At 43.9% G+C, this 144,179-nt stretch overlaps 1 protein-coding gene across 1 annotated transcript; it reads right to left on the bottom strand.

The window, feature by feature from the left end:
* Positions 1 to 76,899: 76,899 nt before the first annotated feature.
* EPYC (epiphycan) lies at positions 76,900 to 143,340 on the bottom strand. The gene is made up of 6 exons (XM_063930500.1): positions 143,168 to 143,340; positions 108,431 to 108,596; positions 91,512 to 91,670; positions 89,236 to 89,438; positions 80,440 to 80,535; positions 76,900 to 77,474 (listed from the first exon to the last, which is right to left on the bottom strand). Exons 1-6 carry the CDS (start codon positions 143,330 to 143,332, stop codon positions 77,304 to 77,306), a joined length of 960 nt encoding a protein of 319 aa, XP_063786570.1. The 5' UTR covers positions 143,333 to 143,340; the 3' UTR covers positions 76,900 to 77,303.
* Between the last annotated feature and the right edge of the window lie 839 nt (positions 143,341 to 144,179).

Below are 144,179 nucleotides of genomic sequence, written 5' to 3'. Positions count from 1 at the left end.
ATTTTTGACAGTAAACTTACGCATGCTCAGATACAGAATAAACGTCACCTTAATAAATATATAATTGTTCTATATAAAAATCTAAACAAGTACATGTCACACTCAAAACATTTGCCTGGAACATTTCTTAAGACACAAGTTGTCTAGTTTGTTTCATTATCTCTTGGAAACAAGGTCAACATTACAGCAAGTGGAAAAATGAGTTGTAAAGGGAATTTGTAAAGCCCCGTACACATCAGTGACCGCTCAGCACACATCTCTCCCCCCGCTCAGTACAGCGCAATGTGTGCGGAGCAAGGGGGGCGGACCGGGAGGGGGGGGCGCTCATTTCACCCAGCGGGGAAATGAGCGACCTACTAGATTGTGCATGCATGCAGGCCAATCTAGCACCGGCAATAGCGACGCGTGGGGCCTCGCATCGCTATCGCTGTGGGGCATACACACGGAGAGATCCGTGCTTAAATTCTAAGCAATCTAGTCAGATTACTTAGAATTTAGGCATTGATCTCTCCGAGTGTTCCCCACTTAAATTAGCAAATTCCAGAGTGCTACACCCTTTAGTAAGAGATGGCTACAATAGTACTAGTTCTTGATTGATTGGTTTTTGGATTGGTTTTGTTCTATAGTTTATTAAAATGGTTAAAAAAAATAGTAATAACATTAATATTCTTTTACAGTCATTTATAGTCAATTTTATAAATGAAAATGTCAGAACTTTCAATATATTTATTTTTAAATCATTATTGTAGAAATACTGCTGCGAGCTGTCTGTCTAAACTTAAAGACCGAGTAACGGCACAAACACACAGTAGTGCAATATCAGATACAACACCTACAGAATACAATAGAAATAAATAGAAGCCAGGTCCTTTTGTGCAACTGACACAGAAATGAAATGTAGAGATGAGGGGGTTCAGTTCCCTGAGAACCGAACCCTACCGTACTTCACGCTCCGAGCCCGGATCCGAGTCAGGCTCGGGTTTTTCCGCCTGACTCGGAAACCAGGATGAGGCAAAACGTCATCATCCCGCTGTCGGATTTTCGCGGGTTTGACTTCCATATAAGGAGCCGCGCGTCGCCGTCAATTTCACTCCAGTCTCGGAGAGTGTAGTGAGAGGACGTGTTCTCAGTGTCTGTGTGGGCGGGAAAGTGGGGTGGCGATTCCAGTGCTGTCTTGTGCTGCTCAGTCCAGGGTAGTGTCTTATGCTGCATCAGTCCAGCCAGTCACAGTGGTGATGTCCTCTGCTGCTAGATGTCCCCAGTGCTGCTGTATAAATCCCTTGCAGTTTTGCTGTGTTGTCTTTCATCAGACCAGGGGTAGTGTCTTGTGCAGCATCAGTCCAGTGACCAGTCACAGTGGTTGTGTCCTCTGCTGCCATATATCCGGTATAGCTGTATAAGTCCCTTTCAGTAGTGCTGTGTTGTGTTGCATCAGACCAGGGGTAGTGTCTTGTGCAGCATCAGTCCAGTGACCAGTCACAGTGGTGGTGTCCTCTGCTGCCATATATCCAGTGTTACTGCCGTATAATTCCCGTGATACTGGCGTATAATTCCAGTGATATTGCTGTATAATTCCTGTGATACTGCCGTATAATTCCAGTGATATTGCCGTATAATTCCAGTGATATTGCTGTATAATTCCTGTGATACTGCCATATAATTCCAGTGATATTGCCGTATAATTCCAGTGATATTGCCATAAAATTCCCGTGATATTGCTGTATAATTCCTGTGATACTGCCGTATAATTCTAGTGATATTGCCATATAATTCCAGTGATATTGCTGTATAATTTCTGTGATACTGGCATATAATTCCAGTGATATTGCCATATAATTCAAGTGATATTGCTGTATAATTCCCATGATACTGGCATATAATTCCAGTGATATTGCTGTATAATTTCTGTGATACTGGCATATAATTCCAGTGATATTTCCATATAATTCAAGTGATATTGCTGTATAATTCCCATGATACTGGCATATAATTCCTGTGATACTGCCGTATAATTCTAGTGATATTGCCGTATAATTCCAGTGATATTGCTATATAATTCCTGTGATACTGGCATATAATTCCAGTGATATTGCCATATAATTCAAGTGATATTGCTGTATAATTCCTGTGATACTGATATGTAATTCCAGTGATATTGCTGTATAATTCCTGTGATACTGGCGTATAATTCCAGTGATATTGCCGTATAATTCCCGTGATACTGGCATATAATTCCAGTGATATTGCCATATAATTCCACTGATCCTGCCGTATAATTCCAGTAATACTGTCACTGCATATGATTCTCTCACCATTGAAAGAATGGTGGAGGATTATATGAGTGACAGCATCCAAGTAGGCATGTCAGACAGTCCGTACGTATACTGGCAGGAAAAAGAGGCAATTTGGAGGCCCTTGCACAAACTGGCTTTATTCTACCTAAGTTGCCCTCCCTCCAGTGTGTACTACGAAAGAGTGTTTAGTGCAGCCGCTCACCTTGTCAGCAATCGGCGTACGAGGTTAATTCCAGAAAATGTGGAGAAGATGATGTTCATCAAAATGAATTATAATCAATTCCTCCGTGGAGACATTCACCAGCAGCAATTGCCTCCAGAAAGTACACAGGGACCTGAGATGGTGGATTCCAGTGGGGACGAATTAATAATCTTGGAGGAGGGGGATGTACACAGTGAAAGGGGTGAGGAATTGGAGGATGATGATGAGGTGGACATCTTGCCTCTGTAGAGCCAGTTTGTGCAAGGAGAGATTGATTGCTTCTTTTTTTGGTGGGGGCCCAAACCAACCAGTCATTTCAGTCACAGTCGTGTGGCAGACCCTGTCGCTGAAATGATGGGTTCGTTAAAGTGTGCATGTCCTGTTTATACAACATAAGGGTGGGTGGGAGGGCCCAAGGACAATTCCATCTTGCACCTCTTTTTTATTTCATTTTTCTTTGCATCATGTGCTGTTTGGGGACAATTTTTTTGAAGTGCCATCCGGCCTGACACTGCAGTGCCACTCCTAGATGGGCCAGGTGTTTGTGTCGGCCACTTGTGTCGCTTAGCTTAGCCATCCAGCGACCTCGGTGCAAATTTTAGGACTAAAAATAATATTGTGAGGTGTGAGGTGTACAGAATAGACTGAAAATGAGTGTAAATTATGGTTATTGAGGTTAATAATACTATGGGATCAAAATGACCCCCAAATTCTATGATTTAAGCAGTTTTTGAGGGTTTTTTGTAAAAAAAACACCCGAATCCAAAACACACCCGAATCCGACAAAATATTTTCAGGGAGGTTTTGCCAAAACGCGTCCGAATCCAAAACACGGCCGCGGAACCGAATCCAAAACCAAAACACAAAACCCGAAAAATGTCCGGTGCACATAATCATTAACATTTTGTGTTTCTATGTGTTTGCAGAATATGTGTTTACAGTTAGATCTTACTGGCATTGCCACCATCTGCATCTCTTGGCAGTGTTGGATGTGGCCTGGCTGTGCCTGCTTCTCTGGCGTACTGTAGAAATATGAAGAATGTCCTTATGAACATACTATTTTGGTGATATGTTTATGCAAATTCATTATTGTGATGTAAACATATGTGGTACCTGATGAGAATTAAACTAAACGATGCTTATGCTTTTCTGTCTGACTTCATTGGGTGTGTATACTTTAAATTTGCAAAAAATTCTTCTAAAAAACCATACACAAAGGCGCATAATGCTAACAATTATACTACTTCAAACCAAAACGTCGTAGCTTAACACAACCACAATATTGCACGCTAAGGTCCCAATTTTTTATACTAAGAATAACACACTAGACAAAAATATATGAAAAAACTTGGAAACATCACAACCACATATGCATTAAAAAACACATCAAGCACACAAAGGGAAACCCAAAACAACACACAATAAACATAAATGCTATGAAATGTATTTTTAAAAAAACGTTGAAAAAAAAAAACACTTCTTTAAAATACACCTACAAACATTTACTTTTGACATAAAACACCAGAAAAAATCTAAGGCAACCAGAAAAAAAATAAAAAAAATAAAAAAAAAATTAGAACAACAGTACATGAGGCCTGGCCAACCTGTGGCTCTCCAGATGTAGTGAAACTACACATCCCAGCATGCCCTGCCACAGTTTTAGCATTCCCTAATAGCAAAACTGTGGCAAGGCATGATGGGACTTTTAGTTTGACAACAGCTGGAGAGCCACAGGTTGGCCAGGCCTGCACTACATCGCCAACACATTAGAAGAATTAACAAACTGACAACCACAATTAGCTATAAGACATTTCAGACAACTAAGGACAAAGCACAGATGTTTAAATTGTTAAAAAAATAACACAAATAACTCACCATCCTGCCTTGGCGGATCCGAATCCCGGACATGAGTGGCACCAACCACTTCTGGCGGAATGAGTGTACGCACAGGCTCCTCCCAATCACGATAAGATGCACGGAAGGGGTGTCCACCCCCGGTTTGGCGGGCCGATTTAGCCTCCTTGGCCATCTTCGCCTTGACACGGCGCTTTATGTCGTAGAAACGCTTACGGCACGTGTCCTCGGTCCGCCTCACCACACCCTCACTATTCACAGTCGCTATGACCTTCCCCCACAGAACACTCTTCCTGCGTGACGACACCTTTGCAGCATCATGGCCAAACAACTGCCGATGATGCCTCATCAGCTCCCGCACCAAAGCCATATTTTCTGCGTAGCTAAATTTGACATTGCGGCCAGTCTTTGTAGTGGTGCGTGGCTGCGGAGCCACAACACCATCACTATCACTGGAGGCCGCACCAACAACCTGCCCCTCATCCTCACTAACCTCCTCCACCTCACTAACCTCCTCCCTCTCACTCACCTCCTCCCCCTCACTCACCTCCTCCCTGTCACTCACCTCCTCAACCACACTCACCTCTGACTGAGACATAATCAGGACACACAACAAATAACACTGAGAAAAAAATACAGAAAACACACTCCTCCACTACCACTACACACCACACACCAACACACACACACACACACACACACACACACACACACACACACTCACAAACAATGACAATAGACGTGAGAAAAAAAACAATGACAAAAAACTAGACAGACTTTTAAATAACTACACAACAAGTATGACAAGACTACTTACACACACAGTACAGCACTCAACAATGACAAAGAACCTCCTCAAAACCACCAAAAACTCCAAACTACTCACCAACTCCAGTCCTAACACACCTTCCTCTCACCTCTCCACTAGCTAAACCCACGAGGTTCGGACGGTTTGGGGCTTTTTTATAGTAATGTGCACAGACATTCCTCCATCACGAATCAAACTTATCACGGACGAGTGACAAAAACGAAAGCGCCCCGTGAACGGACAAACACTGCCGTAACCGAAATGTGACGCAGTCATAAGAAAACCTCATAACACGGCCGCAAAACCACTAAATCGGCCGCATTCTACCTTACAAAACCACGAATGACATCGACATCGGAAAACACGAATAATAAAAATACGACTGCTTAGTAAATGAGGCGTAACCAATTCAAAAAGTTGCACAATTACACATTCGATGTCATTCGTGATGAATCTCACTCCAAATCGGTACAAATACAAATTTTAGTAAATATACCCCCCTGTCTCTTTCTTAAATTGCCACTCTCAGATTCGCTCTTCTGTATATATATATATAGTGACTCTCAGCTTGCCTCTTCCTTATACTACCTTTCACTCTGTATGTCAATCCCAATCTAAGGACTAAATTTACTCAATGTTGATTTTAATTTATTTAAAATTATTTGAAATCGATCTTTCTAAATCTATGTTGTGTTTCAGGGGCTAACATTCATTTACCAATATTTAAAAATCGATATAAAAACGAAAGATAAAAAAAAATCGACTGTTAGTAAATGTGCGGTTTAGTCCCTGAAACAAACATCAATTTAGATTGATTAAATTCAACCTTTAGTCTCAACTTCAAGTTCAACAGACATTGATGATCAATTGTTTGCCAGCTCATACAAGTGTACAATGGCAGATAATTATCCTTGCAGCAGGGCCGGTGCAAGGTCTCTCTGCACCCTAGGCAAAACTTCAGCCTAGCGCCCCCTAACCTGTAAACCCCCCCACATACACACACACACACACACACACACACACACACACACACACACACACACACACACACACACACAACACACACACACTCACACCTCTCGGAGGGGAGAAGCAGGTGGCCACTTGGTTGGCTGGGGGGGAATTAAAATGATAAAGTATATTGTAAACAAAGTCACACAATTTTATGACTTGACTTTGTTCACAATATACTTTCCCTTTAAAAGTCCTTGAGTGTCGTCTATTTTTTATATACTGTATAATACTGTATATGGGGTCTGGTGGGGAAATTTAATTGAGTTTGGCTATGGGATGCTGCCGATCAGAAAACTGACAGTAGCATCCCGACCACCATAATACCAAGATTTTGAATGACGTTAATTAACCTTATTCCTTACCCTATCCCTTCTTCCCGCAAGTCGAACCATAGCCCTCCCCGGCATTCTAACATTCAGGATGCTGCCTGTCGGGATTCTGGCGTTGGTATTCTGACAAGTGTCGGGATTCTTGCACCAGTAATCTGAACACCAGCAACCTGTCCGACAGGATGCCAACTACATCCCTTTAAATGTATGTGTATACATAGTTATACATATATACGCACAGACATAGATATATTTGTATGCTCTTTACTGTGTTCCATCCCCTCATCTGTAAGTTCATTACTGACCTGCATACAGAGACATCCTTCAATTTTTAGATAGATGAATTCAGTGGTGCCCTCCAGTAGCCGGTGTCCCTAGGCAGCCGCCTAAAGCTGCCTAATGCATACCTCCCAAAATGACCCTCTCCAGGAGGGACAGAATGCTCTGCTCCTGGACTTTTCTCTTAATTTATGATCGAAATCACCTGTGTTGAAACACCTTTCTAATCCATTAACCTGTTCAACACAGGTGCCGGCAATCATAGATTAAGAGGAAAGTCCAGAAGCAGAGCATTGTGTCCCTCCTGGAGAGGATCATGTTGGGAGGTATGCTAATGGTAGAGCCAGCCCTGCCTTATAGTTCCCTTATATGTGGTGAAAAAAACACGAGCACAGAGAATTATGGGAAATTTATGCTAACCTGCTTTATTCAGTATTGAATTATGTGATTGAAAACATTTGAAAATGGCATTTTGCCTCATTACAAAGTCCAATTTTGGGCAAAGATTCAAGTCAGCACTTGGTATTACTTAGTACGGGTGTAGTATGGCTGACCGGCGGTCAGGAGACCGCCGGTCAGCATACCGACGCCGGGATCGCGGCATCATACCAACGGCGGGATCCTGGCGGGGAGGGGCGAGTGCAGCAAGCCCCTTGCGGGCTCGGTGGCGACCTGTGGTCGCCACGGGTTCTATTCCCACTCTATGGGTGTCGTGGACACCCACGAGTGGAAATAGTCCCTGTTGGTCGGCATGCCGACATTCGGGATAGTGAGGGGTCGGGATGCTGGAGGAGGTCATGTGACTGTCGGTCTCCCAACTGCCGGTCACATGAATACCACCCCTTAGTACCACTAAATTAGATTCTGTAGGATTTCTCCAAGTCTGAACCGCTCATCTCTATTAATTGTAGCATTGATGTTTGATGAGAGGAGGGTTGCATTTGAAGCACTATTTGTATTAGACTGTCTGGCTGAAGCAAACAACAGAATATCTTACTTGTTACATACAGATGTGTCCTCATATACCATGCAGTGCAATATGCCTGGTGTGAGTGAGCCACCAGGTCCGTGCAACTCTGCTAGCGTCAAGCATCTATTGTGCTGAAGATGCATCTTAGTCCCAACATGAAGCGACTAGAACACACGAGGAAACTGTGCTAATTTGTCATGCAATACATATATATATGTGTGACTGTGAGTGTATGGGGGTCATTCCGAGTTGATCGCTCACTAGCAGTTTTTAGCAGCCGTGCAAATGCATAGTCGCCGCCTACTGGGGAGTGTATTTTCGCTTTGCAGAAGTGCGAACGCTTGTGCAGCACAGCACCTGCAAAATATTTTTGTGCAAAACAAGACCAGCCCTGTAGTTACTCTTCGTGTGCGTTGATTCTAACGACAGAGGGACGACTTTTGACGTCACACACCCGCCCAGCGAACGCCCAGCCATCCCTGCGTTTTTTCAGCCATGCCTGCATTTTGCCAAACACTCCCTGAAAATGGTCAGTTGCCACCCAGAAACGCCCACTTCATGTCAATCTCCCTGTGATCGGCTGTGCATTTGGAATCGTCACTAGAACCAGTGCAAAACCACAAACGACTTTGTACCAGTACAACGTGCGTGCGCATTGCGGTGGATACGCATGCGCAGATTAGCCTTTTTTTACCGATCGCTACGCAGCGAACAACGGCAGCTAGCGAGCAACTTGGAATGACTCCCTATATATACGAAGCACAACGGAACTTGACATGGAAAAAGCTGTGAAGCGGCATCATCGCACTTTGTCTATAGATGACGTCAAATCCGGAACCTTTATCGCTGGATCGATCACACAGGGTAAGTAACTGCAGGGCTGGTCTTGTTTTACACAAAACTTTTTTAGCATAGCAGGGCTGCACAAGAGATCGCAGCCTTGCTATGCTAAAATACACCCCCCCCCCATAGGTGGCGTCTAGTTGATCGCACGAGCAGCAAAAAGTTGCTACGTGCGATCAACTCGGAATGACCCCCATTGTGTTATTCCAATATGAGTATAATGTAATTTACACAAGTATTGTTTCATGGTGATAACAAGTACCATTGGCCCTCATTCCAAGTTGATCGCTCGCTAGCTACTTTTAGCAGCCGTGCAAACGCATAGTCGCCGCCCACGGGGGAGTGTATTTTCGCTTTGCAAGTGTGCGAACGCGTGTGCAGCTGAGCGGGGTGAAAAAGTTTTTTGCAGTTTCTGAGTAGCTCTGGACTTACTCAGCCCTTGTGATCACTTCAGACTTTTTGGTCCCGGAATTGACATCAGACATCCGCCCTGCAAACGCCTAGACACGCCTGTGTTTTTCCAAACACACCCAGAAAACGGTCAGTTTACCCCCACAATCGCTTTCTTCCTGTCAATCTCCTTGTGATCGGCTGTGTGAATGGATTCTTTCCCCAGCTATGATCCGCTTTGTACCCGTACAACGCGCGTGCGCATTGCGGTGCATACGCAGCGAGCGATCAACTTGGAATGACCCCCATTGTTTTTCTTTCTTTCCCAGTATTTAGTCATTATGCTAGCATGTCAGAATGTCGGCATTGGGCATTATGTGGACATTGTAAATGTCAACAGTCGCAATGATGACAGTACAAGTTTAGGGTTCTTCTAACACTTGAAAAATGTTAGATCAACATACCAACTATCTAAATTATAACCATAACATAACATACCACATGCCCCTTTCTCAACTTACATTACTGCTTTCATTCTTATCATTACATCTATCAAAACTCACCATCATTACAGAGACACGTAACCCCATATATCATTTAGAATTATAGCACCTACCATTTTGTCTTCATATTGTTTTCATTTCCCCATCAGCCTTACTTTAGGTAAGAGATTCTGGGAGAATTGCCTGCTCCCTTGGTGTCCCCAGTCTACTGGACATCCATGGAGAGTTGTCAACTATCATCACCATGAATTCAGAAAGAGCATAAAATCTGCTACACATGGCATAACTAACTGCCCACACCTCTATTCGTGCAAATGAGCCTAGATTTAGCCAAGGTCTCTGGGTGTGTTGAATAAGGTGGCAGTTCTTGTTGTTGAAAAAATGTTTCCATATGCTAAAGGGAGAAGATGAGTGTTGACAGTGTTATTAGCATTCTCAGTGAGATTATTGATAGAAAATAGAGAGTGTTCCTTGCCAAGGGGAGAACTGCCATCTCCACCCCACATCAGGGCCGTAACTCGGATTTTCGGCACCCGGGACAGGGCATTAATTTGCCGTCCCCCACCCCAAAATAAAAAAATAAATACATTAAAAAATTTCAAACTAAAAACCACACAGTAGTGCAACCTTATTCTCATTACACTGCACAGTAGTACCCCCTCATGAACATTACGCTGCCCCACAGGAACATAACTTGGGGGCTAATTCAGACCTGATCGTAGATGTGCTAAATTTAGCACATATACGATCAGTCACACAGACATGTGGGGGGACGCCCAGCACAGGGCTAGCCCACTCCGCATGTCAGTCCCTGCCCCGTCGCCCAGGTACAAAAGCGTCGCACAGCGGCGATGCTTTTGTACTTCAGGAGTAGCTCCCAGCCAGCGCAGCCCCTGCTCGCTGGCAGGGAGCTACTTGTCGCTGCCCGGTTCGCAGCAGCTGCGTGTGATGTCACGCAGCCGCTGTGGCCCGTCCCCCCAATGATCTGGGCGTGCCTGCATTGCCTGGATCGCACCCCCTAAATGGCGCCCAAATGCTACCGGCCCGTGCCCTCCCGCCCAGAGAACGCCTCTGCCTGTCAATAAGGCAGAGGTGATCGCAGGGCTACAACAGCCGTCGGCTGTCTGGCATGCGCCGGCCCGCCCCCTCCCACCCAGCGACCGCCTCTGCCTGTCAATCAGGCAGAGGCGATCGCAGAGCTACGACAGCCGTCGGCTGTCTGGCATGCACCGGCGCATGTGCACTTCAGACCTGATCGCTACTGATCAGGCCTGAATCAGCCCCTTTGTCGGAATAGTCTTGTAAAGAGTGTGACAGTCATTCATAAAAAGGGGTGGTCTTCAGTATGCCGACTGACGGGATCCCGGCGCACAGTATACTGGCGCCGGGATCCCGACAGCCGGCATACCGACACTTATTCTCCCTCGTGGGGGTCCACGACCCCCCTGGAGGGAGAATAAAATAGCGTGCCCGTAGCGTGGCGAGCGCAGTGAACTCGCAAGGGGCACATTTGCGCTCGCCACACTGTCGGTAAGCCGGCGGTCGGGCTCCCGGCGCCGGTATGCTGGTCGCCGGGAGCCCGACCGCCGGCATATCGTAGTGAACCCCATAAAAAGTACACAGTCCAAATGAAAAACGTTATCTTGAAAGATCATACTTGTAACTGTGATTTTAGTACACCACTCAATCTTAAAAAACATAAAGTATTTTCTCTAGTAACCATAAGGAATATTGGAGAATTAGTACGATGTGGTATAGACGGGGTCCAAAGGAGCAGGTGCACTTTAAATTTCATCAACTGGGTGTGCTGGCTCCTCCCATCTATGTCCCCTCGCACAGGCAGTTTAGAAAAAAGTGTCCTCAGGAGAGGATGTACACTCTGGAGCTCCAGAGAGTTTTCTTCAGTTTCTTTTAAAACTTTGTTATTTTTGGTATGCTGTTTGGGCAACAGCATACCTGCACCGTGGGAGTTAGGGGGGTGGATGGTCACCGGCCTCTGTAAGGTGTCAGAGCCGCTTCCCTGCTGCTGGACCACCATCATGAGAGGTTGTTGTACAGCAGGGCACTGCACCTTCGAGGTCACAATCGCAGCATGCCGCACACCCCTAACATTGCCTGAAGGTGACGACAGTGATGAGTACCCCCGGTTCTTGGTGCGGCAAAAACGGAGGGGCAGCATACGGGACCCTCCCGGGGGGGACCCGATATAGCCCCCCTGTGTATACTGGCAGCCTGTAGTGGAAACTAACACTTCTGTGATGTTTTACACTTTTCTGGAGACATTTCCAGTATAAATATCTATGAAGCTCCTGCGCCATTACAGGGGGCGGAGCTTCCTCAGAGCAGGACAAGCAGCGTTTTGGCGCCTACCTTTGCTTACAACTGCAGCAGGCACACACAGCTCCTCCAGACACTCAGGATACGCAGGAAAACTGGTACAGTGGTGTAGCAAAGGGGGAGAGCTGTTATTGTACACAATGTGTGTCCTGAAAGGACTAAAACTCCGGTGTTACACTGTGATATAACAGCTTGCTGCCTCACTAGGGATGTTTAGCTTGGGTGTGCTGTTCCCTTCTCTCTGTCTCCCTCTAACATACAGTAAGGGTAGGCTTGCTATTATATTACTTGTCTGTGTGTATGTGTATATAAGTGTTGTTTACTGTAAACATGGTAAAACACCAATTATGCAGTGTATGTCACACCAGATTCTCTCCCTCTGCATCTGGTTACATATCATGTGAACAGTGCAGCCAGTCCTCACAACTCGGTGAGGGGGCTGGGGGGGAGGGTCAAGAGCCTTCCTGGCTAGGTCTCATAATATCCGTGATGTCAGATATGTAATCTCAGCTCACTGCTAATGCTCAGAAAACTCAACAACTGCAGAAGGCTTTTGCAGACCTAGCTGCAAGGGCAGATGTTCCACAGCCCCCCTCTCTAGATCAGGACCACAAAAGCGTGGGTTATCTGCTTTACTCTCAAACTCTGATGAGGAGATACAGGAGGAGGGGGAGGAATTGGATCCAGTTACTGGAGATTCCCATTCTACACAGTGTATTGAACTCCTCATTCTTGCTATATGGGACATGTTAAAACTCCCTCTAGAGGACACTGCAGCACAGCAGTCATTTTTCTTAACATACAACAAACTCAGTGTCACTTTCCCTGATTCTGCAGAGTTAGATGACCTGTTTAAGTTAGCTTGGAAAAATCCAGATAAGAAATACCAAGTGTCAAGACAGTTTTTGCACACTTTCCCATTTGCTCCTGAAGTCAGGAAACTCTGGGAAGAACCCCCGGCTGTAGACGTATCAGTCTCTTTCCTATCTTAAAAGGCTGTATTGCCAGCTTCGGGCTCCTTTACCATAAAGGACCCTGGGGATATAAAAATAGACACTACACTGAAGTCTATCTACACAGCAGCAGGTATATCACAAAGACCGGTCATAGCAGGTTGCTGGATGACTCATGCCATTCATACGTGGGCTACTCAAATTCAGGAGCGCCTCTCAGGGGATATGTCCCTGGTCACTATGGTGACTCTCCTGAAGCACATTCAGGACACTGCATGCATCCTGTGTGACTCTCTCAAGGAGATAAGCAATATTAATGCTAGGACCACTGCTATGGCAGTGTCAGCATGCAGAGCTTTTGGTTGCGTCAGTGGATAGTGGACGCAGAGTCCAAGTGAGGTGTAGAGTCTCTTCCTTTTTCAGGGGATTGGCTCTTCGGGGTGGAATTGGATACGTGGATTTCAAAAATTACTGCAGGGAAATCCACGTTTCTCCCCTCTAGGGCCCCGCCGGCTAGACATTCCCACACAAGGCTGTCTATCCAGTCCTTTCGGTCTAACAGATTTAGATCTAGAGCCAGGGTGCCTCCAATTCGGCTAGAGGCACCAGAGGTAAGACAAGAAAACCAGCAATCGCAGGTTCTCAGGAGAGCACCAGTTCAGCTTCCACTAAGGCCTAAGCATGAAGGTGCCCACCCACCCCAAGGGGATCTCAAGGTAGGAGCTCGGCTGCATCACTTCAGTCGCATCTGGGAAAGCTCCTGCAAGGATACCTTGGTAAAGGACCTCATTTCTCAGGGCTACAAGCTGGAATTCGACGGGTCCCAAGTCATTGTTCCAGTGCCACTGCAACAACAGGGAAAGGGTTACTACTCCAACCTGTTCGTGGTACCGCCACCGGACGGTTCAGTAAGGCCCATTTTGAATCTAAAAACCTTGAACCCTTACCTAAAGGTTTTCAAGTTCAAGATGGAATCCATGCGAGCAGTTGTTGCGGGCCTGGAAGAATGGGAGTACATGGTCTCACTGGATATAAAGGACGCCTATCTCCACATCCTGATTTGGCCACCTCACCAGGTTTACCTGAGGTTTGACCTGCTGAACGATCACTACCATTTCCAGGCACTACCCTTCGGTCTGTCCACAGCTCCGAGGGTGTTCACGAAGGTGATGGCTGAGATGATGTTCCAACTCCAGGTCCAGGGGGTCAATATTGTTCCTTATCTGGATGATCTCTTGATAAAGGTGAGATCCAGGGAACTTTTATTGCTCCATATAGACCACACTACCCAACTTCTGTCACACCATGCAAATGTTGCTGGATACTGTGGCTCAGAATGTGTTCCTCCCAGAGGACAAAATGAGAACACTCCAGGACATGGTCTGAATGGTTCTCCGGCCTATTCAAATATCCATTCATCTTTGCATAATATTGTGGGGGGAAATTGGTAGCCTCATATGATGTGATCCAGTATGGAAGGTTCCATGCCAGAACATTTCAATTGGATCTCCTGAGCAAGTGGTCTGGATCACATCTTCAAATGCACTGGATAATACAGCTGTCACATCAAGCCAGGATTTTCCTCCGGTGGTGGCTGCAGTCCTCAAACCTACTGGAAGGTCGAAGTTTTGGGATTCAGGATTGGATCCTTCTCACGAAAGATGCGAGTCTTAGAGGATGGGGAGCTGTCACCCAGGGGCTCAGTTCCAGGGCAGGTGGTCAGCCCACGAAGCCCTACTTCCGATCAACATTCTGGAACTTTGGACGATCTACAATGCTCTGATTCAGGCCTCTCCTCTACTCAGGGATCATGCGATCCAAGTTCAGTCGGACAACGACACGGCAGTGGCATACATCAATCGGCAAGGAGGGACAAAAAGCAGGGCCTGCCTGCGAGAAGTATCAAAGATACTCCTCTGGGCAGAAAGAAATGCGAGAGCAACATCCGCAATGTTTATTCTGGGAGTAGAAAACTGGGAAGCGGACTTTCTGAGTCATCACGATCTCCCCCTGGAAGAGTGGGAGCTCCACCATCAGGTGTTTCAGCAGATCATTGACCAGTGGGGCTGCCCACAAATAGACATGATGGCTTCTCAACTCAACAAGAAGCTTTACTGGTATTGCTCATGAACCAGGGACCCCCAGGCGAGGGCAGTAGATGCACTGACATCGTCTTGGCCTCACCGGCTTGTCTACCTGTTTCCTCCGATTCCATTGCTCTCAAGGGTGCTAAAGCGAATCAGGCATCAAAGAGTCCAGGCAATTCTGATTGCCTGGATTGGCCTCGAACAGCGTGGTATGCAGATCTTCTTAACATGTCCATGAAAGACCCTTGGCCTCTGCCAATAAGAAGAGATCTTCTTCAACAAGGACTGTTCGTCTACCCGGACTTACGGCGACTTCGTTTGATGCCATGGAGGTTGAGCAGAACATCCTAGCTCACAAGGGCATTTCCAAAAAGGTTATTGCTACCATGGTTCAGGCCAGGAAACCTGTGACGTCAAAACACTATCATCATATCTGGAGAAGATATGTCTCTTGTTGCGAGGACCACACGTTTCTGCCTGTGGAGTTCCACTTGGGACGTTTCCTACAATTCCTGCAGGCTTGTGTGGATAATGGCTTACATCTGGGTTCCATTAAGGTCCAGATTTAAACTCTTTCAATTTTCTCCAGAAGAAATTGGCAGTGTTGCCAGAAGTTCATACCTTCTTGCAAGGGGTACTTCACATACAACCTACTTTTATGCCGCCCAAGGTACCCTGGGATTTGAATGTAGTGTTGGAATTTTTGCAGTCCTCCTGGTTTAAACTTCTGATGATGGTAGAAGATAAGAACCTCACGTGGAAGACGGTGATGTTATTGGCCCTGGCTTCTGCTAGGCGTGTCTCTGAATTGGGGGCCTTGCAGGGCCGGACTGGCCATCTGGCACTTCTGGCACATGCCAGAAGGGCCGATGGCCAGGTGGGCCAATTTGTCCATCCATTTCGAGACTGGACTGGCCTGGCAGCACTGTGCTGAGTGGACGAGCCATTTACACATTGACGTCATGATGCGGCTGCGTCATGACGTGACCGAGCGGCAAGTATGAGCGGTGCGGGCAGGGGGAGCTGAGCGCACAGTGAGACCCAAATATGTGAGTCCTGCAGCACCGCGTCCTGGGCGGCACTGAGGATGGAGTGGGCGGAGTTTCATGTGTGGCCGCATCATTACATAGTGACGTCATGACGCGGTTGCGTCATAATGCGACCGAGCCGGCTGGAGAATAAAAGATGCGGGCTGGGGGGAGCTGAGTGGGCGGAGTTCCATGTACAGTCGCGCTGGGTATGAATTGAAAGGCGCGCTCGGGCAGGGAGCTGAGCAGCAGGTGCAATGCTCAGATGAAAGTGTCTGCCTGCCTGTGCTCGTGCATCCTGCTCACCATGTGCACCGGCTCCTGCCTCCTCCACTCAACTGCTGGGTGCACAGCTTCCAGTCTCATTCCAGGCCCGCACACCATTCTGGGAGCGGCCGCGGTGGTGGGAGAAGACGAGCGAGGAGCATTAAAAGAACAAGGAGCAGCAGACCCAGCGTGGCGGCATGCGGCCGCCTGTCACAAGCATCCAGTCTGCCTGCCTGAGCCCCTTTCCCTGGATCCTGGCCCCAGCAGCAGCATAGCAGACAGACAGCTGCAGCATCAGCACTGCAGGGAGAGTGCTGCCCCCCAGTCAGGGTGAGTGCAGGTGTAGACATACCCTTGTTGACTCACTCTCTCTCTGTCTCTGTATATCCTCACCCCCCTCTCTCTTCCTCTCTCTGTTCTTTCTCACCCCCTCTGCCCCCCCCCCCTCCCTTCACTACTGTGGCATAATTTGAATTAGGGTACTATTGTGTGGTCATGCCCCTTCCTAGTGAGACCAAAACCTATTTTTTGGTGTTCGCCTATGGCGCGCACTCTCCCCGCCTAGGGTATGGACAGGGACGCCAATGCTCTTTATCTACTCAGGGCACAAAAATGTATACTTACAGCTCTGCTTTGGTATGCACAGATGTGTCCTCCTCTGTGGTCAACCCCAATGGCGTAACTACTGCCCCCGCAGACCCCGCCATGTAATGGGGATTGCGGTGTGTGGCATAATGTATCACGGACATTGCGGTGTGTGTCATAATGTGTCACAGGCATTACGGTGTGTGGCATACTATATCACAGGCATTGTGGTATGTGGTATAATGTCTCAGGGTCATTGCAGTGTGTGTCATAATGTGTCACAGGCATTACAGTGTGTGGTATACTATATCACAGGCATTGTGGTATGTGGTATAATGTCTCAGGGTCATTGCAGTGTGTGGCATAATGTATAACGGGCATTGCGGTGTGTGGCATAATGCGTCACAGGCATGACGGTGTATGGCATACTGTGTCACAGGCATTGTATGTGCTATAATGTATCAGGGGCATTGCCGTGTGTAGCTTAATGTATAACAGGCATTGCGATGCGTGGCGTAATCGTGGCGTAATATGTCACAGGCATTATGGTGTGTGGCATAATGTGTCAGGGGCATTACGGTGTGGCATATTGTGTCACACTCACAGGCATTACGGTGTGTGGCATATTGTGTCATGGGCATTATTGTGTGTGGCATAATGTCTAAGGGCCATTGCAGTGTGTGGCATAATGTATACTGGGCATTACTATAAGGAGGAAAAATGACAAATAATGTAAGGGGCATGAATCAGGATTATTATTTTTTCCTGTGGTGGCCAACTTCTGAACGTGCAGGTTTCAAAACTGGGGTTTAAGGTAGTGTTTTCCTGCAATACCAAACCCCTTTATGCAAAGCCACACCCATTTCAGCAAGGCCACGCCTTCGTCGTGCACAGATTCATCAGTTTTCTAATAGCACTTTCTAGTCACGCTGCTGGTCAACCCCCTGCCCTAAATAATTCTTGCAGGGAGGACTATCTAATCCTCTACATCTGCTAAGGCAGACCTTGGTCAATTGGGGAGTTGCCTTCCCTTTTCTTTTTGTGTGATCTACACCAATGAAGTCTCTGCTTTACCTAACAGAACCAACCAAATGTCTGACTTTGGCACATGTTGGAATCCCCTGCAAAATGAGCTTTGTTTATGTATTTTAATAGAGAACGATGTACGCTTGTATGTTGTTATAATATTAATTATATTTGTAAGAGCATAGACTAAGTAGGAGGAGTCAGGAAAAGTAAGGGGAGGAGTCAGATGCTGACACCGAGGTGGGCCTGTCTGCTTAAAAAATGTCAGGGCCTATTTTTAGTCCCAGTCCGGCCCTGGGGCCTTGTCATGTAAAAGTCCCTACTCTGTCTTTTTTTACGAGGACAGAGTGGAGCTCAGGACTAGGCAGCCGAAGATCGTCTCTGCATTCCACTTGAATCAACCTATTGTGGTTCCGCCAAGTTCTGGCACTTCTGCTCCTCTGGAGGCATTGGATGCTGTGCGAGCCTTGAAGATATATGTAAAGAGGACGGCTCGGATTAGAAAGAAGGATTCTTTGTTTGTGCTCTATGATGCACAGAAAAAGGGTTGCCCTGCTTCTAAGCAGTCCATTACTCATTGGCTTAGGCTTACTATTCAACAGGCCTATGTGTCAGCAGCATTACCTGTTCCACAGTCTCTGAAGGCCCACTCTACAAGATCGGTGGGATCTTCCTGGGCGGCTGCCTTGCAACTATGCCGAGCTGCTACTTGGTCGGGGAAGAACACCTTTGAGGAAACCAGTTTGGGTAGGCAGTGCTGCAGGCATCTCTGCACATTCCCGCCCGTTCTGGAAGCTTTGGGACATCCCCATCGTACTAATTCCCCAATAGCCCTTATGGATGCTAGAGAAAATAGGAATTTAATTACCTACCGGTAAATCCTTTTCTCGTAGTCCATAAGGGATATTGGGTGCCCGCCTCAGTACGTTGACTTTTCTGCAGGTTTTCTCTAATATAGTTACCTGTTCAGCTGTTGCTGTATTGTTACCAGACGTTGCTGGTTGTTATATGTCATTGGTGTGCTGATGTGTGAATCTCACCACTCATTATTGTTATGTTCCTTCTCACAAGTATGTCCATTCTCCTTCGGGCACTTTTTTACCTATAACTGCCTGTGGGAGGGGGCATAGAGGGTAGGAGCCAGCACACCCAGTTGAAGAAATGTAAAGTGCACTGGCTCCTTTGGACTCCATCTATACCCCATCGTACTAATTCCCCAATATCCCTTATGGACTACAAGAAAATGATTTACAGGTAGGTGATTAAAATCCTATTATTTGTTAATGATACTGTTCCCTTTAATTGAGTCAGATGTTTTGTTCCAAACATCCATTTTTAATTATTTTTTTCTTACTAAGCTAAAATATAAAGAAAGAAAAATCACAACTGTATTTTCTAATGCATCAGAAATATGAACCTTACAGTCATATAGTCTAACTGTAAATGATTTCACTGCATAATGCATTACACCCCATGGGCTTTAGCAGAAATATTTTATTGATTTAAATATTCTGTTCAGAAAGTTGTCAGCAATTTCTGCTGAGGTTTCTGTAAAAAGTGAATACAGTATTTTATCATATACAGTATATTATTTTATATAAAAAAAAAAGCTAATATTTGTATTAGCTCCTATAAATAATATCTTTATAAATTATTCGTTCTAATGTCACTACTTCTGTGTTCATTAAGAAAGCTTGTATATTTAATTAAAAAAAATACTGTAACTTATTAATATTATAAGTCCCCATGCTATTATAAAATAATAACATTGCTCAGTAACCTATAAATATCACAGATTTACAGTAGACCCAAGGTGACGTGGCTATGGTCTCCTGAAGAGTGACCATGTCAGATTAGAAGCTGGAATGTAAGATATGATAATAAATGTAAAGCACTAAATTTCCTTTTGTAAAATAATTATCTATATATTAATAGCAGAGGACAACTTTTATGAGTGACATATTTCTATTATGCTGTTGTCTGAACAGGGAAAATATATACCAAATTAAAGGTCTTGATTTGTAGATTAGCAGATAAATGTTGTTTCTCTATCGTCCTAAGTGGATGCTGGGGTTCCTGAAAGGACCATGGGGAATAGCGGCTCCGCAGGAGACAGGGCACAAAAAAGTAAAGCTTTACTAGGTCAGGTGGTGTGCACTGGCTCCTCCCCCTATGACCCTCCTCCAGACTCCAGTTAGATTTTGTGCCCGAACGAGAAGGGTGCAATCTAGGTGGCTCTCCTAAAGAGCTGCTTAGAGAAAGTTTAGTTTAGGTTTTTTTTCTTTACAGTGAGTCCTGCTGGCAACAGGATCACTGCAACGTGGGACTTAGGGGGAAAGTAGTAAACTCACCTGCATGCAGAGTGGATTTGCTGCTTGGCTACTGGACACCATTAGCTCCAGAGGGATCGAACACAGGCCCAGCCGTGGAGTCCGGTCCCGGAGCCGCGCCGCCGACCCCCTTGCAGATGCTGAAGCGTGAAGAGGTCCGGAAACCGGCGGCTGAAGACTCCTCAGTCTTCATAAGGTAGCGCACAGCACTGCAGCTGTGCGCCATTTTCCTCTCAGCACACTTCACTGGGCAGTCACTGAGGGTGCAGAGCGCTGGGGGGGGGCGCTCTGAGAGGCAAATATAAACCTTATACAAGGCTAAAAATACCTCACATATAGCCCATAGGGGCTATATGGAGATATTTAACCCCTGCCTGACTGGAAAAATAGCGGGAGAAGAACCCGCCGAAAAAGGGGCGGGGCCTATCTCCTCAGCACACGGCGCCATTTTCTGTCACAGCTCCGCTGGTCAGAACGGCTCCCAGGTCTCTCCCCTGCACTGCACTACAGAAACAGGGTAAAACAGAGAGGGGGGGCACATTAATGGCTATATATATATATATTAAAGCAGCTATAAGGGAGCACTTAATATAAGGATATCCCTTGTATATATAGCGCTTTGTGGTGTGTGCTGGCAGACTCTCCCTCTGTCTCCCCAAAAGGGCTAGTGGGTCCTGTCTTCATTAGAGCATTCCCTGTGAGTTTGCGGTGTGTGTCGGTACGTGGTGTCGACATGTATGAGGACGATATTGGTGTGGAGGCGGAGCAATTGCCAAATATGCAGATGTCACCCCCCAGGGGGTCGACACCAGAATGGATGCCTTTATTTGTGGAATTACGTGATGGTTTATCTTCCCTTAAACAGTCAGTTGAGGACATGAGGCGGCCGGACAATCAATTAATGCCTGTCCAGGCGCCTCAAACACCGTCAGGGGCTGTAAAACGCCCTTTGCCTCAGTCGGTCGACACAGACCCAGACACGGGCACTGATTCCAGTGACGACGGTAGAAATTCAAACGTATTTTCCAGTAGGGCCACACGTTATATGATTTTGGCAATGAAGGAGACGTTACATTTAGCTGATACTACAGATACCGTAAAACAGGGTATTATGTATGGTGTGAAAAAACTACAAACAGTTTTTCCTGAATCAGAAGAATTAAATGACGTGTGTGATGAAGCGTGGGTTGCTCCTGATAAAAAGTTGATAATTTCAAAAAAGTTATTGGCATTATACCCTTTCCCGCCAGAGGTTAGGGCGCGCTGGGAAACACCCCCTAAGGTGGACAAGGCGCTCACACGCTTATCCAAACAAGTGGCGTTACCCTCTCCTGAGACGGCCGCACTTAAGGATCCATCAGATAGAAAGATGGAAGTTATTCAAAAGAATATATACACACATGCAGGTGTTATACTACGACCAGCTATAGCAACTGCCTGGATGTGCAGTGCTGGAGTAGTTTGGTCAGAATCCCTGATTGAAAATATTGATACCCTAGATAGGGACAATGTTTTACTGTCGTTAGAACAAATAAAGGATGCATTTATCTATATGCGTGATGCACAGAGGGATATTTGCACACTGGCATCTCGGGTGAGTGCTATGTCCATTTCAGCCAGAAGAGCCTTATGGACACGACAGTGGACAGGCGATGCGGATTCAAAACGTCACATGGAGGTTTTGCCGTATAAAGGGGAGGAGTTATTTGGAGTTGGTCTATCAGACTTGGTGGCCACGGCTACTGCCGGGAAATCCACTTTTTTACCTCAAGTCACTCCCCAACAGAGAAAGGCACCGACCTTTCAACCGCAGCCTTTTCGCTCCTACAAAAACAGTGGGGGGCCGTCTCAAAAATTACAGCGCGCAGTGGGCTCACTCGCAGGTAGACCCCTGGATCCTGCAGATAATATCTCAGGGGTACAGGTTGGAATTAGAGACGGATCCTCCTCATCGTTTCCTGAAGTCTGCCTTACCAACCGTCTCTTCCGAAAGGGAGAGGGTGTTGGAAGCCATTCACAAGCTGTACGCTCAGCAGGTGATAGTCAAAGTACCCCTATTACAACAAGGAAAGGGGTATTATTCCACTCTATTTGTGGTACCGAAGCCGGATGGCTCGGTAAGGCCTATTCTAAATCTGAAGTCCTTGAACCTCTACATAAAAAAGTTCAAGTTCAAGATGGAGTCACTCAGAGCAGTGATAGCGAACCTGGAAGAAGGGGACTTTATGGTATCCTTGGACATCAAGGATGCGTATCTACACGTTCCGATTTACCCCGCACACCAGGGGTACCTCAGGTTCATTGTTCAAAACTGTCACTATCAGTTTCAGACGCTGCCGTTCGGATTGTCCACGGCGCCTCGGGTCTTTACCAAGGTAATGGCCGAGATGATGATTCTTCTTCGAAGAAAAGGCGTATTAGTTATCCCATACTTGGACGATCTCCTAATAAGGGCAAGGTCCAGAGAACAGCTGGAGACAGCTTTAGCACTATCTCAAGAGGTGCTAAGACAACACGGGTGGATTCTGAATATTCCAAAATCCCATTTAATCCCGACAACTCGTCTGCTGTTCCTAGGAATGATTCTGGACACGGTTCAGAAAAAGGTTTTCCTTCCAGAGGAAAAAGCCAAGGAGTTATCCGATCTGGTCAGGAACCTCCTAAAACCAGGAAAAGTGTCAGTACATCAATGCACAAGAGTCCTGGGAAAAATGGTGGCTTCTTACGAAGCAATTCCATTCGGCAGATTCCATGCAAGAATATTCCAAAGGGATCTGTTGGACAAATGGTCAGGGTCGCATCTGCAGATGCACCTGCGAATAACCCTGTCACCAAAGACAAGGGTGTCACTTCTGTGGTGGTTGCAGAAGGCTCACCTATTAGAAGGCCGCAGATTCGGCATTCAGGATTGGATCCTGGTGACCACGGACGCCAGCCTGAGAGGCTGGGGAGCAGTCACACAAGGAAGAAACTTCCAGGGAGTATGGACGAGTCTGGAAAAGTCTCTTCACATAAACATTCTGGAACTAAGAGCAATCTACAATGCTCTAAGCCAGGCGGAACTTCTCCTGCAAGGAAAGCCGGTGTTGATTCAGTCGGACAACATCACGGCGGTCGCCCATGTAAACAGCAGGAGTGCAATGGCAGAAGCTGCCAAGATTCTTCGCTGGGCGGAGAATCACGTGATAGCACTGTCAGCAGTATTCATCCCGGGCGTGGACAACTGGGAAGCAGACTTCCTCAGCAGACACGATCTTCATCCGGGAGAGTGGGGTCTACATCCAGAAGTCTTCAACATGTTAATAGACCGTTGGGAAAGACCAATTGTAGACATGATGGCGTCTCGCCTCAACAAGAAACTGGACAAATATTGCGCCAGGTCAAGAGATCCACAGGCAATAGCTGTGGACGCACTGGTAACTCCTTGGGTGTACCAGTCAGTGTATGTGTTTCCTCCTCTGCCGCTCATACCAAAGGTATTGAAGATCATACGGCAAAGAAGAGTAAGAACAATACTAGTGGTTCCGGATTGGCCGAGAAGGACTTGGTATCCGGAACTTCAAGAGATGCTCACGGACGAACCGTGGCCTCTACCTCTGAGAAGGGACCTGCTACAGCAGGGTCCCTGTCTTTTTCAAGACTTACCGCGGCTGCGTTTGACGGCATGGCGGTTGAACGCCAGATCCTAAAAGGGAAAGGCATTCCAGAAGAAGTCATTCCTACCTTGATTAAGGCACGGAAGGAAGTCACCGTGAAACATTATCACCGCATTTGGCGAAAATATGTAGCGTGGTGCGAGGATCGGAGGGTTCCGACGGAGGAATTCCAACTGGGTCGTTTCCTACATTTCCTGCAATCAGGATTATCTATGGGTCTCAAATTGGGATCCATTAAGGTTCAAATTTCGGCCCTGTCAATATTCTTCCAAAAAGAATTGGCCTCTGTCCCTGAGGTCCAGACTTTTGTCAAGGGAGTACTGCATATACAGCCTCCTGTGGTGCCTCCGGTGGCACCGTGGGATCTAAATGTAGTTTTAGATTTCCTCAAATCCCATTGGTTTGAACCATTGAAAAAGGTGGATTTGAAATATCTCACATTGAAAGTGACTATGTTACTAGCCCTGGCCTCTGCCAGGAGAGTATCTGAATTGGCGGCTTTATCTTATAAAAGTCCTTATCTAATCTTCCATTCGGATAGGGCAGAACTGCGGACTCGTCCGCATTTTCTCCCTAAAGTGGTATCAGCATTTCATCTGAACCAACCTATTGTGGTGCCTGCGGCCACTAGCGACTTGGAGGACTCCAAGTTGTTGGACGTTGTCAGAGCCTTAAAAATATACATTGCAAGGACGGCTGGAGTCAGAAAATCTGACTCGCTGTTTATATTGTATGCACCCAACAAGTTGGGCGCACCTGCTTCTAAGCAGTCGATTGCTCGTTGGATTTGTAACACAATTCAACTTGCACATTCTGTGGCAGGCCTGCCACAGCCTAAAACTGTAAAAGCCCACTCCACAAGGAAGGTGGGCTCATCTTGGGCGGCTGCCCGAGGGGTCTCGGCATTACAACTCTGCCGAGCAGCTACGTGGTCGGGGGAGAACACGTTTGTAAAATTTTACAAATTTGATACCCTGGCAAAGGAGGACCTGGAGTTCTCTCATTCGGTGCTGCAGAGTCATCCGCACTCTCCCGCCCGTTTGGGAGCTTTGGTATAATCCCCATGGTCCTTTCAGGAACCCCAGCATCCACTTAGGACGATAGAGAAAATAAGAATTTACTTACCGATAATTCTATTTCTCGGAGTCCGTAGTGGATGCTGGGCGCCCATCCCAAGTGCGGATTATCTGCAATACTTGTACATAGTTATTGTTAACTAATTCGGGTTATTGTTAAGGAGCCATCTTTAAGAGGCCCTTTCTGTTGTCATACTGTTAACTGGGTTTAGATCACAAGTTGTACGGTGTGATTGGTGTGGCTGGTATGAGTCTTACCCGGGATTCAAAATGCCTCCCTTATTGTGTATGCTCGTCCGGGCACGGTACCTAACTGGAGTCTGGAGGAGGGTCATAGGGGGAGGAGCCAGTGCACACCACCTGACCTAGTAAAGCTTTACTTTTTTGTGCCCTGTCTCCTGCGGAGCCGCTATTCCCCATGGTCCTTTCAGGAACCCCAGCATCCACTACGGACTCCGAGAAATAGAATTATCGGTAAGTAAATTCTTATTTTTACTTGGTTGCTTTGTTTTGGAGTTATGTGGCAAAACATCCATCTGCCATTTACAGTGCATCACTATTGTACTCTGGAAAATGTGACAGTTGGTGAACGTTTCCTGTGCACCTGCTGGGTGGTCTGGAAACTGACAGTTATTTGCAGGGATTTTTTGAAATTCGACTCCTAAGGGGGTGAAAAAAGGGAAAATGCACATCAGCTAGTTATTTATGAATTGACGGTTACATATTTTTTTTAATAACAGTAATGGACAAAAAGAAATTGACCCAAAGGCTGCATATACTAGAAATTGCTATTGTGCAGTCAGGTGATTTGTAAAGGTTTTGATCATTGAAACTAATAGTAATAGTATCACCACAGACCACAGCAATCAGGCAAGTGAGGCCAGAGGCAAGTGAGCAGGGCTCAGTTTATAGCGCCAGAGACTGTGGACATTGGCCGTGACAGGAGAGCATGGCATGTGTACTGTAGCTGCAAGGCACTGCAGCAGAATGACTTTTGAGCACCGGAAGTGCTAGGAGCTTTTATGTTGGTGTTTCATTTTCTGTATGTACCTGTGTGACCAGGCCCAAGCCTGTGAATGCTGTGCTACAGTGTCTAATGAAAATGTATAGCACAGAAGTAATTGAAAAAAAATCTTAAATATTGTTTATTTTAATGTTTACTTTTAAAGCCTTGGTGAACAATGTCCCCAGGTTAAAAATCCTACAATTCCTTTCTGCATATGTTTGGCAGCCTTTGCGACCCACGTGGTATATTGAAAACATTTATTCATTCTGTTGGTGGATTCACCATTTACTGGGAGCATTGTAGCTATCTTTCGCCAATACTCCCCAGTGCTGAGGTAACACTGACTGTACAATATTGTATTATACTAATTTATAACATATACTATAAAGAATGTACATACGATCACCGATTATTTGTTAAATTAGATAGATTGAGGAACTTTTTCAATCACATCATGCACAAACATTCCCATCTCTCATGTACGGTCTGTGATCAGCAGCCTTAAAGCACACGTCACATGATACACTTTAGCACAGAGTAGAAAGAAAATCTATCTTTAAGCTGATTAGTATTAATGTAACTGTGGAGAACTTGCCATATTGGAAGCTAAAAGCGGACTTGTAGCTATTAAGCATCACTTGGCTAGTTCCATTTATGAGGGAATCTAATTATAATATAATAAAAGTTATCATTTTTAATATATAAAGATCGATCTTTAGTCAGTGAATATTCATAATTGATACTATAATTTTATTTCTTAATTGTACTGCTCTCAACAGCATTATTTTATATATTTTAAGGTGAACGCATTTATTATGATTTTAGTGATTTATTTGCGTTTATACTAAGTCAGTAACAGGAGACCTTTTGGTGGTGTTCTAGGGGCGTCATTCCGCCCCGTTCGTACGCAGCAGTTTTTTGCTGCAGTGCGAATGGGTGCAGAATGCGCATGCATGGCGGTCGCAGTGCGCGTGCGCGACATTGCCCGGCGACAGGGGTCGCCGGATTAAGTTGCGGCTACCGACGGAAGCGGTCGCAGCGGCAACCGCTAAGAAGATTGACAGGAAGGAGGCGTGGATTTGCGGATCCGGAACGTTTGGAGCCGTTTTCGGGGAGTGGTGAGTAAAACGCAGGCATGTCCAGGACAACAGAGGGCGGAGGTGTGACGTCAAAGCCGAGCCCATCATCGCTGGATCCATCGCACAGGGTAAGTAGGTATAGGCCTAGAAAAGTTTTGCTTGAATTTTCTTTAGCTCAGCAGGGCTGCACAAGCGATCGCAGTCCTGCTAAGCTAAAATACACTCCCCCATAGGCGTGGACTATTGATCGCAGCAGCAGCAAAAAGTTGCTGGCTGCGATCAACTCGGAATGACCACCTATGTGTATGTGTATTGATTGCACCAATGTTAGCATTTACAAATTTCAAGGATCTTTATAATTGTATAGGGGTTGAGATTGTTTTGTTCTGTGTTAAGCAGCAACATTGGAATTTTGGATAGTGGGAACAAAAATGGTTCAGTTCAGTTCAGTCTCGGATTTACTAATGTGTGGAATATGGTTTGTTCCTTTGTTTTTGTGAGTAATATGTCAAGTGCTGATTCTGTTTAAGGATTTGTCAATAGGAGTGGAGAGTACGCTGACAGTTTTTATTATTATTATTATTATTATTATTATTATTATCTATATATATATATTACACAGTACACTGAGTGTGGGAAGTGTTTTGTCTCATTAGAAGTATAGAACGAGAGTATTTAATCTAGATCTGACCTGGGTCTGAATTTAAGTCCTTTTGAAGAAGATGATCAACCATGCATGGCAAGAAATGCACTTAAAAGCAAAGGCAGTGCCAGGGTCATTGACACCTTGTGCGGTAAACCATTCCCCCCTCACATGGCAAAGGTGCATCTTGTAAACAAGGGGGCGTGACCACCTTACAGGGAGGTTCATGGCCTTGGTGGAAGCCCATATTTACTGCAGTATGGGGTGTGGCCTCATAGGGACGGGGAATGACCTCATGGGAAGCCCCATTAAATAATTCCAGGGGCATGCCTGGCATTCCCAATGAAAATGCTGGGCTATCCCTAAATACTCTTGCTGCACTGCCAGGTCCTCTTCAGTGACAGGATCCGGGCGCTGCACAAGAATAAAACAGTGCATTTTGGTTTCCGCACCCCTTTTGACTCCATTGCTTACAAGTATAGAAGATTTTACCCATTCATCTCAGTGAAATAACATTGCATCACAATATAAAACATGGTATCTGTGCTGCTTCATAAAATGAGACACACCAACGGACTTCATCTGTACTTCTCCATCCTACTGTTATCAGCTGCAGCACGGATCATGGAGGAGGCAGGTCCTGGCCATTGCCAAGCAACCGGGATGATGCAATTCCTCCGTCAGCCAGCACTTACAGGTCCCGCCCTGCACCTAGCAATGCTACCACAGGGGGGACTGGGAGCCGCCGAGTGCCTAGCAACCGGGACGCTAGACGCAAGCAACGCACCTGCACGTCCTTTCATTTATTATATCATCTCTGATTACTGGGTTCTGATTGGTGCAGCACCATTTATATTCCCTTCCTGGTCTCTCTGAAATTGCTGGTGATCGTTCCTGCTCTTGTGAGAACCTGTCAGCTCGTGTGAGAACCTGTCAGCCTGTGAAATACCCGTGATTCTGGGACCCTGCCTGATTAATTCCTGATCTGATCCAGTTAGCCTTGTATTCAGGTTTTGATGTGGAGTTTCCACACAGGTACTGTCTTGCCTACATTTCTTTACTGTATCCACCTTGTACATTGTTGCATTAATATTTTATTAAGTTGCTTATTACATTCTGTGCATTGTTGCATTTACTAATCATTTGTATATACAGTCTCGTTGTTAATAACACCCTGTGCATTGTTGCATGAACATAGTGATTGAGTTAAGATTATATTCCAACCTGTGCATTGTTGCACTCACGTGCACTCCTCATATGTTCCTCAGTCTGTGCCTTAGCATAGTAGTATGGTTGTGTCTGGTGAACATCTCACTGTACTGCATTTACCCCTGCCCAGCCTCCAATAGTCACCTTGTCCATACGACATCTGAGTACGGGGTGGACCTAATTCACCCTGGAAAAGCAGCTGCTATAGGAGAAGCCTAGCATTGAAGGAGGCTAAAAGACTGCTGGGCTAAAAGACCTACAGAATTGAGTGTAATCATAACACTTATACTACTACCTGGCAGAAATCCTACCCAGTTATCAAGGTCTGACAAGCATGTAGGTCTACATCCGTCGTATCATGTGAAACCTTATGCTTACATAGTGATCATTACACATCTTAACAAATAATTGTACAACAAGCTTGGCAACTCTGGATTGGATATTCCACATGTCTAGCAGCAACCTTAGAGAATGACTTTCATATGAAACATAAACCTGTGTACAGAAAACTACTATGAGGTAGATTTTATTTTCCAGATTAGCAGGGCCAAAAAGACTAATAGGGCCAGATGTACTGAAGTTCGACTTGGCGGGAAGGGGTGGGTTCCAGGCCAAACGCGGACATTTTTTTAAAGCATCAATCATTTACAAGGCAAAACCATGCCTTGTACATCACTGCCGCTTTAAAAAAATGTCAGAGTTCAGCCAGGAACCCGCACCTCCGTCCAACTTGAACTTCATTACATCCAGCTCATGGTATTTCCTAAAAATTCTTCATTAAAAAAAAACTGTATAATTTTTGTGGGCACGGCATAAACAAATTACTGATATTGATGTTGGAATGTGACCCGAGTAAAAGTAGAGAGAAAAGTACAGAGATGAGAAAACCCTCAAATATTAGGAGAAGCAGAGAGAACAGAGTTGAAATGATGCAAAAGGAAATGTACTAGTTTGTGCTTTCTTAGTCCGCGCTACTGGATGTTAGCTGTGGGTTAGCAATACTAAACTTCACTTATCTGCCTGTCTGGACATCTCCAACAGACACAGAGCAAAAGGATGATTCTACAGTACTTAGTATTCCACCTCATAGATAGTAGAGATGAGCGCCTGAAATTTTTCGGGTTTTGTGTTTTGGTTTTGGGTTCGGTTCCGCGGCCGTGTTTTGGGTTCGACCGCGTTTTGGCAAAACCTCACCGAATTTTTTTTGTCGGATTCGGGTGTGTTTTGGATTCGGGTGTTTTTTTCAAAAAACCCTAAAAAACAGCTTAAATCATAGAATTTGGGGGTAATTTTGATCCCAAAGTATTATTAACCTCAAAAAACATAATTTACACTCATTTTCAGCCTATTCTGAACACATCACACCTCACAATATTATTTTTAGTCCTAAAATTTGCACCGAGGTCGCTGTGTGAGTAAGATAAGCGACCCTAGTGGCCGACACAAACACCGGGCCCATCTAGGAGTGGCACTGCAGTGTCACGCAGGATGTCCCTTCCAAAAAACCCTCCCCAAACAGCACATGACGCAAAGAAAAAAAGAGGCGCAATGAGGTAGCTGACTGTGTGAGAAAGATAAGCGACCCTAGTGGCCGACACAAACACCGGGCCCATCTAGGAGTGGCACTGCAGTGTCACGCAGGATGTCCCTTCCAAAAAACCCTCCCCAATCAGCACATGATGCAAAGAAAAAGAAAAGAAAAAAGAGGTGCAAGATGGAATTATCCTTGGGCCCTCCCACCCACCCTTATGTTGTATAAACAAAACAGGACATGCACACTTTAACCAACCCATCATTTCAGTGACAGGGTCTGCCACACGACTGTGACTGATATGACGGGTTGGTTTGGACCCCCCCCAAAAAAGAAGCAATTAATCTCTCCTTGCACAAACTGGCTCTACAGAGGCAAGATGTCCACCTCATCTTCACCCTCCGATATATCACCGTGTACATCCCCCTCCTCACAGATTATCAATTCGTCCCCACTGGAATCCACCATCTCAGCTCCCTGTGTACTTTGTGGAGGCAATTGCTGCTGGTCAATGTCTCCGCGGAGGAATTGATTATAATTCATTTTAATGAACATCATCTTCTCCACATTTTCTGGATGTAACCTCGTACGCCGATTGCTGACAAGGTGAGCGGCGGCACTAAACACTCTTTCGGAGTACACACTTGTGGGAGGGCAACTTAGGTAGAATAAAGCCAGTTTGTGCAAGGGCCTCCAAATTGCCTCTTTTTCCTGCCAGTATAAGTACGGACTGTGTGACGTGCCTACTTGGATGCGGTCACTCATATAATCCTCCACCATTCTATCAATGTTGAGAGAATCATATGCAGTGACAGTAGACGACATGTCCGTAATCGTTGTCAGGTCCTTCAGTCCGGACCAGATGTCAGCATCAGCAGTCGCTCCAGACTGCCCTGCATCACCGCCAGCGGGTGGGCTCGGAATTCTGAGCCTTTTCCTCGCACCCCCAGTTGCGGGAGAATGTGAAGGAGGAGATGTTGACAGGTCGCGTTCCGCTTGACTTGACAATTTTGTCACCAGCAGGTCTTTCAACCCCAGCAGACCTGTGTCTGCCGGAAAGAGAGATCCAAGGTAGGCTTTAAATCTAGGATCGAGCACGGTGGCCAAAATGTAGTGCTCTGATTTCAACAGATTGACCACCCGTGAATCCTTGTTAAGCGAATTAAGGGCTGCATCCACAAGTCCCACATGCCTAGCGGAATCGCTCCGTGTTAGCTCCTTCTTCAATGCCTCCAGCTTCTTCTGCAAAAGCCTGATGAGGGGAATGACCTGACTCAGGCTGGCAGTGTCTGAACTGACTTCACGTGTGGCAAGTTCAAAGGGCATCAGAACCTTGCACAACGTTGAAATCATTCTCCACTGCACTTGAGACAGGTGCATTCCATCTCCTATATCGTGCTCAATTGTATAGGCTTGAATGGCCTTTTGCTGCTCCTCCAACCTCTGAAGCATATAGAGGGTTGAATTCCACCTCGTTACCACTTCTTGCTTCAGATGATGGCAGGGCAGGTTCAGTAGTTTTTGGTGGTGCTCCAGTCTTCTGTACGTGGTGCCTGTACGCCGAAAGTGTCCCGCAATTTTTCTGGCCACCGACAGCATCTCTTGCACGCCCCTGTCGTTTTTTAAAAAATTCTGCACCACCAAATTCAAGGTATGTGCAAAACATGGGACGTGCTGGAATTTGCCCATATTTAATGCACACACAATATTGCTGGCGTTGTCCGATGCCACAAATCCACAGGAGAGTCCAATTGGGGTAAGCCATTCCGCGATGATCTTCCTCAGTTGCCGTAAGAGGTTTTCAGCTGTGTGCGTATTCTGGAAAGCGGTGATACAAAGCGTAGCCTGCCTAGGAAAGAGTTGGCGTTTGCGAGATGCTGCTACTGGTGCCGCCGCTGCTGTTCTTGCGGCGGGAGTCCATACATCTACCCAGTGGGCTGTCACAGTCATATAGTCCTGACCCTGCCCTGCTCCACTTGTCCACATGTCCGTGGTTAAGTGGACATTGGGTACAACTGCATTTTTTAGGACACTGGTGAGTCTTTTTCTGACGTCCGTGTACATTCTCGGTATCGCCTGCCTAGAGAAGTGGAACCTAGATGGTATTTGGTAACGGGGGCACACTGCCTCAATAAATTGTCTAGTTCCCTGTGAACTAACGGCGGATACCGGACGCACGTCTAACACCAACATAGTTGTCAAGGACTCAGTTATCCGCTTTGCAGTAGGATGACTGCTGTGATATTTCATCTTCCTCGCAAAGGACTGTTGAACAGTCAATTGCTTACTGGAAGTAGTACAAGTGGGCTTACGACTTCCCCTCTGGGATGACCATCGACTCCCAGCGGCAACAACAGCAGCGCCAGCAGCAGTAGGCGTTACACGCAAGGATGCATCGGAGGAATCACAGGCAGGAGAGGACTCGTCAGACTTGCCAGTGACATGGCCTGCAGGACTATTGGCATTCCTGGGGAAGGAGGAAATTGACACTGAGGGAGTTGGTGGGGTGGTTTGCGTGAGCTTGGTTACAAGAGGAAGGGATTTACTGGTCAGTGGACTGCTTCCGCTGTCACCCAAAGTTTTTGAACTTGTCACTGACTTATTATGAATGCGCTGCAGGTGACGTATAAGGGAGGATGTTCCGAGGTGGTTAACGTCCTTACCCCTACTTATTACAGCTTGACAAAGGGAACACACGGCTTGACACCTGTTGTCCGCATTTCTGGTGAAATACCTCCACACCGAAGAGCTGATTTTTTTGGTATTTTCACCTGGCATGTCAACGGCCATATTCCTCCCACGGACAACAGGTGTCTCCCCGGGTGCCTGACTTAAACAAACCACCTCACCATCAGAATCCTCCTGGTCAATTTCCTCCCCAGCGCCAGCAACACCCATATCCTCCTCATCCTGGTGTACTTCAACACTGACATCTTCAATCTGACTATCAGGAACTGGACTGCGGGTGCTCCTTCCAGCACTTGCAGGGGGCATGCAAATAGTGGAAGGCGCATGCTCTTCACGTCCAGTGTTGGGAAGGTCAGGCATCGCAAACGACACAATTGGACTCTCCTTGTGGATTTGGGATTTCAAAGAACGCACAGTTCTTTGCGGTGCTTTTGCCAGCTTGAGTCTTTTCAGTTTTCTAGCGAGAGGCTGAGTGCTTCCATCCTCATGTGAAGCTGAACCACTAGCCATGAACATAGGCCAGGGCCTCAGCCGTTCCTTGCCACTCCGTGTGGTAAATGGCATATTGGCAAGTTTACGCTTCTCCTCCGACAATTTTATTTTAGGTTTTGGAGTCCTTTTTTTTCTGATATTTGGTGTTTTGGATTTGACATGCTCTGTACTATGACATTGGGCATCGGCCTTGGCAGACGACGTTGCTGGCATTTCATCGTCTCGGCCATGACTAGTGGCAGCAGCTTCAGCACGAGGTGGAAGTGGATCTTGATCTTTCCCTAATTTTGGAACCTCAACTTTTTTGTTCTCCATATTTTATAGGCAGAACTAAAAGGCACCTCAGGTAAACAATGGAGATGGATGGATTGGATACTAGTATACAATTATGGACGGACTGCCACGGTTAGGTGGTATAAAAAAACCACGGTTAGGTGGTATATATTATAATAATAATACAATTATGGATGGACGGACTGCCTGCCGACTGCCGACACAGAGGTAGCCACAGCCGTGAACTACCGCACTGTACACTGGTTGATAAAGAGATAGTAGTATACTCGTAACAACTAGTATGACACTATGACGACGGTATAAAGAAAGAAAAAAAAATACCACAGTTAGGTGGTATATATTATAATAATAATACAATTATGGATGGACGGACTGCCTGCCGACTGCCGACACAGAGGTAGCCACAGCCGTGAACTACCGCACTGTACACTGGTTGATAAAGAGATAGTAGTATACTCGTAACAACTAGTATGACACTATGACGACGGTATAAAGAATGAAAAAAAAACCACGGTTAGGTGGTATATATTATAATAATAATACAATTATGGATGGACGGACTGCCTGCCGAGTGCCGACACAGAGGTAGCCACAGCCGTGAACTACCGCACTGTACACTGGTTGATAAAGAGATAGTAGTATACTCGTAACAACTAGTATGACACTATGACGACGGTATAAAGAAAGAAAAAAAAATACCACAGTTAGGTGGTATATATTATAATAATAATACAATTATGGATGGACGGACTGCCTGCCGACTGCCGACACAGAGGTAGCCACAGCCGTGAACTACCGCACTGTACACTGGTTGATAAAGAGATAGTAGTATACTCGTAACAACTAGTATGACACTATGACGACGGTATAAAGAATGAAAAAAAAAACCACGGTTAGGTGGTATATATTATAATAATAATACAATTATGGATGGACGGACTGCCTGCCGACTGCCGACACAGAGGTAGCCACAGCCGTGAACTACCGCACTGTACACTGGTTGATAAAGAGATAGTAGTATACTCGTAACAACTAGTATGACACTATGACGACGGTATAAAGAAAGAAAAAAAAATACCACAGTTAGGTGGTATATATTATAATAATAATACAATTATGGATGGACGGACTGCCTGCCGAGTGCCGACACAGAGGTAGCCACAGCCGTGAACTACCGCACTGTACACTGGTTGATAAAGAGATAGTAGTATACTCGTAACAACTAGTATGACACTATGACGACGGTATAAAGAATGAAAAAAAAACCACGGTTAGGTGGTATATATTATAATAATAATACAATTATGGATGGACGGACTGCCTGCCGACTGCCGACACAGAGGTAGCCACAGCCGTGAACTACCGCACTGTACACTGGTTGATAAAGAGATAGTAGTATACTCGTAACAACTAGTATGACACTATGACGACGGTATAAAGAATGAAAAAAAAACCACGGTTAGGTGGTATATATTATAATAATAATACAATTATGGATGGACGGACTGCCTGCCGACTGCCGACACAGAGGTAGCCACAGCCGTGAACTACCGCACTGTACACTGGTTGATAAAGAGATAGTAGTATACTCGTAACAACTAGTATGACACTATGACGGTATAAAGAATGAAAAAAAAACCACGGTTAGGTGGTATATATTATAATAATAATACAATTATGGATGGACGGACTGCCTGCCGACTGCCGACACAGAGGTAGCCACAGCCGTGAACTACCGCACTGTACACTGGTTGATAAAGAGATAGTAGTATACTCGTAACAACTAGTATGACACTATGACGACGGTATAAAGAAAGAAAAAAAAATACCACGGTTAGGTGGTATATATTGTAATACAATTATGGATGGACGGACTGCCTGCCGAGTTCCGACTGCCGACACAGAGGTAGCCACAGCCGTGAACTACCGCACTGTACTGTGTCTGCTGCTAATATAGACTGGTTGATAAAGAGATAGTATACAATACATACAACAATATACTACTATACTGGTGGTCAGGCACTGGTCACCACTAGTCACACTGGCAGTGGCACTCCTGCAGCAAAAGTGTGCACTGTTTAATTTTAAATTAATATAATATTATGTACTCCTGGGGGCTCCTGCTATAACAACCTGCAGTGCTCCCCAGTCTCCCCCACAATTATTATAAGCTTTGCCTTTTATACATTGATGTGCAGCACACTGGGCTGAGCTGAGTGCACACAGACTGAGTCACACTGTGTGACTGGCTGCTGCTGTGTATCGTTTTTTTTCAGGCAGAGAACGGATATAGCAGAGAACGGATATATTATATTAAAATAAATAAAAGTTAACTAACAACAACTGCACTGGTCACTGTGGTAAACTCTGTCTGACTCTGCACAATCTCTCTCTCTCTTCTAATCTAATTTCTAATGGAGAGGACGCCAGCCACGTCCTCTCCCTATCAATCTCAATGCACGTGTGAAAATGGCGGCGACGCGCGGCTCCTTATATAGAATCCGAGTCTCGCGAGAATCCGACAGCGTCATGATGACGTTCGGGCGCGCTCGGGTTAACCGAGCAAGGCGGGAGGATCCGAGTCTGCTCGGACCCGTAAAAAAAACATGAAGTTCGTGCGGGTTCGGTTTCAGAGAAACCGAACCCGCTCATCTCTAAATAGTACTGCAAGCTTGCAGCTGTCACTAAGTGTTTTTCCAGGTGCCTTGCCAGACTTCTCATTTGAGAATCCCAGACGATATAAGAGTCTCTTTGCAATCTATTATATTTTAAAACTATAGTACTTGTTAATTCAAGTTGAAAACTGAAAAAAAAATTTTTTTCGCTGGTGTCATATTTTTAGAGGGAAATATCTGCATCTAAAAACATTCTAAATATAAATAATATCAAATATAATCTTATTATTATATTAAAAGTTATTAGAAATATTGTTTTTAAAATGCAAGGTAAAGAAAAGCTGAAATTACTTGATTATTATTATTATTATTATTCAGTATTATACGTCACGGTCCACATTACGTCAAATATGCGGTGCAAATGGAACATGCCCTCTTTCTTAATATAATTATAGTGTTTATGATTATGACTGTGCTGAAAACAGCACCTGAGTATGTGAAATCCCAGCATACATAGCATTAGGGACCAAGGGCATAGCTTCCATAGGTGCAGGCAGTGCAGCTGCTATGGGGCCTAGAGCTTAGAGGGGCCCACCTACCCTGTTAAAGTTACATGTGTTATATACATATTCCGCCATTGGGTGGTATGTAGGGGTCCTTTCAAACTTTTTCCTTGGGGCCTGCAATACATCTAGGTATGCCCCTGGACCTGCACATTGTAGTGTGGGATAAAATGAACTAGAGGGCATTTTAATGTTATATAATATGAACTGGGGCTCTGTAATGAGGCACAATATGAACGGGGAGCACTATATATAATAATGTGAATTGGGGGTACTGTGTGGCATAATGTATACTGACAGCTCTGAAGTGCGACATACTGTAGGGTAAACTTAATCACTACTACGATTTATAAAAGAAACTAGGGCACTACTATGGGGCATAACATTAAATAAGGCTCTGCTATGGTTCAGAAAATGAACCACTGTACAGTACTGTAACGTAGAGATGTGCGGCAGGCACTTTTCGTGTTTTGGTTTTGGTTCTGATTCCATGCTTGTGTTTTGGATCTGGATTGGTTTTGCCAAAACCACCCTTTCAAGTTTTGGTTTTGGATCTGGATGATTTTTGAAAAAAACATAAAAACAGCTAAAATCACAGAATTTGGGGGTAATTTTGATTCTACGGTATTACAAACCTCAATAACATTTATTTCCACTCATTTCCAGTCTATTCTGAACACCTCACACCTCACAATATTGTATTTAGGCCAAAAGGTTGCACCGAGGTGGCTGTATGACTAAGCTAAGTGACACAAGTGTGCGGCACAAACACCTGGCCCATCTAGGAGTGGCACTGCAGTGTCAGACAAGATGGCAGATTTAAAAAATAGGCCCCAAACAGCACATCATGCAAAGCAGTAAAAGAGGTGCAATGAGGTAGCTGTATAACTAAGCTAAGCGACACAAGTGTGCGGCACAAACACCTGGCCCATCTAGGAGTGGCACTGCAGTGGCAGACAGGATGTCACTTAAAAAAACTAATCCCTAAACAGTACATCATGCAAAGAAGTAAAAGAGGTGCAATGAGGTGGCTGGATTACTAAACTAAGCCACACAAGTGTGCGGCACATTCACCTGGCCCATCTAGGACTGGCACTGCAGTGGCAGACAGGGTGGCACTTAAAAATTTTTTGTCCCCAAACAGCACATCATGCAACAAAGTAAAAGAGGTGCAATGAGGTAGCTGTATGACTAAGCTAAGCGACACAACTGTGCGGCAAAAACACCAGGCCTATCTAGGAGTGGCACTGCAGTGGCAGACAGGATGGCACCTAATAAAAACTAGTCCCCACGTAGTACATCATGCAAAGAAGTAAAAGAGGTGCAATGAGGTGGCTGTATGGCTAAGCTAAGCGACACAAGTGTGCGGCACAAACACCTAGCCCATCTAGGGTTGGCACCGCAGCCCCACTGCACTAATGCCGGATACAGGATGCAAGTCTAACACCAACATAGCTGTCAAGGCCTTAGTTACCCGCTTTGCAACAGGATGACTGCTGTCATATTTCATCTTCCTCGCAAAGGACTGTTCGACAGTCATTTGCTTAGTTGAAGTAGTACAAGTGGTCTAACGACTTCCCCTCTGGGATGATGATCGACTCCCAGCAGCAACAACAGCAGCGGCAGCAGCAGCAGTAGGAGGAAGTGGTTCTTGATCTATCCCTATTTTATCCTCCAAATTTATGTTCTCCATTATTTTTCTGGAGTTATATAACAAAATGCAGCAAAGGAGAGCGTACCTCTACACCACACAGGGCAAATCCTGTAAAAATTATTTGGATTAAATATTAATAACCCCTTTATTTGGAGTAAATAATATACGGCACAGGACCGCACCACTGGACTGGACTTATACGGCAGTACCACTGGACATATACGGCAGTATCACTGGAATTATATGGCAGTACCACTGGACATATACGGCAGTATCACTGGACTTATGATTTATACACCAGTACCACTGGATTTATACGGCAGTACCACTGGACATATACGGCAGTATCACTGGACTGGATTTATATGGCAGTATCACTGGACTGGATTTATATGCCAGTACCACTGGATTTATACAGCAGTACCACTGGACATATACGGTATTATCACTGGACATATATACAACAGTACCACTGGACTGGATTTATGCGGCAGGATCACTGGACTTATACGGCAGTACCACTGGACTTATATGGCAGCACAGGGACACCACCACTGGACTGATGCAGCACAACACAGCACCACTGAACTGGACTTATACAGCAGCACTGGACACATGGCAGCAGAGGACACCACCACTGTGACTGGAATGATGCAGCATAAGACACTACCACTGGACTGATACAGGACAACACAGCACCACTTCACAGGACTTATACACCTACACTGGACATATGGCAGCAGAGGACACCACCACTGTGACTGGACTGATGCAGCATAAAACACTACACTGGACTGAGCAGCACAAGACAGCACTGGATTCGCCACCCCACTTTCCCTCCCGCAAAGACACTGAGTACGGAGATGCGTGCTCTCGCTACACTCTCCAATTCCGGAGTGAAAATGGTGGCGACGCGCGGCTCCTTATATGGAATCCAAAACCCGTGAGAATCCGACAGCGGGATGATGACGTTTTGCCTCTTTCTGGTTTCTGAGTCAGGCGGGAAAACCCGAGCTGGGCTCGGATCTGGGCTCGGGTAGTGAAGTCCGGTAGGGTTCGGTTCCCTCATCTCTAACTGTAAGACACTATTATAGGGCATAAAATTTACAACTACTGCAGAGAAGTGTCTCTCTACAAGCATTGGGACGGAGGAGCCTTAAAAATGTTTCTACGAGGCCCACAAAATTCTGGCTATGTCCCTGTTAGGGACCCATTTATCAAAGACAAAATCCTTAAAGTCTGCACAAATGGCAGTTTTTGCATGATTTAGGGATTCTCCCAATTTACCATTTCTTGCAGCTTGCAATGGTTGTGGTGCCTTTCCCATGAATATCATGACAGCAGGGGCACATGGAGATATGGTGCTGAGATAAATGCTTTATCATTCTCATATTAATTATAGTGGAAGAAAATATTTTACATTTTTGAAGTTGCTTTTGTGTTTTTTTATTCATATTGTTCATTTTTAGTAAAATTGAACCCTGAGACTGGGCTCCAGACACAGTATTCCTATGCAGCCTATCAATGCAGGATAATCCATGACCATGAGCAGTAGGAACTGGCTAGCAATACTGTACTTACTGCTACTGTCAGCTATGCCAGGAAGCAGAGAATCCCTAAGATTTCTCTGCCATTTTTTTTATAAGTAAATATGTTCTATTGCTGCAGCGAAGAGCAATAAAAAATACTTTTGGGGCTATTTGATAAATAGACCCCTTAGAGTCCTAGCACATCGCTTGTTTTTGATTACTTCTCTTAGCTTAACAAAGAGGCTACGTACTCTGAAATAAAACATTGCCACCAGCTCTGTGTTCTTTCACAGCACAGATAATATAACAAGAAGCAAGCGGTGTTATGACTCTATCACTGCTACAAGTCAATTAAGTAAACACAAAACTGTTTCCTTTCTATCCTTGGAAACACTGCCATCTTGTGTTAAAATACAGAACTACAGTATAATGCATTTAAAATACTGTTGTAATATAGCAATTTAAAGGGATTTGTTAACAGAAGGATATTCATAAAGGCTCAGTGAGACATTGAAACATGTATCACACCTACTGTACAAGGTCTACATTCAGTAAGGACCTTATTTAAGGTAAATTGAGTCTCCTTATTTTGCACCTGTTGAGATGTAGCTTCAGCTTTTCTGCGACCTGATACATAAATGTATGTACCATGGATCCTAACACCATAAGTGTTTCCTCATGTTCGCTAACTTGCACGCTACATACTTTAGTTAGTTCATCTTAGTGCTCATTATGCAAAATACTGGGGGATGCATTTACATAGACCACACGGATTTGTTACTCATATTGGCAACAGTCCACATCTTCACTAATACCCCAGCTGAGCCACAATTTTTTTATCTGTTAATTGTCCAGTTGTCATATTTCCAGTCAGTGCTTAGAGCAAGCCCCAGAAAACAGTACAAGGAGAGCCTGTAGCATCTTCATTGAGCCATGAATTAAGCAAATTGGTTGCATCCTTCCTTTCCTGTCTGATATACTGTATTACTGTTTGTGAAGTTGCCTGTATTTCTGTAGCAATTCACACTTGTCCTTTATTGCTTAGGTGGGAATTCAATTCCTTTTAGTCATGTGGTGGTAGGGAATTGCCCTGATGCCCTACTGTGTACATACTGTTTCAGCCACCTATGGTATGGTCTTCATCACAAATTTCACTGTGTGCACCTCTATGGGTTGCAAAGGAATACTTGTGATGCTGGTGGAGATGATGTACTGTACAGCACATGTTGGTGATGCCGTTGACTTAAATTTGCCCCTTTCTGTGGCAGAGCCATCAGGAAACCCTTCAGTCAGCTTTGCTCACAAGGGGCCTCAGATACAAACAGTACTGGTACCTCAGGCAAACTTGATTCAAATGCAACCTGTCCTAGAAGTTGCTCTGATACCAATTGGGGGATTTGTACCTCTTCCATCATTTCATCATTTTCACTCATTACGTGAAGTCCTTGTAATCTGACCTCAGGATCTTGTGTGTTTTCGATCACATCATCCAATCCTAAGGTGAAGCAGTTTAAATGTAACTGTCCCATAATTCTCAGTGCTTTCATTTTATCCACATATAAGGTCACTATGAGGGGGATGTGTTTAGTTCTGCGGCTGTCGGGATCCAGGTGGTCAGTATACCGATGCCGGGAACCCTACAGACATGCCGGCGCACAGAATCACGACACACTCCTAGTATACCCTTAGGGTGGTGGTCCACGCCACCCCTGGAGGTGGAGTAAAATAGTGTGGCGAGCAAAGCTCACCACCAGGCCCACAGTGTTGCGAACACAGCGAGCCCGCAAGGGGACTCGCTGCTCTCTCTGACCTCCGGGATCCCATACTGAATCCCTATGAGGATGTTCATCTGCCATTTGACACTTGCTCATGTAGGCAAAGGATTGCTGTTAGTTATAACAGAGTCTGCTCTGCAACTCCTACAATGTGTTGGAAATTACAGTATTTTAAATACTACAGTCTGCAGTGACCTTTGTTTACTCTTCAGAGTCAGGACTCAGATCCAAAAACAACAGCATCTCCATCCTATACCCTGGTCTGTGGGTTGTATTAGCAGTCTCCAGGGTCTTTACTAGGTGTGTGCAGAGGGGGCACCACACATAGTGCTGCAGGGTAAGGGGCACTGTAGGCGCCACTTGCAAATTATCTGTTTTAATTACTTTCACTTGCAGCTTCCCCCTTTTTTGAAGCCCAACATCTCCTGACCGCTGCTGTCTCTTACCCCCACCCCTTCTGTTGCTAATACCTATCCAACATTTATGAACTCAACTTGAGATTTCTTTATTATTCAGTCACACTGTGTTATGCCAGTATGATCTGTTTTGCGTTTCCTTGCTATATGTTTCCCTACCACTAGTGGTCACTAGACCTTGTTTTATTTTCTTTCTTGTGGTTCAGGTGTCTGTTAATGGTGTCTAATTCTAGTATGGACAACACCTGCATCCAGCCCTATTTAACCTTTCAAGATCCAGCATGCTTTGCTAGATTATTAATGTTTCTTGCCAGTCACTAGGATTCCTGTATTTGTTCTCCTGTTTCCAGTTTGTGTTCAGTGTTCCCTGGTTCATGTTGTTCCACAGCTCAGCCTGCAAACCTTGCTTCTCTGATCAGCCTGCAAACCATAAGAGATCTTTTCCATGTGCTCAGCTTGTTATTCTGGATATCCTTTTGTCTACATTAATTTAAAGCACTGGACTACTTAGCATTTCTACTTTGCATTCTGTACTGTCAGATATCTGCATAATAGTTTATCTGCATATCAAGTCTCCTGAACCTTTGCCTTGTTAACTCTCAAGGTGTCTTCAACACCCTGTCATCTGTATTTTTCAATAAAGCACTTTTTTTTATTCACTTCAAACTTCTGTCACCTGTGATTTTTGCTACACTCCAGTAAAGTTCCTAACACACTGTCCTTTATTACATTTCAAGATGCTGACATACACAGGATTTGAACCGATTGCCTGTGACATTGCAGTCAGACAAGTAGATCATGCTAAGCTAGATAATTCTAACTATTTGAAGCTTACCTCGCACTTTGTGAAAAAGTGATCAGTATTGCGGCTAAGCAGATCTACGTAGTGTGTGGCTGCACACTACATAGATATGCTCAATTGCAATGCTGATTATTTTTTGTACCAGTAGCTTCATGTAGTGTTCATAATTTTTATATAGGATCAAATAGCTCAATTAGTAGGGTATTTGATTGGAATTCAACAGTTTATCGATTCGAATCCTGGATATGGCAGTAAATTGAAATTTATTATTTAAAAAAGGGTATTGTAACTGAATACAGTGAGTTCGCAAGTTAAGAGTATGAATGTGGTATAAAGAGGATTTGTGTCCAAATCCACATTCTTGCAGCTGTCTATAAATGTGTGTAGAGAGTGTGTGTTTGTGTGTGTGTGTGTGTGTATGTATGTATGTATGTATGTATGTATGTGTGTATATATATATATATATATATATATAATATCTCTATCAGAATTTGACTGGCACTCCACTTACACAAAGGGGATACCCGGGTGCCCTCCCACAATCCATGGAAACATGTATGCGGCCATGGCTTCCCCCTGCACTTCCAAATGCAGGTGGCGTGACATCGCACGGCCGGTGTGTGTGGGGGGGGGGGGGGGGTGGCCTGTTACCAAGTGAACCATCATCACAACAACAGCAGGAGTGTAAATGCTCAATGCACATTATAAACAAGAGCACACTGTATCAATCAGACAGCTCAATACTATCTTCATGTGTACATAATACATTTAGCATTACTTCTATATTATTCTGCTTAAATTGGGTACACAGAACTATCATAAAATTAACCATATCTGTGGGTAGGGAAATGGGGACTCTACAGGTGATAACAAAATCTCAACTCAGATCCACTAGATATTATGCAAATAAAAGCTATAACCTCATATTGTTGCCCATAGTAACCAGCAATATATATATATATATATATATATATATATATATATATATATATCATCATGGGATTACAAATTCATATTCACTTTAAAGGCACATACTGTACCTAGAGATTATAGAATGACAACATTATGAAAAGCAAGCATTATAAAAAGCACAGTAGCGATATTCAGGTAGTAACAAAAATCTCCACTCAGATCCGCTGGGTATTAAACAAATGGAAGCTGTAACCCTATGTCGTTGCCCATAGTAACAAGCATGCAAATAATCCTATGCAAAATATCAATAGGGGCTAATTGTTCAGTAAGTTATATATACATATCCCTATCATCATAGGAATATGAATTCATGATCACTTTAAAAAGCACATACATAAGGATTACAGAACGACCAAACATTATAAAAAAAGCAAGAATGCTTGCATTTTTTTATGATGTTTGGTCGTTCTGTAACTATAAAAAGCACAGTAGCGATAGATTTTCATTCAGCCCAGCTGAGGCTACAGTATTTAATTCAAAGATCCATTTAGCCACAAGCTGTAATAGTTTTTTATTACGATCACCCCCTTTTACCAGTGGGGGGGACATGGTCTATTAAATTATATCTCAATGAGGCCATGGAATGTCCTAGTTCTTGGAAATGCCACGCCACAGGCTGTTCAGTTGTTTTGCCTTCAAGAGCGTGTCTTATAGCAGACCTGTGCTGGGCTGCTCATTCTCAAAAGGTACACGAAGTTTTGCCTATATAGGCAAACCCACAGGGACACTTTGTAATGTAGATCACATATTTTGAGGTGCAGCTGAGTACATGTTTGATGGGAACCTTTTTTCCAGAGTGAGAATGCATTACCACTGGTCCTGTCTCTAGGTAACGACAAGTCATGCATCCTATACATTTATAAGAGGCAGGTAATTTACTCATGAAATGCGATCTCAATTCCCTTCCATGTTCAGTCACATCATTCTGTACCAGCCAATCCTTCAGGTTGCGTCCCCTTCGATGGCAATTCAATAGTTGGTACTCATTCAGCGCAGGTAATGGCTTATTAATTCTTACTATTGTCCATAGTTTCCTCGACTTCTTTCTCACCAATGTACTTGCAGTGTTATAAGTCGTGATTTAAGGGACCACTTTCTTAGAGAATTTTGGTTTCCTTACAAGACATTGTTGACGATTCAAGGACAGAGCTTTCCGTTTTGCCTTTTCCAAATCAGACCTCGGGTATCCCCTTTATAGATATTTTAGGGTTCACTACGATATGCCGGCGGTCGGGCTCCCGGCGACCAGCATACCGGCGCCGGGAGCCCGACCGCCGGCTTACCGACAGTGTGGCGAGCGCAAATGAGCCCCTTGTGGGCTCGCTGCGCTCGCCACGCTACGGGCACGGTGACGCGCTACGCGCGCCACACTATTTTATTCTCCCTCCAGAGGGGTCGTGGACCCCCATGAGGGAGAATAAGTGTCGTATGCCGGCTGTCGGGATCCCGGCGCCGATATACGGTGCGCCGGGATCCCGTCAGTCGGCATACTGAAGACCACCCGATATTTTACCATCATCTGATCTATTTCAGCTTCCACATCATCTGATTACTGATGATCCTTTTGATCCGGAGAAATTGCGAAAATGGCAATCCTATATTCATTGCCAGTGGATGGTAACTTTGTGCGTGTAGAAGCGTGTTCTTATCAGTAGGTTTATGATAAACGCTTGTTTCCAGTGTGCCACCCTTCCTAGTGATGTAAACATCTAAATAGTGGATAGTCTCTGTATTACTTTCAAACGTGAATTTTATATTGGTGTCCATTAGATTGATCCGTCTCATGTCTTTGTCAAAGTCTGTCTGTGTGCCAGCCCAAATTAGGAGCAGATCATTTATGTAGCGTTTGAAGAGAATAAGACCTATAGATAAACCTGGATTCTTCAAGAATAGCATTGTTCAACACCCAACATATCTGCGTTAGCGAATGCAGGGGCCACGTTGCTCCCCACAGTGCAACCCAGGCGTTGCAAGTAAATGTGTCCATCAAAATAAAAGGAATTCCGGGTAACGGTCTTTTGCAATAACATCAGAAAAAAATGCAGATCGGGACCTTTATAGTGAATGTTATCCTCAAGCAGGTCTTTGACAGCTGAAATACCCTCTGAATGAGGGATATTAGTATAAAGGCTTACTACATCCACACTGCTTAATACAACCTCTTTCAGTAAATTAGTGCAGTCTTGTAGATGTTGAGTTGCTTCTGCCTGGATTACTGGCTGTAAGTAATAATCCAAATATTTCACTATATACTATAAAGCAAATTGCGTGCAGATATTATTGGATGCCCAGGTGGCGCTTCCAGATTTTTGTGCACCTTCGGTTGAGTATATAAAATTGGAGTAACTGGAAACTCTATTGTAAGAGCCTTTAATGTAGTCTGATCAATGATGTTATCTTGATACGCTTTAAGCAGTAACGCATCAATCTCCTGCTTGTATAATGCTGTTGGGTCATTTGCCAATCTGCAGGACACGTGTTTCACCCAAGTGTCAATAGATCGCATCCTTATATGCAGGCCTGGTGCTAGCCGCTCAGCGAAGGGATGCAAAGCAGAGAGGCGCCTAGCTGGAGAAACACTCTCCCTGCTCTACATTCCTGTACTGAGTGGATGTACCTGCTGATGCTGATGCTGCTGCTGCCAGCTTGTGCTGCGCCTGTCACACTCTGACAGGCAACGGCGCTGGCAGCATGAAGCCTCCTCTCCCCTCTCCTGTCACAGTGCAGTCAGTGTGTGGGACCCAAAAAGAGGGGGAGCTACCTGGGAATAAAGGGCGATGCAACATGGGACCAGGCTGCAGCAGGAAGATTAGCTGCTCCAGCCAGCCAGACTTCCTGAGGTAAGTGGCTGGAAAGAGAGTGAGTGACTGAAAGTGTGTGTGTAATGTATGTGTATGTGGTGTGTGTATGTGTATCTGTATGTGTGTTTATTGTGTGTAATGTATGTACAGTGTTTGTGTATGTGGTATGTGTGACTGTGCAGCATAATGTGTAGAAGTGGCACTGCTACAGGGGGCATTACGTGTGAAAGCATCACTACTATGGGGGCATTACATGTGTAAGCATCACTACTATGGAGGGTGTTACATGTGTAAGTGTCACTACTATAGGGAGCATTACATGTGTAAGTGTCACTACTACAGGGAGTGTTACGTGTATAAGCATCACTGGTACAGGGGGCGTTACATGTGTAAGCATCACTGGTACAGGGGGTTGTACATGTGTAAGTGTCACAACTACAGAGGGCGTTATGTGTGTAAGCGTCATTACTACAGGGGACGTTACGAGTTTAAGCATCACTGCTACAGGGGGCATTATGTGCGCTGTCCCTTTGTAAAGTATGGGAGGGCGCAAATTTATAGTTTGCAGGGGGGAGCCCAGCACCGGCCCTGCTTATAGGGTTGAAGGTCTTACAAAATGATGGCACCTCCTTTATCAGCTGCTCTTATGATAATAAATGTATTGCTGCTCAGATCTTTTAAGGTCTGGAATTCTTCTTTAGACAAATTTGTTGGGGGTTTAGATAGATGTTTCACCTCTGCATCCACTTAATGCTCTAACATACGAGAGTAGCTTTTAATTGCTGCATTGTGTGTCTGGGGTTCAAAATTTGATCTAGGTCTCAGAGGATGATCCAAAGTAGCTGTTTCAATTTCAATCACATTGTCAAACTTCCCATATAGTTATTTTAGCTTCAGGTTCCTTTGGTGTTTCCAGGTATCAACCCTCTAGTCAAAGCAATTGTATTTTGTTGTGGGCCACATTAATCAGGATTTGCTCCTTTCTGGTAATGCATCCTCACTCTGGAAAAAAGGTTCCCACAAGAAGAAATATCACTGAAAATACTTCAGTGACCTATAACATATTTCTTCTTGTTGGACATGGTTAATTACACTGATAAAGTGCTTCATAGGTCCACTTAGAAGGTTCTTTAACACTGTTTTGATATTAGACCATTGAAGTCCTCTGGACGAAACGCATTGGTTTGTTATCTACAGATTGTGTTGTTTTCAGAAACCGAATAGGCAGCATAATTTGCCAACATTTGTATATGATCAGTGTAAGTTAAAATGTTTTAATGTGGAAGAACTATACATTTGTTGATAAGATTGCAAACATTGTTTGTATCAACATGCTGTTCAATTTGTGAATACATATTTATTATCTGAGATTTTATGGCTAACCTGTAAAAATTGGGTGTCCTACAAAGTTGGTGTGACACTTTCATGCAGATATCATTCTGTAGCTCCCTTAGGACCCCCCCCCCCCCCACACACACACACACACACACACTCACACACACGTGTGACAGCACTCAAAACCATAGTCATAAATGAGTAGGCGGTGCAAGGCAGTAAAATAACATAAAGGCACTCACTTTTCCAGCTCATTGGGAAAAGCAAAACAAGCCAGCACTCACGATTTTGATGAAAAAGTTGAAGAAGATTTATTCCATATTAGGCGACATGTGTACATACAGGCACAGCCCGACAGCTCCTGAGGAAGACCTATGTCGGTTGAAACAGCTGTCGGGGTGTGCCTGTATGTACACATGTTGCCTAATATGGAATAAATCTTCTTCAACTTTTTCATCAAAATCGTGAGTGCTGGCTTGTTTTGCTTTTTCCAATGAGCTGGAAAAGCGAGTGCCTAAATATATATATATATATATATATATATATACACACACACAATTAATATCCCAGTGCGCTAACACATATATAACTTTACATTCAGTACAAAACAAAGGTTATAGATGAATCCGCCTTAGTGGGCCAATCATAGACTCAGTGTAGCAGAGATCTTTGTTTTGGTGATTCAAATGTGAAGCACCATCTCACCAGGAAAAATCACTGAAGAGATAATAACCATTAGTGGTCAAGCAATGATGTTTACTATGTTCAACAGTTTCTTATAGAAGAGTAAAAATGACATAAAATATTACAACACCAAACGAATTCATATAACTGTCAATTTACAGAGAATAGTACAGATCTCCCCTCACTTTACCAAAGGTGTGAGCTCAGGGTAGAGATCAATACAACAACACAATGAATATAGATTGGTGAGCTCTATGCGTTTCGTCTCTACACCTTCGTCAGGGGTATGAATCAGTTTGGCCTTAAGAAGAATGTATGAGGGCAACCATTCCTCAGATTCAATTTCGAAGACTATCATAAAATCATCTGGTATAGAAGTAAAAAATCCACTGAGTAAAAATCTTAAATGCAATTGATATATTGTATCGACAAATGCCCAATATGAAAAGTTTGCTTTCTTAATAGTGACCAATGGTTCCACAAAAATAGTGGAATAAAATCACACTTGCACAGATTCCAATGTGTACATGTGCTCAGGTCACCAGTCAGTATACTGTGACAAGATCACTGGAATAGTGGTGGAAGACATGTATATTTGCCCCAGGTTTCTTATCTACTGTATGTGTTTTAAAACCCCAGGAATATTGTGTTGGTTCTGCTAAGAGCTTTTGGCCTTTGGGAAGAACTGGATTATGGTCCAGGGGTTGGATGTGATAAGAGAGGACAGGTTCTCCATCTATTTAGGCACAGTTTGGGTCTTTGAGCTTTTAGCCTCACAGAAGGCTAAGTAGGACTTGCAGCTGTAGGTGTATGTTAAAAAGCTATCAGCCTGATAGTCTGTCTCTCACACTACTTGTGCAGTACGGATGGTGTCATGGTTAGCATTACTGTCTCACAGTACTGATGTCGTGGATTCATTTCTCAACATGGTCCTAACTGTGAGTTTGTATATTCACCCTGTACTTGCGTGGGTGTCCTCTGGATACTCTGGTTTCCTCTCGCACTCCAAAAATATACTTGTAGGTTAATTGGATCCCGGCAAAATAAAAAATAAAAAATTAACTCCTGTGTATATGTGTAAACTCCACTGAGACAGGAAGTGATGTGAATGGGAAATTATTTTCTGTAAAGTGCTGCGGAATATGTGTGCGCTATATAAATAACTGGTAATAAACTAATAATAGTAAATACTTGGGGAAAAGAGAGACTATGTAGTTTATGTGGGAGAAACCTGTTCCGAAATCCAGTTAGCTGTGCCTGGTAAGAACTGCTTGTATTGTTTTTTTTAGTGAGCTAGGGTTATTTAGTGTATAATTAGCACCGGATGGTAAAGCATTTATTTTAATGTTCATTTCCATTTTTCTGCACAATAAAACTGTCTGAGGTCAGTTGCACCAAACCAACAGACTTGTCTGATCTCTCATCTGTTGCATCCTGCCAACTACCCCAGGAGATGGTACCTGTTCCCCTGACCCTGTTACAACGTGGTGGAGAATTGGCTTGCATGGTCTGCGCTTAAGTGAAGGGAGCAGCAGCTTTGAGAGCCCTGCAAAAAACAGGTATGTGTCTGCCTGGACTGATTCTAAAGATATGGCACATAGTAAAACTGCAGGTGTGAAACTCTGCAGATGCTTTTTCACAGTGTGACATGCTGGGAGCTGTGGTGCCTCACAAACAGAAGCAACTCCAAGTGGTGCTTTGACTGCATGATTGTGAAAACCTATACAGTTAAATGACCAGACCCACCCATTTTGGAAACAATACTGATACATTTTCTGGGTAAAAGTGGCTACAAAATTGCTGTGAAGCCAGACAACCTGGAGGGGGATGTGGTCAAGATCCCGCCGGAAGGAATCCCGGCGGTCGAAAAACCAACACCGGGATCCCGACTAGCACAATCCCGACATATTCTCCCTCTGTGGGTGTCCGCGACACCCTGAGAGGGAGAATAAATTAGTGTGCTGAGCATAGCGAGGCACTGTGCCCACAGCGTGGCGAGTGCAGCGAGCTGGCAAGGGGCTGCGCTCGCCCTCCTGTTGGGATTGTGCCAGTTGGGATCCCGGTGTTGGTATTCTGACTGCCAGGATCCCATCCGATGGGATTTCATACTGATCCCCAAGGAGGACGTAATTAAGGTCTTGGTACAAGTGACAGCAGTGTAGCAGGAAGCCACCAAGGTCTGGCAAGAAGCCACCATGCAACATGAAATGAAGGTTGAGAAGATACGGGGGCAACAGCACCAAGACCATGAGATTCGTAAAGAGGTGTTGCGGCATCTCGCAGCACGGCCTTTAAATTATTCCCCAAATTTCCTAACCAGTTCCAGCTGCAGACAGGCTAGTCTTTCCTTCACAAAGTATAATAATGTTGAGGCGTATCTGACCACGTTTGAGAGGACAGCCAAGTGGGAAAGTTGGCCTAAAAGACAGTGGGCCGGCCTGCTGGCACACTTTCTCTCAGGCGAGCCGCAAAAAAATTATTTTGATTTGAATATGAAAAAATAAAAACAAAAATTCTGAGTCGCCTGGGAGATACCCTGTTGGTCCAAGCACAACGTGTACAACATGGACAAACCTTCCCACTCACAAATGCATGTCTTTATCCACCTGATCAAAAAATGGTTGCAACTAGAAATATTAACTGGACCCCAGATAGTGAAAAGAGTTGTCATGGACTGTTAGTTGAGGTCCCTGCCCATGACCTAGCACAAGTGGGTGAGCCATTGGGATCAAAAGACAGCTGACCAGCTAGTAGAGATGGTGGAAAGGTATCTGGCTGCCGAGAAACTACTGGCTTTTCTGCAATGGCCCCTAAATCAGCGACAGCGCATTCCTGTAAAAGCGTTCTGTGGGAAAGAGTCCTGGGAGGTTAAGAGAACTCAAAAATTAAGACACTGTGAGCACAGGGTCCCAAGATGGGCCCCTGGGAACAGAAAGTTTAATGTGATTAGATGTTTTAGGTGTGGAAGGCCAGGACATGTTGCTAATTGCCCAGTTGAAAGGTAACTGTGTAGAGGCATTGTTAGACTGAGGAAGCTTAATTACTCTTGTGAAAGATGGGTTGGTAAATGCTGTAACGTTCCAGTGAACAACTGTTGATGTAACTTAAATACATAGTGACACCCACCATTATAATACTGAATAATGATACCTCTGATGGTTCAGCTATTGTTAATGTGGGAGTAGTTTCTTCCTTTGAACATAATGCTATAATAGGGAGAGACTTTCTCCATTTTGGAAATTATGGGAAACCTGTATGGTCACAGGGGTGAATGGTATAGAGCCAGAAGGCCCTCTGGTGATATGCTGGCTGCAGGTGTGACCTCTAAACCCTCAGACCCATGTCTGTTTGTCTACTATTTTCCCAGCCATACCAGCAATGAGGAACAAAATGAGGTACCTCTTCCAGGGGAATTAGAAGCTGAATGGTGCTGAAAGTATGCCTCATCTTGAAGTGAGAAAGGATCTGTTCATATCAGAACAGGTAAGGGACCTCACTTTGATAACTTTCACATTTTCTCTGGATCTTATCAATGTGGAACTAGTAGATCCTGATTACAGGCTAATGTACCCACACCTGGCCCTTTGCAATGAGCTCTTGTACCAAGTGACAAAAAGGGGTAAGGATGTTGTAGACCAATGAGAGAATTTAGCAGCAGTTCTATTGGTCTGGGGTGTATGAAGATGTGTCTGAGTATTGTTCTTCCTGCCCTGAGTGCCAGTATCATGCTTCCAGATCCCATTTTAAAAGCCCTCTAGTGTCCATGCCTGTCAAAGAGGTCCCACTAGACAGGATAGCTATGGATCTGGTTCTGCCCTTGTTTAAGTCTGCTCAGGGTCATCAATATATTATCAGTATAGTGGAATACGCTACTCGATATCATAAGACATTACCTTTGTGTAATATGTCAACCAAGACAAAAGCTAGCGTACTGGTACATGTGTTTAGTAGGGTGAGAATACCAAAAGAAATTTTGACTTACCAAGGATCCCTCTTTTATGTCTAGAATTATGAAGGCATTATGCAAATTCTTTAAAGTTACTCACCTAAGAACCTCAGTTTATTATCCCCAAACAGATGGGTTGGTAGAGAGGTTCAATAAAAACCTTAAAAAGTATGCTGTCAAAGGTTGTTGATAAGAATGGGAAAAACTGAGATTACATATTGCCATATTTGATATTTGAGTCTTCTACAGGATTCTTTATTTTTGATCTGTTGTATGGGAGACATCCCAGAGGGTTGCTAGATGTTGCTAAAGAGACATTGTAAGGTCAGCCTCCTATCCGTTTGATAGACAGTGTCTAGTTAGATAGTCAATAGATAGACACCATATATTAGACAGACATTAGGTCGACAGGGTCAAAAGGTCGACATGGTCAAAAGGTCGACATGGAAAAGGTCGACGGGTCAAAAGGTCGACAGGTCAGAATGTCGACATAAAAATATAGACAAATGTTTTTTTTTATGTAACATGTTTTTGGATTATTTCATACTTTCTCTATCCATGTCGGCATAGAGTTGGTTATAAACCTTGTGGCGAGCGTATGCCTTTCTACAATTGGGGGTCCCAGATGACAAAACTATCCACACAAACCACAAAAATGCAAAAAACATAGGGGGAAATTTACTAAGCTCCCGATTTTGACCGAGATGCCGTTTTTTCATCAAAGTGTCATCTCGGTAATTTACTAAGCACTAATCACGGCAGTGATGAGGGCATTCGTAATTTTTTGCAAGTTCAGGTAAAAAATTACGAATGAATACACCATCGGTCAAAACGCGGCTGTTTAAGTATGAATCTCGGTCATTTACTAAGAAGTACAAAGCAAAAAACAAACAAACACTGCCGTGAAAAATTACAACTCGTAAAAAAGTGCTAAAAAAAAACAGACCTTTTTTTTTTATTCGTGATTGGATAGGCATGCACGGATCCATGAGATCCGTGCATGTATATCAGTGGGAAGGGGTGGGAAAGTGCTTATTTGTTCAAAAAAAATTGCGTGAGGTCCCCCCTCCTAAGTATAACCAGCCTCGGGCTCTTTGAGCCGATCCTGGTTGCAAAAATATGTGGAAAAAAATGACAGGGGTTCCCCCATATTTAAGCAACCAGCATCGGGCTCTGCGCCTGGTCCTGGTCCCAAAAATACGGGGGACAAAAAGAGTAGGGGTCCCCCGTATTTTTAAAACCAGCACCGGGCTCCACTAGCTGGACAGATAATGCCACAGCCGGGGGTCACTTTTATATAGTGCCCTGCGGCCGTGGCATCAAAAATCCAACTAGTCACTCCTGGCCGGGGTACCCTGGGGGAGTGGGGACCCCTTCAATCAAGGGGTCCCCCCCCCCCAGCCACCCAAGGGCCAGGGGTGAAGCCCGAGGCTGTCCCCCCCCATCCAATGGGCTGCGGATGGGGAGGCTGATAGCCTTTGTTGTAAAAGAAAAGATATTGTTTTTAGTAGCAGTACTACAAGGCCCAGCAAGCCTCCCCCGCATGCTGGTACTTGGAGAACCACAAGTACCAGCATGCGACGGAAAAACGGGCCCGATGGTACCTGTAGTACTACTACTAAAAAAATACCCAAAAAAAGACAAGACACACACACCGTGAAAGTATAATTTTATTACATACATACACACATACATACATACTTACCTTAAGTTCCCACGCAGGTCGGTCCTCTTCTCCAGTAGAATCCAAGGGGTACCTGTTGAAGAAATTATACTCACGAGATCCAGGGGTCCAGGCTCCTCGGGAAATCCAGGGGTAATCCACGTACTTGAAAAAAATAACAAAACGGTGTCCCAACCACGAACTGAAAGGGGACCCATGTTTGCACATGGGTCACCTTTCCACGAATGCCAGAAACCCACTCTGACTGATGTCTAAGTGGGTTTCTTCAGCCAATCAGGGAGTGCCACGTTGTAGCACTCTCCTGATCGGCTGTGTGCTCCTGTACTGAGTGACAGGCGGCACACGGCAGTGTTACAATGTAGCGCCTATGCGCTACATTGTAACCAATGATGGGAACTTTCTGCTCAGCGGTGACGTCACTTTAGGTCAACCGCAGGGCAGAAAGTTCCCATCATTGGTTACAATGTAGCGCATAGGCGCTACATTGTAACACTGCCGTGTGCTGCCTGTCAGTGAGGACAGGAGCACACAGCCGATCAGGAGAGTGCTACAACGTGGCACTCCCTGATTGGCTGAAGAAACCCACTTAGACATCAGTCAGAGTGGGTTTCTGGCATTCGTGGAAAGGAGTCCCATGTGAAAACATGGGTCCCCTTTCAGTTCGAGGCTCGGCTTTCCGTTTTCTTATTTTATGCAAGTACGTGGATTACCCCTGGATTTCCCGAGGAGCCTGGACCCCTGGATCTCGTGAGTATAATTTCTTCAACAGGTACCCCTTGGATTCTACTGGAGAAGAGGACCGACCTGCGTGGGAACTTAAGGTAAGTATGTATGTATGTATGTGTGTATGTATGTAATAAAATTATACTTTCACGGTGTGTGTGTCTTGTCTTTTTTTGGGTATTTTTTTAGTAGTAGTACTACAGGTACCAGCGGGCCCGTTTTTCCGTCGCATGCTGGTACTTGTGGTTCTCCAAGTACCAGCATGCGGGGGAGGCTTGCTGGGCCTTGTAGTACTGCTACTAAAAACAATATCTTTTCTTTTACAACAAAGGCTATCAGCCTCCCCATCCGCAGCCCATTGGATGGGGGGGGACAGCCTCGGGCTTCACCCCTGGCCCTTGGGTGGCTGGGGGGGGGGACCCCTTGATTGAAGGGGTCCCCACTCCCCCAGGGTACCCCGGCCAGGAGTGACTAGTTGGATTTTTTATGCCACGGCCGCAGGGCACTATATAAAAGTGACCCCCGGCTGTGGCATTATCTGTCCAGCTAGTGGAGCCCGGTGCTGGTTTTAAAAATACGGGGGACCCCTACTCTTTTTGTCCCCCGTATTTTTGGGACCAGGACCAGGCGCAGAGCCCGATGCTGGTTGCTTAAATATGGGGGAACCCCTGTCATTTTTCCCCCCATATTTTTGCAACCAGGATCGGCTCAAAGAGCCCGAGGCTGGTTATGCTTAGGAGGGGGGACCCCACGCATTTTTTTAAATTATTTTACAGTGTTTAATTATAAAAAATAAATAAATAAACCCCAGCACGGATCACACAGATCCGGCCGAGATTGATTGTAAAAAAAGTCGGCAGTGTTTTGCTAATCACTGCCGTAAAAATAGGTAAAAAAACCACGAATGACATCGACATCGGAACAAAAGAAAAACCCGAATACGACAGCTTAGTAAATCCATCGTAATCAATTCAAAAAGTTGCAATTTTACACTGTCGATGTCATTCGTGATTGAACTTGGACATGAATTTGGAAAATACGAATCTTAGTAAATGTACCCCATAGTGTCTACATTTTTCATGTCAACCTTTTCCATGTCGACCTTTTGACCCTGTCGACCTTTTGACCCTGTCGACCTAATGTCTGTCTAACATATGGTGTCTATCTATTGACTGTCTAACTAGACACTATATATCTTTCATACCGGAACCGGTCAGCCTACACCCTGTAAAAGTGTAATTGAACATGTATTGCAGATATTGTGGCCATGGTAAAGGAACAGATAGAGCAGGCCCAACAAGCTCAACAGAGAGTATATTATCAGAATGCCCATGTAGTACATTTGGCCCTGGGGATAGAGCTCTTGTTTTGATACCCACAGTAGAAAGCAAGTTTTTGACTAAATTGCAAGGTCCATTTGAGGTCAGGGAGACTGTCTCTAAAGAAATTAAGAATATGCTAGAACTTGGTGTCATCGATTAGTCTAACAGTGAATGGTACAACCCCATAGTTCTAATTCCGAAACCAGATGGCACTACGCTTATGCAATGATTTTCATAAGTTAAATGTAGTGTACAATTTTGATAGAAAGGTAAGTAACAGCCAAATATCTCACCACACTGGACCAAACAAAAGGATACTGGCAGATGCCATTAACTTAAAGAGCGAAAAAAAAACTTAAAGAAAAAACAGCTTTCTCTGTTCCAGAAGGGGTGTTTTAGTATAGGATATTGCCTTTTGGGTTGCATGTGGCCCCAGCAACCTTGCAATGTGCAGTGGATAGAATTTGGATGCCTCAGTATGCAGCAGATGCTTGTTTTGTGATAATCCACAGTCCAGACTGGGAGTCTCACTTAGTGTGAGTACAAGCAGTGTTGGACTCAATTAGAGTGGCATGCCTAACATTCAACCAAAAGAAATGCTGCTTAGCAATGGAAGAGGTTAACATTTTTAGGTTTACCATAGGTAGAGGTCTGATTAAGCCCAAACTGATCAAAATTGAGGCTATCCAAAGCTGTCCCTGCACGGTAAATAAAAAACAGATGAGATCCTTCTTGGTGATCACTGGGTATTACCGATGGTTTATTCCTAATTTTGCCACAACTGCTGTTCCTTTCTTACCAAAGGTGAACAATCAAATATTGTGAAATGGAACCCTAAGGCAGAAAAAGCATTTAAGGCATTAAAATTGGCATTAAATGCTTTTTCTGCCTTAGGGTTCCATTTCACAATTATCCGATGGGGAGGAGCACCCCATTATTTATTTTAGTCGAAAACTCAATGAACATGAGAAGAGGTACGCTTTTGTTGAAAAAGAGGCATTGGCCATTAAGTGGAAATTTTACGCCATGAGGTATTACCTCTTGGGCAGACAGTTTAAACTAGTGACTGTTCATGCTCTGTTAAAATGGATGTCTGTAAATAAAGGGCAGAATACCAGAGTAACAAGGTGGTTTATAGCCTTGCAAGACTTTTTACGTTTTCTGTGGAACATAAGTGGTTATTCAGAGTTGGTCACAGATTTTGCAATCAATCCACAGGGCAAGGCTGCCCAGCATGTGTGGTGCCACCCCACGATGCGATCGCAATTCAATTGCAATCAAATTGCAAATACCTCAAATAGAGGTTGACCCCTGTCTACGCAACATGACTGCGTATGCAAGCGTCCGGCGCCATGTTTCCTATCACATGAAATGCAGGCAATGTCATTGGGCCGCCCTGAAAATGGCCATGACACTCCTGCATTTCCTGCTCTCCTCCCCACAAAGCCACGTTGCTGTCTGTTGCCTGTCAATCACTATGCGATCGCATTCTTCTGGAGTGTGAACGCATAGTGAAGGGTAATGCACGCGCACTGTAGGCGCTGTGCACGTGCAGATTCCCGGGATGCGGCCGTGCATGCGAACGCAGAGGCTGTGTCCAACTTTGAATGATGCACATAGATCCGAGGGACCACATATTCTGTTTAGGGGCTACAAGTGTTACAACCACTAGGTCAAAATAGGGGGAGGGGGTGTGTGACAAGATCACAGGAATAGTGATGGAAGGTAGGTATATTTGCCCCAGGTTTCTTACCTGTGTGTTTTAAAACTACCCAGGAATATAGTCTTTGTTCTGTTGAGAGCTTTTGGAAAGAACCAGATAAGGGTCCTGGCAGGGGCATAACTAAAACTTTGTGGGCCCCATAGCAACATTTTGACAGGGCCCCCATCCCAATGCTTCTAGAGAAAAACTTCTCTGCAGCAGTTGTCAAGTTTATGCCCTATAATAGTGCCCTAGTTCATTTTCTGAACCATAATAGAGCCTTATTTAATGTTATGCCCCATAGTAGTGCCCTAGTTTCTTTTATGAATCACAGTAGTGCTTAAGTTCACCCTACAGTATGTCACATTTCAGAGCTGCCAGTACACATTATGCTGCACAGTACCCCGAATTCACATTATGACATATAGTGCTCCCCTATTTGTGCCTCATTACACTGCCCCGGTTCATATTATGTAACAGTTAATTTTATACCACACTATAATGAGCATACTTAGATATATTGCAGGAAAAAGCAATATATTCTCACAATCGGGATGCCACGGTCAGTCTCCTGACCGGAAGCCCCACCGCTTGTATTCTGAACCCAACCCATGCCCAGAGTGGCTGCGTCCCTCACATAATACTGACAGTGGCAGTGTGCCTCACACAATGACCTCAGTGGTAGTGCCCTTCACACAAAGCCTATAGTCCATACACAGCACCCCCCCCCACCCTCCCCCTTGCCGTGCGAGCTGTCACACTTGCAGTTCGTCATACAGCAGTGTCTTCTGGGAGCTGCTGGTGTTATCAGCACACAACCGATGGAGGAGTAACACTATATTCACTCAGCGGGAGCCGGCAGCCGGAGACAGGCAGCCACAAGTGTGACAAGCTGACAACTACACTGCCCGTTGTCATAGTCAGTGTGGCAACGGCAGATGGCACCCTTGCAGCTTGGCATCATATGCTCCTGCATACAGTATCTTGGCCGGCCAGCCCTGCGTGAGACTGACTTTCTGAAGCTGCACTTCAGCGGCCATATATGGGGGATAATGGAGACAGCTGCCCCTGTTGCCCCTCCTTTAATCTGATCCTACTAGTACAGTAAGAGACCCATGGTGCTCAGTTTGGTTGATTGTGTAGGGATTTGGGTCAAGCTGACCACATTTTAAATAAAATGTTATTACTACTGCATAGTTTACTTTGGGGGTTGTTTATCTTATTTAAGAATCAGCTTCCATCAACAGTAACAGTGCTGCAGTGATGTTACAGTAATAAACTACTACCCCTACAGTAGTATACTGAAATATGGGATCCGGTCTCTAAGTCGACAGTAACTAGGTCGACAATGTCTAGGTCGACCACTATTGGTCGACAGTAACTAGGTCGACAGGGTGTCTAGGTATACAGGGTCTTTAGGTCGACATGTTCTAGGTCGACAGATCAAAAGGTCGTCATGAGTTTTTCAAAAAAAAATTTCTTTTTATGAACCTTTTCATACTTAACGATCCACGTGGATTACGATTGGAACGGTAATCTGTGCCGAGCGAAGCGGCAGCGGAGCAAAGGCACCATGCCTGAAGCATGGCGAGCGAAGCGAGCCATGCAATGGACGCGGTACACTAATTGGGGTTCCCGGTCACTCTAAGAAGAAAACAACACCAAAATAACATAAAAAACTCATGTCGACCTTTTGGCCTGTCGACCTAGAACATGTCGACCTAAAGACCCTGTCGACCTAGACACCCTGTCGACCTAGTTACTGTCGACCAATAGTGTTCTACTTAGACATTGTCGACCTAGTTACTGTCGACCTTCCATACCACACCCCTGAAATATTTGTGTTATACAGTATAAAACATATAGAAGATATCAGGGACGTGCTGTGAGCTAAGTAGCTCAGGAGGCACTGCCTAGCACCAGAGCCAGATTTACATGCAATATACGAGCCAAAGCATACATCTGGGTATTATACACAGGTGCAGTGGTATAAACTTCTGGAAATTTGGTGAGTTTTGATCAGAGATGTGCGGAAAAGTTAGCCAGGTGAGGCAGTGCCATAGACTTTTTACTCCAGAGTTTTGGCTATAAAAATTATTAGAATAATGCAAAGAAGATATTTCAAACATATTCTTTGTATTTTTCATATACTTTATACAGTCAAAACTCTAGCACAAATGTTAGTATGACAGGAAAGGCTCTGCCTCACCTGCCTCACCCCACCGAACGTCACTGGAAGATATACTGTAAGATAGTACAATATAAGAAAAAAACAATAATGGGTAAAGTAACTAAATGAGTATACAGTACAATAATTGTATCCTGCGCTCTACTTATATGAGTATACGTAAAACGGCAGCAGATTGCAATTGAGGCTAAACCCAAAACCTCAGAGAGAATTGTAGACTTATGGGGGGAGGGGTGTTTGCAATTGTGCCTGAAATGATGCTCAACTATGACAATAATTTTTTTAATATTTTTTCCTTTTCCTTTTTTTCCTATGTTATAACTTCAAGTAGGTTACAACATAATTAACATTTGGCGGAATTAAATAAATACTCATACTTTACCCACTATTGTCATAGTTGCGCATAATTTCAGGCGCAATTGCAAAAAACAAAAACAAAAGTAACTAAATGGCACTTTTCATGTAAAAGTACTATTACTAATAGGGAATTTACTAAGCTGCGCTTTCAAAACGGCCATGTCTTCAGCAGTTTTACTATAGACAGTGGCAATTTTATTAAATACAAAAACAGGCGTGTTTTATATTTCATATTATTTCCGCTTTAAATCCAACTGCCGAAACCACCGAAGACGCGGGGGCTTTGAAAGTATTGCTTAATAAATTGATCCTTTAATGGTTATGTTTTCAAATGCACAAAACATGCAAAGACAAAAGTCTTTGTATTCTTGCTTATGTCTGTAAGCTATGCGGCTAGCATTCCGATTGTTGGGATCCCGGTGGTCACGATACAGATGCCGGGATCCTGATGGGGGCACCATACCTCTGCCAGTATACTGGCGAGGTAGGTGATTCCCCCTCTATTGGCGTCCTTGACTGATCACCACCGAGCCCGCAAGGGGCTCAGTTGCGCTCGCCCCCTGCCGCCATTCCACTAGAGATGAGCGGGTTCGGTTTCTCTGAATCCGAACCCGCCCGAACTTCATGTTTTTTTACACGGGTCCGAGCGACTCGGATCTTCCCGCCTTGCTCGGTTAACCCGAGCGCGCCCGAACGTCATCATCACGCTGTCGGATTCTCGCGAGGCTCGGATTCTATCGCGAGACTCGGATTCTATATAAGGAGCCGCGCGTCGCGGCCATTTTCACACGTGCATTGAGATTGATAGGGAGAGGACGTGGCTGGCGTCCTCTCCGTTTAGAAATTAAAATAGATAGGAGAGTGAGAGTGAGACACTTCATTTACTTACTGGAGCTTAGGAGGAGTTATACTAGTGACTGATGACCAGTGACCTGACCACCAGTGCAGTTTTATAATTTATTATTATTTAATAATCCGTTCTGTTCTTGTTCTCTGCCTGAAAAAAACGATACACAGTGACTCAGTCACACTCACATACCATATCTGTGCTCAGCCCAGTGTGCTGCATCATCTATGTATAATATCTGACTGTGCTCACACAGCTTAATTGTGGGGGAGACTGGGGAGCAGTTATAGGTTATAGCAGGAGCCAGGAGTACATATTAAACAGTGCACACTTTTGCTGCCAGAGTGCCACTGCCAGTGTGACTGACCACTGACCACTGTGACCAGTGACCTGACCACACTGACCACCAGTATAGTATATTGTGATTGAATGTCTGCCTGAAAAAGTACACTCGTCGTGTGACTTGTGTGGTGTTTTTTTATTCTATAAAAATTAAAAAACTCATTCTGCTGACAGACAGTGTCCAGCAGGTCCGTCATTATATAATATATACCTGTCCGGCTGCAGTAGTGATATATATATATTTTTTATATCATTATTTATCATCCAGTCTATACTAGCAGCAGACACAGTACGGTAGTTCACGGCTGTAGCTACCTCTGTGTCGGCACTCGGCAGTCCATCCATAATTGTATACCACCTACCCGTGGTTTTTTTTTTCTTTCTTCTTTATACATACTAGAGATGAGCGCCTGAAATTTTTCGGGTTTTGTGTTTTGGTTTTGGGTTCGGTTCCGCGGCCGTGTTTTGGGTTCGACCGCGTTTTGGCAAAACCTCACCGAATTTTTTTTGTCGGATTCGGGTGTGTTTTGGATTCGGGTGTTTTTTTAAAAAAACCCTAAAAAACAGCTTAAATCATAGAATTTGGGGGTCATTTTGATCCCATATTATTATTAACCTCAAAAACCATAATTTCCACTCATTTTCAGTCTATTCTGAATACCTCACACCTCACAATATTATTTTTAGTCCTAAAATTTGCACCAAGGTCGCTGGATGACTAAGCTAAGCGACACTAGTGGCCGACACAAACACCTGGCCCATCTAGGAGTGGCACTGCAGTGTCACGCAGGATGTCCCTTCCAAAAAACCCTCCCCAATCAGCACATGACGCAAAGAAAAAAAGAGGCGCAATGAGGTAGCTGACTGTGTGAGTAAGATAAGCGACCCTAGTGGCCGACACAAACACCGGGCCCATTTAGGAGTGGCACTGCAGTGTCACGCAGGATGTCCCTTCCAAAAAACCCTCCCCAATCAGCACATGACGCAAAGAAAAAAAGAGGCGCAATGAGGTAGCTGACTGTGTGAGTAAGATTAGCGACCCTAGTGGCCGACACAAACACCGGGCCCATTTAGGAGTGGCACTGCAGTGTCACGCAGGATGTCCCTTCCAAAAAACCCTCCCCAATCAGCACATGACGCAAAGAAAAAAAGAGGCACAATGAGGTAGCTGACTGTGTGAGTAAGATTAGCGACCCTAGTGGCCGACACAAACACCGGGCCCATTTAGGAGTGGCACTGCAGTGTCACGCAGGATGTCCCTTCCAAAAAACCCTCCCCAATCAGCACATGACGCAAAGAAAAAAAGAGGCGCAATGAGGTAGCTGACTGTGTGAGTAAGATTAGCGACCCTAGTGGCCGACACAAACACCGGGCCCATTTAGGAGTGGCACTGCAGTGTCACGCAGGATGTCCCTTCCAAAAAACCCTCCCCAATCAGCACATGACGCAAAGAAAAAAAGAGGCGCAATGAGGTAGCTGACTGTGTGAGTAAGATTAGCGACCCTAGTGGCCGACACAAACACCGAGCCCATTTAGGAGTGGCACTGCAGTGTCACGCAGGATGTCCCTTCCAAAAAACCCTCCCCAATCAGCACATGACGCAAAGAAAAAAAGAGGCGCAATGAGGTAGCTGACTGTGTGAGTAAGATTAGCGACCCTAGTGGCCGACACAAACACCGGGCCCATTTAGGAGTGGCACTGCAGTGTCACGCAGGATGTCCCTTCCAAAAAACCCTCCCCAAACAGCACATGACGCAAAGAAAAATAAAAGAAAAAAGAGGTGCAAGATGGAATTGTCCTTGGGCCCTCCCACCCACCCTTATGTTGTATAAACAAAACAGGACATGCACACTTTAACCAACCCATCATTTCAGTGACAGGGTCTGCCACACGACTGTGACTGATATGACGGGTTGGTTTGGACCCCCCCCAAAAAAGAAGCAATTAATCTCTCCTTGCACAAACTGGCTCTACAGAGGCAAGATGTCCACCTCATCATCACCCTCCGATATATCACCGTGTACATCCCCCTCCTCACAGATTATCAATTCGTCCCCACTGGAATCCACCATCTCAGCTCCCTGTGTACTTTGTGGAGGCAATTGCTGCTGGTCAATGTCTCCGCGGAGGAATTGATTATAATTCATTTTAATGAACATCATCTTCTCCACATTTTCTGGATGTAACCTCGTACGCCGATTGCTGACAAGGTGAGCGGCGGCACTAAACACTCTTTCGGAGTACACACTTGTGGGAGGGCAACTTAGGTAGAATAAAGCCAGTTTGTGCAATGGCCTCCAAATTGCCTCTTTTTCCTGCCAGTATAAGTATGGACTGTGTGACGTGCCTACTTGGATGCGGTCACTCATATAATCCTCCACCATTCTTTCAATGTTGAGAGAATCATATGCAGTGACAGTAGACGACATGTCCGTAATCGTTGTCAGGTCCTTCAGTCCGGACCAGATGTCAGCATCAGCAGTCGCTCCAGACTGCCCTGCATCACCGCCAGCGGGTGGGCTCGGAATTCTGAGCCTTTTCCTCGCACCCCCAGTTGCGGGAGAATGTGAAGGAGGAGATGTTGACAGGTCGCGTTCCGCTTGACTTGACAATTTTCTCACCAGCAGGTCTTTCAACCCCAGCAGACTTGTGTCTGCCGGAAAGAGAGATCCAAGGTAGGCTTTAAATCTAGGATCGAGCACGGTGGCCAAAATGTAGTGCTCTGATTTCAACAGATTGACCACCCGTGAATCCTTGTTAAGCGAATTAAGGGCTCCATCCACAAGTCCCACATGCCTAGCGGAATCGCTCCGTGTTAGCTCCTCCTTCAATGTCTCCAGCTTCTTCTGCAAAAGCCTGATGAGGGGAATGACCTGACTCAGGCTGGCAGTGTCTGAACTGACTTCACGTGTGGCAAGTTCAAAGGGCATCAGAACCTTGCACAACGTTGAAATCATTCTCCACTGCGCTTGAGACAGGTGCATTCCACCTCCTATATCGTGCTCAATTGTATAGGCTTGAATGGCCTTTTGCTGCTCCTCCAACCTCTGAAGCATATAGAGGGTTGAATTCCACCTCGTTACCACTTCTTGCTTCAGATGATGGCAGGGCAGGTTCAGTAGTTTTTGGTGGTGCTCCAGTCTTCTGTACGTGGTGCCTGTACGCCGAAAGTGTCCCGCAATTCTTCTGGCCACCGACAGCATCTCTTGCACGCCCCTGTCGTTTTTTTAAAAATTCTGCACCACCAAATTCAAGGTATGTGCAAAACATGGGACGTGCTGGAATTTGCCCATATTTAATGCACACACAATATTGCTGGCGTTGTCCGATGCCACAAATCCACAGGAGAGTCCAATTGGGGTAAGCCATTCCGCGATGATCTTCCTCAGTTGCCGTAAGAGGTTTTCAGCTGTGTGCGTATTCTGGAAACCGGTGATACAAAGCGTAGCCTGCCTAGGAAAGAGTTGGCGTTTGCGAGATGCTGCTACTGGTGCCGCCGCTGCTGTTCTTGCGGCGGGAGTCCATACATCTACCCAGTGGGCTGTCACAGTCATATAGTCCTGACCCTGCCCTGCTCCACTTGTCCACATGTCCGTGGTTAAGTGGACATTGGGTACAGCTGCATTTTTTAGGACACTGGTGACTCTTTTTCTGAGGTCTGTGTAAATTTTCGGTATCGCCTGCCTAGAGAAATGGAACCTAGATGGTATTTGGTACCGGGGACACAGTACCTCCAACAAGTCTCTAGTTGGCTCTGCAGTAATGATGGATACCGGAACCACGGTTCTCACCACCCAGGATGCCAAGGCCTCAGTTATCCGCTTTGCAGTAGGATGACTGCTGTGATATTTCATCTTCCTCGCAAAGGACTGTTGGACAGTCAATTGCTTGGTGGAAGTAGTAAAAGTGGTCTTACGACTTCCCCTCTGGGATGACCATCGACTCCCAGCAGCAACAACAGCAGCGCCAGCAGCAGTAGGCGTTACACGCAAGGATGCATCGGAGGAATCCCAGGCAGGAGAGGAATCGTCAGAATTGCCAGTGACATGGCCTGCAGGACTATTGGCATCCCTGGGGAAGGAGGAAATTGACACTGAGGGAGTTGGTGGGGTGGTTTGCGTGAGCTTGGTTACAAGAGGAAGGGATTTACTGGTCAGTGGACTGCTTCCGCTGTCACCCAAAGTTTTTGAACTTGTCACTGTCTTATTATGAATGCGCTGCAGGTGACGTATAAGGGAGGATGTTCCGAGGTGGTTAACGTCCTTACCCCTACTTATTACAGCTTGACAAAGGGAACACACGGCTTGACACCTGTTGTCCGCATTTCTGTTGAAATACCTCCACACCGAAGAGCTGATTTTTTTGGTATTTTCACCTGGCATGTCAACGGCCATATTCCTCCCACCGACAACAGGTGTCTCCCCGGGTGCCTGACTTAAACAAACCACCTCACCATCAGAATCCTCCTGGTCAATTTCCTCCCCAGCGCCAGCAACACCCATATCCTCCTCATCCTGGTGTACTTCAACACTGACATCTTCAATCTGACTATCAGGAACTGGACTGCGGGTGCTCCTTCCAGCACTTGCAGGGGGCGTGCAAATGGTGGAAGGCGCATGCTCTTCACGTCCAGTGTTGGGAAGGTCAGGCATCGCAACCGACACAATTGGACTCTCCTTGTGGATTTGGGATTTCGAAGAATGCACAGTTCTTTGCTGTGCTTTTGCCAGCTTGAGTCTTTTCATTTTTCTAGCGAGAGGCTGAGTGCTTCCATCCTCATGTGAAGCTGAACCACTAGCCATGAACATAGGCCAGGGCCTCAGCCGTTCCTTGCCACTCCGTGTGGTAAATGGCATATTGGCAAGTTTACGCTTCTCCTCCGACAATTTTATTTTAGGTTTTGGAGTCCTTTTTTTACTGATATTTGGTGTTTTGGATTTGACATGCTCTGTACTATGACATTGGGCATCGGCCTTGGCAGACGACGTTGCTGGCATTTCATCGTCTCGGCCATGACTAGTGGCAGCAGCTTCAGCACGAGGTGGAAGTGGATCTTGATCTTTCCCTAATTTTGGAACCTCAACATTTTTGTTCTCCATATTTTAATAGGCACAACTAAAAGGCACCTCAGGTAAACAATGGAGATGGATGGATACTAGTATACAATTATGGACGGACTGCCGAGTGCCGACACAGAGGTAGCCACAGCCGTGAACTACCGTACTGTACTGTGTCTGCTGCTAATATAGACTGGTTGATAAAGAGATGTCGTAGTATGTATGTATGAAGAAGAAAGAAAAAAAAACCACGGTTAGGTGGTATACAATTATGGACGGACTGCCGAGTGCCGACACAGAGGTAGCCACAGCCGTGAACTACCGTACTGTACTGTGTCTGCTGCTAATATAGACTGGTTGATAAAGAGATGTCGTAGTATGTATGTATGAAGAAGAAAGACAAAAAAACCACGGGTAGGTGGTATACAATTATGGACGGACTGCCGAGTGCCGACACAGAGGTAGCCACAGCCGTGAACTACCGTACTGTACTGTGTCTGCTGCTAATATAGACTGGTTGATAAAGAGATGTCGTAGTATGTATGTATAAAGAAGAAAGAAAAAAAAACCACGGTTAGGTGGTATACAATTATGGACGGACTGCCGAGTGCCGACACAGAGGTAGCCACAGCCGTGAACTACCGTACTGTACTGTGTCTGCTGCTAATATAGACTGGTTGATAAAGAGATGTCGTAGTATGTATGTATGAAGAAGAAAGAAAAAAAAACCACGGTTAGGTGGTATACAATTATGGACGGACTGCCGAGTGCCGACACAGAGGTAGCCACAGCCGTGAACTACCGTACTGTACTGTGTCTGCTGCTAATATAGACTGGTTGATAAAGAGATGTCGTAGTATGTATGTATAAAGAAGAAAGAAAAAAAAACCACGGTTAGGTGGTATACAATTATGGACGGACTGCCGAGTGCCGACACAGAGGTAGCCACAGCCGTGAACTACCGTACTGTACTGTGTCTGCTGCTAATATAGACTGGTTGATAAAGAGATGTAGTAGTATGTATGTATAAAGAAGAAAGAAAAAAAAACCACGGGTAGGTGGTATACAATTATGGATGGACTGCCGAGTGCCGACACAGAGGTAGCTACAGCCGTGAACTACCGTACTGTGTCTGCTGCGACTGGATGATAAATAATGATATAAAAAATATATATATATCACTACTGCAGCCGGACAGGTATATATATTATATAATGACGGACCTGCTGGACACTGTCTGTCAGCAGAATGAGTTTTTTATATAATAAAAAAAAAATAACCACACAAGTGAAGTCACACGACGAGTGTTTAACTTTTTCAGGCAATCACAATATAGTATACTACTAACTATACTGGTGGTCAGTGTGGTCAGGTCACTGGTCAGTCACACTGGCAGTGGCACTCCTGCAGCAAAAGTGTGCACTGTTTAATTTTAATATAATATGTACTCCTGGCTCCTGCTATAACCTATAACTGGCACTGCAGTGCTCCCCAGTCTCCCCCACAATTATAAGCTGTGTGAGCTGAGCACAGTCAGATATATAATATATACATAGATGATGCAGCACACTGGGCTGAGCAGTGCACACAGATATGGTATGTGACTGTCTTGTACTCCTGGCTCCTGCTATAACCTATAACTGGCACTGCAGTGCTCCCCAATCTCCCCCACAATTATAAGCTGTGTGAGCTGAGCACAGTCAGATATATAATATATACATAGATGATGCAGGCATGCAGCACACTGGGCTGAGCAGTGCACACAGATATGGTATGTGACTGAGTCACTGTGTGTACCGTTTTTTTCAGGCAGAGAACGGATATATTAAATAAAACAACTGCACTGCTGGTGGTCACTGTGGTCAGTCACTAAACTCTGCACTCTCTTCTACAGTATCAGCCTCAGGTCAATCTCTCTCTCTCTCTCTCCTAATCTAAATGGAGAGGACGCCAGCCACGTCCTCTCCCTATCAATCTCAATGCACGTGTGAAAATGGCGGCAACGCGCGGCTCCTTATATAGAATCCGAGTCTCGCGAGAATCCGATAGCGTCATGATGACGTTCGGGCGCGCTCGGGTTAACCGAGCAAGGCGGGAAGATCCGAGTCGCTCGGACCCGTGAAAAAAAACATGAAGTTCGTGCGGGTTCGGATTCAGAGAAACCGAACCCGCTCATCTCTAATACATACTACATCTCATAATCATCCAGTCTATATTAGCAGCAGACACAGTACAGTACGGTAGCCCACGGCTGTAGCTACCTCTGTGTCGGCACTCGGCAGTCCATCCATAATTGTATACCACCTACCCGTGGTTTTTTTTTTCTTTCTTCTTTATACATACTACATCTCATTATCATCCAGTCTATATTAGCAGCAGACACAGTACAGTACGGTAGTCCACGGCTGTAGCTACCTCTGTGTCGGCACTCGGCAGTCCATCCATAATTGTATACCACCTACCCGTGGTTTTTTTTTTCTTTCTTCTTTATACATACTACATCTCATTATCAACCAGTCTATATTAGCAGCAGACACAGTACGGTAGTTCACGGCTGTAGCTACCTCTGTGTCGGCACTCGGCAGTCCATCCATAATTGTATACCACCTACCCGTGGTTTTTATTTTTCTTTCTTCTTTATACATACTACATCTCATTATCATCCAGTCTATATTAGCAGCAGACACAGTACAGTACGGTAGTCCACGGCTGTAGCTACCTCTGTGTCGGCACTCGGCAGTCCATCCATAATTGTATACCACCTACCCGTGGTTTTTTTTTTCTTTCTTCTTTATACATACTACATCTCATTATCAACCAGTCTATATTAGCAGCAGACACAGTACGGTAGTTCACGGCTGTAGCTACCTCTGTGTCGGCACTCGGCAGTCCATCCATAATTGTATACCACCTACCCGTGGTTTTTATTTTTCTTTCTTCTTTATACATACTACATCTCATTATCATCCAGTCTATATTAGCAGCAGACACAGTACAGTACGGTAGTCCACGGCTGTAGCTACCTCTGTGTCAGCACTCGGCAGTCCATCCACAATTGTATACCACCTACCCGTGGTTTTTTTTTTCTTTCTTCTTTATACATACTACATCTCATTATCAACCAGTCTATATTAGCAGCAGACACAGTACGGTAGTTCACGGCTGTAGCTACCTCTGTGTCGGCACTCGGCAGTCCATCCATAATTGTATACCACCTACCCGTGTTTTTTTTTCTTTCTTCTTTATACATACTACATCTCATTATCATCCAGTCTATATTAGCAGCAGACACAGTACAGTACGGTAGTCCACGGCTGTAGCTATCTCTGTGTCGGCACTCGGCAGTCCATCCATAATTGTATACCACCTACCCGTGGTTTTTACTTTCTTTCTTCTTTATACATACTACATCTCATTATCAACCAGTCTATATTAGCAGCAGACACAGTACAGTACGGTAGTCCACGGCTGTAGCTACCTCTGTGTCGGCACTCGGCAGTCCATCCATAATTGTATACCACCTACCCGTGGTTTTTATTTTTCTTTCTTCTTTATACATACTACATCTCATTATCATCCAGTCTATATTAGCAGCAGACACAGTACAGTACGGTAGTCCACGGCTGTAGCTACCTCTGTGTCGGCACTCGGCAGTCCATCCATAATTGTATACCACCTACCCGTGGTTTTTTTTTCTTTCTTCTTTATACATACTACATCTCATTATCAACCAGTCTATATTAGCAGCAGACACAGTACGGTAGTTCACGGCTGTAGCTACCTCTGTGTCGGCACTCGGCAGTCCATCCATAATTGTATACCACCTACCCGTGGTTTTTTTTTCTTTCTTCTTTATACATACTACATCTCATTATCATCCAGTCTATATTAGCAGCAGACACAGTACAGTACGGTAGTCCACGGCTGTAGCTACCTCTGTGTCGGCACTCGGCAGTCCATCCATAATTGTATACCACCTACCCGTGGTTTTTTTTTCTTTCTTCTTTATACATACTACATCTCATTATCATCCAGTCTATATTAGCAGCAGACACAGTACAGTACGGTAGTCCACGGCTGTAGCTACCTCTGTGTCGGCACTCGGCAGTCCATCCATAATTGTATACCACCTACCCGTGGTTTTTTTTTCTTTCTTCTTTATACATACTACATCTCATTACCAACCAGTCTATATTAGCAGCAGACACAGTACAGTACGGTAGTCCACGGCTGTAGCTACCTCTGTGTCGGCACTCGGCAGTCCATCCATAATTGTATACTAGTATCCATCCATCTCCATTGTTTACCTGAGGTGCCTTTTTGTTGTGCCTATTAAAATATGGAGAACAAAAATGTTGAGGTTCCAAAATTAGGGAAAGATCAAGATCCACTTCCACCTCGTGCTGAAGCTGCTGCCACTAGTCATGGCCGAGACGATGAAATGCCAGCAACGTCATCTGCCAAGGCCGATGCCCAATGTCATAGTACAGAGCATGTCAAATCCAAAACACCAAATATCAGTAAAAAAAGGACTCCAAAACCTAAAAGAAAATTGTCGGAGGAGAAGCGTAAACTTGCCAATATGCCATTTACCACACGGAGTGGCAAGGAACGGCTGAGGCCCTGGCCTATGTTCATGGCTAGTGGTTCAGCTTCACATGAGGATGGAAGCACTCAGCCTCTCGCTAGAAAAATGAAAAGACTCAAGCTGGCAAAAGCACCGCAAAGAACTGTGCGTTCTTCGAAATCCCAAATCCACAAGGAGAGTCCAATTGTGTCGGTTGCGATGCCTGACCTTCCCAACACTGGACGTGAAGAGCATGCGCCTTCCACCATTTGCACGCCCCCTGCAAGTGCTGGAAGGAGCACCCGCAGTCCAGTTCCTGATAGTCAGATTGAAGATGTCAGTGTTGAAGTACACCAGGATGAGGAGGATATGGGTGTTGCTGGCGCTGGGGAGGAAATTGACCAGGAGGATTCTGATGGTGAGGTGGTTTGTTTAAGTCAGGCACCCGGGGAGACACCTGTTGTCCGTGGGAGGAATATGGCCACTGACATGCCTGGTGAAAATACCAAAAAAATCAGCTCTTCGGTGTGGAAGTATTTCAACAGAAATGCGGACAACAGGTGTCAAGCCGTGTGTTGCCTTTGTCAAGCTGTAATAAGTAGGGGTAAGGACGTTAACCACCTCGGAACATCCTCCCTTATACGTCACCTGCAGCGCATTCATAATAAGTCAGTGACAAGTTCAAAAACTTTGGGCGACAGCAGAAGCAGTCCACTGACCAGTAAATCCCTTCCTCTTGTAACCAAGCTCACGCAAACCACCCCACCAACTCCCTCAGTGTCAATTTCCTCCTTCCCCACGAATGCCAATAGTCCTGCAGGCCATGTCACTGGCAATTCTGACGAGTCCTCTCCTGCCTGGGATTCCTCTGATGCATCCTTGCGTGTAACGCCTACTGCTGCTGGCGCTGCTGTTGTTGCTGCTGGGAGTCGATGGTCATCCCAGAGGGGAAGTCGTAAGCCCACTTGTACTACTTCCAGTAAGCAATTGACTGTTCAACAGTCCTTTGCGAGGAAGATGAAATATCACAGCAGTCATCCTACTGCAAAGCGGATAACTGAGGCCTTGGCATCCTGGGTGGTAAAAAACGTGGTTCCGGTATCCATCATTACTGCAGAGCCAACTAGAGACTTGTTGGAGGTACTGTGTCCCCGGTACCAAATACCATCTAGGTTCCATTTCTCTAGGCAGGCGATACCGAAAATGTACACAGACCTCAGAAAAAGAGTCACCAGTGTCCTAAAAATGCAGCTGTACCCAATGTCCACTTAACCACGGACATGTGGACAAGAGGAGCAGGGCAGGGTCAGGACTATATGACTGTGACAGCCCACTGGGTAGATGTATGGACTCCCGCCGCAAGAACAGCAGCGGCGGCACCAGTAGCAGCATCTCGCAAACGCCAACTCTTTCCTAGACAGGCTACGCTTTGTATCACCGGTTTCCAGAATACGCACACAGCTGAAAACCTCTTACGGCAACTGAGGAAGATCATCGCGGAATGGCTTACCCCAATTGGACTCTCCTGTGGATTTGTGGCATCGGACAACGCCAGCAATATTGTGTGTGCATTAAATATGGGCAAATTCCAGCACGTCCCATGTTTTGCACATACCTTGAATTTGGTGGTGCAGAATTTTTAAAAAAACGACAGGGGCGTGCAAGAGATGCTGTCGGTGGCCAGAAGAATTGCGGGACACTTTCGGCGTACAGGCACCACGTACAGAAGACTGGAGCACCACCAAAAACTACTGAACCTGCCCTGCCATCATCTGAAGCAAGAAGTGGTAACGAGGTGGAATTCAACCCTCTTTATGCTTCAGAGGTTGGAGGAGCAGCAAAAGGCCATTCAAGCCTATACAATTGAGCACGATATAGGAGGTGGAATGCACCTGTCTCAAGCGCAGTGGAGAATGATTTCAACGTTGTGCAAGGTTCTGATGCCCTTTGAACTTGCCACACGTGAAGTCAGTTCAGACACTGCCAGCCTGAGTCAGGTCATTCCCCTCATCAGGCTTTTGCAGAAGAAGCTGGAGACATTGAAGGAGGAGCTAACACGGAGCGATTCCGCTAGGCATGTGGGACTTGTGGATGGAGCCCTTAATTCGCTTAACAAGGATTCACGGGTGGTCAATCTGTTGAAATCAGAGCACTACATTTTGGCCACCGTGCTCGATCCTAGATTTAAAGCCTACCTTGGATCTCTCTTTCCGGCAGACACAAGTCTGCTGGGGTTGAAAGACCTGCTGGTGAGAAAATTGTCAAGTCAAGCGGAACGCGACCTGTCAACATCTCCTCCTTCACATTCTCCCGCAACTGGGGGTGCGAGGAAAAGGCTCAGAATTCCGAGCCCACCCGCTGGCGGTGATGCAGGGCAGTCTGGAGCGACTGCTGATGCTGACATCTGGTCCGGACTGAAGGACCTGACAACGATTACGGACATGTCGTCTACTGTCACTGCATATGATTCTCTCAACATTGAAAGAATGGTGGAGGATTATATGAGTGACCGCATCCAAGTAGGCACGTCACACAGTCCGTACTTATACTGGCAGGAAAAAGAGGCAATTTGGAGGCCCTTGCACAAACTGGCTTTATTCTACCTAAGTTGCCCTCCCACAAGTGTGTACTCCGAAAGAGTGTTTAGTGCCGCCGCTCACCTTGTCAGCAATCGGCGTACGAGGTTACATCCAGAAAATGTGGAGAAGATGATGTTCATTAAAATGAATTATAATCAATTCCTCCGCGGAGACATTGACCAGCAGCAATTGCCTCCACAAAGTACACAGGGAGCTGAGATGGTGGATTCCAGTGGGGACGAATTGATAATCTGTGAGGAGGGGGATGTACACGGTGATATATCGGAGGATGATGATGAGGTGGACATCTTGCCTCTGTAGAGCCAGTTTGTGCAAGGAGAGATTAATTGCTTCTTTTTTGGTGGGGGTCCAAACCAACCCGTCATATCAGTCACAGTCGTGTGGCAGACCCTGTCACTGAAATGATGGGTTGGTTAAAGTGTGCATGTCCTGTTAATACAACATAAGGGTGGGTGGGAGGGCCCAAGGACAATTCCATCTTGCACCTCTTTTTTCTTTAATTTTTCTTTGCGTCATGTGCTGTTTGGGGAGGGTTTTTTGGAAGAGCCATCCTGCGTGACACTGCAGTGCCACTCCTAGATGGGCCCGGTGTTTGTGTCGGCCACTAGGGTCGCTTATCTTACTCACACAGCTACCTCATTGCGCCTCTTTTTTTCTTTGCGTCATGTGCTGTTTGGGGAGGGTTTTTTGGAAGGGACATCCTGCGTGACACTGCAGTGCCACTCCTAGATGGGCCCGGTGTTTGTGTCAGCCACTAGGGTCGCTTATCTTACTCACACAGCTACCTCATTGCGCCTCTTTTTTTCTTTGCGTCATGTGCTGTTTGGGGAGGGTTTTTTGGAAGGGACATCCTGCGTGACACTGCAGTGCCACTCCTAGATGGGCCCGGTGTTTGTGTCGGCCCCTAGGGTCGCTTATCTTACTCACACAGCTACCTCATTGCGCCTCTTTTTTTCTTTGCGTCATGTGCTGTTTGGGGAGGGTTTTTTGGAAGGGACATCCTGCGTGACACTGCAGTGCCACTCCTAGATGGGCCCGGTGTTTGTGTCGGCCACTAGGGTCGCTTATCTTACTCACACAGCTACCTCATTGCGCCTCTTTTTTTCTTTGCGTCATGTGCTGTTTGGGGAGGGTTTTTTGGAAGGGACATCCTGCGTGACACTGCAGTGCCACTCCTAGATGGGCCCGGTGTTTGTGTCGGCCACTAGGGTCGCTTATCTTACTCACACAGCTACCTCATTGCGCCTCTTTTTTTCTTTGCGTCATGTGCTGTTTGGGGAGGGTTTTTTGGAAGGGACATCCTGCGTGACACTGCAGTGCCACTCCTAGATGGGCCCGGTGTTTGTGCCGGCCACTAGGGTCGCTTATCTTACTCACACAGCTACCTCATTGCGCCTCTTTTTTTCTTTGCGTCATGTGCTGTTTGGGGAGGGTTTTTTGGAAGGGACATCCTGCGTGACACTGCAGTGCCACTCCTAGATGGGCCCGGTGTTTGTGTCGGCCACTAGGGTCGCTTATCTTACTCACACAGCTACCTCATTGCGCCTCTTTTTTTCTTTGCGTCATGTGCTGTTTGGGGAGGGTTTTTTGGAAGGGACATCCTGCGTGACACTGCAGTGCCACTCCTAGATGGGCCCGGTGTTTGTGTCGGCCACTAGGGTCGCTTATCTTACTCACACAGCTACCTCATTGCGCCTCTTTTTTTCTTTGCGTCATGTGCTGTTTGGGGAGGGTTTTTTGGAAGGGACATCCTGCGTGACACTGCAGTGCCACTCCTAGATGGGCCCGGTGTTTGTGTCGGCCACTAGGATCGCTTATCTTACTCACACAGCTACCTCATTGCGCCTCTTTTTTTCTTTGCGTCATGTGCTGTTTGGGGAGGGTTTTTTGGAAGGGACATCCTGCGTGACACTGCAGTGCCACTCCTAGATGGGTCAGGTGTTTGTGTCGGCCACTAGGGTCGCTTAGCTTAGTCATCCAGCGACCTCGGTGCAAATTTTAGGACTAAAAATAATATTGTGAGGTGTGAGGTATTCAGAATAGACTGAAAATGAGTGGAAATGATGGTTTTTGAGGTTAATAATACTTTGGGATCAAAATGACCCCCAAATTCTATGATTTAAGCTGTTTTTTAGGTTTTTTGGAAAAAAACACCCGAATCCAAAACACACCCGAATCCGACAAAAAAAATTCGGTTAGGTTTTGCCAAAACGCGGTCGAACCCAAAACACGGCCGCGGAACCAAACCCAAAACCAAAACACAAAACCCGAAAAATTTCCGGCGCTCATCTCTACATTCCACTAGTCGGGATGCCGATGTCGGTATACTATCCTGTGCGGCGGTAATTCATACCGAATCCATCTGTAATGCTGAATTGCTATGCAAATGTCCAAGATATTTTGTGGATTAATTCCGATTTTCCACCTATGCAAACATATGCATTTTGAAACGATGAAGCAGTGTGTATCGCAAATGACCACATGGTGGCAGAAAACCCCTACACCACGTCTTAAGGATGGCTACAACTACTGTATAATTTGATACCTTATAAATTTACGTATAAGTGTCCTAAAATGTTGTATGCTCAACTAAGTAGTTTTCATAAAAAAATCTGAATTGTATTAAGACACAAGAACTATCAAGGTACATTACAATCACCAACAATCTTTATGTACATCTTTTGTGCAGGTTTAGCACAGTTTACATTTTCTACACTTAAAATTAACCAGATTTACTAAAAACTTGTAGGTAGCATACAACAAAACAAAATACAAATACATGATTGCAACTTACTTCAGTTAATAAAATGTTAACTAATTATGAGAAAGTACCTTTATGTACATTTTTGTGCATATTATTTTCCAGTTTTTAGTATATTTAATAGTTGCATTTATTTCAATTTGCATTTTTTTTTAATGAGAAAAACTTGTATTGAATGAAATATCTTATACACAGTTGAAATTGACATTTGAAATAGCAAAATATGTTATGTATTATAAAGCCAGGTACATATGTTATTGTCTTTGAGTTAGTTTGTGGTCTTCTGACTTAAACAAGTCTGCCAACTGGTATACGAGGTAGACACATATAGGCCTGTGGGGTTTTACTCAGGTTTATTGGGTTTCCATCCAGTCTGATGTCTTCAAGAGCTCTTCGGGCATACGAAAAATCTTTCATGTTGCAGAAAGTATCTTCATGCAGTTCCTGAATGTTGTTATCCTAAAACAGTCGTACAAAGTTAATTATCTTATATACAGTATATACATTTTCTTAGCCACGTGATATTTCATCATTTCATCGTACAGTATAGAGACTAGGGTTTAAATGGTACTAGGGTTGGCGTCACCAAGTGCAAATTGGTATCTAGAAAAACGGGCATGAGTTTGTAGGTAAGGGGACATGGCCTTGCAGCCCCGCTCCCCCCCCCCTTTTTTCATTACTCTGTGGTCAAACCCAGCAATCCTGGAGATGCTAAGCTGCCCCTAGAGACTTCAGAAGAAGCCGCTGACACAAGAGGTGGGGGGATACATGAAGATAATTGTAGGTGAATGCAAAGGTGGTGTGTCTGTACACTGGACATGGGTGCTTATTATATGTCTGCTAATATAGTGCATACACACTGTGCTAGCAATATCGCACAATAACATCATGGCGCAGCCAGTTCGTGCATGCAGCTTTGGATGATAGTCCAAACTGAGCTGCATGCACAGGCAACACAGGGGTACAATAATGATGAGTGGGACCGTGCATCGTTCATCGTTTGCAGCATACACAATGGATGATACTCTAAACAATATCGCTCCGGAGGGTAAACATTAGCGATATTGTTTACAATATTGCCTAGTGTGTATGCATCTGAAGTCCAGATTGTGGCAGATCTAATATAGAATGATTACTGGTCACAAGGAGAAATCATTTTTCTTCTTTTTTCATTAGTTTTTGAGTTTATATTGTTTATTTTATATTTTCTACCATTTATATAATGTAATTTACTGGCTGATGTGTGTATCTTGTGATTTGAAAATAAAATTTTATTGTATCATACAATTATCTGCCCCTGGGTGCTGTTCTATCTTACTTTATGTATCTGTCTATCAAGGGCTGAGTATCCCTTGGAAAATAGCAGCAGGGAGGACAGGTAATTTAAACACCTAAGAAAAACCAAACCAAAAAATTCCCTAGCGCTTGTATAGTCAACTATCCTGCTCGTTTTATCATATATAATATAAATAAAAATTGTTAACATTAAGCTGCTCCCAAATGGTACTACTGAAATACCAGCTGTGGATTGAAAATGCAAAAAAGATATAGGTATATCAGGAAGCGCTGTAGTATTAAAGTAAAAAAATATTTTATTACACAATAATCTAAAAACAATTCAATAAGATAGACATATAATTCATATAGCTATATAATTGCTTCTCTCATAAGTGTCTCCAATAGTATCAAGCCGCACCAAGACCCTTAGTTGCAATGTTCTTTATATTTGAGGATATAAGGTGCTTATATAAACCATAAGGTTTTAATGGACAGTGAGTGTCCCGTTTAACACATAACTCCTTAGATCTTTATTGTCAGTCAAACAGCAGCGTGAGGATTTTAGTGGCAAGCAAACCAACATGCAGTGACTCCTCCGTTAATTGACGTTATGTGATCGCTGTGTGAACAGGCTGAGGGAGGGCGCTTATATCCTTAAATATAAAGAACATTGCAACTAAGGGTCTTGGTGCGGCTGGATACTATTGGAGACACTTATGAGAGAAGCAATTATATAGCTATATGAATTATATGTCTATCTTATTGAATTGTTTTTAGATTATTGTGTAATAAAATATTTTTTACTTTAATACTACAGCGCTTCCTGATATACCTATAGATTTAAACACCTGATTAAGTGCTTGGTCTTAGGCCCTCATTCTGAGTTGCTCACACGGTAGCAGTTTTTTGCAGCCGTGCGATCAGATAGTCGCCTCCTATGGGGAGTGTACTTTAGCTTAGCAAGTGTGCAATAGCTTGTGCAGGGGAGCTGTGCAAAAAGTTTTTGTGCAGTTTCTGAGTAGCTCTGAACTTACTAAGCCACTGCGATCACTTCAGCCTGTCAGGTCCCGGAATTGACATCAGACACCCACCCTGCAAACGCTTGGACACGCCTGCATTTTCCACGGCACTCCCAGAAAATGGTCAGTTGCCACCCAGAAATGCCTTCTTGCTGTCAATCACCTTTGCGATCGCTGCTGCGTTCGCATTCTTCATAAGGTCCCACGCTGCCCGCCATTTCCCGTCGCCAGGCAGTGACGCACCTGCGTATTGTGGTCACGGCGTATGCACAGTTCAGACCCAATCACATCGCTGCGAACAACTGCAGCGTGTGATCAGGTCTGAATTACCCACTTAGTTTTATATTGTAATAAAATTATAATTTCCACACTCTACAAAATTAGATTGCTTGTTTAAATGTGTACCCTGGTGCACATTTGTTGGCCCTGCTTAAATATAAAAAAATAACTGGAGAAAAAATAAAAAAATCTAGCCAAAACCACAGCAATAATCCTGAATATACCTTGTTACTTGACATAAACAAATCCTCATAAGTCAGTTTTGAATGTGGCAAAAGCCAAATCGCTATAAATAGTTATAGAAGACCCTCCTTTTTTTCAATAGTATATGGTCAATTTATTGATAAAACAACTTTACATAACACCACCAGCAGCTTTGTAAAAACACGGACCCCTTGGACTGATTATTTGGTGGCCGAATCCCTGAATACTATTTAACTAATTCCTCTTAATAAAATATATTGCATAAACAGCGGCACTTCATCTACCTTTCTACACAACCTACCCTCAAGCACATTATTAAACATGTTTATTATATATTCTCTAAGACAATTCTCATATATAACACTCATAGGACCTCATTTAGAGATGGACGCAGATCGTTGCGTCCACAGTAAGATCTGCGTGCATCAACTCACATGCAATCAGGTCTGAATTAGGCCCCATGTCTGTTTATTAATTTTGATATATTTTTTTGATCTTGTTTTAGTGTTTAAAAATACTAAATAAAATTACAAAATAAATAAATAAATGAAGGTCAGGACTGAAAAATAATTGTTATCAGAGTTGTTGTTGTTTCTACAAAGAGATAATGTTAGTAAATGTAAACAACATAATAAACCACTGACCTGAAGATGAAGGGCCTGCAGGCTATCAGGAAGAGGTATTGGGATATGGTCTAAGTCATTATTGGTTAAATACAAGAGACGAAGGTCTGCCATGTCCTAAAAATGGAAAGATATTATATCATAACCTGCAGCACATTTAAATGCATTGTAACACAATTACCAAAAACATATGAATGACATGATGTTTTGGTTTTGGGCATGAGGAAATGGCCATAAATGTATTTCTCCCTGCTGGATTATTTGCAATAATTTTATTAAGGGAAAGCAAAACTGTGAGGAAACATTTCTGAAGGCAATTCCTGAGAGGGTATAATGGGTGAATTTCAAAGGACCAGTTCAAACAGGTTGTATAATAATTTATTATATGACCTACTGCAGTAACCTTCATATCAGAAAAGCACAAATGGAAAGTACATAGCATACTCTATTGTCACTGGTGGATGGCCGCTTCCATCTCTCTCCCACTTCCTCATATGACTTTAGATTGTGACTCAACAAATATTTTCTCCCTATCAATGAACTGTGTTTTATATAAAGGCACATTTCACACATATATTTTGTTGTTTCTCTCACAGTATATAACTGTCAAAATAAAGGCACCACTTGCATATATGAAGCATGCTATGCATGTTTAAAGCAGTTTCTGATTTAATGTATCAATTAACGTATCATCATGGGTCATATGTAAGTATGAGTAGCAGTGGTACTGTTCATTATTTGTGTTCATATGGGTACAAGGAGAGGTATTAGGTCATACTTGCCTACTTTTGAAAACTAATTTCAGGGAGATTCTAGTTGGCAGAAGAATGTGTCGCACCATTGAGTAGGTGTGTCATGCTCCACCCACATAGCATGTCTATTTCCACCTATGGGCGTATCTATGCTGAAATGCTTGTTGCTAGATATTTTTACATACAGAGACGGCCCTGACCAATATGATGCCCTAGGCAAGATTTTGGCTGGTGCCCCCTAGCACCACCGCTAGTTCCGCCTCTGACCTTGCACCTCTTTCCCAGGACCACCACCCCTCATCCATAGCAGTCCTTATTTTGGTGTTTGTACCCCCTATATTTTAAGTAGGAACAGTTCGCACATTTGGCACACAGCCCAAAAAGGGGTGTGTTTTTGCTGGCAAGGGGCATGGCCACACAATAGTAATCCCAATTCCAATTACGCCACACAGTACTGCAACTTTATCCACATTTGATCATGCAATAGTGTCCATAATTCATATTACATCCCACAGTAGTATCACTTTACCTTATAAACGTTACTCCTCACAGTAGAGCCCCTTATTCACATTATATCACACTGAATTGCTCCTTATTCACATTACACCCCACCCTATTGCTCTTTATTCACATTAGACGACACAGTAGTGCCCTTTCTATATGCAATGCCACATAGTAGAGCACCTTATTCACATAATGCCACACAGTAATGTTCCTTACACATATGAGACATATTATTAATGTCCTTATAAACATAATGTGCCTTACACATTATGACAACCTTTATTAATGCCCTTTTACACATAATGTCCCTTACACATATGCTGCACATTATTAATGCCCTTATACACATAATGACACACATAGTGCCCCCTACACATTTGCTGCACATTATTAGTGCCCCTATACACATAATGACACACATACAGTAGTACCCTGTTACACATATGCCGCACATTATTAATGCCCTTATACACATAATGACACACATAGAGCCCCTTACACATATGTTGCACATTTTTTATGCATTTTTACATAACACACATAATGCTCCTTACACATATTCCGAACACTACTGCACAACCAACCCACTCACATGCACACAGCACTCACACTGCCACTAGCACTGTGACCTCTGCCTCTGCTTGGATACAGATGTGTCCTCATAAATCTTGCCTCAGTGCTAACATTGGGCACATGTTTTTAGTGAAAATGCATCTTATTTGCATTGCTATGTGGCTAGGATGCACAAGCAGCTTCTGCTGATTAAAATGATATGCAGCATGCCTATATACTGTGTGAGATTGTGGCTGTATCTGCATATGAAATGCTACACACAGAATATAGGTATGCCGCATATCATTTTAATCAGCAGAAGCTGCTGATGCCCCTAGGCATATCAAATGCCCTAGGCAATTGCCTAGTTCGCCTATGCCTATGGCCGGCTCTGTTTACATATATAAAAATATATTTTGGGAAATTTTGCAAGCATCATCATTACTAACATTGCTGACTGCAATTTGTGTGCAACTATCTACTGTGATATTCCTTTTTTTTTTTTTTTGTTCACTCAGCACTATATTATACCTTCCAACTGTCCCGCTTTTTGTGGGGCACTGTCCGGCTGTCCATCTTGTGGACTGCAGTGTCACGCAGTGGGGGGGGGGGGCACAATTGGGAGACGTCCGGTGAATAGATGCTCTATACATTATGACAGCAAGAGGGACTAGGGGGCATGACGTCAGCTCCCAGAGCTCTGGACACCCCCCCTCAGTGACAAACTGGGAGGCGTGACTTACAATCGTGGCATTTCCGCAAAGCTATGGCCCCTTTTTGGGCGTGCATGGCTTTGCTGCACGCAGAAATCCCAAGTCTCTAAACATGAATGTTGGGAGGTATGACTATATAAATTATAAACGTGATGCCTATTCAATTCCAAATGCAAATGGTAAAGTGAATAGTAGTCATTGGTTACCCATTTCTTTTTTCAAGTGTTTTTTTTTCCCCTATTGTGAATTTATTTAGAGATTATATTATGTTGTGGAGAAACATTTAAGCTGTTTTGGTAGCTCATAGCCTAACATACTATTCAGACACTTTGGGTCAAATGTGATGCCATCCGAGTTCGCCCGATGTGGGGTTGCCAGCCAAACTCACATATTTTAAAGGAGCAGTCATTTACAAGGCATGGTTATGCCTTGTAAATGGCAGCCCCTTTAAGAAAACATTCAAGTTCGGACGGCAAACCCGCACAACGAGCGAACTTGGACGGCATTAAATCCGGCCCTTTATGTTGGTATTCATTTTATTTGACAGTTACCTATATGAAAATTATTTGCCCATTGAATAAAGATCATCTAATTGTAATAATGCAAAAACAGGAGATTTACTGTTAGTTTTGGGGTTTACTGTATTTACTGTAAGTGAAGAAAATTTCTTTTTATTTGAAATCGTCAGAAATTTTTTATAAATAAATTGGGTATCAGTTGACTGTTAACTGATATGGTCAGAATACCTAGATAGGCTACATATTGGTTCTAGTGCAGTTGTCATCAAAATAGCTGACTTACCATGTAAGTAAAACTAAAGACAATGGACCTTATTCAGTAACGATTGCAGTTTCTGCTAAAAAGCAGTTACTGCAATCAAATAGTTGCCACTCAGAAATAGAGAAAAAATGCCCATTGCAGAAATTGCGAATGCATCGCAATATGCAGACTGATTGCAAAACCATATGCAATTACCAGAACATCAAAGACTTTTCTTATCTGCGCCAGGCAAGGTCATCCACAATTCTTGTGACACAAGAGGCTGGAAGTGGGCATGGCTGACGTCAGACACCCTCCTTAAAAATGCCTGCATTTTTTTAGACACACCCAGGAAATGGCAGGTTTCCACCCAGAAACACCGGCTTCCTGTCACTCAAACAGTGTCTGCATTGCAATCATGATGTGTATACATTTTCTGTCACTATTATTACTCGCATATATGCGCAATGCAAATGCTTCGCATGCGCAGATGTTCGATAATCGCCAGTTTGAGATTCACAAATTTTGCAATCCAACTTCAATAAGGTCCATTGTGTATTTATACCCTATTGAAACCACCAAAATGTTCTCGATTAAACCCTTTTTAGAAATGAACAAGAAAAATCTATTAAAAGCCCTGCCATATGAAGTAAATTATTCTAATATGTAAGAGGGGGGAATGCTATCTGACTGCCAGGGCCGGTGCTAGGGTGTCCGGCGCCCTCCTGCAAACTATAAATTTGTGCCCTCCCATATTTTACAAAGGGACAGCGTGCTGCAAAAATGGGTCTCACAAGGAAGGGGAGTTGCCACACAATGGTACCCCCATTTCAAATTACGCCACACAGCAGCACAATCTTATTCACATTACCCTGTGCATAGTAGTGCTGTTTATACACATAATAGCCCCTGTAGTAGCACCAGTTATACGCATAATATCCCCTGTAGTAGCGCCGGTTATACGCAAAATAGCCCCTGTAGTAGCATCGCTTATACGCATAATATCCCCTGTAGTAGCGCCGGTTATACGCATAATAGCCCCTGCAGTAGCACCGCTTATACACATAATGTCCCCAGTAGTGGCGCCGGTTATATACATAATATCCCCTGTAGTAGCGCCGGTTATACGCATAATAGCCCCTGTAGTAGCACCATTTATACGCATAACAGCCCCTGTAGTAGTACCAGTTATATGCATAATAGCTGCTCTAGTAGCGCCGGTTATATATAATCCCCAATAGGCGTGCGCAGCTAATTATATTAGAGGGTGCACCGCAGGAGGGGCGTGTCTAGTAGTATTTTACATAGCTTAATCTAATTTCTCTCTAGCTCCTAATGATAATGTAGACCCCAGAGAAATAAAATGAGACCAGTGGGTACTGTCTGTCTGCTACAGCATAACCCTGAGCCCTAGCTGCCGCTGCACCCTATCACTGCTTACACTTCTCCAACTTATCCCTGACACAGTGGCAGAACTAGCGAGTGGCGGGCCGAGGTGCATATGTATTCCCACCACACACACACACACACACACACACACACACACACACACACACACACACACACACACACACACACCCCCCACACCTCTTGCACCCCACCCCCCATCATCTACACCCTGTTTTTGAGTGGTTCAATCTGTAAAGTATGGGAGATTTAGGGGGCTGAACATTTAAGTTTTAATACAAGAGAAGTAAAGTTTAAAATTGACACATGTGCCGTGAGAGCCACGGTGCTACTATGCCATCAGACTCCTACTACGCAGGCCACCAGCATTTCTCACACATGTCTCCATGCTTACCAGCTACTGACAGTAGTGCCCCTTATTCACATTATGCCACACAGTAGGAGCAAAAATTCACATTACGCCACACGGTATGAGCAGAAATTCACATATCACCACACGGTATGAGCAGAAATTCACATTATGCCACACGATATGAGCAGAAATTCATATTATGCCACACAGTATGAGCTGAAATTCACATTACGCCACACAGTATGAGTTGAAATTCACATTATGCCACACAGTATGAGCTGAAATTCACATTACGCCACACAGTATGAGCTGAAATTCACATTACGCCACACGGTATGAGAAAAAATTCACATTACACCACACAGTATGAGCTGAAATTCACCATAGGGCACACAGTATGAGCAGAAATTCACATTACGCAACACAGTATGGCCCCAGCGGTGCCAGATGCAAATTACACCCCCCCACACACACACCGCAGAGTTGCCAGATACAGATACACCTCCCCATAGGTGCCGGATACAGATACCCCCCACCCCAGGTGCCAGATACAGGCAATCCCCCCCAGAGGTGCCAGATACAGCTAATCCCCCCTCCCCCCAGAGGTGCCAGATACAGATAACCCCCCCAGTAGTGCTCACCGCCGCTGCTGTTGCTGGCTTGCTGCTGCTTCATGTGTTGTGTGAGGGGAGGAGAGTGCAGCGAGCGTCTCTCCTAAATCCCACTCCTCACTGACGGAAACCCTCCTGCAGCGGTGGCCATTTGAAACATGGCACCGTGAGGTGGGGGCCGGACATGATTAAGAGAACTCAGGGAGGACAGAAACCTCCCATGCGCACGCCTATGTAATGCCCTCAGAAGTGCCATTATTTTACAAATTATGACCCCCCTCCCACACATACACATAGATAGAAACACACATACACACACACACACACACATAGATACACATTCATACTGTAGATACACATACACATAGATAGAAACACACACATATATACACACACATACTGTAGATACACACACACACACACACACACACACACACACACACACACACACACACACAGAGCATACTTGCCTACCTGACCCTCTCCATGAGGGAGAAAATGCTCTGTTCCTGGACTTTCCTGGTAATGTGTGATTGCCATCAACTGTGGTGAAACACCTTTCTTATCAATTAACTAGCTCACCACAGGTGATGGCAATCATACATTACCAGGAAAGTCCAGGAACAGAGCATTTTCTCCCTCATGGAGAGGGTCAGGTAGGCAAGTATGACACAGACACACACACACACACACACACACACACACACACACACACACACACACACACACACCACACCTCTTGCACCCCACCCCCCATCATCTACACCCTGTTTTTGAGTGGTTCAATCTGTAAAGTATGGGAGATTTAGGGGGCTGAACATTTAAGTTTTAATACAAGAGAAGTAAAGTTTAAAATTGACACATGTGCCGTGAGAGCCACGGTGCTACTATGCCATCAGACTCCTACTACGCAGGACACCAGCATTTCTCACACATGTCTCCATGCTTACCAGCTACTGACAGTAGTGCCCCTTATTCACATTATGCCACACAGTAGGAGCAAAAATTCACATTACGCCACACGGTATGAGCAGAAATTCACATATCACCACACGGTATGAGCAGAAATTCACATTATGCCACACGATATGAGCAGAAATTCATATTATGCCACACAGTATGAGCTGAAATTCACATTACGCCACACACTATGAGTTGAAATTCACATTACGCCACACAGTATGAGCTGAAATTCACATTACGCCACACAGTATGAGCTGAAATTCACATTACGCCACACAGTATGAGCTGAAATTCACATTACGCCACACGGTATTAGCAAAAATTCACATTACACCACACAGTATGAGCTGAAATTCACCATAGGGCACAGAGTATGAGCAGAAATTCACATTACGCAACACAGTATGGCCCCAGCGGTGCCAGATGCAGATTAAACCCCCCCCACACACACACCGCAGAGTTGCCAGATACAGATACACCTCCCCATAGGTGCCGGATACAGATACCCCCCACCCCAGGTGCCAGATACAGGCAATCCCCCCCAGAGGTGCCAGATACAGCTAATCCCCCCTCCCCACAGAGGTGCCAGATACAGATAACCCCCCCAGTAGTGCTCACCGCCGCTGCTGTTGCTGGCTTGCTGCTGCTTCATGTGTTGTGTGAGGGGAGGAGAGTGCAGCGAGCGTCTCTCCTAAATCCCACTCCTCACTGACGGAAACCCTCCTGCAGCAGTGGCCATTTGAAACATGGCACCGTGAGGTGGGGGCCGGACATGATTAAGAGAACTCAGGGAGGACAGAAACCTCCCATGCGCACGCCTATGTAATGCCCTCAGAAGTGCCATTTTTTTACAAATTATGACCCCCCTCCCACACATACACATAGATAGATACACACATACACACACACACATAGATACACACACATACTGTAGATACACATACACATAGATAGAAACACACACATATATACACACACATACTGTAGATACACACACACACACACACACACACACACACACACACAGAGCATACTTGCCTACCTGACCCTCTCCATGAGGGAGAAAATGCTCTGTTCCTGGACTTTCCTGGTAATGTGTGATTGCCATCAACTGTGGTGAAACACCTTTCTTATCAATTAACTAGCTCACCACAGGTGATGGCAATCATACATTACCAGGAAAGTCCAGGAACAGAGCATTTTCTCCCTCATGGAGAGGGTCAGGTAGGCAAATATGACACAGACACACACACACACACACACACACACACACACACACACACACACACACACACACACACACACACTTTCTCACTCTCCTTTAACATATCATTTGACTGGATGGAATCTGGATCTGCAGCAGCTTCTGTCCTCCTCCTGCAGCCTGGTCCCATGTAGCCCCGCCCCTTGGCACAATATAGCCCCACCCCCTTTCCATCCAGGACACGGATGGGCACTGCAGGGGGCTAGAGTGAAGCTTCAGGCTGCCGTTGCCGCTGCCTGTCAAATGGTGTGACAGGCACAGCAGCCGCCAGCAGCAGCAGGGAGGCCAGGCACAGCACAGGGATGCAGAGCCAACCTGCAATGCACTGCATCCCTTTGCTGAGTGGGTAACGTCAGGCCTGCTGACTTCTACACTGTATTGTCATAGAACATTTTTATTATCCTATTAAAGTTGCAAAAAAGTTTTCTTATACAACTACGATCTCTTATCCATGGGATAGTCAATCATAAAACTTTTATTGGTGAAGGTTGCATCTTGGCCTGTGGATTTTTTTATGAGACCTGGGGGGAATGTAAAAGCTCCTGATTTTGAAACACTGGTAAGAATACAGTTGCAGTCTCCAATTATCCACCATAATCACTGTCCACTGGATGTATGTGTAATAATAGCCTGCCACGTGTAAACTCATCCGAAATGCACCAGAAAAAAACAAGCAGAATTAAAGAGATCCCCCTGGCTGATATCAAGATACTTTTCTCTGAGTTGCTATGTTATTAGGGTGATGATGTTGGAGGGGGTGGGGGGATTACTTGGTCTTGCTATCTATAGGATACAAGTCTCTGTCACATTTTTCAATGAGCACAGTGTAAATTAATGGGAAATGGATGACATAGATAGATGCACAATAGCAAAATACCAGGCTTCTTTTTCTTTTTTTAAACAAAAAACCCTCCAGCATGTTTTTATTTTAGCAACATACTTTGAATGCCTCCTGCTTTATTCCTTTGCGTCCAAGTCTGTTCTTGCTGACATCTAGGAAATTCAGAGTGTTCGGCAGTTCTGGAAGTTGCCTTACTCTGTTGTCCAATAGGATGAGCTCATTAAGCTGCTGCAAGTTCCTGAAAGCATCTTCATCAATTTCTGTTATGATATTTGATGTCAAATCAATCTTCTGTAATTTATCTAAAAGAGACAGTGACTCAAGTGAATACTGACTTGAAGAAGTGATATCTCTGACATTAAAATGATCACATAATACTGTAGAACGGTGGTTAGTATTACTGCCTCACAGTGCTGGGATGGCCATATATATGTGGGAAGTTTGTATGTTTTCCCAGTGTTGTTGTGTTTCTCCAGGAGCACCAGTTATCTTCCACACCGTAGAACACATAACGGTTGATTAATAGACTAGTGTATTTTTGTATATTGTATGCTCCACTGGGGCAGTAACTGATGTTAATGATTAAATATCCTTTATAAAAGTGTTAAATTGTTAAGTATAAACAACTCTTAATTTATACTGTAATTAATGAATGTATTTATTTATTTATGATCAGTTATTTATATAGCGCACACATATTCCGCAGTGCTGCACAGAGAATACTTGGCCATTCACATCAGTCCCTGCCCCAGTGGAGCTTACAATCTATATTCCCTACCACATGCACACACATACACTAGTGTTAATTTTGTTGGCAGCCAATTAACCTACCAGTAGTTAATGAGAGACAGCAATGTAATATTGTTCACTAGCAGTATACTGTATATACAGTACGTTGGCGTTATTTTAAAGCAATGATAGTTAGGCAGCACATCATGCTATCTAATTATACCCGTTACCTTTAAAAAAAAACCTTGCTATGATATCATGTTTGTTTATTTATGAAAATGAAGTTAATTTAAATGAATTACTTATTTTAAATAATTAATAACTTCTTCAAATGCTACTATGCAAAGCACTTCAAGACTGACATAGATTCAATATATTTGTGTCAATGATCTGGTCTTCATATTATTCCAGCTTCAAGAACAAATAATAATTTACAGTAAATACTGTAGATGCTATATTCTCTCTGCTCCTTTAGGTATCTCTATTCACTCTCTTGCACAGCCCTAATTTTTAGTTGGTTGGGTGTGAAATGCCAGCTGTTGGGGCATCGGCGGTCACAAGACCAACTGCGGCATCCCGACAGTTGAAATTATGACAAGGGGTGGTAAGTAGTCTAACCCTCCCCCTACCCTACCCTACCTTAACCCTCCTTTTTACTTGCCTAACCATGATTCTCACCCCCCCCCCCCCACCTCAGCCTAACCCTAAACTCTCTGGGTGGCACCTAAACCGTACCCTTCCTCCCCACACCCTAAACCTAACCACCCCCCACAGGCTTGACAGATGACCACCCCCTTGGGTTGGTTATGGTATACCGGCAGTGAAGATGCCGGCAGTCAGAATACCAACACTTGCATCCCGAATGCCTAATCCCGACAGGTGTCTACAACTAAACTAACCCTAACCCTACCTCTAACCCTCCACTCCTGTAGCCTAATTTTCACTCTCCCCCCACAACCTAACCCACCATGCCACAGCCTAACCCTCCCCGGCATACTTACAGTCAGGATCCCAGCTGTTGAGATTCCAGCATCAGCATTCTGTTAGCTGTTGGGATTCTAGTATCAGTCTTCTGATGGCCGGAATCCCGTATGTCAGGATGCCAACTTCATCCCCCCTTGCCTACCTCGGGGATTTGTCATTGGGACTCTGTATGGGGTACTAAATACCTAGATGTTTTATGGATTTTTAGTTAACGTTCTCTGCATCATGTTTATGTGGTTTGGTGTTATATATATGGCTGCCCTTTGGGCTACTCTTTCCACATTGTTATTGTTACCGCATTGTTCGGTAAACACTCTAGCCCACTCACCTGGGCTATTTCAGTTCTCCGTACCCCTTTCTAATGCTTGTCATTCCCTCACACTACCCTTTCCCAATGGGAAGTTATGGTTCTTCTGGCCTAATTAACGCTTTGCACCCTTACGGCATCCTTAACACTGACAATTTGTGACAATAATAAAAGCTATAGTATCATTTGAATATGTTGGTAAATTAATATGCCATCCTCCAGTTTGAAAAAAAAAATCTTTATACCAACTTGTGTTACATATACAATTACTGATTGAAAGTAAAATGTAGCAGGAGGTTTTGTAAGAAATATTTAAAATCAATAACGACAATATCTATTAAAAAAAAAGACATACTCAGATATGAAAAATCATTCTTGTTTATCTTGCTTATCTTATTGAAACGTAAGTAGACGTGGGTTGTGTCTTTTGGAAGAGGAGGAACTGAATCAAGGTTGTGATCATCACAGTAAACCGTGGTACGTATGCATCCACAGAGAATACAGGTGGAAATGCCTGCAAAATAAACAGAACAAAACCTGGGATTAATATTGTCAAACCTATTACATGTGAAATTAATCTTGACTTATTAATCAATAAAAACAATATAATTTGCTTTGTCTATTTGTTTGCTGCCGCGAACCCAAACCTGCTCATTTCAGTGTGTCAATGTGGTCATAAATCTAGGTATGTAAGCCAGGATTTGCCAAGCCTTGTAGAGTGATAAATAGCATAGTGATAAAGTACCAACCAACCAGCTCCTGTCATTTTTCAAATACAGCCCGTAATATGGCAGTTAGGAGCTGATTGGTTGGTACTTTATCACTGTGCTATTTATCACTCTCCAAGGCTTGATAAATGGGAACCATAGTCACAAGGTGAACTTGATTACAACTACATGGATGAAATGCTCGATTATTATTGTTGTTATTATTATTATTATTATCTTTTATTTATATGGCACCACAAGGGTTCCGCAGTGCCCAATTACAGAGTACATATGCATATAATCAAAACAGAAAAACAGTGACTTACAGTTGAAGACAATATAGAACAAGGTTACAGGGTAACTAAGCATAACTACACCAGTAGACAACACTGAGATAAGTATCAAGGTGGCCGAGAACTGCAGGATTTGGGCAATTGAGGATTATTAAAGTAAGAAAAGGATAAGCACATGAGGGAAGAGGGCCCTACTCGTGAGAGCTAACATTCTAAAGGGGAGGGGCAGACAGACAGGGGTGAGACAGATGGACTAGTCTCTAAGTAGTATTTACAATCTTCCGGCAGCCTGGCTCACCACAGCCACAGGTAATTGGTAGAGATGAGCGGGTTCGGTTCCTCGGAATCCGAACCCGCCCGAACTTCATGTTTTTTTTCACGGGTCCGAGCGACTCGGATCTTCCCGCCTTGCTCGGTTAACCCGAGCGCGCCCGAACGTCATCATCCCGCTGTCGGATTCTCGCGAGGCTCGGAATCTATCGCGAGACTCGGATTCTATATAAGGAGCCGCGCGTCGCCGCCATTTTCACACGTGCATTGAGATTGATAGGGAGAGGACGTGGCTGGCGTCCTCTCCGTTTAGAGTGACTAGAGTACTAGAGAGAGAGAGACACAAATTTTGGGGAGCATATAGGAGGAGTACTACTTGCTGCTGATAGTGTGACCAGTGACCAGTGCCACCAGTTTAATTAATCCGTTCTCTGCCTGAAAAAAAACGATACACAGTGTGACACAGTCACACATACCATATCTGTGCTCAGCCCAGTGTGCTGCATCATATACTGTATATCATTATCTGACTGCACTTAAGTACAGTGCACACTTTTGCTGCCAGAGTGCCACTGCCAGTGTGACTGACCAGTGACCACTGACCACCAGTATTGTGATTGTCTGCTGACCACCAGTATATTGTGATTGTCTGCCTGAAAAAGTTAAACACTCGTCGTGTGGTGTTTTTATAAACGCATTCTGCAGACAGTGTCCAGCAGGTCCGTCATTATCATTACATAATATATACCTGTCCGGCTGCAGTACTAGTGTGATATATATATATATTTTAATTTTATATCATTATCATCCAGTCTATATTAGCAGCAGACACAGTACGGTAGTCCACGGCTGTAGCTACCTCTGTGTCCGCAGTCGCTCGTCCATCCATAATTGTATACCACCTACCCGTGTTTTTTTTTTTCTATCTTCTTGATACTAGTAGCTTACTTTAGGAGTCTGCAGTGCTGAGTCTGACAGACAGTGTCCAGCAGGTCCGTCATTACATAATATATATACCTGTCCGGCTGCAGTACTAGTGTGATATATATATATATTTTAATTTTATCTCATTATCATCCAGTCTATATTAGCAGCAGACACAGTACGGTAGTCCACGGCTGTAGCTACCTCTGTGTCGGCAGTCGCTCGTCCATCCATAATTGTATACCACCTACCCGTGGTTTTTTTTTTCTATCTTCTTGATACTAGTAGCTTACTTTAGGAGTCTGCAGTGCTGAGTCTGACAGACAGTGTCCAGCAGGTCCATCATTACATAATATATATACCTGTCCGGCTGCAGTACTAGTGTGATATATATATATATTTTAATTTTATCTCATTATCATCCAGTCTATATTAGCAGCAGACACAGTACGGTAGTCCACGGCTGTAGCTACCTCTGTGTCGGCAGTCGCTCGTCCATCCATAATTGTATACCACCTACCCGTGTTTTTTTTTTTTTCTATCTTCTTGATACTAGTAGCTTACTTTAGGAGTCTGCAGTGCTGAGTCTGACAGACAGTGTCCAGCAGGTCCGTCATTACATAATATATATACCTGTCCGGCTGCAGTACTAGTGTGATATATATATATATTTTAATTTTATATCATTATCATCCAGTCTATACTAGCAGCAGACACAGTACGGTAGTCCACGGCTGTAGCTACCTCTGTGTCCGCAGTCGCTCGTCCATCCATAATTGTATACCACCTACCCGTGGTTTTTTTTTTTTCTATCTTCTTGATACTAGTAGCTTACTTTAGGAGTCTGCAGTGCTGAGTCTGACAGACAGTGTCCAGCAGGTCCGTCATTACATAATATATATACCTGTCCGGCTGCAGTACTAGTGTGATATATATATATATTTTAATTTTATCTCATTATCATCCAGTCTATATTAGCAGCAGACACAGTACGGTAGTCCACGGCTGTAGCTACCTCTGTGTCGGCAGTCGCTCGTCCATCCATAATTGTATACCACCTACCCGTGTTTTTTTTTTTCTATCTTCTTGATACTAGTAGCTTACTTTAGGAGTCTGCAGTGCTGAGTCTGACAGACAGTGTCCAGCAGGTCCGTCATTACATAATATATATACCTGTCCGGCTGCAGTACTAGTGTGATATATATATATATTTTAATTTTATCTCATTATCATCCAGTCTATATTAGCAGCAGACACAGTACGGTAGTCCACGGCTGTAGCTACCTCTGTGTCGGCAGTCGCTCGTCCATCCATAATTGTATACCACCTACCCGTGGTTTTTTTTTTTCTATCTTCTTGATACTAGTAGCTTACTTTAGGAGTCTGCAGTGCTGAGTCTGACAGACAGTGTCCAGCAGGTCCGTCATTACATAATATATATACCTGTCCGGCTGCAGTACTAGTGTGATATATATATATATATTTTAATTTTATATCATTATCATCCAGTCTATATTAGCAGCAGACACAGTACGGTAGTCCACGGCTGTAGCTACCTCTGTGTCGGCAGTCGCTCGTCCATCCATAAGTATACTAGTATCCATCCATCTCCATTGTTTACCTGAGGTGCCTTTTAGTTGTGCCTATTAAAATATGGAGAACAAAAATGTTGAGGTTCCAAAATTAGGGAAAGATCAAGATCGACTTCCACCTCGTGCTGAAGCTGCTGCCACTAGTCATGGCCGAGACGATGAAATGCCAGCAACGTCGTCTGCCAAGGCCGATGCCCAATGTCATAGTACAGAGCATGTAAAATCCAAAACACCAAATATCAGTAAAAAAAGGACTCAAAAATCTAAAATAAAATTGTCGGAGGAGAAGCGTAAACTTGCCAATATGCCATTTACCACACGGAGTGGCAAGGAACGGCTGAGGCCCTGGCCTATGTTCATGGCTAGTGGTTCAGCTTCACATGAGGATGGAAGCACTCAGCCTCTCGCTAGAAAAATGAAAAGACTCAAGCTGGCAAAAGCACCGCAAAGAACTGTGCGTTCTTCGAAATCCCAAATCCACAAGGAGAGTCCAATTGTGTCGGTTGCGATGCCTGACCTTCCCAACACTGGACGTGAAGAGCATGCGCCTTCCACCATTTGCACGCCCCCTGCAAGTGCTGGAAGGAGCACCCGCAGTCCAGTTCCTGATAGTCAGATTGAAGATGTCAGTGTTGAAGTACACCAGGATGAGGAGGATATGGGTGTTGCTGGCGCTGGGGAGGAAATAGACAAGGAGGATTCTGATGGTGAGGTGGTTTGTTTAAGTCAGGCACCCGGGGAGACACCTGTTGTCCGTGGGAGGAATATGGCCATTGACATGCCTGGTGAAAATACCAAAAAAATCAGCTCTTCGGTGTGGAAGTATTTCAACAGAAATGCGGACAGCATTTGTCAAGCCGTGTGTTGCCTTTGTCAAGCTGTAATAAGTAGGGGTAAGGACGTTAACCACCTCGGAACATCCTCCCTTATACGTCACCTGCAGCGCATTCATAATGAGTCAGTGACAAGTTCAAAAACTTTGGGCGACAGCGGAAGCAGTCCACTGACCAGTAAATCCCTTCCTCTTGTAACCAAGCTCACGCAAACCACCCCACCAACTCCCTCAGTGTCAATTTCCTCCTTCCCCAGGAATGCCAATAGTCCTGCAGGCCATGTCACTGGCAATTCTGACGAGTCCTCTCCTGCCTGGGATTCCTCCGATGCATCCTTGCGTGTAACGCCTACTGCTGCTGGCGCTGCTGTTGTTGCTGCTGGGAGTCGATGGTCATCCCAGAGGGGAAGTCGTAAGCCCACTTTTACTACTTCCACCAAGCAATTGACTGTCCAACAGTCCTTTGCGAGGAAGATGAAATATCACAGCAGTCATCCTGTTGCAAAGCGGATAACTGAGGCCTTGACAACTATGTTGGTGTTAGACGTGCGTCCGGTATCCGCCGTTAGTTCACAGGGAACTAGACAATTTCTTGAGGTAGTGTGCCCCCGTTACCAAATACCATCTAGGTTCCACTTCTCTAGGCAGGCGATACCGAGAATGTACACGGACGTCAGAAAAAGACTCACCAGTGTCCTAAAAAATGCAGTTGTACCCAATGTCCACTTAACCACGGACATGTGGACAAGTGGAGCAGGGCAGGGTCAGGACTATATGACTGTGACAGCCCACTGGGTAGATGTATGGACTCCCGCCGCAAGAACAGCAGCGGCGGCACCAGTAGCAGCATCTCGCAAACGCTAACTCTTTCCTAGGCAGGCTACGCTTTGTATCACCGGTTTCCAGAATACGCACACAGCTGAAAACCTCTTACGGCAACTGAGGAAGATCATCGCGGAATGGCTTACCCCAATTGGACTCTCCTGTGGATTTGTGGCATCGGACAACGCCAGCAATATTGTGTGTGCATTAAATATGGGCAAATTCCAGCACGTCCCATGTTTTGCACATACCTTGAATTTGGTGGTGCAGAATTTTTTTAAAAATGACAGAGGCGTGCAAGAGATGCTGTCAGTGGCCAGAAGAATTGCGGGACACTTTCGGCGTACAGGCACCACGTACAGAAGACTGGAGCAACATCAAAAACGCCTGAACCTGCCCTGCCATCATCTGAAGCAAGAAGTGGTAACGAGGTGGAATTCAACCCTATATATGCTTCAGAGGTTGGAGGAGCAGCAAAAGGCCATTCAAGCCTATACAATTGAGCACGATATAGGAGGTGGAATGCACCTGTCTCAAGCGCAGTGGAGAATGATTTCAACGTTGTGCAAGGTTCTGCTGCCCTTTGAACTTGCCACACGTGTAGTCAGTTCAGACACTGCCAGCCTGAGTCAGGTCATTCCCCTCATCAGGCTTTTGCAGAAGAAGCTGGAGACATTGAAGGAGGAGCTAACACGGAGCGATTCCGCTAGGCATGTGGGACTTGTGGATGGAGCCCTTAATTCGCTTAACAAGGATTCACGGGTGGTCAATCTGTTGAAATCAGAGCACTACATTTTGGCCACCGTGCTCGATCCTAGATTTAAAACCTACCTTGGATCTCTCTTTCCGGCAGACACAAGTCTGCTGGGGTTCAAAGACCTGCTGGTGAGAAAATTGTCAAGTCAAGCGGAACGCGACCTGTCAACATCTCCTCCTTCACATTCTCCCGCAACTGGGGGTGCGAGGAAAAGGCTCAGAATTCCGAGCCCACCCGCTGGCGGTGATGCAGGGCAGTCTGGAGCGACTGCTGATGCTGACATCTGGTCCGGACTGAAGGACCTGACAACGATTACGGACATGTCGTCTACTGTCACTGCATATGATTCTCTCCCCATTGAAAGAATGGTGGAGGATTATATGAGTGACCGCATCCAAGTAGGCACGTCAGACAGTCCGTACTTATACTGGCAGGAAAAAGAGGCAATTTGGAGGCCCTTGCACAAACTGGCTTTATTCTACCTAAGTTGCCCTCCCACAAGTGTGTACTCCGAAAGAGTGTTTAGTGCCGCCGCTCACCTTGTCAGCAATCGGCGTACGAGGTTACTTTCAGAAAATGTGGAGAAGATGATGTTCATTAAAATGAATTATAATCAATTCCTCCGTGGAGACATTGACCAGCAGCAATTGCCTCCACAAAGTACACAGGGAGCTGAGATGGTGGATTCCAGTGGGGACGAATTGATAATCTGTGAGGAGGGGGATGTACACGGTGATATATCGGAGGATGATGATGAGGTGGACATCTTGCCTCTGTAGAGCCAGTTTGTGCAAGGAGAGATTAATTGCTTCTTTTTTGGTGGGGGTCCAAACCAACCCGTCATTTCAGTCACAGTCGTGTGGCAGACCCTGTCACTGAAATGATGGGTTGGTTAAAGTGTGCATGTCCTGTTTATACAACATAAGGGTGGGTGGGAGGGCCCAAGGACAATTCCATCTTGCACCTCTTTTTTCTTTAATTTTTCTTTGCGTCATGTGCTGTTTGGGGAGTATTTTTTTGAAGGGCCATCCTGCGTGACACTGCAGTGCCACTCCTAGATGGGCCAGGTGTTTGTGTTGGCCACTAGGGTCGCTTAGCTTACTCACACAGCTACCTCATTGCGCCTCTTTTTTTCTTTGCGTCATGTGCTGTTTGGGGAGTGTTTTTTGGAAGGGCCATCCTGCGTGACACTGCAGTGCCACTCCTAGATGGGCCAGGTGTTTGTGTCGGCCACTAGGGTCGCTTATCTTACTCACACAGCTACCTCATTGCGCCTCTTTTTTTCTTTGCGTCATGTGCTGTTTGGGGAGTGTTTTTTGGAAGGGCCATCCTGCGTGACACTGCCGTGCCACTCCTAGATGGGCCAGGTGTTTGTGTCGGCCACTAGGGTCGCTTAGCTTACTCACACAGCTACCTCATTGCGCCTCTTTTTTTCTTTGCGTCATGTGCTGTTTGGGGAGTGTTTTTTGGAAGGGCCATCCTGCGTGACACTGCAGTGCCACTCCTAGATGGGCCAGGTGTTTGTGTCGGCCACTAGGGTCGCTTAGCTTACTCACACAGCTACCTCATTGCGCCTCTTTTTTTCTTTGCGTCATGTGCTGTTTGGGGAGTGTTTTTTGGAAGGGCCATCCTGCGTGACACTGCATTGTCACTCCTAGATGGGCCAGGTGTTTGTGTCGGCCACTAGGGTCGCTTAGCTTACTCACACAGTTACCTCATTGCGCCTCTTTTTTTCTTTGCATCATGTGCTGTTTGGGGAGTGTTTTTTGGAAGGGCCATCCTGCGTGACACTGCAGTGCCACTCCTAGATGGGCCAGGTGTTTGTGTCGGCCACTAGGGTCGCTTAGCTAACTCACACAGCTACCTCATTGCGCCTCTTTTTTTCTTTGCGTCATGTGCTGTTTGGGGAGTGTTTTTTGGAAGGGCCATCCTGCGTGACACTGCAGTGCCACTCCTAGATGGGCCAGGTGTTTGTGTCGGCCACTAGGGTCGCTTATCTTACTCACACAGCTACCTAATTGCGCCTCTTTTTTTCTTTGCGTCATGTGCTGTTTGGGGAGTGTTTTTTGGAAGGGCCATCCTGCGTGACACTGCAGTGCCACTCCTAGATGGGCCAGGTGTTTGTGTCGGCCACTAGGGTCGCTTAGCTTACTCACACAGCTACCTCATTGCGCCTCTTTTTTTCTTTGCGTCATGTGCTGTTTGGGGAGTGTTTTTTGGAAGGGCCATCCTGCGTGACACTGCAGTGCCACTCCTAGATGGGCCAGGTGTTTGTGTCGGCCACTAGGGTCGCTTAGCTTACTCACACAGCTACCTCATTGCGCCTCTTTTTTTCTTTGCATCATGTGCTGTTTGGGGAGTGTTTTTTGGAAGGGCCATCCTGCGTGACACTGCAGTGCCACTCCTAGATGGGCCAGGTGTTTGTGTCGGCCACTAGGGTCGCTTATCTTACTCACACAGCTACCTCATTGCGCCTCTTTTTTTCTTTGCGTCATGTGCTGTTTGGGGAGTGTTTTTTGGAAGGGCCATCCTGCGTGACACTGCAGTGCCACTCCTAGATGGGCCAGGTGTTTGTGTCGGCCACTAGGGTCGCTTAGCTTACTCACACAGCTACCTCATTGCGCCTCTTTTTTTCTTTGCATCATGTGCTGTTTGGGGAGTGTTTTTTGGAAGGGCCATCCTGCGTGACACTGCAGTGCCACTCCTAGATGGGCCAGGTGTTTGTGTCGGCCACTAGGGTCGCTTAGCTTACTCACACAGCTACCTCATTGCGCCTCTTTTTTTCTTTGCGTCATGTGCTGTTTGGGGAGTGTTTTTTGGAAGGGCCATCCTGCGTGACACTGCAGTGCCACTCCTAGATGGGCCAGGTGTTTGTGTCGGCCACTAGGGTCGCTTAGCTTACTCACACAGCTACCTCATTGCGCCTCTTTTTTTCTTTGCGTCATGTGCTGTTTGGGGAGTGTTTTTTGGAAGGGCCATCCTGCGTGACACTGCAGTGCCACTCCTAGATGGGCCAGGTGTTTGTGTCGGCCACTAGGGTCGCTTAGCTTACTCACACAGCTACCTCATTGCGCCTCTTTTTTTCTTTGCATCATGTGCTGTTTGGGGAGTGTTTTTTGGAAGGGCCATCCTGCGTGACACTGCAGTGCCACTCCTAGATGGGCCAGGTGTTTGTGTCGGCCACTAGGGTCGCTTAGCTTACTCACACAGCTACCTCATTGCGCCTCTTTTTTTCTTTGCGTCATGTGCTGTTTGGGGAGTGTTTTTTGGAAGGGCCATCCTGCGTGACACTGCAGTGCCACTCCTAGATGGGCCAGGTGTTTGTGTCGGCCACTAGGGTCGCTTAGCTTACTCACACAGCTACCTCATTGCGCCTCTTTTTTTCTTTGCGTCATGTGCTGTTTGGGGAGTGTTTTTTGGAAGGGCCATCCTGCGTGACACTGCAGTGCCACTCCTAGATGGGCCAGGTGTTTGTGTCGGCCACTAGGGTCGCTTATCATACTCACACAGCTACCTCATTGCGCCTCTTTTTTTCTTTGCGTCATGTGCTGTTTGGGGAGTGTTTTTTGGAAGGGCCATCCTGCGTGACACTGCAGTGCCACTCCTAGATGGGCCAGGTGTTTGTGTCGGCCACTAGGGTCGCTTAGCTTACTCACACAGCTACCTCATTGCGCCTCTTTTTTTCTTTGCGTCATGTGCTGTTTGGGGAGTGTTTTTTGGAAGGGCCATCCTGCGTGACACTGCAGTGCCACTCCTAGATGGGCCAGGTGTTTGTGTCGGCCACTAGGGTCGCTTAGCTTACTCACACAGCTACCTCATTGCGCCTCTTTTTTTCTTTGCGTCATGTGCTGTTTGGGGAGTGTTTTTTGGAAGGGCCATCCTGCGTGACACTGCAGTGCCACTCCTAGATGGGCCAGGTGTTTGTGTCGGCCACTAGGGTCGCTTAGCTTAGTCATCCAGCGACCTCGGTGCAAATTTTAGGACTAAAAATAATATTGTGAGGTGTTCAGAATAGACTGAAAATGAGTGGAAATTATTGTTTTTGAGTTTAATAATACTTTGGGATCAAAATGACCCCCAAATTCTATGATTTAAGCTGTTTTTTAGTGTTTTTTGAAAAAAGCACCCGAACCCAAAACACACCTGAATCCGACAAAAAAAATTCGGTGAGGTTTTGCCAAAACGCGGTCGAACCCAAAACACGGCCGCGGAACCGAACCCAAAACCAAAACACAAAACCCGAAAAATTTCAAGTGCACATCTCTAGTAATTGGTATTCCTAACATGACCAAAACCTTCCTGCAACCTAGGATGAATACTGCCACGCATCTCCCCAGTCCCTCTGCATCTCCCAGAAAGCAGTTATGGGAGATCTACCCCTTTCTGCTGGCCTCTCTTTTTGCAGGATTGTGAAGTCTTGAAAAAAATGTATATGTAGTTTTAACGGTATAAACTAATTTATATATATTTTTTAAATGTATATAAACAATGTTTTTTGAAAATGTCCCCAAATTGACAATTTTTATTATTAAATTATGTAAATAATGATTGTTAAACCTGATTAATCCTATTAGAAAAATCTGTATATTGTTAATACATTGTACTGAATTACTTTTAAATAGAGATGAGCGGGCTCGGTTCCCTGAGAACCATACCTCCCCAAACATCACATCCCGAGCCCAGATCTGAGTGCGGCTCGGGACTTCCTGCCAGACTTGGAAACCAAAATGAGGCAAAATGTCATCATCCCGCTGTCGGATTCTCACGAGATTTGGATTCCATACAACTGCGCGTCACCACCGTTTTCACTCCAGACTTTGAGAGTGAGGGAGACAGACCTCTGTCTCTCTCTATGGGTGGTGGTGTCGGGTGGGGTTAGTGTGTACTCTGTAGGGGTGCTGCTGCAGTCACTGTGGTGTACATGTGCTGTGTTAGGGGTGCTGACATGGCTGTCACTGGTGTTTCATGTGCTGCAGCTGTACATGGGTGTTGCTGTCCTGGGTGTCACTGTGTTGTACAGGGTGCAGGGGCACTGTCCTCCTGTATGCTGAAAAATATAGGAGTGCTGCTGGCCCTGTATGTTGTAAAAATTCAGAGGTGCAATTATTAAAAGTTAAAAGCACACTGCTGTAGGCTGTAAAATATAGGGGTGTTGCTGTGCAAATAACATTACATTGGCCCTGTTCATTGTAAAAATTCAGGGGTGCAGTTAAACATTAAAAGCACACTGTTGTATGCTGTAAAATATAGGGGTGCTGCTGGCCCTCTATGGTGTAAAAATTCAGAGGTAACAGTTGTTAAAAATTAAATGCACACTGCTCCTGTATGCTGTAAAATACTGGGGTGCTGCTGGCCCTGTATGTTGTAAAAATTCAGAAGTGCAGTTAAAAATTAAAAGTATACTGCTGTATGCTGTAAAATATAGGGGTGCTGCTGGCCCTGTATGTTTTAAAAATTCAGAGGTGCAGTTGTTAAAAATTAAAAGCACACAGCTCCCGCATGCTGTAAAATATAGGGGTGCTGCTGGCCCTGTATGTTGTAAAAATTCAAAGGTGCAGTTATTAAAAGTTAAAAGCACACTGCTATATGCTGTAAAATATAGGGGTGTTGCTGTGAAAATTACATTACACTGGCCCTGTATGTTGTAAAAATTCAGGGGTGCAGTTAAAAATTAAAAGCACACTGCTGTATGCTGTGAAATATAGGGGTGCTTCTGGCCCTCTATGTTGTAAAAATTCAGAGGTGCAGTTGTTAAAAATTAAATGCACACTGCTCCTGTATGCTGTAAAATACTGGGGTGCTGCTGGCCCTGTATGTTGTAAAAATTCAGAAGTGAGGTTAAAAATTAAAAGTATACTTCTGTATGCTGTAAAATATAGGGTGCTGCTGGCCCAGTATGTTGTAAAAATTCAGAGGTGCAGTTGTTAAAAATTAAAAGCACACTGCTCCTGTATGCTGTAAAATATTGGGGTGCTGCTGGCCCTGTATGTTGTAAAAATTCAAGGGTGCAGTTGTTAAAAATTAAACGCACACTGCTCTTGTATTCTGTAAAATATAGGGGTGCTGCTGGCCCTGTATGTTGTAAAAATTCAGAGGTGCAGTTGTTAAAAATTAAATGCACACTGCTTTATGCTGTAAAATATAGGAGTGCTGCTGTTCAAATAACATTACACCGGCCCTGTATGCTGTAAGTATACAGGGTGTGAAAATAAAGGGGCACTGTTCTGTGTGCTGTAATAATAAAGGGATGCTGTCCTGTGAAACGGAGAACAACAATTTGGAGGAAAAAATAGTGGAAGATCAGGAACCACTTCCAGTTCCTAATACTAGTACTGAGGCAGCTGTTGCCACCACTCATGACATTGACGATGCAATTTCATCATCGTCGTCTGCTAAGGCCGATGCCCAATGTCATAGAGGGCGTGTAAAATCCAAGAAGCAAAAATTAATAATCAGAAAAAAAAAGAAATTATCTGACAAGAAATGTAAAATTGGCAATATGCCATTCACGACACGAAGTGGCAAGGAAAGGCTAAGGCATTGGTCTGTGTTCATGACTAGTGGCTCAGCTTCTCATGAGGCTGGAAGCCCTCCTCCCTCTGGAAAAATGAAAAAAATAAGCTTGTTAAAGCACAGGAATAAACAACTGTGCGTTCAGAGATATCACAAATCCCCAAGGAGAGTCCAAATGTGTCAGTGGTTGCAATGTCTAGGCATAACCTTCCCGAGACTGTATGAAAAGAGGAGGCTCCTACCACCATTTGTACACCCCCTGCAAGTGCTGGGAAGAGCACCGCCAGTCCAGTTGCTGATATTGAGATTGAGGATGTCACTGTAGACGTACATCAGGATGAGGAGGATATAGGTGTAGCTGGCACTGAGGAGGAAGTTGATGATGAGGATTCTGATAGTGATGTGGTTTGTTTGAATGAGGCACCAGTAGAGACAGTTTATGTCCGTGGGATGAGAAATCCCCATTGTCATACCTGGGCAAAATTAAAAAAAAGCCACCTTTTCAGTGTGGAATTATTTCTCCACAAATCTGGACAACAGGTGTCAAGCCATGTGTTGCCTTTGTCAATCCGTAATAAGTAGGGGTAAGGACCACCTAGGAACATCCTCCCTTATACGTCACCTGCAGCGCATTCATCAGTAGTCATTCTCAAGTTCAGAAACTTTGGTTAAGAGCGTAAGCAGTCCACTGACACCTTTTTCCTCTTGTAGCCAAGATCTTGGAAGCCACACCACCAACTCCCTCAATGTCAATTTCCTCCTCAGTCAGGTACATCAGTAGTCCTGCAGGCCATGTCACTGGCATGACTGACAAGTACTCTCCTATCCGGAATTCCTCTGGAGAATCCTTGAGTGGTATGCCTACTGCTGTTGCTGCTGCTGTTGTTGTTGCTGGGAGTCAATCGTAATCCCAGAGGGGAATTTAGAAGACCACTTGTACTACTTCAACTAGGCAATTGATTGTCCAACAGTCCTTTGCGAGGAAGATGAAATATGATAGCAGCCACCCTGTTGCAAAGCGGAATACTGAGGCCATAACAACAATGCTGGTGTTAGACGTGCGTCTGGTATCCGTCATTAGAGCAGTGGGATTTATACAGTTGATGGACGTACTCTGTCCCTGGTACCAAATCCCGTCTAGATTCCACTTCATTAGGAAAGCGATTCCCGGACTGTACAGGGACATTAAGAAAGGTGTCCTGAAAAATGCAGTTGTACCCAGTGTCTACTTAACCACAGACATGTGGACAAGTGGAGCCGGGCAAACTAAGGACTACATGACTGTGACAGCCCACTGGGTAGATGTATTGACTCCCACAGCAACAACAGCAGCAGTAGCAGCATCTCAGAAAACGCAAACTCGTTCCTAGGCAGGCTATGCTGTGTATCACCGGTTTCCGTAAGAGGCACACCGCTGACAACCTCTTATAGAAACTTAGGAACATCATTGCATAATGGCTTACCCCACTTAGACTCTCCTGGGGATTTGTGATATCGGACAACGCCACCAATATTGTGCGTGCATTACATCTGGGCAAATTCCAGCATGTCCCATGTTTTGCACATACAATTAATTTGATGGTGTAGAATTTTTTGAAAAATGACAGGGGCGTGCAGGAGATGCTGTCAGTGGCCTGAAAAACTTTCGACATTCAGCCACTGCGTGCCGAAGACTGGAGCACCAGCAAACACTTCTGAACCTGCCCTTCCATCACCTGAAGCAAGAGGTGGTAACGAGGTGGAATTCAACACTCTATATGCTTCAGAGGATGGAGGAGCAGCAAAAGGCCATTCAAGCCTATACATCCACCTACGATATAGGCAAAGGAGGGGGAATGCACCTGACTCAAGCAAAGTGAGGAATGATTTCCGTGTTGTGCAATTTTCTCCAACCCTTTGAACTTGTCACATGTGAAGTCAGTTCAGACATTGCCAGCTTGCGTCAGGTCATTCACCTTATCAGGCTTTTGCAGAAGCAACTGGAGAAATTGAAGGAGGAGCTAAGATGGAGCGATTCCACTAAGTATTTGGGACTTGTGGATGGAGCCCTTCATTTGCTTTGCCAGGATTCAAGAGTGGTCAATCTGCTGAAATCAGAGCACTACATTTTGACCACTGTGCTCGGTCCTAGGTTTAAAGCCTATGTTGTGCAAAGACCTGCTGGTGAGAAAATTGTCATCTCAAGTGGAACGTGACCCGTCAACAGCTCCTCCTTCATTTTCTCCCGCAACTGGGGCTGCGAGGAAAAGGATAAAATTTCCTGGCCCACCAACTGGCAGTGATGCAGGGCAGTCAGGAGCAAGTGTTGACATCTGGTCCAGACTGAAGGACCTGCCAGTGATTACTGACATGTCTACTGTCACGGCATATGATGCTGTCACCATTGAAAGAATGATGGAGGATTATCTGAGTGACAGCATCCAAGTAGGCATGTCAGACAGTCCGTATGAAAACTGGCAGGAAAATGAGGCAATTTGGATGCCCTTGTACAAACTGGCTTTATTTTACCTAAGTTTCCCCCCCTCCAGTGTGTACTCCGAAAGAGGGTTTAGTGCAGCCAGTAACCTTGTCGGCAATCAGCACAGGAGATTACTTCCACAAAATGTGGAGAAGATGAATTATAAATTCCTCCAGGAAGACCTTTACCAGCAATTGCCTCCAGAAACTACACAGGGACGTGTGATGGTGGATTCCAGTTGGGACGAATTAATACTCTGTGAGGAGGATGTACACACTGAAAGGGGTGAGGAATCGGAGAATGAGGACGCCATCTTGCCTCTGTAGAGCCAGTTTGTGCAAGGAGAGATGAATTGCATCTTTTTTGGTGGTGGTGGGGATTAATTTCTTCTTTTTTTGTAGGGGCCCAAACAAACAATCATTTCAGACAGTCGTGTGGCAGACCCTGTTGTTGAAATTATTGGTTTGTTAAAGTGTGCATGTCCTGTTTATACAACATAAGGGTGGGTTGGAGGGCCCAAGGACAATTCCATCTTGCACCTCTTTTTTTTTTTTTTGCATTATGTGCTCTTTCGGGCTTAATTTTTAAAACTGCCATCCTGTCTGACACTGCAGTGCCACTCCTAAATGGGCCAGGTGTGTGTGCCGCCAACTTGTGTTGCTTAGCTTAGTCATCCAGCGACCTCGGTGCAACCTTTTGGCCTACATACAATATTGTGAGGTGTGAGGTGTTCAGAATAGACTGGAAATGAGTGGAAATGAATGTTATTGAAGTTAATAATACTGTAGGATCAAAATGACCCCAAACTCTGTGATTTTAGCTGTTTTTGTGTTTTGTTTTGTTTTAAAAAATCATCCAGATCCAAAACCAAAACCCGAAAAGGGTGGTTTCCAAAACACGAGCAGGGATCCAGATCTAAAACCAAAACTCAAAACACGAAAAGTGCCCGCTGCACATCTCTACTTTTAAATAGCTATTATTTATGTAACCTGACAAGAAAAAAAAATCAACAATTTTGATTGCATTTTTGGAAAAATATTAGCCAGATAAGTGGCTAATAAGGTCAAATAACAGCTAACTCAGCTATTGTTTTTATTTTCACTGGTAGCATTTGTACAAATATAATCCTGCACCCACAATACCTACTTTTGATATTTGCTACCTCTCTCTCTCTCTCTCTCTCTCTCTCTCTCTATATATATATATATATACACACAGTATATATATAAAATATACTGGATAGCTTATACCCCTTTCACACCGCCTGAGGCGGGTCGCACCCGGGAGCCTGACATGGGAGCTTCCAGGGGGCGACCCGCCTCAGGTGCCCCGCATATTGCCAAGTTGGTGATGTTAGCAATGATGCGGCGGCCCGGCGCTTGGAGATCACATCATCTGCAAGCGCCGCCCATTCACACTCAGTGAACGGGAATGGGTCGTATAGACCCGGCTCCCATTCACACCGCATAGCGAGCTGGGTTGAACACGAGTTCAACCCTGCTCGCTACCAGGGTTGAAATACCAGGTCGCTCGACCTGGTATTTTTCTCCTGGCACCTTTCAGACCGCACATGATCACGGGTTATGCTGGCGGTCTGAAAGGGGTATATGTGACCTAGAAATAAACTGAGAAATGTATGATCAGGATGTGACGTCAGGGAGAGGAGCAATAAAGGAAAAACCAGACGCTTTAGACTCTGCATGTGCAATGTGCAGGCTGCTCATGCCTAAAATTACTATATGTAATATACACGTTTGGGGAGAAATATACTTCTAGGGACTGTTTATGAACTATGGAAATGGAAAAAAAAAGTCTGATCCATGTGAGCGAAGCTGCGGGCAAACGCTGATTCAGAAATAATAAAAAAAAATTAAAAATAATAATTCAAATAGTCTATATTTCATCCAAAAGCCATTGCAAGTTTGTCTATTTAAAACCATATACTAATAAAAAAAATTCTATTAATCTGCGTCACAAAATTTACTATTGCAACATATTTTTGCACTTTCTTCAGAATAGTGTTATGCAGTTAAATGTAAACCTTCTTGTAAAGTATAATCACATCTGTGTGCTCCTCTCCTGTAACTGAACACGAGTGACACAAACCTCCACTTGCTTCTGGAATTTGGACTCCAGGAGACAAGGGCCCCTGTGGTGAAGAGCCATCAATTAATTTTGGCGTCGATTCTTCATCTTCTTCTATTTCTTCTTGAACTTCTTCTGGTGAAAGAATTGGTCTGTTCACAATAGGAAGCACAGTTCCAATTTCTATCTGGAAGGGGAAAATATAACTTAATTAATCCGAAAATAAGAACTACAAACAGGTTTTTTATTACCAGTCTTGAAATTAAATAAGTACATTTGAACACTAGGTGTCACTGTACTACAGATCCATATTTCTTACTTATGTGATCTTTTACACCACTATGAACAGATAACTAGTACTGTATGTTTCAGCAACTTGTACTGAGATTTAATAAAATATGATTCTTAGAAAAAACATAGTGTAGATGAAAAAGTGACCAATAGTCAATAGTAAAAGCTACATTATGTTGCCTTAAGATCAATAGGAATGATATACATTTTACCATCACTTATGAGATGCCTGTTAGTTGCATGCACCCCTTTCTCTGATGTCTGCAGCTGAATCATTTATTTTACAATCACTTAGTATATGAAAGAAAAAGAGATCTGAAGTATATATACCATATATATACACCATTGTCTATCCTTTTTCTCAGTTTATCTGGTCACCGTTTACATACAACCACATTTTCTTATTCAGTTTATATGGTTTTCTGCCATTATCCCCTCATAACACTATTACACACTGAGAGCAGCTGCATATGCAGTTCTACAAACTGTAACCTCCACATTTACAAGGGATATTTATCAAAGCCTGGAGAGAGATCAAATGGTGAGAGCTAAAGTCATAGTTGCCTACACTACTGCATTCTGCAGGACACTCCCTGAAATAGTAGCAATCTCCCTGACTTCCTGAATAGACCAGCAATCTCCCTGATTACACTTATCCCCATTATGAAGTTAAGGCATTCTTGGCGGGGGGCGGGTGGTGGTGGGGGGGGGGGATGATGACGAAGAAATCAGAGATACAGCATATGAAGGCTTTGAATAAGACACCAGTGAAACTGAGAGGCAGCCAAATGAACATTGTGCTGTATGCTGAAAGGGGTGGTCTTCAGTTTGCCGGCTGTTGGGATCCCGGCGCACAGTACACCGATGCCGGAATCCCGACACTTTTTTTCCCTCTTGGGGTCCACGACCCCCCTGGAGAGAGAATAGATAGCGCGGCATGCATAGCGTGCCACCGTGCCCGTAGCGAGCCCACAAGTGGCTCATTTGTGCTCGCCCAGCTGTCGGTATGCCGGCAGTCGGGATTCTGGCACTGGTATGCTGGCCGCTGGGAGCCCGGCCGCCGGCATACCCTACTACACCCTGCTGAAAGTACACAGATAGCATATTACTACAGAATGAAACAACATAGTGTGTGCCCTGCTTACAAGAGCTTACAGTGTAGTTAAACCATATATATATATATATATATATATATATATATATATGTACAGCAATCCTGGCAAGCGGCGGCACTCAGAGACTGCTCACGGCCGGTAAAGTGCAAAAAGTGCTGTTTAATTAATCACTCCATATACAACGTTTTGGGGCCACAACACCCCTTTTTCAATATGATGTGCATGTGAATACATTCCGGAAGGCACCAGACGAATATTCACAGAAACAGTGAGTGCCGATTCTACTGCTGTGTGTGTGTGTGTGTGTGTGTGTGTATATGTATATATGTGTATATATATATATATATACTGTGTAGCTAAACTGTAAAATACAGTAACCTTAATATGTTGCACAAAAGTGCATAAGCATGTCATTGCTTGAATGTCTGTCACTCAAAAAATCATTTAGAGGTCAGTTACTAGACACTGATTTATTTATGTAAAGCCACTGCATTAGATCAACAAATAAAATTTAATGGTCAAATGGTATTGGCCCATAGTTGGGGAAAAAAAGCATCTTTATATGTGTGTCAGAGGCTTGTTAATGTGTTCTCCTATTTAGTAATATTTACACACACAACATTACACCATATTTAAGAACGTTTTGGTAATGAATAATGTCTTATTGCTGGTTCCACTAATATTAGAGTCTGGGAGGGTGTGAACAGGAGCACTGCAGAGCTTTTATGGAGATGTTTGCATATTTCTTCACATCAGCACATGGTGCTCTAGTGATGGAGTATTGCTCTGAAGTGACAGGCATCTTTTATACTTGGAGGTTTGCTTTGGATAGTGTGCAGGGCCTGTGTCATGATCGGGGGTTATTTATCAAAGCTTGGGGAGAGAGAAAATTGTGGAAGATAAAGTACAAAACAATGAAAGATAAAGGACAAAACAATCAGCACCTGTCATTTTTCAAACACAGCATGTAAAATCTAAGGCAGGAGGAAATTGCTAGTACTTTAGCCATACTCACCTACTTTTGAAGCAGCATTTCAGGAAAATTCTAAAAAGTAACACCTATCAGCGCAGATCTGTACTGCTACATAAAAATGACTTACATCTAAATGTACAGTAAATGAGCCCCAAAGTTAGTAAGATCTACTTGTTGAAGAAAAGACACTGATATTATTCAGGATTTGTTTGTGTATTGTGTTTTACAAGAGCTTCCATATATTGTAAGTGGCCAAGAGGAACATTATTTAAAATGCACGTAGCCATAGGGATCATTGTGCCTTATAACCAGTGGAGGGAAATGGTACTGACGAACCTATTTGAATATATGTACAGTATGCAGGGGCATAATGAGAACACTGTAGGCCCCATGGCAAGATTTTAGCCACTCATAGGCAAACATAGTGGTGGTGGTGGTGTTCAGACAGTAATTAATACACGTGTGTCCACCAACTAGGAGAGCTGTAAAACATGTACTGTTTGGAATGCTTTGCTATAGACCATCATCATGTAGGGTTAATTATTAATTCTGTAATGTGTACATATATGTCCAGGCAGTTTTTAGGTTTTTCTGATACTCTCCCAGACTTGCTCCAATGCCCTGGATTGGTGCCCACATCTGATATAAAACATTCAGCTCAGGCAGGATATCCCTACTGCCAAGAACGGTTAAAAAAAAATCAAAGAACTTTTGTAAATAGTTACATTGAATTTCAATTACTTGAAGAATAGTCGTCTTTTGCCTAGCTTCCAATGTGATAAAAACATTGGTGATATGGTTATGAAACTGAGGGGCAGATTTATTAACCCTGGTGAAGTGATAAAGTGGAAGATAAAGGACCAGCCAGTCAGCTCCTAACTGTCATTTTTCAAACCCGGTCTGTGACATGACAGTTAGGATCTGATTGGCTGGTCCTTTATCACCTTCCACTTTATCACTTCACCGAGCTTAATAAATCTGCCCCTCATCAATGTCTCTAACCTTGCTGATACCAGACCTCATGATTGTAACTAGGGGGGCACGCCCAAGGAGGGCACATGCCCTGGGTGCTGGAATGACGGAGGCACTAGGGCGGTCAGTTCTAGAGCCAAACTAATCTGAGGGCAATTAGTGCTGCTCCCGCTGACTACAGAAAGGCAGCAGCTGTCTATAGCTGACAGCCTGTTGGGTGCCGGGTCTGCAGGGGCTTGCACTTCCGGTTTCTGGCTGCCGCAACACCCACCAATAGAGTAGAGGGAGAGAGGAGGAGGGAGTCCGGGCGGGAGTGAACCAACAGTGTCCCATGCACACACAGACCCAAACAAGAGGTAATGTGCTGCAAGGCCAGCCTCAGCCTGTCCTGAGGGCTGTATAATTAAGAGTGAGCCATGAGTGACACAGGAGTATAATTGTTGTGCACAATATATATAAATATATATATATCAGTGACATAATCATTACAATCAGTTAGCTCTCTAATGATGATATCACCGCTGTATATATAGTGCTGTGTGTGTATGTATGTGTGTATGTGTGTGCATGTGTGTGTGTATATATATATATATATATATAGTGCTCGAAGTGGAAATTTTGAAGTGGGGGTATGTAAAAGTGAAGGTTGTAATTGGGGCGTTGCCACTCAAAAGGGGGTATGTCCTTTAGTGTAGTTTACCACACTTATACACATTATGCACCATAATAGTAGGACCCCTTATACTATCTAGTACTGGTGCTACTTTCACATTATACACTACCACAAAGTATGAGCCGAAATTCACATTATAGCACACGGTATGAACCAAAATTCACATTTAGAGCACACAGAATGAGCCAAAATTCACATAGCACATGGAATGAGCCGAAATTCACATTATGCCACATGGAATTAGGACAAAATTCAGGGAGAGTGACAGCTGGGACATAGGGACAGGGAGCGTGACAGAGGGACAGGGAAAGTGACAGCAGGGACATAGGGACAGGGAGAGTGACAGAGGGACAGCGAAAGTGACAGCAGGGACATAGGGACACGGAAAGTGACAGAGGGACATGGAAAGTGACAGCAGGGACATAGGGACAGGGAGAGTGACAGAGAGAGGGACAGCAAAGGCATACTGTAGGGACTAGGGAGCGAGAAGGGCAGCAGGGTAAGATTACCTATTTAGCAGCGCGGTGCTGAGAATGCTGTGGTCTGCGGTGCATGAGGAGGCTGTGGTCAGTGCGGGGCAGAGGAGGCTGTGGTCTGCGGTGCATGAGGATGCTGTTGCCGACGCAGGGCAGATGAGGCTGAGGGCCTCAGAGATGGTGCAGAAAATTACTGAGGGTGGCAGAGGAGGCTGAGGATGGTAGTGGTGCAGCGTAGGAGGAGGCAGAGGGCCACGGTGGTGCGATAGAGGAGGCTGTGGTCGGAGGCCTTTAGTGGTGCGGCACTGGCTCCTATGACCCGGTGCTACTATTTCAAATCTGCCACAGACTGGCAGCCAATCAGGAGCGGCAGATTTGAAATAGTAGTGCCGTGGTCAGCTCGATTCGGCCCGGTGGGGGATAGTGCTCGAAGAAGTGGCGGTGCCATACCGTTGTATACCAGCCCACTTCGGGCACTGTATATATATATATATATATATATATATATATATAAAAAGAGATTGTGTGGGTGGTATTGGCGCTACTCCTTTCCTTAAAGTTTGATAAAAGTCCTTTTCCCTTTTTTTATGGTAATCGGACTTCTTAAAAATGCACTCCCGCGTTATAATGGGGTGTCAGCCCTTTTCTCCCATGGTTTGCTGTTCAGGCTAACCGTCTTTAAATCTAAGAGACAAAAAATTAGAATAGGCGCCTCCTAGTGCATTATCTCACATATATTGTGACCTCCACCTTTAGTATCACCCCAGTGAATTCAAGGTGTACCTTGGATGGTGGAATTCCAACCACCTAATTGAATCGCATAATACCACGTTTTCAATGTGTAATAGGGATATTTTTCATCACAGTAATCCTGGTGGTACTTCTCCCCAGTTTTAACCTCACATATATAGGATAAAAGTAGAAAGGACCAATAGTGCAATACGTTTCATAAAAAATAAACACATTTATTCAAAAAACTGGTCCTAATAATAAAATAGTTGCCCGTACAATGGCCCTCATTCCGAGTTGTTCGCTCGCTAGCTGCTTTTAGCAGCATTGCACACGCTAAGCCGCCGCCTACTGGGAGTGTATCTTAGCTTAGCAGAATTGCGAACGAAAGATTCGCAAAATTGCGAATAGAAATTTCTTAGCAGTTTCTGAGTAGCTCGACACTTACTCTGCCACTGCGATCAGTTCAGTCAGTTTCGTTCCTGGTTTGATGTCACAAACACACCCAGCGTTCGCCCAGGCACTCCCCCGTTTCTCCAGCCACTCCCGCGTTTTCCCCAGAAACGGCAGCGTTTTTTCACACACACCCATAAAACGGACAGTTTCCGCCCATAAACACCCACTTCCTGTCAATCACACTCCGATCACCAGAACAAAGAAAAATCCTCGTAATGCCGTGAGTAAAATACCTAACTTTTGAGTAAAATAACTAAGTGCATGCGCTCTGCGAACCATGCGCATGCGCAGTAAGCGACTAATCGCAATATAGAGAAAATCGGCAACGAGCGAACAACTCGGAATGAGGGCCAATGTAAAGGTAAAAAACAGCTTATCTGTTAGTAGTCGTCCATACGAGTGAACACTCAACGCGTTTCGTCCGATGCCCACGGCTTAGACTTCCTCAGGAGTGTAATGATACAAGCTGGCTGGCACACACGCTGAGCTGGGCCGGAAGTTGTATATATGTGTATAAGGTTGTAGCTGTGAATGAGAATCCTGAGAGAGTACTAGGGATAGTGACTCAGTTTGAGTCTACTATAGTATACCTATTCAGAATTGGATTTGCCAATATACACCCAAAAGGTCACTGTCACAGCAATTTTTCTTTTTATATGCATTGATGAATTTTATATGATAGACACGAATATTGGAATATTGCGACCCCTGATGAAGTCCTGTATGGACGAAACGCGTTGGGTATTCACGCATTTATGAATTTGAACATACATCAGAACGCTTTATTGGAAGAATTGATATTCGATCCAATTGTGGATATTACCAATATAGAATTCGTCAGATAACTATCAGTCTGTATTGTTCATTTATGGTACAAAGCCATTTGTATGTTTTATTGATGTTTTATATAATGCTACAGTTTTTACTGTTTAAATTTTAAAAAATAAATACATTTGTTTGCGATATCTGAGGTGGTTTAGCTCCCATGAGAATCTCTTTTTTCTATATATATATATATATATATATATATATATATATACAGTACGCATTGATAAATGCCGTTCTTGGTTATTAGACCATTTCACACTTGTGAACAGTACACCAGGGCATCCATTCAAGATCCAGCTACTCCAGTACCTAGCAGAGGATGACCCAGACAGACGTATGCAGTTTTGCATGTGGGCCTTTCAGCAACATCAACAGGATTCCTCTTTTGCACAAGGCATCTTGGTCAGTGATGAGGCAAACCTTTATGTCAGTTGTGAGATTAACCTTCACAACCACAGGTACTGGAGTGACCAGAATCAACACTGGATGGAACCTTCAAAGGTTGTTGGTAATGTAAAGGTTATGGTGTGGTGTGGGATACGGGGTACCCATGTAATTGGACCCATTTTCATTGACTAGAACCTAAATGCATAGCCTGTAATTCCAACAAAAAAAAGTGTTGTAACTTTTGAACCATAACTGCTACTTCAAATCTGTTTCCAGCAATAAACTTTTTCAGCAAAGTCTGATGTTGTTTGACATGTTACACAACCCCCTTTCCATTTGAAAAAACTGACAACAATTCAAGATGGCCGCTCTCAAGATGGCACCCATGTTCGGTACATAGCCTAAAAGATAGCCCACCTCACCCATACCTTACTGGGGTATTCAGTTTTCCCGTTTCCCGCACAGTTTTTGAAACAAAAGGGCGTATTGCGACTTTTAAATCACCCTGTACTTATCCGATAATATTTTCTATTGCTCCTCTGTGTATTTTTGCAACTGTGTTACTTTTTTGTATGTATTTTTTCAAGCCTTGTTATGTCTAAAGGTGTATATACACTGGGAGATTTTTTGTGTATACACACTGCCCAGTGTGTATGCACAGCGATGATGTGAACATCGTTGGCAGGAAAATCGCTCAGTGCATACACACAGTACACACAGGGGTAAACCACTTTCCACAGTAGGAGACTGTGGAAAGTGGTTCACTCTGCCGGTAAAACAGGCGGCCAGCGATGATGCGGTAGCGCGCATCAGCGATCACTGCTCATCGCCCGGCCATACACACTAGGAGGTTTTGATCTAAAAAAATTTGTGAGGCTCTGTGAAACTTTGTGTATGTGTTTAATCAGCTCCTCACTTCGGGTGTGTGTACCTAAGTGGGCATGCTATATATTTGTAATGTCTGTGTATACATCATCTCCTGACAAAAGGGACGGTGACCTCTAAAAATTTGAAATAATGAAGCACCTTTTAGTACAGTACTCTCTGAGTGCCACCTGTTTCCTCGAAGTGGGGATACCGGATAGATAGCTAGATAGATAGATAGATAGATAGATAGATAGATAGATAGATAGATAGATAGATTTGTAGCTCTCATTTGTAGCTCTCATGCCGCCTCTCACTGGGAGTGTATTTTAGCTTAGCAGAAGTGTGCATGAAAGGATCGCAGAGCGGCTACAAAAAAAAATTGTGCAGTTTCAGAGTAGCTCCAGACCTACTCAGCGCTTGCGATCACTTCAGACTGTTCAGTTCCGGATTTGACGTCACAAACACGCCCTGCGTTCTCCCAGCCACGCCTGCATTTTTCCTGGCACGCCTGCGTTTTTCCGACCACTCCCTGAAAACGGTCAGTTGACACCCAGAAATGCCCACTTCATATCAATCACTCTGCGGTGGACATTGTGAATGAAAAGCCTCGCTAGATCTTGTGTAAAACTACATCGGCTGTTGTGAAAGTACAACGCGCATGCACATTACGCCGCATACACATGCGCAGAAGTGCCGCTTTTTCACTTAATCGCTGCGCTGCGAACATTTTTATCTAGCGATCAACTCGGAAGGACCCCATTGTCTCTGACTCTCTAGGCAGCATGTTTTACCTGGGCTAGGTTCCAGTTTAAAAACCCTACATTCAGTGTGGGATGTCTCTTGCTGATTTGTTTTGATATTCTAATGAATTTCTCCAGTATAAATGTCTAAAACTTGTTCACAGTACAGCTGGGATTGAAGGTAGGTCTGCAGCTCATAATACTGTATGAGTTAAAAAGAGATGTTGACAGTGCAACCTGAAATAGTTAAATTCAAACAGCAAACATTAGTGTTCAAGGTCTAACTTTGGGTTTGATACATTGAAACAATGAAGCCATTTAAACTTGAACATGTTCATGCTGACTTGGATGAACCTGTTCACTAATACTCCTTTCACATCGCACAAATAACTCGGTATCGACCTGCTATATTGCCGTGGTCGACACGGGACACTGGGGGTCATTCCGAGTTGATCGCTCGCTAGCAGTTTTTAGCAGCCATGCAAACGCATTGTCACCGCTCACTGGTGAGTGTATTTTAGCTTTGCAGAAGTGCGAACGCTTGTGCAGCAGAGCACCGGCAAAATCACCCAGAAACGCTCACTTCATGTCAATCTCCCTGCGTTCGGCCATGTGACAGGAATGTTTGTTACACTCTGTGCAAACCCACGATGCTCATTGTACCCGTACGACGCGCCTGCGCATTGCGGTGCATACGCATGGCAGAAATGCAGATTTTTAGCCTGATCGCTGCGCTGTGAACAACGGCAGCTAGCGATCAACTCGGAATGACTACCACTGTGCGATGTGAAAGGGGCCATGGAGAATTCCCGGGTCCCCTGACCCGGTAATTCAACCCGGGTTATAAGAAGGTTTATACCCGGGTTGAATACCAGGTCAGTGGCAGTGTGAACGGGTTCCCGGGCTCAATGCGAGGTAGTGCGGAGATGAGCTCCCATTGCCGGCTCGTCCCCTACTGCTATGGCAACTGACCCGGCATGTTGCTGGGTCGGGAAGCCTCCCAGCAGAGCCGTTTCTTGCGGCGGGCGAGATGTGCGTTCGCACGGGGTGCCAACCACAGCTCTTTGTTGTTCTCTTCATGCTCTTCCTCCTCCCCATCATTACTATTCCACTCTGGGGGCGGAGTTTCATGTAATGATGCATTTGCGTCATGACATCACGTCGTAAACGCGTCATTACGTGAAATTCTGCCCCTGGAGGGGAGTAGTAATGATAGGGAGGAGGGGAAGCCAGGACACTCACATGAAGGTGGGCAGGCAGGCTTTACTCCTGGACGGGTGGCCGAGCATTAGAATAAGCATGGAGATGATAGCTGGCAGACTGCCGGGTGGCCAGGCGCCAAAGAGAACTACACAGCCCTGGCAACTAGCAATACACAGCCCTCGCAACTGACATTACACTGAGTAATGCTAGTTGTCAGGGCTGTGTAATGCTAGTTGCCAGGGCTGTGTAATGCTAGTTGCCAGGGCTGTGTAATGTTAGTTGCCAGGGCTGTGTAGTTCTCTTTGGCGCCCATCCACCCGTCAGCCCGCCAGCCCACCAGCCATCATCTGGCAAAAATGGCATTAGATTCCAGCATCAGTATTCAAAGCAGTATTCTGACTGCCGGGATGCCAAATGCCGGGATCCTGATCAGATCCAAAACCCCTGGCTATAAACTTGATGAAAAATTATTCCATTATAGAATGTATTCCCAGACTTATTTGGGGTCTCACTTAATTACTCCTGTACCTGCAAACTTCATGGATGTTGATGTGCATTGTACAGTACCATGTAAATGGTATCACCACCTATAACTATAATTTGTATCTTCTCATTACTAATGTGTGCATCTTAATGCACTGGAAATGGAACCCTCATGGAAATACAAAGTAAAAATGGTAAAGAAGGAAAGAAAACAGAGACTGCACAAATTACCATTGCCTCTATCTTTTCTATCTGCCCTCTGCTGCTCTCCCGACTCCTGTCCACAGCGTTACTCCAGTGACTGCCGTGTCAGCCACCTCTCTGCAGTCTGCATCTGCACTGTCTACAGGCCGGCTCCTCATGCTCAGGGTCGCAAGTTACTGAAGTCTGTGACAGGCGACCAGCGCACAGCTGACAGAGCAGGTCACAGAGAAGGAGCGCTATATTACTGCAGGAACTTGGGCATGTAATGTGTTGGGGGACAGTGGAGGAAGTGTCCACTTCAGGGCTAGAGCCCAGCAGCAACTGACTTAGTTGTCTCCGGCAGTTCCACCCCTATTTTGGATTAAGGCCTACACTCTGACTCAAATTTCTCCTGTTTCAACCATTTTTATGTGTGGCTGATGTATTTTTATTGTCATTGGGGGTCATTCAGACCTGATTGCATGCTGCCGTTTTTTGCAGTGGTGTGATCAGGTCTGAAGTGCGCCTGCACATGGGTCGCAATGTGCAGGTGTGTCGCTCCCTGGTGACGGCCGTCGCCAGGGAGCAACGGATCTAATGAAGAAAGTGATCGCATCGGCGAATGCTAGAAGATTGACAGGAGGCCATTCATGGGCACAAACTGACCGTTTTCAGGGAGTGTCCATGCGAATGCAGGCGTACCTGGTCGGTTCCAGGGATGGATCCTGACGTCAGCTCCGTCCTGGTTCATCACAGTGGCTGAGTAAATCCTGAGCTGTGCAGAGACTGCACAAACTTTTGTTTGTGCAGCTCTCTACACAAACGTTTGCAGCCCTGCGCAGCGAATCCCCACTCCCCTGTGGGCGGTGATTACCTGGTCGCAGCAGTGCAAAAAATAGCCTGCATGCGACCAGGTCTGAATTAGGCCCATTGTCATACTGTAAGACTACCTTTTGTTCAGGTTCAGTTCATAGATGTGGTTTGCAGTGACTGTGATTAAGGGCTGTGGACTATGGTGTAAGACTCTCACCATCATCAGTGAGCTAGGCTGTGGGCTGCAGCACTGTCTGTGACTGGGTCAGACTGTCAGTTCATCAGTGATGGGCTGTGACTGTCAGTGGAGATTAAGGGCTGCCGGCTACTATGTTAGTGTAATCATTGAAGTAATGTGGGCCGCAGCACTGTGACTATGTCAGTGTTAGGCAAATCATCATTCAAAAAATAAAATGTGTGTGTTCAGGACAGGAAAAGTTCAGACACTGTCAAAAGTAACATTCAGTAGGTGCCATTGTTACTTACTAATAGCACTGTAAATCACAGTGTTAAACAAATAAAATGTGTGTGTTTTTCAGATACTGTTAAAAAATAATGCAAAATAGGTGCCACCATTACTTACTGTAGCGTTAAAAAAAAAGTATATTGTTCAGGCACTGTTAAAAATAATGCTCAGTAGGTGCCATTGTTACTGATAGCAATTTGAGTGGATATGGATGTCAAAAGAAGAGCAGGAGCAGCAATTCAGTACTAGTGCTGCTGCCAGTCATGATAGTACTTCAACATCTACTAGAGGTGGTCCAGAAGACACAACGTTTAAGAAAGGGCATCTGAAATCTAAATATTTTACAGTGAAAATATCACCTCTAATAATAAAAAAAAATCATCTCTAATAATAAAGAGAACATTTAATGACAAAAAACATAAAATTGCCAATATATCATACACCACACACAGTGGCAAGGAAATGCTCAGACCATGCCCTTTGTTTACAAGTGGTGGTCCTGCTATTGCTACTGCTGATTCATGCACTAGAAGAATATCTATTGCGGAAGCTAGGGTAAAATACATTCAGGCACCTTCTTCTGAAACTTCATAATCATGATGATGCAACATCTTCTTACTCTGAGGGCCCAATTCACGTTTGTATGGAATTGCACAGCTGCAAGGAAGTAGATGTGCAATTCTGCCTAATTAAAATTCTAATGTAGCAGGAAGCATCTGTAGGAGATAGAGGCCTCCTGTTAGCATTAGCAAGGATTTGAATGCTGCAATTAAGGACACAGCCTTGGATAATCATTGCAACCATCGGTCACGATTCACGATGGTTACACACACTGGCCAGACTGTGTAAAGCTGAAGCTTACTCAGGCTGGCTTTAGGATCCAGACACTGAGGTCAAGGAAGTCTGCATCCGACAACCCTGGACCCATCATGTTTTCAAAACAGGGGTGACACATCCCTATTTTGGAGAACAGTGTTGGGTGCCATCCGCATGCTGATCCCATAATGTCAAGTATGCTGCAGCTGCAAGAAACATTGCAAGACCCATTCTGCACATACACAGAATGGGTCTTGTGTCTGCGCAGACCCGCATTGAGTTTGCATACTAATATGAATCAGGCCCTTAGTCTAGTAGAGTTGTCACCTTTAAAAACTGACAAATCAGTTCCCATAAAAAAAAACTAAGGCTGAAGAACAAACTGTTCACAAATCCCTGAGGAGAGTGTAGGGGTGTCCATGTTAACTATGTGTGAGTCTGACATTTCTGACATTGTACTTATATGGAAGCCTTTTTTCACAATTTCTGCACCCTCTGCAAATGTGGGGATAAGCAGTACAGTAAATATGGTGCCATTGAAATTGAGCAAGCTAGCATGGAAGTGCAACAAAATGGGGATATTTGTTTATCTGATGCTAATGAGGATATTGATGTTAAGGATGTTGTGTGTTTTAAAGAAGTAAGTGAGCCACCAGTGGCAGCAGTTCTTGTCCATGATAAAAAGAAAGCCATTGTCATGCCTAGGCATAGAACCAAAAAAGTCCCCCCTTGCGTGTGAAATTATTTCTATCCAAATATTTACAGCATTTGTCAAGGCATCTGACCCATTTTACACTATTCACCCATTTGTGAGGCTAAAGTTAGTAGCGGTAGGGACATTAACCATTTAGGCACCTTCTTATTTTTACATCATTTGCAGCGGATTCATGGAGTTATTTATCACTTTTTTTTTTTAAATCCTGTAAAATAATTTCAAACAGTCCCATATCAGCTACCAGCATTATGGACTAGCACAGTGATGGCTAACCATGACACTCCAGCTGTTGTTGAACTACACATCCCAGCATGCCCTGTATCAGTTTTAGCATGGCCAAATAGCAAAACTGTAGCAGGGCATGCTGGGATGTGTAGTTCAACAACAGCTGGAGTGTCAAGGCTAGCCATCACTGGACTAGCACATGCAATCTCCACCACCAACACCCTCATCATCTACCTCCTCATTAATGATCAGAGGAAGTCCTTTAAAAAAAAATTGGTTTGTGGGGCCCAAACAACTCAAGCACTTCAGCCACAAAAGTTATAGTCCCTGCCACTGAAGTACTTGGTTTGTTAAATCATGCATGCCCTTTTTAATGTACAACATAAGAGTGGGAGGGAGGGTCCAAGGACAATTCTATCTTGCACTGCTTTTCTTTTCATTACAGGCTGTATTTTTGGGGGCATTGGTGACGGTCTTTTTTTCATTGACAAACATTTTTAATTGCTTTAATATATTACTAATTTCCAACACACAAACAAAGTGGCTGCTGAGCCTAACAGCGCTCAACCCCTACAGTGGTGTCTGCTTATGAAAATATTGTGCAACACGAATATTGATGAATAAAAAAGAGAATATTTATTGAATGGTAATAACCCTAACCAAGTATTTTGATGCTTCTGTGGGCAAAATAAAGGAAATAAAGATCATTGATGTAGGGAAAATAGAAGAAATCTTTGAAAAACAAAACTTGAAAGGTGCAAGTCTGCACTATATCAATTAAACAGTGAAAATGAGGGAAAATGCAGATATGATCATGAGTTATAAGTCATAAATGTTGTCACTTGTGATGGATTCTTCACAGGTGCTCTGGCTGTATACCACTAAAGCTGGTAATGAGTCTTTACGTCTTATCAACTGATGCTGACTCTAAAATGAGGCATACATTGATGAATGGGTTAAAGAAAATTAAATCAAAAGGTCCTAGTCCTAACCGGACTGTGATTGTCCTTGTAAGTCTCTTTACAGATAGAGGACGGCGTCCCGTACCTCTAACGTTTGGGGTCAAGTGATGGTGCACTGTCGTTGCGGCCGTGAGATAAGGGGCACAGGTGCGGGTGGGTTGCGGGATCTCCGGGCTGCTCCTGACTGACTTACCCCTCTGCGTCCGTGCCTTCCCACGGTTCGTCCTTTTACGGATCTCCCCATGAGTTGGCTCCGTGCGCCGGGTTAGTCGTTGTCGGGGGAGAGGGTGCTCTGCCTGCAGGGTCTGAACGGAACCTGTGGCTGGGACACACTTCTCCACTACGGAGACTCACCTGCGGGATCCTCTTTCTGCCAGTCCATCTGTGCGGCTTACCGGTGACTTGTCAGCGCCGTTGCTCTCGATCTTTTCTTGCACTTTGCCGCTGTCTGTTGATGTGGATTGGGTGTCCTATATTCTCCAACGCGTTTCAACCGATTTGGTCTTCCTCTGGGAGTCTTTGCAGTGATCGGGCTGTGTCTGGAGTTAAATAGCAGGATGGCGGGATTCTCTGCTATTCGTCCATTGTTCCAAGAATTTTATTGGATGTTGGATCTGTCATCTGTTGTATGAGCAGAGAACCTTTGTGGAATGGGATTTGCTTCATTTCCTGCTGTGAGCACAATTAAGGCTTAATTGCCTAGTCCTGTGGTAGATGTTGGGTTAAACTAAACTTAGATAAAATGGGTGAAATGGAAGAAGCACCTGTGTTTATACACCAGCTGGGAATGCTAATGATGAAACAGAAAATAAAAATAAAAATAAAATAAAATATTGATAAAGACCTTAATGGAATATAAATATATATCTGATATAAATGCTGAATATAGACTGGAAAATTATGGTGATGTTGGTAAAATAAATAAAAATAAAATTAAAAATAAATATAAATAATAAATATAAAAATAAAAATAAAATGAAATGAAATAAAAATAGAATAAAATCAAGAAGAAACAAATATATATATAACAAGCTCAAGTAATGTGAAGCGATGTAAAATTAGCTTGAACCTGAATAAAAATGTAGTGCAGATGAGTGTATTGGTAATACTTGGGTATCCATCTGATGGGATATCCGAATTAACTAATATATTGTGTTGAGAGTCCAAAGTCTCAATTATAGCTGTTTTTGGATCTCAGTTATAGCTGTTTTTGGATCCTATTTGCAGATGATAGATCTAACTTCATTATCAAGGTTTAACCCTTTCGGTGCCAATGTTCCTAAAGCAATTATGGTGCGCAGTTCTTCTTTGTTGATTCTCTGCATATAATCCCCTCCTCTCCAGTTCTTTTTCACCTCTTTCAGTCCTGTGAATTTTAGTAATGTGGGATTTGAATCGTGATGGTCCCTAAAATGTAAGGAAAGCGGGTGATCATCTGTTTTTCTTCTTATATTACGGATATGCTCGTTAATTCGAGTCTTTAGTGGTCTGATGGTTCTTCCTACATATTGGAGGTGACATGGGCACTCTAAAAGATATATGATGCCTTTGCTGTGGCAGGTGATTCTGTCTTTAATTTTGTATATGTAGGAATTGGTGGTGGATCTCTTGGTGACCGTTGGTAGTGTACTTCTCGCTTTTGTCACTTGTCAACATTTACAAGTATGGTAGATAAAGACATCATGAGATTAGATGACAGACAAAAGAAATCCAAAACAGGGAACATGACCAACAATGAGTTAATAGCATTGACAGAACTCAGCAAAAACACTGAACTAATTATCAAACCGTCCGACAAAGGAGGGGGTATAGTACTCCTCAACAAAGATGACTTTATGGAGGAAGCAAACAAAATTTTGAGTGACACAAACACATACAAAGAATTACAAGGAGACCCCACACATACATTCAAACAAGAACTACAGGGATTACTCAAAGGAGGCTTGGAAAAGGGAATACTGTCATCACAGGAATACGCTTATTTGAACATCCAACATCCCATCATTCCAGTATTATACTACCTGCCGAAGGCACACAAAAATCCATCTAAACCACAAGGCAGACCCATAATTTCAAGAATAGATTCCATCAGTTCAAATCTTTCCCAATACATTGACTTTTTTCTACAGCCATATGTCAAACACCAAAAATCACAAGTTAAACCTTGATAATGAAGTTAGATCTATCATCTGCAAGTTGGATCCAAAAACAGCTATAACTGAGATCCAAAAACAGCTATAATTGAGACTTTGGACTCTCAACACAATATATTAGTTAATTCGGATATCCCATCAGATGGATACCCAAGTATTACCAATACACTCATCTGCACTACATTTTTATTCAGGTTCAAGCTCATTTTACATCGCTTCACATTACTTGAGCTTGTTATATATATATTTGATGCTTCTTGATTTTATTCTATTTTTATTTCATTTCATTTTATTTTTATTTTTATATTTATTATTTATATTTATATTTATTTTTATTTTTACTTTTATTTATTTTATTTTACCAACATCACCATAATTTTCCAGTCTATATTCAGCATTTATATCAGATATATATTTATATTCCATTAAGGTCTTTATCGATATTTTATTTTATTTTTATTTTTATTTTCTGTTTCATCATTAGCATTCCCAGCTGGTGTATAAACACAGGTGCTTCTTCCATTTCACCAATTATATTTAAGTTTAGTTTAACCCAACATCTACCACAGGACTAGGCAATTAAGCCTTAATTGTGCTCACAGCAGGAAATGAAGCAAATCCCATTCCACAAAGGTTCTCCCCTCATACGACAGATTGACAGTTCCAACATCCAATAAAATTCTTGGAACAATGGACGAATAGCAGAGAATCCCGCCATCCTGCTATTTAACTCCAGACACAGCCCAATCACTGCAAAGACTCCCAGAGGAAGACCAAATCGGTTGAAACGCATTGGAGAATATAGGACACCCAATCCACATCAACAGACAGCGGCAAAGTGCAAGAAAAGATCGAGAGCAACGGCGCTGACAAGTCACAGGTAAGCCGCACAGACGGACTGGCAGAAAGAGGATCCAGCAGGTGAGTCTCCGTAGTGGAGAAGTGTGTCCCAGCCGCAGGTTCCGTTCAGACCCTGCTGGCAGAGCACCCTCTCCCCCGACAACGACTAACTCGGCGCACGGAGCCAACTCACGGGGAGATCCGTAAAAGGACGAACCACGGGAAGGCATGGACGCAGAATGGTAAATCAGCCCGGAGCAGCCCGGAGATCCCGCAGCCCACCCGCACCTGTGCCCCTTATCTCACGGCCACAACGACAGAGCACCATCACTTGCCTCCAAACGTTAGAGGTACGGGACACCGTCCTCTATCTGTAAAGAGACTTACAAGGACAATCACAGTCCGGTTAGGACTAGGACCTTTTGATTTAATTTTCTTTAACCCATTCATCAATTTATGCCTCATTTTAGAGTCAGCATCAGTTGATAAGACTTAAAGACTCATTACCAGCTGTAGTAGTATACAGACAGAGCACCTGTGAAGAATCCATCACAAGTGACAACTTTTATGACTTATAACTCATGATCATATCTGCATTTTCCCTCATTTACACTGTTTAATTGATATAGTACAGACTTGCACCTTTCAAGTTTTTTTTTTCAAAGATTTCTTCTATTTTCCCTACATCAATGATCTTTATTTCCTTTATTTTGCCCACAGTAGCATCAAAATACTTGCTTAGGGTTATTACCATTCAATAAATATTCTCTTTTTTATTCATCAATATTCGTGTTGCACAATATTTTCATAAGCAGACATCACTGTAGGGGTTGAGCGCTGTTAGGCTTAGCAGCCGCTTTGTTTGTGTAGTAGTAAGAGGGTAAGGACACCCGTTAACAAGCAGCACATCCCTGACAGTACAGATTCATCACCACAGTGCGCAGATTACCCCTGGTATTAATTTCCAACACAGTTTTAACCAGAAAATAATACAATGCTACTAGCATCCTGACAAGGATGAAATAAGAGAAAAGCCAAGACAAAGAATAGTTGTTACAGAGCTATTCAGCCTATCTTCAATTTTTAGAATTAATTAATCATTTATATTTATTAATTAATCAATCATCTTAAATTTTCTTAGCTAGTCATTTAACTCAATCAATCAATCAATCAATCAGTCAGTCTATCCTTTTCCTGCCTTCCACTAGTGCTATTGGCACTAGCCCTACTGCTATTGGCACTGGTTCATGTGGGGTTGCCAGCACAATTTTTGTAAGCCAACCCCCTATCAAAGCTAATCTAGGTGTCAACTGGCCTAGGACAGATAGAATGATGTTGGGGGAACCCTTTCATTATATGTCAGCCCTTTATGGTTTCACGAGCCCTGGCCAGTTAAAGCTAACATTGTTTAGTGGAAAATTGGGGGGAATGCCATACTCTTTGTCTCCTGATTTTTTTTTCACAACAGCACAGGCTTAAAGGCCTAGGGCTAATTACCAGTTTTGGGGAGTGACCCCACAACATTTGTTACAATTTTCCAATACATTTAACTTTTTTAAATAGACAAACCTTCACATGCATTCTGAACCCTCCCACAGACAACCATTGTTGCATCTGCATCATTATACTAATGCTAGTATTAGCCCTTTCCCTGGTGTACAAGTGTGCACCTAAATGTGCAAAGACTGAGATGCTCACTTTGAGCATCCTTAGATGCTATAATGTCACTTAGTGCATCAGTCGCACCATCAAAACTTGCTCCATCCCTATGTTATGTGCAGAATCTCTGTAACAGTATGGCTTCAATGTGAGTGATAAAGTTCACATAAAGTTCAGTGACACATCCATAATACGCCCATAAGATTGACCATTTGTGCATCTGAATAGCTTTCTACTTGTTGCTACCAAGGAACACCCAATACAATTCCACTACATTTCTGAGACCATGCATCTTATTTGCAGCTGCAGCAAAATGCACATACACTGAGACGTATGTCAGGTTTGTAAAGACTTACTGTAACTGCATGCACAGTTGATAAACATAGACCACATACATAAATATCAGCAGTGCATGCAATTAGAATCAGGCCATATGTGCCTGACAGCCTTTGGAAAAACATTTGTAACCTTTTCCAGCCTGATGAGCATTAAGAAATCTTTTTCTGAGGACCTCAGAAATCTCCTCTGATTGAGGTATGACAGTCACAAACATGGGAAGATTAAGCTTGGATAGTGAAGGTTCCAGTTCATGTTTCTTAAAGATGTGCCTTCACTTACTGAGGTTTCATACACCATATAGCGTGAGACGCACTGCATAACTGAGACTCAGTCGAACACATATGTACAAATGTCGCACACCACACTGATTGGTGTACACTAGCAATGCTGTTTAGTCACTTCTACAATATGTGTTTTAATTATGCCAATAAGATGCTCAGCTTGAGTGAAAAAGAGAGACATATAGCATGAGGCCCCCTTGCTATAACAATAACCTACTCCAAACTGGTCAACCCAGGTCTGCAATTCATTTGGAAGTCCTGAACCCCCCTAAAAAAATGAGTCTCCCCTTCCAAAAAACCCTGGGCCTGGGATGAAAGCTGGGGGCTATTCCTTGCACTCTTAGTGCCAGTGGTTGAGGGGTTATTGATTAAAGAAAAGAAAATATATTTAATATAGAATATCCATCAAAAGGTTGTATATTTCCCATTAAGACACTTTATACTTTAGTTTACTTTACATCTTTTATATTGACATGTATTAAAGACTATAGTACTGTTGCTCCTCTAGACAGCAGTGGCCCCAACTATGGATTTTTCTACTCCCCCTTCTTTTCACTACCCGGTCCATCTCCCTACTTATAGTCATGCTCCCCCCATAAGTGAAATTTACACTAAAATCGCTATAAATGACTTCATATTAAATGTAAGTTTAAATACACATTTTTATGTTATTTAGCAAATTGTCTTAATTTAATTTGTTGTATTTCTTCTACTGTATTGTAGTCAGATTTATGACCACTGCAATGCTTTTCTCTTTAGGTACAGAATGTTTATTACTTTACACACAGTAAATATTCACTAAAAAATAAGGATAATGTTTTTGTTAAATAGATCCATCCGCTTGTGAAAGTAGCTGTCATCATTATTAGCACCAGCTCTATCCTTGCAAGTGATCCTGCCTCCATAGTGTCAGGTCCAGGAGATGGTTGGTGATAATATTAGGGCAATACCTGCATAGAGGAGATAAGACCTTTAGAACCATTTCATGAGGTCTTTGCCTTTAGCAGCTATATTTCCCATAAAGCGACATGATTATCTATACTTGGATGCCCCCAGAGTTTCAACTCTGAGAAGTAAAGTCATACAGTGCATTCAGAAAGTATTCACAGTGCTTCAGTTTTTCCACATTTTGTTATGTTACAGCCTTATTCCAAAATGGAATAAATTCATTTTTTTCCCTCAAAATTCTACACACAATACCCCATAATGACAATGTGAAAAAAGTTTTTTTGAGATTTTTGCAAATGTATTAAAAATAAAAACTAAGAAATCACATGTACATAAGTATTCACAGCCTTTGCTCAATACTTTGTTAATGCACCTTTGGCAGCAACTACAGCCTCAAGTTTTTTTTAATATGATGCCACAAGCTTGGCACTCCTACTGTATCTTTGGGCAGTTTTGCCCACTCCTCTTTGTAGCACCTCTCAAGCTCCATCAGGTTGGATGGGAAGCGTTGGTGCTCAGCCATTTTCAGATATCTCCAGAGATGTTCAATCGGATTAAAGTCTGGGCTCTGGCTATGCCACTGAAGGACATTTACAGAGTTGTCATGAAGCCATTCTTGTGATATACTGGCTGTGTGCTTAGGGTCATTGTCCTGCTGATAGATGAACCATCACCCCAGTCTGAGGTCAAGAGCACTCTGGAGCAGGTATTCATCCAGGATGTCTCTGTACATTTCTACATTCATCTTTCCCTCTATCCTGACTAGTCTCCCAGGTCCTGCCACTGAAAAACATCCCCACAGCATGATGCTGCCACCACTCTTCACTGTAAGGGATGGTATTGGCCTGATGATGTGCGGTGCCTGGTATCCTCAAAACATGACGCCTGGATTTCATGCCAAAGAGTTCAATCTTTGTCTCATCAGACCAGATAATTTTGTTTCTCATGGTCTGAGAGTGCTTCAGGTGCATTTTGGCAAACTCCAGGCAGGCTTACATGTGCTTTTTACTAAGGAGTGGCTTCCGTCTGGCCACTCTACCATACAGGCCTGATTGGTGGATTGCTGCAGAGATGGTTGTCCTTCTGGAAGGTTCTCTTTTCTCCACAGAGGAATGCTGTTGCTCTGACAGAGTGACCATCGGGTTCTTGGTCACCTCCCTGCCTAGGGCTCTTCTCCCCCAATTGTTCAGTTTAGACTGCTGGCCAGCACTAGGAAGAGTCCTGTTGGTTCCGAATTTCTTCCATTTACGGATGATGGAGGCCACTGTGCTCATTGTGACCTTAAAAGCAGCAGACATTTTTCTGCACCCTTTCCCAGATTTGTGCCTCAAGACAATCCTGTCTCGGAGGTCTACAGACAATTCCTTTGACTTCATGATTGGTTTGTGCTCAGACATGCACTTTCAAGTGTGGGACCTTATATAGACAGGTGTGTGCCTTTCCAAATCATGTCCAATCAACTGAATTTACCACAATTAATCTGTAGGATCATCCCAAGGATGATCAGTGGAAACAGAATGTACCTGAGCTCAATTTTGAGCTTCATGGCAAAGCCTTAAAAAACACGCCAATGCAGATATATATTAGAGATATGCGGCGGGCACTTTTTCGTGTTTTGTGTTTTGGTTTTGGTTCTTATTCCCCAATCGTGTTTTGGTTTTGGATTGATTTTGCCAAAATCACCCTTTCGAGTTATGGTTTTGGTTTTTGGATCTGGATGATTTAAAAACCCCCACATAAAAACAGCTAAAATCACAGAATTTGGGGGTAGTTTTGACCCTACGGTATTATTAACCTCAATAACATTAATTTCCACTCATTTCCAGTCTATTCCAAACACCTCACACCTCACAATATTGTTTTTAGGCCTAAAAGTTGCACAGTGGTGGCTGTATGACTAAGCTAAGTGACACAAGTGTGCGGCACAAACACCTGGCCCATCTAGGAGTTACACTGCAGTGTCAGACAGGAGGGCAGATATAAAAAAGGCCCCAAACAGCACAAGATGCAAAGAAGAAAAAGAGGTGCAAGATGGAATTGTCCTTGGGCCCTCCCACCCACCCTTATGTTGTATAAACAGGACATGCACACTTTAACAAACCAATAATTTCAGCGACAGGGTCTGCCACACAACTGTGGCTGAAATGGCCCCCACCAAAAAAGAAGCAATCAATCTCTCCTTGCACAAACTGGCTCTACGGAGGCAAGATGTCCACCTCATCATCATCCTCCAGTTCACCCCTTTCACCGTGTACATCCTCCTCACTGAGTATTAATTCGTCCCCACTGGAATCCACCATCACAGGTTCCTGTGTACTTTCTGGAGGCAATTGCTAGTAAAAGTCTTCCCGGAAGACTTTACAATTTATTTTGATGAACATCTTCTCCACATTTTGTGGAAGTAACCTCCTACGCTGATCGCTGACAAGGTTACCGGCTGCACTAAACACTCTTTCGGAGTACACACTGGAGGGGGGGGGGGGCAATGTAGGTAAAATAAAGCCAGTTTGTGCAAGTGCCTCCAAATTGCCTCTTTTTCCTGACAGTATACGTACGGACTGTCTGACATTCCTACTTGGATGCTGACACTCATATAATCCTCCACCATTCTTTCAATGGTGACAGAATCATATGCAGTGACAGTAGACATGTCAGTAATCGTTTGCAGGTCCTTCAGTCCGGACCAGATGTCAGCACACGCTCCTGACTGCCCGGCATCACTGCCAGCAGGTGGGCTAGGAAATGTTATCCTTTTCCTTGCAGCCCCAGTGGCAGGAGAATGTGAAGGAGGAGCTGTTGACGGGTCACGTTCCGCTTGAGTTGACAATTTTAATACCAGCAGGTTTTTGCACCTCTGCACACTTGTGTCTTAAACCTAGGATCGAGCACGGTGGCCAAAATGTAGTGCTCTGATGTCAACAGATTGACCACCCTTGAATCCTGGCAAAGCGAATGAAGGGCTCCATCCACAAATCCCACATACTTTGCGGAATCGCTCCGTCTTAGCTCCTACTTCAATTTATCCAGCTGCTTCTGCAAAAGCCTGATGAGGGGAATGACCTGACTCAAGCTCGCAGTGTCTGAACTGACTTCATGTGTGGCAAGTTCGAAGGGTTGGAGAACCTTGCACAAGCTGGAAATAATTCTCCACTGCGCTTGAGTCAGGTGCATTACCCCTCCTTTGCCTATATCGTAGGTGGATGTATAGGCTTGAATGGCCTTTTGCTGCTCCTCCATCCTCTGAAGCATATAGAGTGTTGAATTCCACCTCCTGCACACCCCTGTCATTTTTGTTTAAATTCTGCACCACCAAATTAATTGTATGTGCAAAACATGGGACGTGATGGAATTTGCCCAGTTGTAATGCACGCACAATATTGGTGGTGTTGTCCGATATCACAAATCCCCAGGAGAGTCCAATTGGGGTAAGCCATTCTGTGATGATGTTCCTCAGTTTCCGTACGAGGTTGTCAGCTGGGTGCCTCTTATGGAAAGCGGTGATACATAGCATAGCCTACCTAGGAATGAGTTGGCGTTTGCAAGATGCTGCTACTGGTGCCGCTGCGGGAGGCCATACATCTACCAGTGGGATGTTACAGTCATATAGTCCTTAATCTGCCCTGTTCCATTTGTCTACATGTCTGTTGTTAAGTGGACACTGGATACAACCGCAATTTTTAGGACACTAGTGACTCTTTTTCTGACATCTGTGTACATTCTCGGTATTGCCTGCCTAGAGAAGTGGAACCTAGATGGTATTTGATACCGGGGACACAGTACCTCAAACAAATCTTTAAGTGATTCTGAACTAATGGTGGATACCAGACGCACCTCTAACACCAACATAGCTGTCAAGGCTGTAGTTATCTGCTTTCCAAAAGGATGACTGCTGTCATATTTCATCTTCCTCACAAATGACTGTTGGACAGTCAATTGCTTACTGGAAGTAGGACAAGTGGTCTTCCGACTTCCCCTCTGGGATGACGATCGACTCCCAGCAGCAACAACAGCAGCGGCAGCAACAGCAGGTGTACCACTCAAGGATCCTATGGAGGAATCCCGGTTAGGAGAGGACTCCTCAGTCTTCACAGTGACATAGCCTGCAGGACTACGGACGTTCCTGACTGAGGAGGAAGTTGACGTTGAGGGAGTTGGTGGTGTGGCTTGCAGGTGCTTGGGTACAGGAGGAATAAGGGACTTAGGTGTCGGTGGACTGCTTACGCTCTTACCCAAAGTTTCTGAAGTTGACACTGACTTCTGATGAATGCGCAGCAGGTGACGTATAAGGGAGGATGTTCCTAGGTGGTTAACATCCTTACCCCTACCTATTACAGATTGACAGAGGCAACAGATGGCTTGACACCTGTTGTCCGGATTTGAGGAGAAATAATTCCACACCGAAGAGGTGGCTTTTTTGACAGTTTGCCCAGGCATCACAATGGGCTTCTTCATCGAAAGGACAGCAGGTGTCTCCCCCGGTGCCTGACTTAAACAAACCACATCACCATCAGAATCCTCATTGTCAACTTCCTCCTCAGCGCCAGCAACACCCATATCCTCATCCTGGTGTACTTCAACAGTGACATCTTCAATTTCAATATCAGGAACTGGACTGTGGGTGCTCCTTCCAGCACTTGCAGGGGGCGTGCAAATGGTAAAAGGAGCCACCTCTTCCCGCCCAGTGTTGGGAAGGTCAGACATCGCAACCACCGACACAATTGGACTTTCCTTGGGGATTTGTGATACCATCTCAGAGCACACAGTTCTTTTCTGTGCTCTTTCCAGCTTAAATCTTTTAATTTTTCTAGCGGGAGGATGAGGGCTTCCAACGTCATGTGAAGCTGAACCACTAGCCATGAAGATAGGCCAGGGCCTCAGCCATTCCTTGCCACTCTGTGTCGTAAATGGCATATTGGCAAGTTTATGTTTCTCCTCAGACGATTTAAATTTATTTTTTTGGTTCTTTTTACTGAACTTTGGCTTTTTGGATTTTACACGCCCTCTACTTTCACATTGGGCATTGGCCTTGGCAGACGACGCTGATGGCATTTCATTGTCTATGTCATGGCTAGTGGCAGCAGCTTCAGCACTAGGAGGAAGTGGTTCTTCTTGATCTTTCCCTATTTTCTCCTCAAAATTTTTGTTCTCCATTATTTTTTGGGAGTTATAAGAGACAATATGCGTCACAGGAATGACTGGAATTACTGATAACACAGGACACTACCAATGGTCTGATGCAGCCTAACAGGTTGTTATAAATAATTGTTATACTGCAGCAGTGGATATATAGCAGCAGCATATATCGCCACTGGAATTACTGATGACACAGGACACTACTGCTGCTCTGATGCAGCCCAACAGGTTGTTATAAATAATTGTTATACTGCAGCAGTGGATATACTGTATAGTAGCAGCGTATATCGCCACTGGAATTACTGATGACACAGGACACTACCACTGCTCTGATGTAGCCCAACAGGTTCTTAATAATAATATAATTGAAATTTGTTATACTGCAGCAGTGGATATACATAGCAGAAGCGTATATCGTCACTGGAATTACTGATGACACAGGACACACACTACCACTGGTCTGATGCAGCCCAACAGGTTCTTAATAATAATATCATTGTAATTTGTTATACTGCAGCAGTGGATATATATAGTAGCAGCGTATATCGTCACTGGAATTACTGATGACACAGGACACACACTACCACTGGTCTGATGCAGCCCAACAGGTTGTTAATAATTAATATAATTGTAATTTGTTATACTGCAGCAGTGGATATATATAGCAGAAGCGTATATCGTCACTGGAATTACTGATGACACAGGACACTGGATATATGGCAGCAGAGAACACCAACACTGTGAAAGGCTGGACTGATACAGCACAATACACTGACTAACCTGGACTGGCCTGCACAACACAGCCCCACTTTACAGCTACACTGGATATATGGCTCAGAGAACACCAACACTGTGACTGCCTGGACTGATGCAGCACAATACACTGAGTGACTACACTGGACTGGTCTGCACAACACAGAACCACTTTACAGCTACACTGGATATATGGCAGCAGAGAACACCAACACTGTGACTGCCTGGACTGATGCAGCACAATACACTGAGTGACTACACTGGACTGGTCTGCACAACACAACACAGCACCACTTTACAGTTACACTGGCTATATGGACTGGACTGAGCAGCACAACACTTGTCACCCCACTTTCCCGCCTGAATAAACAGAGACTGAGCACACTGAATAGTACACGTCCTCTCACTCTCCGAGACTGGAGTGAAAATGGCCGCGACGCGTGGCTCCTTATATGGAATCCAAATCCCGCAAGAATCCGACAGCGGGATGATGACTTTTGCTGAGTTCGGGTTTCCGAGTCAAGATGGAAAATCTGAGCCTGGCTCGGATCCGGACTCGGAAGGCAAAGTTCGGCGGGGTTCGGTTCTCTGAGAATCGAACCCGCTCATCTCTAATATATATATATATATATATATATAGTGCATCCAAGGTCCGACACTCCCAGTGCAGTATAAATGTGGAGTGGGCATTCACTAAATTGACATTGGATCATTCCTGTTGTGCACTTGTATACAAAGGTTGAAACGTTGAAATGCAGGACCATGTGTGTCTCTTAATTACGGAGAGTCAGCTTGAGTGCCGCAGCTTTTGCTGCTGTATTTATATATATACATATACAGGTTGAGTATCCCTTATCCAAAATTCAAAATCCCACATTTTTGGTTCCCCTTCTGAGATAATGACACATATATGTATATACTATATTATATATCTACATAATATATCTGTATATACACTTAATATTTAATATATATGTCATTATCTCAGTAGGGGACCCAAAAATGTGGGATTTTGAATTTTGGATAAGGGATACTCAACCTGTATATATATATATATATATATATATATATATATATATATATATATATATTGGATCAAGATCTGGCAGCAAACAGAAGTAGATCGAAAAACAGGAGAAGGTCAGAATAGTCGAAAACAGGGATCCAATTAACAATCCAAGTCAGCAACAGAGACGCAGTTTAACAACATTGCAGGTACAGCTTGAATACAGCATAGAAAATATCAACAGCACAGGTGAAATGGAAATGCAATTATTAACCTGTTAGGGCCAATGAGCTGAGGTCTGAAACACGACTCCTTCAGTGTTAACATATTGTGGCACCTGGAGACAAGTGGCTGTCCCAGTAGAGAAGACTCTGTCTGAAGTTTCCATACATACCAGCTACAAGCCAGGTGGTCTGTGATTTTTTAGAATGGAGGCTTTTGTGAGTACACCTGTTACAGCCAGTAACATTGATCCAAACATTCAATATACTGTAAATACTCTTCATTATTTAGCAATAAGAGCCTCTATTTTTAACATTTTAGTTTATATTTTAATAACACAGAATAGTATTGTTTATATATTTGTACTGGTTTCTGTAATACATTTACTTATTTTTTTATTGGAATATATCATCCATTACTATATCATCTTTTGTCTGAAATATAATTCAACGTTAGGACTTCAGATGCTTATTCAGAAAACTGTGTACTATTGTGTACTACCCTTAATATTTGAAGCAAAGTAAACATATTTTTATATTATTTCAGTTTCTTACAAGCATAATATAACAGTATGTAAGACTTAACCAAAACACAGACGCACTGCAGTATCATCTACAATGTGGCTCCAAAGGGTTATGATGGCTTAAAATGATTATATAAAAATTACAGTAGATAGGATCAATATGGGGCATATTGATACATGAGGTCAAAAGATGACCCGTGTATCATCCCATGTATGAGGTCATATTTCACCTGAGCTAATCCAGTGACTACTGATTCAGCAGATGACCACTATAGTTGAGGAGACATATCATGATTTTTTGGACTGATTTAGGGGAGGTGTCCTAAGCAGTGAAAAGAGTGGAGAAGTGAGCCAGTGGAGAAGTTGCCCATGGCAACCAATCAGCATTGAAGTAACAGTTATAAATTGCATACTATTAAAATATACAGAGGAGCTGATTGGTTGCCATGGGCAACTTCTCCACTGGCTCACTTCTCCACTCATTTCTTAGTACATCTCCCCCCTTTGTTTTGTAATGTACACCAATGACAACAGTAGGTCAGCAACTATATCCAGTCTAGTTTTGGTTTTCACTCTTACCTTTTTCCTTAGAACATAGTTTCAACAGGTCTTATACATGTTTTATATAAAGTTATCAAACTAGCCAGTTCAAGTGCAATAAAAAGGCAGGCAATAGATTAAGGCAGGTGGAATGGATGAGCATATAGGGAGGGTAACACATCAAGTAACTTCTTTAAATGACTTATGAAACATTGGGGGTAATTCCAAATTGATCGCAGCAGGAAATTTTTTAGCAGTTGGCCAAAACCATGTGCACTGCAGGGGAGGCAGATGTAACATGTGCAGAGAGAGTTAGATTTGGGTGTGGTGAGTTCAATCTGCAATCTAAATTGCAGTGTAAAAATAAAGAAGCCAGTATTTACCCTGCACAGAAACAATATAACCCACCCAAATCTAACTCTCTCTGCAAATGTTATATCTGCCCCCCCTGCAGTGCACATGGCTTTGCCCAACTGCTAAAAAATTTCCTGCTGCGATCAACTTGGAATTACCCCCTTTGAAACAGACAGAATCTCATAATGAAAAATGCATCAAATGCACAGGTTCAAGATACTTGTCAATTAAAAATGAAGGTAGGTAAAATTACTGTAATCTAGCACCCAAGGATCTTAAACATAGGGCTCTCCTTAAATTCTGTTTGAAACATTTTCTTCAAGCATTCTGTTTGAATATGTTTGGCATAATGAGCTGCAGGGAGGCACTGGTTAGTATTAGAGCTGCCTCACCTCTGGTTTCTTCATGACAGTCCCAATATTTCCATCACAGTGCTTCAAATTTGGTGAGATTTGACTATAAAAATGATTACAGTTATACAAAGTTGAAATTATAAGTTAAAAATATCTACTGTGTATTATTCTAATCATTTGTATAGTTCAAACTCTGGAGACAACATGTCACTGTTTTTTCAAGTATCCAATACCTCTTCTCAAGTCCATATCTACTACAATGGTGAAGACAGTTTACATTGTTCCAACATTTTCTGAAGTAGTATTTTCGTTATCTTATTTTGTGGTTGACAAGAGTAGGTTCTGGAGATTATTTGAGTAAAGAAGATTGTGTTTAAGGTCGGGATGTACCAAAGGAAAAATGTGGTAAAAACCCTTTTTTGGGGGTTATTACCTCATTTTTAAAAGTACTAACCCCCGGCCTCCCACTTACCGATGGGGATGGTGGCCTCCCACTTACTGATGGGGATGGTGATGCCAGCTGTTCTGGCATTACCCTATAGAAGCCTAAGGGCTTCTTTCTGCATCCAGACACATCCCGCTGCCTCCGGTGTCCAGCACTGTTCACTCTGGCCCCCCCTAACCTGTGTGCTTACGGCATCCTGGCTTGCTCCCAGATCCCCCAACGTCCTCCTTCCCCAGCAACACAGCCAGCTGTCTTCTTAACTGCAGGAGGGAGGAGGAAGAGCCCAGGACCTCAAGCGGACGTCACCTCCCAGGGTTAGGGGGTGGAGGATACCCATGCATACCCTTTCACCCATCAGCACAGACTTCGCAAGGGGCAGCTCTTATAACATTGCAATAATAATCACATATGTTAGTACAAATGCGATTAGTATCAATGAGTACTGTGGCAGAATGTATTATGCCTTCTTTGTACCTCCTGTCCTTAGTAGATAATAAAACACAGAAAAATTAAAGGTGTTTTCTATCTTAGAAGGTAAGTTAGTAAAAAGAAAGTTAAGTGATATGTTTCAAGAATGTAACCTAGGTCAATAAATTTGGGAACTAATTTAACAGATGACAAAAATTTATATTTTTATTGAACAACAAATATTTAAAGTTCAGTATCTGAATGCTGTGAAGGTCATTGAATGAATTAAAACTTATTTAGAAAACTATGCAATGTGGCATTGTCATTGAAACCCAGAGCAGGGACCAATATGAATGGATTTGATGGGTAGAGAAATGCTTGTACACATATGGTAGCTCAACTATAGAAACCAGTCAGGCAGGGGTCAATACCAGTAGTCAGATGAAGACATAAACAGGACACAAGCACAACAAGGTAAGCAGACTAGACTGAAGAAGTAATAACACATATGATAAAAGGGAAAGTCCTATCACGTAGATAACTATTGAACCAAGTTTCTGGTTCATTGCACACTTCGGCCTATAGTAGACACTCTTTCCATCAGGACTGTCCTTAGGTACTTTGATGCCTCCGGGACTTGAAATAGCATAGTGAACATAATAACTACAGCAGGCCAAACTCATGGTGACAGAACAAATAAACAAATCCAGGTAGGGTATAGTATCAACTGATAAAGAAAGGCACAGCTAAATAATAGAACAGGGATACAAGGATAAACAACACACAGAGCAATACAAAGACAGAAGGGACAAAAAGGCAGTCCACCACCAATGATTTTAATCCTTCTGGTTGAGCTCAGTTTGAAATCTATTCCCCTTTAGTAGCATGCAGGGGCAGCCCAGAACAGGGAATTCCATACTGAAACTGAACCATCTATTTAACCATAGGTTGTACTACCAGATAAATATCCCTATAGATTGTTCATTCAAAATGTATATAAATGTTCCTTCTATACTCGAACACCTACTTATCCCCTAATACAGTTATGTGACAGACTTAAATACTGTAAACTCACTAAGCACTTTTCCCCATTGAAATCTGGCTTTACTACTGTATGACGGAATATGAGACACTTAACTTTTAACATATTTTCTGTTGTTTTTTTTTTTATTAATCTTTATTTCTTAATATATTTTTATTATACTGCCATGTTATATTGTTGAACTTGTACTCAGCCCTAGAGAATATTCTGGCATTATACAATTACTGTTAATAAAAATAGTAATATATATCTTTAAAACTAGGGATTTAAAAAAGTATCTTTATAGTTCTCCATATATAGAATGATCGCTTACCTTTGACAACAATCATAAATGGTTATGATGCTCTTGCACCAAGGAGAAACTTAATACAGTATATCATCAAGACCATCAAAATGCAGACAGTTCCCAGAAATGTAATTGAAGAATCCTGGGGCATTATACAGTCCAGACTACAATATTCATGAAACCCATCACTGGTGTTAAATACCATTTTCCATTCATTGTGTAGAACTTGGTAAAGACTGTGTACTACTCAGAGGTATAGTACTGTGGGGCCCAACAGCAGAGGTGAGTAGAGTGCTGGAGCAGAGTGTGCAAGCCAATCGTAAGAGCCTCTTAAAGGATGTGACACTCATATGCAGTCTGACTCAGCTAACCCCCTTCCCCCCCAGAGAGGGATCCTAAAACACACAGCAGTGAGTTAAACTCAAGAAAGGTGTGTGTGTGTGTGTGTGTGTGTGTGTGTGTGTGTGAATAGGAAACAAACTGGAAAGGCAGCATAATATACTGAAAGGGGCTGAGTTGGACATAATACATGTTGTGGATGGAGGGTCAAGAAAATAATGCAATGGGGGGAGTGAGCAAAATGCATGCATAGATTAGCTGAGTATTATGCAAGCAGGGAAATCATGTGGGAGGGTACAATGTTGTCCTAGCTGGTTTTTCTAAAGAAGCAGAGGAGTGGCTTGAAGATAGCCCACAGGATACATATGACAATTGTGGTACATGTAGGGAAGCAAATTGCATACTGCACTGTCAGTTCTTTGCATGATTAGACCCCTGGAGTCCTGGGAGCAGTATCTGTGTAGGTAAGAGGTTCTGTTTGTGGTGGTGGGGCAATACTGTATCTGTGCAAATCAGTCCAAAAAGTCAGACTTTATATTTGGTTAATGTTACAGAAAAGTGGTTGTTTAACATGATTATATGAGGGAATGGTAATATTGGTATCTGAAGACATGGGTAAGGAAAATACATGAGTATGTTAATTCCAATAGAATGGTGACCGGCACTAGCCATACCACTTCGGGCTTTAGGCCTGCTTCCTCTGGTCTCACACTGAGGTAAGATATGTCCGTATCTAGATGCTTGAAAATGTTGCTGAAGGTCCTACTGTACTTTCACCCCTAGATTTTACTGGTGTTTTCAGAAAAACTATAACAAAGTAAACTTTTTGCAACAGCACTGTCATAAATTTATAGTCCAATGGCTTAGCTCTTTCTGCGTATGTAATCTAGTGTAGCAAATTTTCACAGACTCATCTGAATACACTCTGGTGAGATATGGGCGAGCATATTAAGTGGGGTGAGTAGAAGTAGAATAATTGATTTTCAGACTTCACTCTCTCATCAATTTTTATGGTGTATTACATGGTACTTTCTAGATTGTCTTGAAGTGAGTAGGATATCATAGTGGTATCTAGTGACTTAAGTCCAGCATGCAATTGTGCAGAATCCTCACATTGAAAAATGGTAGTTGAATAGCAAAATGTTCCTCAGTAGACTTCCATGTCTTGGAATGGTCAAAGCGACAGACCTGTTTGTATCATCATATCAAAGTCTGAGATCCTGAAAACAGTAAAATCCATCAACTGAGGATAAGTCAAGACTTCTCTGTAGGAGCACAATAGCCTGAAATATAGTTTACAATATAATATGCTTCCAATTACAGTGGGACATTACCCAGAAAACCTGCTTGGGATGTCCAACTTTAGTTCAAGAAGCTGAATGTAGCAGAGGGTTACCTTCATGAATAGCATTCTTCTGGACTCAGCTTGTGGTAGAGAGACTCCAGGAAATTTGGGTAAAGGTAATTTGATCAGTAAAAGCAGTACTAGATCAACAGGTAGAGTTCAAGTCAGGTGGCAAAGTTCAATATCCAGGAGATAAAAGCGAGGAGCATCGATGACATATCAAGATATATAATAATATCCAGTTCAGAGTTCAGAACTTATGATCAATGTTAAGCAATGCCAGGTATGGACCTATACAGTCAGCACAATCCATGTGAAGTGCGTATCAGGCTGTGATGCAATATTGTGTGTCTGACCATATAGATAGCACTGCACATGTACAAGACTAACCTGATTTTGAGATATCATGGGAACTGATGAGTACAGGATAGAGGTCGGTGGGTAGAGTGTCAATCTCTAAGATAAATTACTGCCAGTTTTTTTCAATCACTGTTGCATATTTATTGGAACCATTAATAATGCTATGGAGGAGTTTAATAAAGAATTGAGCTTTATCCACAGATGGTCTGGTGTCACTTTATTGACATCTCTGATGTGCGCTGTGTCACTACAACTGTACCAGCTACTGTAATAGTAGAACTGTTTTTCAGACTTGAATTTTCAAGGGCCCGTTTTTAAAACTTCAACACACAAATTCTGGGGATACAAGAAAGATTGAGCTGGCCTAAAGGAGACTAAGTAAGAGTTTGGAACATGTTGGTTAGCACCGCCTACCTGTTAAATACTTGCTACAATATAACATCTCATTGTGTTATTGATGTCATCACTTATTCATCCAATGTATGTGCCACAAATGGACATGAGTCTTTGCTGTAAATTATTTTGATTAAGCCATTGAATGTAAGGCAAGTGACACTGTAAATTGCTTTTTGTCTAATTTACCTTTTGTCATGAATAGTATTCTCGATCACTTTTTGTAAGAACATATTAATATTATGTGCATTTTTTAATTTACATTGAGCCAGAGTTTAGTCTATGTTTTAAGGATATTCATGCTTGAGCACAGGTGACTTAATTACAATCTCAGCCAATTTGATGTAATCATCTGGACACAAGCATGAATATCCTTAAAACCTGGACTGTAGTGATGGACATTGGGAATCTCTGCATTGAGTGCACGCTTTCAATGTGTAGTAAGTTATTGTGTTCCATCCCAATACTAACATTTTAATTTGCCTTAAAGTGTATTCTCTCAATAAAATATGCAAACATTAAAACACACAAACATATTGCGATTTCACTCTTTTTACAACATTACTCAAGTTCTTTTATACTGTACTTTTTTTTTAGCTTTTAGTAGTTAGTCCTCTTTTATACAGTTCATTTAATGGAAAACATAAAAATGGAAATAAATACCTCCCCTTGATCAGTATTGCTGTTATCATCATAGTCATAAATATTATCCAGTTCTAGATCAACTTCATATGTGTCTGTGTCATAGTTAATGGCATCCGTTGACGGAGCAGCTACTACAACTTTAAGTATAAAAAGTCCCAAGAACATATTTCCAAATGTCTTCATTCTTCAAAGCTTGGAGGAGACAGCAAAATATACATAGAATTAGGAATTTTTTGCAATGTGATACATAGCTGTAAAATAGTACTATGTTTAAAATGCAGTAACATATCGTGTGTGTGTGTGTGTGTGTGTGTGTGTGTGTGTGTGTATATATATATATATATATTTATATGATATATAGATACATGTGGATGGTAAGGACTTGAGAAGTATTGAGATTATCAAACAGGAGCATTAATTCAGTGACTTCCTTCAGTGCATCTAAATGAGGGTTCTGAGATATTTTGAGTGAATGCCATACAGTATACAAGTCAACACCTCACAGAGGGGGTCATTGGCATTTAAGGAAGCATAATACTACTTTAGAATAATATTTGTGATGTTATAAATATGACGTTTGACTCAGTAAACATTACATGATGCAGGCAGGAAATCATCTAACTTTCTCAGCGAGTTGCATGGCTACAGTGATTAATGTTTCAAACAACAATAATCAGCTTCAGTGCTATTGCACAATGGCTTCCATTACAATAAAAAGTAAGTGAATGCCAAAATAACCATCGAAACAGCTGCATGTGGGGCAGCTTAAGACTGTCTTTTGCTACACATTTACATTTATTTGTAACATGTAAGGAAGCAGCCATTTTGCTTGCTCTGAATATCACCAATATACCACTTTGGAACAGCTCCTCTAGTGGCCATATTATCATGAAAAATGATACAAAGTTTGCATCACAGTGATGATATTTGCATTAGATATCTATAAACATGAAGGCAACTTTTCTATTTAATTAACAGAAAAAAAACTATAAATACATTTATGGACCTAAATCCATATATCACACATGTC

Source organism: Pseudophryne corroboree, chromosome 6, assembly GCF_028390025.1.
Source record: "Pseudophryne corroboree isolate aPseCor3 chromosome 6, aPseCor3.hap2, whole genome shotgun sequence".
NCBI classification, from domain to species: domain Eukaryota; kingdom Metazoa; phylum Chordata; class Amphibia; order Anura; family Myobatrachidae; genus Pseudophryne; species Pseudophryne corroboree.
This window is presented reverse-complemented; position numbering and strand designations above follow the sequence as displayed.

Coding starts and splice junctions, on each gene's coding strand:
- EPYC (XM_063930500.1), bottom strand. CDS start 143,332: ATGAAGACATTTGGAAATATGTTCTTGGGACTTTTTATACTTAAAGTT. Junction 108,597..143,167: donor GCAATACTGATCAAGGGGAG/GTATTTATTTCC, acceptor TTCCCCTTCCAG/ATAGAAATTGGAACTGTGCT. Junction 77,475..80,439: donor TGCAGGCCCTTCATCTTCAG/GTCAGTGGTTTA, acceptor CGACTGTTTTAG/GATAACAACATTCAGGAACT.